At 28.9% G+C, this 144,179-nt stretch overlaps 3 protein-coding genes, 2 long non-coding RNA genes and 1 other non-coding gene across 9 annotated transcripts; 2 read left to right on the forward strand and 4 right to left on the reverse strand.

The window, feature by feature from the left end:
- Window positions 1-346: 346 nt before the first annotated feature.
- On the reverse strand, window positions 347-10,601 carry LOC107445480 (uncharacterized). Its single transcript, XR_015429207.1, has 3 exons — window positions 10,269-10,601; window positions 1,169-1,415; window positions 347-652 (listed from the first exon to the last, which is right to left on the reverse strand). It is a non-coding gene; the product is annotated as an uncharacterized LOC107445480 (long non-coding RNA).
- Window positions 10,602-12,222: 1,621 nt separating this feature from the next.
- LOC107445476 (uncharacterized) lies at window positions 12,223-29,166 on the reverse strand. Of its 2 annotated transcripts, none has more exons than XM_016059872.5 (8): window positions 28,960-29,166; window positions 22,668-22,760; window positions 22,422-22,475; window positions 21,685-21,731; window positions 17,622-17,667; window positions 17,396-17,448; window positions 15,588-15,686; window positions 12,223-13,831 (listed from the first exon to the last, which is right to left on the reverse strand). In XM_016059872.5, exons 1-8 carry the CDS (start codon window positions 28,969-28,971, stop codon window positions 13,714-13,716), a joined length of 522 nt encoding a protein of 173 aa, XP_015915358.1. In that variant the 5' UTR covers window positions 28,972-29,166; the 3' UTR covers window positions 12,223-13,713. The 2 variants fall into 2 exon arrangements, with proteins under 2 accessions (XP_015915358.1, XP_087007859.1); XM_087151733.1 differs by having other exon boundaries at window positions 22,668-22,763; window positions 28,960-29,092.
- An 8,795-nt stretch (window positions 29,167-37,961) lies between these two features.
- CCT2 (chaperonin containing TCP1 subunit 2) lies at window positions 37,962-67,153 on the reverse strand. Of its 2 annotated transcripts, none has more exons than XM_043055091.3 (10): window positions 67,087-67,153; window positions 64,390-64,524; window positions 64,080-64,197; window positions 56,319-56,508; window positions 54,284-54,486; window positions 51,791-51,975; window positions 49,951-50,098; window positions 46,276-46,628; window positions 39,344-39,443; window positions 37,962-38,300 (listed from the first exon to the last, which is right to left on the reverse strand). In XM_043055091.3, exons 1-10 carry the CDS (start codon window positions 67,087-67,089, stop codon window positions 38,128-38,130), a joined length of 1,608 nt encoding a protein of 535 aa, XP_042911025.1. In that variant the 5' UTR covers window positions 67,090-67,153; the 3' UTR covers window positions 37,962-38,127. The 2 variants fall into 2 exon arrangements, with proteins under 2 accessions (XP_042911025.1, XP_087007860.1); XM_087151734.1 differs by lacking the exon at window positions 67,087-67,153 and adding an exon at window positions 66,816-67,017.
- Window positions 62,745-62,816, reverse strand: LOC122272064 (small nucleolar RNA U54). Its single transcript, XR_006226769.1, has one exon. It is a non-coding gene; the product is annotated as a small nucleolar RNA U54 (small nucleolar RNA).
- A 122-nt stretch (window positions 67,154-67,275) lies between the features above and the next one.
- On the forward strand, window positions 67,276-70,963 carry LOC147804039 (uncharacterized). Its single transcript, XR_015429209.1, has 2 exons — window positions 67,276-67,372; window positions 68,202-70,963. It is a non-coding gene; the product is annotated as an uncharacterized LOC147804039 (long non-coding RNA).
- A 52,115-nt stretch (window positions 70,964-123,078) lies between these two features.
- LOC107449847 (uncharacterized) lies at window positions 123,079-135,299 on the forward strand. 2 transcript variants are annotated; one of them, XM_016065508.3, is made up of 4 exons: window positions 123,079-123,423; window positions 128,099-128,203; window positions 131,344-131,431; window positions 132,421-135,299. In XM_016065508.3, the coding sequence occupies exons 1-4, from the start codon at window positions 123,370-123,372 to the stop codon at window positions 133,095-133,097; spliced, it is 924 nt and encodes a 307-aa protein (XP_015920994.1). In that variant the 5' UTR covers window positions 123,079-123,369; the 3' UTR covers window positions 133,098-135,299. The 2 variants fall into 2 exon arrangements, with proteins under 2 accessions (XP_015920994.1, XP_015920995.1); XM_016065509.4 differs by lacking the exon at window positions 123,079-123,423 and adding an exon at window positions 124,421-124,535.
- The last annotated feature ends 8,880 nt before the right edge of the window (window positions 135,300-144,179 follow it).

Consider the following 144,179-nt stretch of genomic DNA (forward strand, 5'->3'; position numbering starts at 1 on the left):
AATACTCAGTGATCCAAAATCTCCTTTATTTATAATTTTTAGGTAAAATATCGCTTTTAAATTAAAAAGTTTTGGAGGAAGAATAACTAAATTTCTTTTTAAAATTTAATGAAATATATCTAAAAAATTGTCTAATTATAAGTCTTTACTTAAAGAAAGTATATTTTAATGTTAATATAAGGTAGTCTGTACCATTAATAAATACAAAAACTAACGCATCTTTCTAAAAAAAATAGCGGTTACTGGCTCCCATAATATATTATTATAATAAGGTATTAGCCAAGAGCATTAAGAATGTACTAGAGTATTATAAACTTGCTAAGAATTACAGGCACAAACACAGCAGTTTTTTTATAAAAATCAAACAGTTTATTACATAGATCAGTTTTGCCCTTTGAAGTTTAGTACAGAAGTAAAGAATGACCTGCCAGATCACCAGATCTCTCTCCCATCGAGTATGTCTGGGATATGATAGGAAGGCGATTGCATCTGGTATGGAATGTTGATGACCTTGTTCGACAATTGGATCGAATTTGGCAAGAAATACAGCAAGAGACTATCCGGGAGCTTTATCGGTCCATGCCACGCCGTGTGGCAGCTTGTATCCAGGCTAGAGGCGGGTCAACACCTTATTAAACTTGTTACTGTAACTCTGCAATAAATGATTCAATTGTTCTGAAATTTTAATCATTTACTATTCTGTACATTGACTTCCTATCCACCAATTTTCGTTTCAATCGAACAACTCCCTCGTTGATTTTTTTGTTATAGAGTGTAATATACATATAAATTATGCAGGATATTTTTTTTTGTTCAGCAAAATACCTAGCACAATAAATCTGCCATAGAAACAATTTAAAGTAAGCGATTAAATAATTAAAATATTAAAATATTGCTCAACGTCCACTAAATTTCAACCCGTTAATTAAAAGATTTGAAATTACATTGCTTGTGGTTTAAGACAGTTAATTAATGTTAAAAATTTGAAATCAAGAAAAAATTACTATTACACAATATGGAACAATCTAACAGCACGCAGCAAGGCGGGTTCCCATGGAGGCTTGTGTTCATTTTGTGTCAAATAGCCATTGACAATATTTACTACCAACAAAGAATTTTACAGAAAAAAAATACAACTTATAACTATTATTAATAAAAAGATACTTACCAATTAATTGATTTTAAATAATTTCTATGACACCATACAGTAAATCCCCATTTATCTGTCTCCTAAATAACAATAAAAAATATTACTTAATACTTCTAACGCAACCTAAAGAATAATACTATGTATTATTAAAGTTCATTTAATATTTATAATTATTTAAAATTATGAAGACCTATAGACACTTATTACATTATATCTATCGTCCCTCCCCAGCTCGAGATCTAAAAGAAACATAAATGATGTGTAGCTGTAAAAAAAAAAAAAAAAAATCACGTGAATAAAAGGAATATAAAAATACTTTAAATCATTATGCAAATACATTAAAAATTTCTGCAGGTGAAAATAAAAAGAATTCTTTGAAAAAAATTATCAAAGAGCAGCGGTAGCCATAGCAACACATGCAATGACGACGCAAGTGCACTACTTACAATTACTCTTGAACACAGTTGAAAAGTGTGATGACGTCCAAATAAGATGCACACGGCATCAAACCCAAAACAACACCCATTTTGCTAATGGGTGATAATGTAGATTAAAAGCATTGGGGAGACTATTCTCACTAATTATAACTTTAGTATTCTTACAATAGGCTGCTGATAAATTTTTATCCTGCAAAAATTTTGGAGTTAAAAGCATCAATAATACTCTCATATAATCAAACCCTCACAAAAATCGATGAAGAGTTTACTAAAGTTTCAGTCATTCTTTCAGAAATGAATGGGTCTAAAAGCTTTATTTCATAATTAAACTAGCATTGATACATTACTTACCAATAAGAAGAACAACAACACTACAACTACTCCATTAACCTCTTTTATCTTTTGAATCAAAATTACTATTTTACATCCAGGGAAACCTATTTGTACCTGTACGTCGTGCCCCATTATGGTACATGGAGTCTCAAATACTTACATATGGAATCAATCATTTAAACCTTAATCTTGCAAAAAAAAAAAAAAAAAAAAAATCTGCTTACCTTCAGTCTTTTAATACAATTTTTTCGTCTTGCGAATTTTAAAACTTAAATCTTAAAATGCAGTAAAAATTACTCTGAATATATGTTACTATGTCTTAAAAAGTAGTTAAAATTCTAATAATTGTCTTGGTAAAATATTATATATACATATATTTCAGATTAATGTATTCAGCATATTGATATGTTGCAATCCTTAACTTCTGCCTTTCCTTCACCATGGACAATGTCTTAAAATATATTCAATACACACCAAAATATCAATAATAAAGAAAATTATTTTAAGGAAAGAAATTCTTTAAAAAAGTTATACTCATCAATATATGTTCTATGTATATATATGTCAGATTAATGTATTCAGGATATTTATATTTTGGAAAACTTACCTTTTGCCTTTCCTTCACCATAGACAGACAATGTCTTAAAATATATTCAGAACACACCAAAATATCAAAAAAAAAGAAAATTATTTTAAAGAAAGAAATTCTTTCAGAAAGTTATAATCATTAATAAATGTTCTATGTGTATATATGTCAGATTAATGTATTGAGCATATTTATATTTTGGAAAACTTACCTTTTGCCTTTTCTTCACAATGGACAATGTCTTAAAATGTATTCAATACACACCAAAATATCAATAAAAAAGAAAATTATTTTAAAGAAAGAAATTCTTTAAAAAAGTTATTATTATTAATAAATGTTCTATAGAAATATACTTCAGATTAATGTATTCAGCATATTTATATGTTGGAATCCTTACCTTCTGCCTTTCCTTCACCATGGACAATGTTTTAAAATATATTCAATACACACAAAAATATCACTAATAAGGAAAATTACTTTATATAAAGAAATTCTTTAAAAAAAGTTATACTAATTAATAAATGTTCAATGTAGATATATTTCAGATTTATGTATTCAGTATATCTATAAGTTGGAATAATTACCTTTTGCCTTTCCTTCTCCAAGGATAATGTCTTAAAATGTATTCAATACACACCAAAATATCAATAAAAAAGAAAATGATTTTACAGAAAGAAATTCTTTAAAAAAGTTATACTCATTAATAAATGTTCTATGTATATATATGTCAGATTAATGTATTCAGCATATTTATATATTGGAAAACTTACCTTCTGCCCTTCCTTAACCATGGACAATGTCTTAAAATATATTCAATACACACCAAAATATCAATAAAAAAGAAAATTATTTTAAGGAAAGAAATTCTTTAAACAAGTTATACTCATTAATTATTGCTCTATAGAAATATACTTCAGATAAATGTATTCAGCATATTTATATGTTGGAATATTTACCTTCTGCTCTTCCTTCACCATGGACAATGTCTTAATTATTCAATACACACCAAAATATCAATAAAAAAGAAAATTATTTTATAGAAAGAAATTCTTTAAAAAAGTTATAATTATTAATAAATGTTCTATAGAAATATACTTCAGATTAATGCATTCAGCATATTTATATGTTGGAATAATTACCTTCTGCCTTTCCTACACCATGGACAATGTCTTAAAATATATTCAGTACAAACCAAAGTATCAATAAAAAAGAAAGTGACTTTAAAGAAAGAAATGCTTTAAAAAAGTTTTACTCATTAATAAATGTTCTATGTATATATATTTCAGATTAATGCATTCAGTATATTTATATGTAGGAATCCTCACCTTCTGCCCTTCCTTCACCATGAACAATGTCTTAAAATGTATTCAATATGCACCAAAATATCAATAAAAAAGAAAATGATTTTACAGAAAGAAATTCTTTAAAAAAGTTATAGTCATTAATAAATGTTCTATGTATATATATGTCAGATTAATGCATTCAGTATATTTATAAATTGGAATAATTACCTTCTGCCTTTCCTTCACCATGGACAATGTCTTAAAATATATTCAATACACACCAAAATATCACTAATAAGGAAAATTACTTTATATAAAGAAATTCTTTAAAAAAGTTATACTAATTAATAAATGTTCAATGTAGATATATTTCAGATTTATGCATTCAGTATATCTATAAATTGGAATAATTACCTTTTTCCTTTCCTTCTCCAAGGATAATGTCTTAAAATGTATTCAATACACACCAAAATATCAATAAAAAAGAAAATGATTTTACAGAAAGAAATTCTTTAAAAAAGTTATACTCATTAATAAATGTTCTATGTATATATATGTCAGATTAATGTATTCAGCATATTTATATATTGGAAAACTTACCTGCTGCCCTTCCTTCACCATGGACAATGTCTTAAAATATATTCAGTACACACCAAAATATCAACAAAAAAGAAAATTATTTTAAGGAAAGAAATTTTTTAAACAAGTTATACTCATTAATTATTGCTCTATAGAAATATACTTCAGATTAATGTATTCAGCATATTTATATGTTGGAATATTTACCTTCTGCTTTTCCTTCACCATGGACAATGTCTTAATTATTCAATACACACCAAAATATCAGTAAAAAAGAAAATTATTTTATAGAAAGAAATTCTTTAAAAAAGTTATAATTATTAATAAATGTTCTATAGAAATATACTTCAGATTAATGTATTCAGCATATTTATATGTTGGAATAATTACCTTCTGCCTTTCCTACACCATGAACAATGTCTTAAAATGTATTCAATACGCACCAAAATATCAATAAAAAAGAAAGTGATTTTAAAGAAAGAAATTCTTTAAAAAAGTTTTACTCATTAATAAATGTTCTATGTATATATATTTCTGATTAATGCATTCAGTATATTTATATGTAGGAATCCTCACCTTCTGCCTTTCCTTCACCATGAACAATGTCTTAAAATGTATTCAATACGCACCAAAATATCAATAAAAAAAAGAAAATGATTTTACAGAAAGAAATTCTTTAAAAAAGTTATACTCATTAATAAATGTTGTATGTATATATTGAAGTCAATCGCATAAAATTATATTCATACAAGAAAGCAACATATAATTATCCACTTTCTCGATAAAGTTGTATTTTATTTTACTCTAAAAAAATGACATGCGGGAATGACAAATGTAAAAATTTTTATCGTGTTTGATTCATTCAAATTTATTCCACAGCAAAGCTTCTTTAAGTTGAAGATGGAAACATACTGCAATTTTGTTCTATGATGCCAGTTGTTAACTTCTGAAGTTTTTATTAAAATATTTTTATTCTAAGAAGATTGCAGGTGATAAGAACATTGTTGTGAGGGAACACTGGGGACAAAGTTTAAAATAGTGCTGTGTTAATATTTTTATCAGAAATTAAATTTAAAATTGATTTTCTGAATTCTATATTTCAGTATTCTGAAATAAAAAACACGAATTTGTAAAAAAAAAAAAAAAATTATTTCAGAAACAACTTTTTTCTTTTTTTAAATCAGCAATGGGGACAAGTGAGGGAATGACATATTGGTATATTTTAATTACCTAAAATAAATAAAAATTGATGATTTTATTCTTTTGTTAGCTTGCATTCTGAAGGACACTTTCCCTGAATTTTTTTTTTCCGTAAGCTGTAAAACAAACATAAAATATACTGGGGACATGAAAATGACTGTCTTTGTGAGAATGACTCATATATATATATATTTTTTTTTTCGGTGGAAATGTGTTATTCACCGAATTTATGACTTTATTGTATTTAGCAAGGTCTGAATACCAATGTAATTTTAGAAACAGATAGGCTTGATTAACTTTTACTAGTATAAAGTTAGAGGTGTTCATTTCCTTCGATTGGACTAAAAGCCTCGGGTACTTTAAATGATAAACTTTCATTTTTTAACACGCTTTAAACTTTCTTTTATCTATATGTCATAAAATGTTATGATAGGTAAACGAAAATATCAACTCAAATAGAGCTTTTTCTACCATTTACTACGTCTTGAGATTTTATAAATTTAAAATCACTCTTTTAATTAATAAATACCAATAATATTTTCAAATATTTGGAAATACGTTCTAATACCATTCATAAAAGTGAATTTACTTATCCTAATTTTTGCATTTGACTTGAAAATATCAATTCAAATCCATACATTATTGAGCTTCATGTTTTGAGAAAAAAATTTTTGTTTTGTGAATATTTAAAATTAAATCCACTTTACAACAAAAATTAAATTTTCAAACTTTTAAAAAAATTTTTTTTAGCCCTTATATGTCATTTATAGAAATAAATTTACTTTAAAATGTCTCAGTTATGTGCATACATATTATTTGAATGCAAAAAATCTGCTTTATATAAATAATTGGATTTCAATAATTTAGTAGGCAAATTTATAATATTTGCCCTAGTAAAATATTTTTCAGTGTATTTATTAATTGAAGTCATACTGACACTTTTTGTTTAAATTACACATCAAAATATTAATAAAAATGAGAAGTATTCAGTTATTTGTTCACATAATATTTTAGTGCAAAAAATCTGCTTAGCTCTAACCTTTTTTTTTTGGTCTTGTGAATCTTAAATCCTCTTTATAGTAATAATTAAATTTAAAAAAAAATTCTTTATCAGCCCTTTTATGTCATTCACAGAAAGAAAATTTGAATCTCTATAGTTACAACACTAAAATTGTCCAACTTCCTAAAATAATAATTTTCAATCAGTCTCTGTGTCATTTGTGCACATTCATGAGACAATTAAGTCTTTTAACTAAAATAATAAACATTTCTTTGACTTGAAGCTGCATGTCTTGAGAACATTTACAATTAGAATCTGTAAATATCAAGTAGTAGGAAAATATTTCATCTTCCAATTTAATTTTATTCATGCTTACTAAATTATTCATTGTAGTTGAAACAGAAAAATCTACTTACCTTTAATTTTTCTTTTAGCATTTTTGTCTTAAAAATATTAATAAATAAGAACCTTATGTCTTGGTATAATTTCATGTATGTCTAAATATGATTTGATTCAGAGAATATATTTACTACAGCTTCTTTTCCTACCATTTATTATGTGTTGAGAATATTTAAAAATTAAATTTACCGTATTTAGTCTATTAATTTTCAATCACATTATGTCTATACGCTATTCAAAAAATGAATTAACTGATTCTAGTTTATGAACATATTAAAATATTTATTGTAGTTATATTTTGAAATTTTACTTACACTTTACTTTCTAGAATGTTTAAAATGCACACCAAAGTATCAATAAAAAAGAATAGTATTAAACAAATAAATAAAATATGTCTCAAAATAATTTCAGTTATAAGCATACATACTGACTTTTTTGCCAAGGGAATTTTCTTAAGAAAATTTGCAATTAAAATTAATTTACAGTTTACTAGTGATAACACTTTTTAAGGATTTAAATAAATAATTTTCAATCACATTAAGTCTTAACATGCTACTCATAAAAATGAATTTATGATTCTAGTTTTTGAACTATGACTTAAGACATTTAAAACCACTCATAATAAAGATGTTTTAAATTTATTATTTCATACTAATAAAAACTTCTTAATGAGTCTCTATAATCCTATTAGTAGGAAGGAATAAACTTACATTAGTCAAAAGCAGAAAAATCTAGTCACCTTTTAATCTTGTTTTCAGCATTGTTATGTCTTAAAATGTTTATATAAAGTTTTAATGTCTCCAAAATACTAATAAAAAAGAACTTAATGTTTCAGTATAATTTATGTCTAAATTTGATTTTATTCAGAAAGTATATTTGCTACAGCTTTTTTTTCTACCATTTATTTAGTGTTTAGAAAGTTTAAAATTTAAATTTTTTACATACTAATGATAAAACTTCTCATAACAAAGATTAAATTTACTATATCATATCAATAAAAACTTCAACTTTTTAAATATAATAATTTTTAATCAGTCTCTATAATCCTATTAGTTCCTGTTTATAGAAATGAATGTACTTACATAAGTCAAAAGCAGAAAATCTAGTCTCCTTTTCATCTTGTTTTTAGCATTTTTATGTCTTAAAATGTTTATATTAAGTTTTAATGTCTCCAAAATACTAATAAAAAAAGAACCTTATGTTTCAGTATAATTTAATTTATGTCTAAATATGATTTAATTCAGAAAGTATATTTGCTACAGCTTTTTTTCTACCATTTATTTAGTGTTGAGAAAGTTTAAAATTTAAATTTTTTGCATATTAATGATAAAACTTCTCACAGATATTGTAAATTTACTATATCATATGAATAAAAACTTCCAACTTTTTAAATATAATAATTTTTAATCAGTCTCTATAATCCTATAAGTTCCTGTTTATGGAAATAAATGTACTTACGTTAGTTAAAAGCAAACATCTTCCTTGGCTTGGAACATGATATCTTGAAAACATTTAGTTACAGTCCACACATAATAATGTAGTTAAAAATCTTTTATTTGTCCCAATATAATATACACATTTATATACAATTCTTCATAATAATAAATAATATAATGTCTTTCATAAAAATAAATATTATTTTGTCTTTAAATAATTTATAAACTGAAATTTACTTAGAGAAAATGCACAAAATTTAGTGTTAAGTTTTCAACACTTACTAGGCCTTTCAGAAATTTTATTTACAAGATATCATGCTTATAAAATAGTCAAAATTCTTTAAAAAAAATTGTTTTCAATCAGGCCCTACATTTTTCTGAAACTTATTTCAATAAAAACAAAAATTCTATTTAGGCTAGTTTTTTACATGTTTTGTTAATTTAAAATTCATTCCATATTATTTAAAGACAAAATTCTTCCTCTATAGAAAAGAAAACATATTTTATTCACTTATGAAGCTATAAGTAAGAATTTTACTGTAGTTTAAAGCAGTCTACATAATATACTCCATGAGACTTAAAATAGTAAAAGTTTAAAACAAAATAAATTTACTCATTGAAGTTAAATACTAATTTGTATTTTCTTGAGAATGTATTTAAAATTATAATAATACTGAAACATTATAAGTTTATAAGCCTATATAATGATATTTTTAGCCCTGTAAATGTAAGCTAAAGTCAAAATTTAATCTTAATAGGTCAAGACTTTCTCCAGCATATTAATAAATTTCTAATTAATACATCCTTTAATAATATTTTATTGCCGGCTAAATCCTACTGAAAAATATAAATTCTTTAAATTTATGGAACAGCTGAATATCTATTTAGCTTTGGGTTAGCCTTCTTTGAAAATTTATCATTAGAGTTAGTTGATAATGCTTTTTATAATAATTAAATAACTTAGTAATAATTAATAGAAGAAGCAGAAAATTTACTTAGCCTTAAGCTTAGCATTTTCATTCAATGTCAATATGAACTTTAATTATGTTATAATTAAAATATTTACATACACTGTTAAGAATTTTCACAGTTTTAAAATACTAATAAAACAGTGAATATTCTTAAAATCTTTTTTTCTGATATCATCATACTTTTTCTATTCTACAAGCAAAATTTACTTAGCTTGAGCAAGAACTTTTTTAATACCATGACTTGAGAATGCTCTAAAACAGGGGTAGGCAACGCGGCGCCCGCGGGCGCCCCCAATCGATTTTTAATGCACCCTCGCTTAACTAATGTAAATGTATGATAGCCAGAGCGATTTACTTAACTCTTGTCAAACGGCGATATACAGCAAGTAGTCAGTTGAGTTTAGGATTGTGCATGATTATCTGTAAAATATGCGCCCTTAAGGACAAACAGGTTGCCGACCCCTGCTCTAAAATAAATTAAAATTCACTCTTAGTAGAGGTAACTATTTTTGAAAATTTTGTCTGCATTAAATTAATAAATTTGAATTCAGTTACTTTAAACAAACGGAAAAAACTTAGTTTTAGCCATTTTATATTATTTGTTGAATTTATTACTTAGAATTAAGAAGGTAGATCTTAGCTTTGGCTTAATTTTTGTTCACATCTACGACGAAACGAATGAGTATAACTGGAAAAAAATTTTTCTACAATTTAACACAAAATCAATTAGGATAAAATGTTCATTAAATGCAGACTTAATTAAAAAATTGATCTAACCTAGTTATATAATAAGTACGCGCCATAATTTAAACAATGGGGTACAAATAAGAACAAGCCATAAAAAAAATGCGCTTCCAAGATTGAATAAATGTCTAATATTTCTTATCAACTTACCTTTTACTTTAGCAAATAAAGGCCTCTTACTTTAGAATTTAGGTACTAATACCTACCTCAAAAAAGGACGCGTATGCATATAACATTCCTCACTTACCATAACCATCAGAACTTTTTCTTTGTAAAACTTACTTGCAAAGTTAGAATTTTTCTCATCAGTTAAGGGTACTACTTGCAATTTTTAGAATAAATTACAGCGAGATCTTAAATATCGAACGCTTAGCATTCTTCTTAACGTTACGGAATATCGCATTATAGGGAACAATTTTACCAAGCACCAACATGACGATAAGTATTTCATCTACGGGGTTCTCAATAAGAAGGGGAGATTGAAACGGCTACTGATTGGTTGACGGTGATATCATAGTAAATCGTAAATATCCTGTTTGCCGTTTCTGTGTTTTGTTGTGTTCCTTTTCTTTAGTTTCGTTATGATTTGACATATTTATGTACATTTAAAAATTTCCAAAAATAAATAAATAAATAAAAAAAAAAGAGTTTAAAATACTACTTAATATTTTAGCTTAGATTGTTGAATATAAATTATTATTTTACGGTAAATTTAAATAGATATTACCTTCAAGCATCAAACAAATAATATATTTCTTCAATATGATTTTTTTGCAATATTTTCAAACTATTACTTAAATTACTGAATGTTAATTAATTTCATTTATCCTTACATATTAATTAATTTTATATATATATTATTATTGCCCCTAAAATTTACCATTAATCAACAATACTCACAATTGCCTTCCTTGTTAAAATATTTGTTACTTTACTATGTAATATAGAAGGTATTATTTACTCAGAATCAAATCATAAAAAAGGAATGACTTATCTGATGAGTAATTTAATCAGCATTTTATCGTATAACAATAGTATATTTAAATTATTTTATGGTGAATTTAATTACAATTTATTTTCAAGAATCAAACAAACAATACATTTTTTCGAATCGGATTTTCTACTATATTATCAAACTATTACTGATAGAATTAATTATTTTAATAGAATTAATTATTTTCTTAAATTGATAGAATTAATTATTTTCTTGCATATGAATTCATTTTATTGAATTTATTCTTCCAAGTAAAATTTATTCTTTAATGTACGATTTAGCATTACCTTCATTGATAAGATATTTTTTTATTAGCATGGTATTACCAACTCAGAATAAAATCATAGTGAAGACAAATCAAATCAGAGTTCGCTACTATTTAGCATTTTTCCATTCAGACTTATTGTTTTTAAATTAAATTTTGTTCTTAATTTTTGTTTAATTCTATTTTTATACTTTGATAGGATGCTCAGAATCAAGTCATAGTGAAGACAAATCAAATCAGAGTTCGCTACTATTTAGCATTTTTCCATTCAGACTTATTGTTTTTAAATTAAATTTTGTTCTTAATTTTTGTTTAATTCTATTTTTATACTTTGATAGGATGCTCAGAATCAAGTCATAATGAAAAAAGTGGTTTATCTGCTTTGTAGCTTTTTGAATTAGTTATTTGAACAGAAGCTATGTTGTGTTTGTGCTCAAAAGAAAGAAAAATTGTATATGTCTGTCAATCGGTCTAAAAAACATTTTTTCATTTATTGTCAAAATTGAATTGCATGCTGTTGTAATTACGATGAGGTATGTGTTGCACTTATGAAAAGATATTGGAGTAAATCCAAAGGTGTTTAAATTAATTTTTTTTTATATATAGTGTTTTAAAAACTAAATTTTGAAGGTTTCTTGAATTTTTATCACCATAGTAAAAATATTTAAATCCGTTACCAATTTTTTTTTTCATCCTTACATAATTTCATGAAAAAAACTATTTTTAATTTTTGTTTACAGATTAACTTCACGGTGATTGAACTGCAAGGTATAAAAATATTTAAAAATGTTTTTCTAAATTATGAAAACTTGAGAAAACTGTTTAAGGGGTAAGGAAAAACAGTATTCTTAATAGGAATATAATTGACTTTATTATTATTTCAAAAATATTACACATACTTTTCATAACTGCCACTTGCAAATCCATTCAATTAAAATAAATAAATAAATAAAGCAGAAACCCTTAAAGTATATATTGTTAAAGCTAACTTTTACTTCCTTATCATTTTATAAGAAACTAGGTGGCCAAAATTTACTCCTTTTACATCCTTTATTTTAATGCTACCTATTAACGTTTGTCTCCTAAATGTTTCTAATTTTGAATGTATCTTAGAAAATAACTATTGGCAACGAAATACGTCTTGTAAATTAAAAGCCAACTTAGAAGACAAATACTGAAACAAACTCATGTTTGGTAGCAACTTTTGCGAAACTAATCGGCATCTCCGTTACAAAAAATAGAAAATCGTAATTCCATTCTTTGTCTGTATATTCCCAATTTTATTTTTTTCAACGGCAGCTTAACACTTAAACTCAAATCAAGTACAGAGGATAGTTTTTATTAGCAGTGCAGCTTTATGATTATTTAAATTGTTTCATTATTGTTTAAAAAATGTCTGCTGTAGTTTAAAGCGGAAAAATAGTTGAACAGTTAGGGTGAATAGTTTTTCACATTATTCTCAATAATATATTCTGTACTGATTTTGTAATCAAAAACTTTTTTTTAAAAGTGATTCAATTGAATCATGATTGCCAGGTCTATTAAAGTGCTAATTAGAAACTTTTTTTCCTCCCATTTATTGCTGAAGCATGGTTTTTACCATTTGTCTTCCTTGAAGATGGCCTTGATTTGTCTTCCTAAAAACCAAACATTCAATTCGTTTTTGAACACTTACTCTCTCAACTTTAGTTTCGAAAACAAACATCCTCCATTATTTTTGGTTTGCAAATCTGATATGTATAGTAAAAACAATCCAAAGCAATTTTCTATATTTATCTCTATATAAGTCAGTTCAGTCATAAAATTTCCGACTTCTGTTATAATAAAGAATGTATGGCCATTATTTAAACTAAAAAGATAAACGAAAGAAAATTCGTACCTAATGACTTTCAAACAAATCGGAACAATTGTTTTTGCTGTATGCTTTAGAAAACCACAACCACACCAACGTCTCAGATGTCCAACTCTTTACATTAATCAAAGAATGTACAAAAGCTAACAGTACTGTAAGAACTAAAAGATCTTATGCTTCTCATCTTTTTAAGTAGACCAAATGACAGGCAAAATAAATGAATTAATATTAAAAACAATAAATTAAATATTTGTATAATCTTATAGATTTTACCCTGTACATATTCCTCTATAAGTATATATTTTGTGTACTACATAATACATTCTTCTCTTAAAATATATAATACTAGAATATAGAAAATCGCTTCCATTTCTGAGAAGTTCATCAAATAAATTTAAGAAATAAGTAGTAAAAGTAGTAGCAAAATTTAAAAGTAAGAAAAAAACATTTTTAGATTAAAATAAACTAAAATAAAAAATTAATTTTATTTGCCAACATCTTCAGCTTTTATGTTGATATTGGTTAAGTTTATAGAAACATTTTCTTGAGCTGTTCTGTAACTGCTTGCGGAATTCTCCCTTTTAATTCCAATAGGTGTTAACCTAAATAATAAAAAAACATACGAATAATATAAATTTGATTTTAAAAACATCTGTACAGTGTGTAAAAAAAATAAGCAGACCACCTTGAATAACTTTTGTCAAAAGAACGAATCTTCAAGTTCTTCGACGACTCAATCTTAATAGTTCGAAGGGGTTACCTTAAGTATGCTAGTTAATTAGTGCAGATTAATGTAGATTAATTTAAATGTAGATTAACTTAAAAACACGATTTTTTTAAAAAAATCGACTGAATATTCAAACTATTTTGCTCAAATTTTGTATTTTGCTATGTAAAATTAAATTTTTTGAAATGATGTAAAAAATTTTATACCCTATAATTCAAAATTTCTCGACTATTATTAAATAAAATAATAAGTTTTTACTAAAAATTATTTTTTGCAAAGAATTATCTTCGCATAAAAAAATTTCATAATTATGTACGAAAATTTTTCCTTTCGCTTAAAAAGTTCTCGAAATGTGGCGAAATAAGCTAAAAATAAAATTAACATTAAAGAACCCGTACTTCGGACCACTCTCTAGGTCTGAAAATAACCACTCTAAACCTGAAACCAACCAATTGAAGTCATCAATTTTTTTTTTTTTTTACTCAAGTATGTTTAGCTAAATTCAGTATGTGTTTAACTAAATTTTAGTCACATATTTATGTTATTTTAATTGCAAATTAACAAGTTAACCCACTGAACTGAAATTAGTGTCTATCGTCATAAAATGGTTAGAAGTTTCATTTTAAAAATTAAAAAAATACCTCGCAGGTTCCTTATTGGGTTCATAAATTTCGCCGAAAATTTACTATCTGATAATACATTTGAACTTTATTTTGATTGATACAGGTAGTCTTATCAAGTGTGTTTACTTTATTGATCGATTTTTTCTGTGCAAAACGAGGCAGGGAATTTTTTTTTATTACATATTTAATTTAATCTACATTTATTTTTTCTTTAACTATACGCTTTTCGAAAATGGAATTGAGGAATGGAAAAATTGGAAATGTTGAACATCAAAAGTTTCTGCATTAACTTCTAGATTTAATGAGTAAGTTAAGTTGATACCATGTTCACACACTTAATCTATTAATGATAATAATTCAGTTGTGCAAAGGCATTTAGTTATCTAAATATGTTATCTCACGCACTTTTAATTAATTTTAGCAATCAAGCAATCAAAGTTTGTGTATGCATTTATTTATATAATAAGTTCAAGCACTTTTCATTGTGTTTATTGATAGGAGAAAAAATTATTTGAAATCAATAGATAGATATTTGTATTAAACTTATATCATTTTAATGTAGTAAATAATTGATGTAGTAAAATACGTTTTAGATAGGAGGAATGCAATCACATATTAAAATGCAATCTTGATGATTAGAAGATCTAACCTTATATTTGCTAATTCGTGAAAACGTTATTTTAAGTTACAAAACACAAACGTTTAAGCCGCTTAATGTCGGGTGTTTCACCAAACCTAGAAATATTTAAGCAAAACTAAAAGCTTTTGCACGCAACTGTAAAACTAGTTTATCTAAAGATCATATCATATTCATCATCATAGGAGAAATTTCTATGTGGTTATAAAAGTTTTTTAGAGTGCTAATTTTTTTCCCTTTTGATTGAAAGAATTATGTGAATAATGGCAACTTTTTATGCGCTCATAATGCGTTAATACAAAACACAGTTATAGTCTAAAATACCAAATTTGTATTTAAAAAATTCAAACTTATGATAGAATTAAACTTACGATTGGTTCAATCCATTTCGGTAAAACTCCAACATGAGGTTTCTCAGGTGGGGATCTTCTCCATTATCTCGAATCATTTCGGGAAAATTTCTATTCTTTCTATAAAAAGTTTATAATATCACATATACAAATCAAAACATAATTGTACATTGTACTACAACTTCTCAATCAGGTACATTAAGTATAATTTTGAGTTTAGAGGTTTTTAATCTGCTTTTTTTTTCACTCGTCATTTTATGATATTTAAATAGCTCGAATTTAACATGCATCAAGTTAAATTGCTCAAAGATGCAGGTTTCGAATTCCTTGACCAAGTATCTAGTGGTACTAAACATAAAGTTAGGGAAATTTTTCCTACTCTTGATTTAGTTATCCACTGAAAGTAAAATATTATCTTTAAAACACAAATTTGTGCTTTATTTATGCAGAAAAAAAATATTATGCGTGTTTTACAAACCATAACAATTTTGCAATAAAAGTTTTCATTTTGAAAGTTTTCCTTTTTTTTTTATAATATAAAAAATTCCAGTTGTATATTCCAATAGCTATTTCTTAAAAAAAAAATATATATATAATTTCTTCATAATGTATAAAACAAGACCAAGCGTTTGTGTTCGTTCATCTAGGGGAGAGTGGGGTCAATTGTAACATTTTTTGCTTAACTATTTTTAACTAACAAAAAATCCAATATATTATTAGTATTAATTGACAGACGAGTAAAGTAGACTATCCTCTACTAGAAAAAAAAATAAGTACCTTATTTTAAATGTTATTATATTAGTTACTAACAATTTTTGACAGTCGTGCACTTGTTACAATTGTCCCCACTTACGGGGTCAATTGTAACAGTTCATAAATTCAACTAAAACATAGTTAATTATACATATTATCATAGTTGTGATATATTTTTTTATTGATCAAAATAATAGTGATATTTTAGAAGTAAAAATAATAATGAGCAGAGACCTAAAAGGTTATTATGCTGTGAAAGGTGGCAAATAAAATAATGCACATGCAACATGATATAGGAAACTATTGGTGGTTCTTAAAGAGTTAAGTAATGGTTTGTAAACATAAGATTATTTATTTTCAGCTGTTATAATCGTCCCCAATACGCCATTTCAACTTCATTAGTTAAAAACAATGCTAGTTAATTAACAAAACTATTTTTTATTGAAATGTTAATTAAGGTGTCCACTTACATATTCGGTTAATAATTTTTATTTGTTTAAACAAAATTACTTTGTTACAATATAATATTCTAATACCAAAAAAAGTACTTACGTAGCGTGAAAATATCTTTTGTGATGTAACTCTTTCAAAAGTACATAAAAATGGTTGCCAACAGGGGTATGCATGTAGATTTATTAAATATATCTTGTGTGCCACCTAGGAACCAAATCTAGAACCCGAAACTCGAAATTTTTGCTCTGTTACAATCATGCCCTGTTACAATTGACCCCACTCTTCCCTTCTCATTCTCAAAATTGTGAACTGATTGTACATTCTCCAATATTATAATTATTGAAGTAGGATGTGTAAACTAAAGATCATGACACTGAAAATTGAAATGATTTGAAAACGATAATTTAAAAATATTCAATAATGATAGTTGAATTGATTTCGATAATGACGATATTGTAGAAACATTACTTTTTAATATAATAGTATTATAACGTAGAGAAGAAATTATGATTTTAGGTACACAGGACATTAAATAAAAATAATGGTTTGAGATTAGAAAAATATTTTACTATATGCTTCAATCAGTGATAAGGTTTAAAGAAACAGAAGAAATCATATCAAACCTAAGCACACTGACGTATAAATCATCTAATAAGATTTGAACTCCCAGCACTTTCTGAAAATCATAAAAAATTGAATAAATAAGTGAATAAATAACAACGAGTATTTAACTTACATTCCTAAATTAGACTGTTTTTTTTTTGTTGAGCGAAATGCATGCAAAATTAAAAAAAAAAATTCAAAATGTTTTAAAAATTAAAAAATATAAAACAATTTAAGGTTACGTACTTCTATTATATCGTCAGTTTCTTCAACTCGAATTTGGTATACCCGTCTAAAAAAGACATTAATCATAATCAATATTAAGGACAATTAACATCAATAAATTTCAATGTAAAATAAGAATATTTTAATTAAGAAGTAATATAGAATGTTATATAGTTGAGAAATATTAACGTATTAAATTTCGATTTTTTAAAAACAGAAGAAAAAATAGGGGGGAGGGGAATGAGACAAAACAATAGTTTTACTTTGACGGCTGACCAAAGATTTTTGATAAGAAAAAAATAACTATTTTCCAATTTATTGGAGAAGTTAAATCACTTGCCAAACCTCTTGATTGCTTCTCGTTCATCATTATTTTTCTCCCTTCAAAGTTGCTATTTTCCACAAAAACTAAGAACATAAATGTTTTTAAAAAATATGTAAGTATAGTAATTTTATATTAGAGCATTTTGTTAATATGTTAATGGGGACGAAATAAATGATAGCCTAGCTTTAAAACATAATCAGTTGAACTTTTAAAAAAAATTCACTTAAAGTAAACAGATGGTATGATTCAACAAGAGATAAATGAGAAGCAATTTTACTTGTTAACAAGACTCGCACTATTTTAACAGTTCATCTGCGAGCTTTTTATTTTAGGCAAAGCTAAAAATGCGTGTTTTAAAAATGGACACAGTTTACAACTTGTATTTAAAAAAAATGGACATGGCTAAAAATGCGTATTCAAGAAAATGGACACAGTTCAAAATGCGTAGTTAAGAAAATGGGCATAGTTCAAAAGGCAACTTTTCGCTTCATTTACATGTATTCAGATTTCAAAAATATTGATTGGTATTTAAAAACTTAAGTTTTTACAAGTATCACGTATATTTACAACCACTTTTATAAAATTATAAATGCCCATTTATTGAGAATTCTTTTGAAAAAAGACCAAATTAAAAAATATATATCGTGTCCATTATCCTAAATATGCTTTTTCGATATATTTAATAAAAAAACGTAGCAAGATCTGTTGGCATCACCTGATGCGGAGTTTAAATATGACCCCTTTGTCCATGAAAATTTATAGGAAGCAATTTTTTTTCTCAATTAGGTTTCTAATAAAGTTAAAAGTTTTAATTTTTTTCTAAACAATTTTGTATGAATAACAAAAAAGGCAATCTATTTTATTAATTATCCAGTATAATGTACAGAGCATTCGCTTTTCACTGTAATGCCTAGGTACGAATCCCAGCTGTGGCTGATTTATACGAATTCTGCTTCCGACTTGCATCGACCACGGTGCTGACGTAAAAAAAAAAAAAAAAAACATTCTTAGTGGTAGACGGATCATGGGTTTGAATCTTCTTGTTATCGGACTATCGGTGGTGGTTATCGTGGTTTTTCCGCCATGTAACGCAAATGCGGGTTTAATCAAAAAGTCCTCAGCGAAGGCTTGTTTGTCCCAATGTTTGATCCAGGAGTTCTCTTGTCTTCTGGGTTGGGTTTAAAATTACAAGGCTATGGAGTTGAGCTTTGATATTCGTAAACTCAGAATTGGGTCGTCAGTTATAAAACAGATGTTTACGGTATAAATAAGCAATACTGTTTTCGATAAATAGATAACTTAGTGTATAAAATATGTAAAATAACATAATTTAATGAAAACTGAATAAAAATATTAAAACCGTGATAAAATTAAAATGATAAGAATAAAATTATCCATATTATAAGTCAGAAGTTTATGACATAGAAATTACGCGTTTCAATATTGCGAGTCTCTTAATCAGTATAATAAAACTTTAAAATATTTTTATTGTGCTGATGAACGTCCTTCCAGCATCTTGTGTGTTAAATTCTGAATTCAAAATGATAAAGACGTAGCCGAAATTGATTGATTGAATACAAAAGCAAACTAAATAAAATCAAATGCTAAGAAAATCAAAAATTAAACATTTATAATGAAAGAATAATATTAGAATGAAAAAAATAATTTTTTTGAACGGAATATGCCAAACAAAGAAAAGTATTATGCAAAATTTTAAAACAAAATAGTACTCAGAAAAAATTATGAAATAAATTATTATGAAAAATTTTGAATTAATTGCGAGGATCCTCCCAAAAGTTATGTAACAGGTCAACAACACTGTTACAATTGTATATTCTTAAATGTTTGCAGTAAATTGAACTGAAAATGTTAAAATGGAAACAAATGAAATGTCTGAAATAAAAACACACTACACTATTATAAAGAACTCAGAAAACCATTATTTTCTAGCTATTCAGCATAAAGTAAGATTGACTAAACGGTTTCTGCTCTCTTATACAACATTCGATTTGATGGTTGAAGTTCATATGAATTATTTCATGTTTTTACTAATAATAATTGCAAATTAAATGCAACAAAACATAAAGAAATTTGCCACTTTCTCAAATTTAGTACCGGGGAATAAATAATTAGATTTAATTTAGCCTAAATAAAAACTTGGTGTAATTAAAGTGATAAGTTCAAGCGATCTGCAGCAAAACATTTTTGTCACCCTTTCACCTTTGGGCACGCCACCGATCACAATTGTTATTGCACTATGAATTGTTATTACACAAATGTTACACACTATGAAGCATATGTAACAATTTAATTAAAATTCACAAAAAAAAACAAAATAATAAACAATTATTAATACAAAAATTAGCAATTAATGCTAAAAAACAATTAATAACCATAAAAAGCAAGCTAACAATAAATAACTAGCAAAAAAATCAACAGTCCTGGTTAAACTAATATCTTACAACCTATAAGTTATTTGTCATTTAATCTGCAATAACAGAAGTCCCACTGATCCTACTTTAAGTTGAATTACGCGTATAACTGAGACATTGCAAAATGTGTTTTCTTTTCAATGTAAATAAAGAGTTTTGAGTTGATAGTATTTAGTATTATTATTTTCCCAATAATCATGAAGTCAAAATTATTTGACGGCACGTCTGTGATTTCATTAAACATTTTTTTAGAAAAAATGTCACGTTGGTGTATAAAGGTTCGCCACCCCTATCCTACGCCACTGTCGATTATCTGCTGACGTATGAATACAATGTTGAGATTTTGATCCATATGCATAGTTTTGGAGTAATTATATAGTATGTTTTGGCAGTTTTATTTTATTTAATTATTTATTTATTTGATGTAAAGGAGAAACGATCAGCAATATCTCTCTACTTTCATTTAAAAAAAAATTATTTTGACTATTGAAATCAGGAAACTCGTCGTTGATATTTATGTAAACTAATATTGAGAGATCTTTAAATATCCACTAATGACCCTTCGTTTGATGTAATTTTTTTCTCTCGTTTGAGAAGAAGCAAATTTTTTGAAGATGCGGAAAGACAGGAAAAAAAGTTGTTTAAAATATTTAAAATATAGCATAAGAACGTGAAAAGTAAGTAGGAAGCGAATTCCCTAGTATATAAAAGAAAAGAAATAAGCCATAAAAAATTTTTTATTCCATAGCAAGAAACTCATATCGTATCACTTTTTAACCTGTACTTAATTAGTAAAATAAAAAATATTTTTTTTCAAAATTGCTTTATTTGGCTGATTTCCATATATTTTACTGATAAAAACTCAGGATTTAGGAATTTTTCGTAAACAGGTTTTCGTGAGTTTTTTCCACTTACACCTATTAAGTGCAATTCTCTTTCAAAGTCTCTTTCTTTACAAAGTCAATTATTAATTTTCATTCCCTTTTTTTAATTGGGAGGAGATGATCCTCTACTGCATGTTATTTATTTTTTTCTTTTGTCATTGTATCTAAGTAACCAAGCCATTTAATATAAAAGATTTTGATTATTTTGGTTTGTTATTATCATTACATTTTTTTCAGACTTCGGTATTGTATCGAAAAATCATTAAATTAAATGGGTCAAAAAAAATCTTTCAAACATTTTTTTTTCTTCAAACATTAGTTGTAGGTTTTTTTTCAATTTTTTTAAGTTTCCCTCCTTCATTATCATATGCAACAGAAAGTTTTTAGTGCAACATTTACCATTTTAATAAATATTAGTTAACGCAAACTAATTTCTTACTTACGATTTTATGGAATCCTTCCTATTTCTCTTCTTAATTTGCTTGTTGACCTACAAGAAAGTAAGCTGGTATTTACAACGCAATTTATGTAAATAAATAAGATAATGACAAGTTATAAGTTATAAACAAGTGATAATGTCAAGAGTTGGAAATGAAATAAAAAAACTTGGACATTATGCAATCTAGATATGCGATACATTAATAATATTACAATGCATTGATAATTGTTATGATAAATGAAGATTATGGGGGGAAAATGGTTTATATTCATAAGAACTGATTCTGAGAAAAAAAGAATTTCGCCCTTTGACAGATGCCCTTTTTCAACAGAACTTCTCACCTTCATTGTATTAACAACTCTTGGGTAGAACAAATTTTCTGTGTTATTGATTTGTCAAAACTTAGTAATTCCTCAAAATGCAACAAATGACGATCAAATTGTCATTTTTGTGAAAAATGGAATCACATTAAGAATATGAATTCATTTTCTTACTTATAATATATTATTATTATTTAAAACTTTTATTTCCTTATTAATCACGAACAGGGGAATTTTTTTCTCATTATCTGAAGAATAACTTAGATGAGGTGGGGGGGGGGCAACATATGTGATCGTAATTTTGTTTGTGACTACAAAGCATGTGCTAAGATAACTTAGCTTATTATTTTCCAAAAATAAGCATTTGCAACTGGTTTGAGGAAGAGGACAGTCAAATATATTAATAAAAAAATGGTCTTACTTTTGTTTTTCTGTAGACTCGGCGTCGTTTATTCTTTGCTTCACTTTTTTGTTCCTATAAAAGAGCCGATAATAATAGTTTATAAGCTTCATATAACGACTATTAAATTTCAAATTAAACTATATTAACGGCTTAGAAAGAAGGCAATTTTTATCATAATTAAACAAGATTATTTTATAAAAAAAATAAATTCAAACATGTAGTAGAACTTATAAGAAGGATAAAAAAAAATAAAAAAAAGCTTACTGTGAAATTTGAAGCAAATGCGTATTTCAAATAATTCTGGAACTTCTTATTACTCTCCAGTTCTTTTATTCTTGGAGACCTCCTCAAGACATTCTGCTAAAAAAAATTTTTTTTTTAATAAAAATTTTGAACTTTGTTCAAAGTACCTTGAACTGTGGATAAAAAAATTACGGTACTTTTCAGTTAGCCACGAAGGAAGTCGTCAAATGATTCAGACCTGAGCCAAAATAATAATAGTTATAATAAAAAATCCCACTTTAATTTACTGTATATTTATATTGTTGAATGCTTTCGGTTTAGATTGACAGTCACTTTGTTTTGTTGATTGACTTGAAAAAAATAGTTGGAGGCGTTTTCACGTGGCTAATTGTAAAGTATGAAAATTACATTGTGATAATGTTATTTATTAAATTTTTATACCGACAAATAAGCAAATCCTATTTAAAAATATGTCAATAAGAATGAGTAAGTGGCGATTTTGTAGGGATAATTTTTTCTTGCTCAATGGCGTTTTTAAGGCATTAAAAAAGGGCGTTTTCCTTTGATATATAAATAAATGTTATTTAATTAATAATTATGGTTAAGATCTCTGAATCTAACTGCATCATCTCATTTAGATCAAATATGCTTACTATTATTTTGAGATAAATAGTTTTAAGATACACTTGAAAAAAATCTATGCACTTACGCTTTTCGCGAGTTTTTAACGGAATGCTTTTGTTCGTTTTCCCAAATTTCTTCTTAATTAAATAAAACTACAGCAAGTAGCTTATTTAATTGAGTCCTAAAGATTCCATGTATTTAAGATTTTATTACAAAATATTTCTTAATGATAATTATTTGAATTGTGGTAGAAAAAATTATTCCGAAGCTAAATATTTTAGAAGAATATGGAAATTCCAACACTTGAGTTGCAAGAACAATTCCATTAAAATGTTATGAAGAAGCAGGAAAATTTTTTTCAAGTATAAATTTATAGGTAAATTTTGTTAAGTAAAAAAAAAATTGGTTTCAATGAGAGTCGGATAAAATTTGGATATTCTCGCACAACTTGTTCGTCCGTAGCTTTGATACAGAAAAATCAAGAGCAGAAGTAGGTCAGTACAAATATTTAAACCCAATTTTACAGTTTTCATTGATGCATAATTTTTTTAACATACTTCTAAAATTGATAAAACGATTTATTCAATTTGCTGCACCTATTTTACCGTTTGAAAATGCTTTTTATCAAAAAGTGATTTTCGTGTAATGAATAATATAAAAAATATATATATATATATATCCATAGCAAAGAAAAGGATGTAAATTTCTTTTCACTTGCTTAATAAATGTAAAATAAATTCAACAAAATGTTGATTGTTTGTTTATGGTACTAACACTAGTATGTTAAATTGTCCGTGTAAATTGTTTCAACAAAAATTTCTTTTACTGTTAAAATAACGAACAACATCCCAATAAAAACACCATTAAGCACAATTATAACCTCATAAAAAACTATTTGCCGAAAATAACTAGTGTTACACTTTAATTTATCTTATTTAGTATAATAAATAATCTAAATTTAAGATATATTAATATTTTGTAAATTATAATTAAATTATTTTATTCTGGAACCTTATTTTGAAACTTGTTCCTTGATTTCTGATTGGTCATACATACATCTGCTCGTGATCATGACCTTAGACAAAGTACAGCCGATTCTGACTCCATTAACTATATTCCATTTAACTCTACCTTTATCAATCCTATCCGCGTATTCATTCATAAAGAAGGATTTTGTTTTTCAGATTCAAAGTTCCTAAATTGAAGAATTATTCCAAGTTTCAAGTGTACCAATCTGTTTAAGAGAGGTAATGCTTAAAAATATTTCTCTCTCCTGGTCTTCTTATTTCCTGTTATTTTTTTATTTTTTATGCAACTAGAATATCAAAACAGAATTTCTTTATTATTAAAATAATGCTAGAAAGTATATAAAATACGATCTTTTTAACTTTATCCAGTTCTTAATAATAGTAAAACTTCAAAGGATTTTCCAATAATTAAACTAAAAAGGATTTTCAAATGTAAAAATATGAACGAAATAATTAATTTAGAATGAATGTCTAACTAACGAAGAATTCGTTTACTGAAAAATGTATTAATAGCGGTAACTCAATAAATTTTCAATGAAAACTAAGAAAATCTAACAATAATTTGTATTCACCTCAACTTCTATTGTTTCTCAGTTGTATTACCACCGATTTTCAAATATTTTTCTTAGTATGTTCGATTTGAAGTGCTATTTCGTTTTTATAAGTTGTATAAACATGTATATATGGTTGGAAGTATACAAATTGTGCTAATTACATTTTAAAATAAATTTTCATTAATAGTTATACTATTATTTGAGGCTTGATTTGGTTTTTTGAGACAATATTCTGAAATAAATGTATATACATATATAAATCCAATTTTAATTCAGAATTGGTTTGCCACTGGATTTCGATTTTCTTATCAAAAAACATATTTCTTCCAGCAAGATAGTAAAAGACATTTTGAAAAAAACCTAAAGAAATTTAAAAAGAATGAAGTTTGAAGATTATACAATTGGTTTTTTAGAATTTTAAAACATGACAAATTTTTTATTGAGTGCAATAAAATACATGAATTCGTTTTAAGTCTTAATATAACATTTCAAAGCTAGTTTTGCTTCAGAAAATTTTCTTGTTATAATTTATTTTAAACTTTTTTAAAAAACTTACTAGTCCTGAAACGTAAACTTTGTTTAGATATTTTATTCGTCTTCTGTCCTGAATCTAGTAATTTTCTATTTTGCTTAGCACTATTGTAAAGATTCGTTAGAAAAGGATGCGTTGTTTACTTAAAGATAACACTAGTATACTTTGGTACTTAATTTCGTAAATAGCAATTAATATTGAAAAATTAATATATTGTTTAATATTTTAGATTTTCAATGGAATTCTCTAATTAATAAGATAGCTACTGAAGATGGTAAAATCCGATCATTTGATTCAAAGTAGTTATGGCCAATTCATTTTTTCATTTGCAGACTAGTACTTGATATAGCCCAAAAGATATATCTTTTTAGTATCTGTACCAGTGGATTGTTTAATTTATTTCGCAGGCGAGGAATGCATATCTGCATCTTTCGATTTTCCTCTGCAATTTTCTTTATTAACACCGAATGCATTAAAAAGCATTTCGTGGGTTCGAGTTTATCACATTATGTAATGTTTTTATTCTACATTATTAATTTTACTAATTCATATATTAATTTTTTCAAAATAGTAGGAGAAAGTAATATTTTTATTTATTTATTTTGCTAGATACTGGCAATGAATTTCACCATTAGAATAGATTAAGAAAAATGTTAAAGGTGGGAGTGCTTAGCAATGGCCCTTAACTTAACGAAACATCAGTGTAGGGAATACCGAGGAAGTGTCTAATCCTTAAAATTTTAATAATGTGAGAATTTTGGATTGATAAAAATTGATCTGATGGTATATTAAATTCCGTAGATACCAGTTGATGTTTGACAAAAACAGTAAAATAAAATATTTAAAATAGAAATCAAACAAAACATTTCCTTTTCAATCTCAAATTATTATTTTGTACGTTTTATGAAAGAACGAAAAAAAGACAGAAAACCTTTGAAATATATACTTTAATTAGAGAATTATTGCAATTCTCACAGAATTCAACAGAAACTAAGATCTGATCATTATCGAAAATATCACAAGACAAATTTTGTGTGAACTGAAAAAAATCATAAGAAATCTTTGTTCAAACTTAATTCACCTTAAAGATATTCAAAATGTCTGAGTGTAAAAATTCTTAATATATTCTTAAAAATCTTAAGATGTTTTAAGGTAACATTAGTTCAGGAAACTTTCTTAAGACAAACTTAATTCATCCTAAAGGTATTCAAAATGTCTCCAAAAATTCTTAAGATATTTTGGAGATAGAGTTAAATCTTAAGAAATTCTTCAAACTTTTGAAGAATTTCTTAAGAAAAGGATATTTTTAGTGGGGTGAAATGCTAATAGTTGAAAAAAATTTCTAATATCCTCAGCTGCTTTTTTCCACCTTCACATTTCTCCTTTGAAAACCCGAGTGTTAACATTATGGAATTGTCTTTTCCCTTAATGTTCGTGTAATCATAAGATTTAAAAGAGTAATATTTTTTTTAAACATTTACAAGCACTCAATCAGCTTGCGTTTCTTCTTCTGATAAAGATGTAAAAAAAAGAAATTAATACTTGTGAAAAATTAATATTTGGGAAAAGAACTTTTCATAATATATTTTACAAATTAAAATATTCATATATTTGATAGACATAATCATATTTTAATAATAATTTCTTTCGTTTTATGCGTTTTTGCTTAAAATGCAAGTGAGAACAATAATAAACTATTAAAAAAAAAAATAAAAAGAGAGAGAGAAAAAATATATTATACTTGGCTTAGATGTGAATAAACCCGCAGTTCAGGCTTTATTCGTGAATTTTTCACTTGTTAGAACATATTTATAAACAATGAAATGATTTTTAAGAATAATGATTTTAAACTCTATTAGCTTCCCATAATTAACAAAAATATGCACATAAGATGAAGAAAATTAGTGCAATCGAATGTATTTTATTATATTGCAATGATCGATTTAAATTCAGAAAGAAAAAAAAAATCAATTTTGTGTTTCGGGAGATCTTTTCGTTTGCTACAGGATTGAAAGTAGTCTAAATTGTTTTTAACCATTAATAATAATTAAATGGTGGCAATGTTCTTTTAAGTTTTTCTCAGTGGCTCATACTTAATTTTGACAGCCATTTTATAATTAATTATAGCATGTAACTTAAATGCAAGCCCGAAATTAGCTAATGAAGATAAATTAAACACACAACATCCCATTTCTATAATACCAACATCTATTTTCTATAATATCAAATATTCAATTATAACAAAAACCTCATTCCTTTAAATAAACAATTATCACTAAATGATAATTGCAGGCCTTGTAGTAGGCTAGAAAAAAAATTAAGAGAAAAAAAAAATTAGGACATTTTTTGGAACAACAGTATTTGGGTACCAGACGATACAGCTTATAAATAAGGCAAAGAATAAACTGAAAAAAGTATAATTTGTTCAAATTAAGTATAATAAAGGCAAATTTCAATGTAAAAGGTGTATAAAATAAACTATATTTAATTTCAGAATTACTTGTTTAGAAAATAACAGTTTTCCGCATAATTCAATTAATAGAGCACGGAATAATTCCTAATAATTGAGGTCAATTATTAGGAATAATTCCTAATAATTGAGGTCAATTATTACGAATCAATTATTGATAAAATTGAATCAATTATCAATTATTGATTAAAAAAATTTATAATACTATTGGATTAAAAAAAACATATTAATTAGTTAATTTTCTTTCATAGCAATATTTAATTAAAATTTGTTATAGAGTTCTCGATATTCTTAATAAATAATTTCATAATAGGGTTTAAATAATTTCGGAATAAAAACAGAGAATATACCGCTTTACATTTTTGCACAAATTAAAGTAATTTAATTGATAATCCCTCAATTCAGTGTTTAAAAATTCTATTATAAGATAGTTGCATTTTGTTGACTAGAATCCTTTTTAAAATCAGGTAAAGTAGATAAATTAATCATTGCAAAACTACATAACTTTAACCTGCATTTTCTTACAATAATAAATGTAAGCGTATGACACCTGAATTCATCACCACCATAAAAATTTTATAATGTAAAAATTGTTAATTGAGCTTTTCGTAAAATGACTGAATTCCCAAAAAGTTTGAAACAATGAATATTGCGGGTACGGATATATGCAATAACAATGTCTATGATTAGTGGAGGAACTCTAAATTTGAACTATCAAATTTTGCGACTTTTACTAGCATTATTAAGTAAAATATATTGAATTGAAAATGCAAATCTTTCGATTCTCAAAATCGATTATTTTAAAATCCACATTTGTATCGTAGAAAATTGAATGTTCTAAACACACGATAGCTAAAAATGAGGTCATGTCTATAAGATGAAATTTATTTCATCTGGAAAATCAGTACAATCACGAACGGTCAAATCTTTTTTGATTCAAATGTTTAAGCATTAGGAACAACAAAATAGTTACAACTAGAACATGCGATAGAACAAAAATAGAAGGAGCTAAATTAAGTTGATTTCGTAAGATCAAATTTCCCTAACTATAAGATCATATTTTCAAAAATACAATGAATTTATTTATTACACATACATAACTTACCACATTCTCCATTCTAAACTACTTATTATGAGAAGTGCACGAAGATAACGTTTAGGCGGCAAAATGATAATTTTTATTAAATTCTACGAACAACAGTTGCCAATAAATGATCTTAATTCACATATTTCAATAATATTAGCTTTTACTTTCTAAAAAATATAAAAATATTATAAATGCAAACGATAATAAGTAAATGCAAGCGATAATAAATTGCAACATGAAAATGAATCTGCTGCACGGACGGGACGTACGATATTAGTGGCCCTCTAATGATTAAATGTATTTTTAATTCGACACACTCAAAGGACGGCCGGTGGTTTTATGTTTATGTCATGATCTTATGTCCCTGCTTTTAATCCTAGCTATGATATCACGTTTACAAAGGTTCCCAACGTGGTTTCTATCCCCACTAGGTTCTAGTGGGACATTAGGATTGTCTAGAACAGAGGTGGGGAGCCTATTTACAGTTATAAAGATGGTCGAGGTTCAGGGCCGGATTTAAGCTTGGTGGGGCCCTAAGCTACTGAAAATGATGGGGCCCTTATAAGTTCAATTCCATTTCCATACACCTAAAGTAAACTGTCATTATTTTTTATTGTTAAGCATTAATATTATATTTTTAAAAAATTTGATAATATTACTTTATTGTTAAATATATTGATTGTGATGAGACTATAATGTAGAACCTTTCTTTTATTGCACATATTTTTTGAACGAGGGAAAAAAATTACGAAAGAAACACATTTTAAGCACAGAGTAAAAATTTGGCGTGCTGGAAGGGCCACTATATATTTAACAGAGTTTTTTTTTTTTTTAAATTAATTTTGAATATATATTTTATTTGCAATTTTTAATGATTTTTGCGAATTTTTTTCTCAATAGTTTTTCTTTACGTCGCATTTCGCTTTTCTGCTCAAAATCTATAAGACTTAGAAACATGAAATTTTGAATGTGTGTAGAAAATATGCAAAGAGTTAGAAAGAATAGAAGAAAGTACAATATGATTATTAGTTTTGTTTTTTTATAACCGCCGTTGAACAACCGACTCAATTTTGAGTCTGCGGCTACCAATGTTTAACTCCGTAGCCTTGTAATTTTGAACCCAATCCAGAAGACAAGGGAACTGCTGGATCAATACCTAGAGGTATTTATTTGTTATGAAAACTTGGAGGACTTTGTGATCCCTTCAGATTTAACATGCCCCAGTCACCATTTTATACAAGGGTATTCTACTGCCGGCTGGATTCAAAGTCCCATTCTCACGAACACGAGTCCAACGCCCTATCAACCAGGCTATCCCGGCCAAATTTATTAGTTTATTTTATAGCAGTCATAGCACAGCCGACCCAATTTCGAGTTTACGACTACTCGTATTCAACTCCGTAGCCTTGTCATTTTGAACCCAATCCAGCAGTCCCTACACTCTGGAACAGTTGAGGGCCGTTATATTTATACTGTTTGTAAAAATAAAAAGAACATTTCGTAAGCTGATATTACTTAATTGATATCTTCTTCTTCATTATTTTTGTTTTCTTTTTAATTGTTTTAAGTACATTTGTTAAATTTTAGTACAAGATTAAAAATTGTCATTATTTATGTAAATTTTCGGCTTATATTTTTAAGGATTTATTAAAGGGTCTATTAAATATCAGAGAGAATAAAATGTGATACGGGTTTGAAGTATCAGCTCTGCTCTTGATGATGTATATAGTGGCTAGGATGTGAATGAGCAACAGTCCCGGGCATCCAGCCAAAACGAGCATTCAACATATCAATGGAACACACTAGAGCTTTATATCAATTAGTTTTAGATAATTACAATTGTAGAATACTTATTTTATTATAGAATGAAATGTTTTAAAAGACAAATATCTGTTAATGTTTAACATTTTATCAACGAAAAAACAGAACCAATATTGAAATCTAACTGATTTATTACTTTTAATTACTGATAAATTTTGTGACAGAAAAAAAATTTAAAGCCTGATAGATTTCAGAATTTTAGAAACACCTTCTAGGAGTCTTACTATTCAATCAAATAGGTTTCGATGTCTTTCATCCCGCCTGTATCATTAGTGATTCAACATATTTCAATATCAATTTTGTTTCGTTCTTACTTAATATTAATTTGCTTGCGACAGTTAATTTGTGTACCTCTTTTACTACATTTTTCGAGGAGTTGAAAAATATAATATTGATGATTTTAACTGAAATGAAATTTGCTTTTTTTGTATACCTCTTTCTTTTATTACGTCATCATCACACCCACACGCAACCGTCTGCTCTAAATAATGCTATATGAAATGAGATAGCAAAACAGGCGTGTGTAGTTAGTTAAATTCATATTCAAAAGTATTAGTTAATTGTTTTTTGAATAGACAATTTCAGTCATTTTTTAGATATTTTAAAGTGCTATTTAAAACTGCTGCATATCACATGAAAGCATTAAATATATTATTTGTACAATTTTAACGAAAAATAAAAGGGAATTCTGATCCTTAGAAACAGATATTAAATAGTCTGATGATCGAATGAAGGGGCAAAAAAAAACTTTTTTACCTTTTAAATTAAGAAATTGTTTATTTATAAATAATTTATTAATACTCAAATTGCTTGAAAGATATTTTCCCAACAAAGTTCTTTGTTTTATTCAGTCATTTATTTATATTTATTATGTCCGACAATGTAGAAAAAAAAAATGCGTTTTTGGATTCTGAGGACCCCAGCTCTGAATAAAACTTTAAAAAAAAAAGAGGGAAAAAAGTAGGATCTGGGGGCCCTTGTCATCTCGGGGCCCCAAGCTACAGCTTATACGTAAATCCGGCCTTGTCGAGGTTGCATAAGTTGATTCACCTATAAGTGCGACTTTTGTGAAATTATTTTATTTCTGGATAGCTTTATCACTTTATTGCATTATATAGAAATAATGCAAAAAAATATTAAGTCATTTATTAAGATAAAAAAATAACAATTTAAAATATTTTTGTATTCACTTAAGGTTAACGACTTATTATAATATTAATTAATATACTTTTAATTAATAATTACCTATATTTGAATATTGCTTCAAATAAAAATTATAAAGTCGAAATATTTTTGTATAAATACTTCTTTTCCACATTCAACTTCCAAATTGAAATATTTATGTTCTTGGTGGGTCAAATAGTGTTTATTTGCTTTCACCTTTTTCAAAGTAATAAAAACTGCATTGCACGATAAACAAACCATTTTATCTTTCACTGAAGTAAAGAAATAAACCAGCTCCTACTCAACAAAATTTTTTTTAAAACTTTTAATTTTAATTTGATATGATAGCGTAAAAATGAGTATCAAATAGTGTCTTGAAGAAAGCATAATTTTCCTAATTAGTAATATATCAGAAAAAGTAAAACGATTACTAGACAGGGTGCGTAGCGTTTGTAAAAAGTACTTAAAGGTGCTTTTTGGGGAATTTCATTTTTAAAAGCTTTTAAAGGTGCTTTTTTAAGCTGGCGTTTTTAAAAAGTGCTTTTTTTCACGAATAATTTTTTTTCCTTCAATGATATCAGGCGGATCCCCTGCATTTCACGAAAAAATGGGGTGTTTGCTACGTAATCATTCACGCGGACTTCATGTCGTACACACGTTATGACTTGCGCATGCGCGCACACTCGAAACTGAAACCCGAGTGCTCCAATTCGGATAGTCAGATCCTTATTAAATGTTTTTCTTTTTAATTTTATTCTTGTTTATTTTATTTTACTTTTAACACTTTTTTGATGTAGGGGGTAAGGGTACTTTTGTTCAGAGTCAAGTTGAATTCACTCGGTGATGTGGGAAAGTACTGATTGTTTCGATTTATGTCCGTTTCTTTTTGGGTTTTTTTTAAGGCTAAAACTGTTCATAAAAAGTTTTTGTTTTTCAATAATATCATTGATTCGATATAAATTTTTTGAGTGCTTGAAAATTTTTGTAAAGTGCTTGAAAAGTTTTTAAAAAGTGCTTATTTTTGATTCAAAGATTTGGCTACGCACCCTGCTAGATTTTCATAATGTCTGAATGAAACGAGACTGTTACAAGCACCCATAGTTAACTACAAATTACCAGGATTCAAATCATCAGGACACCAAATCAAACAGGGTTAGTGTATTGCAAATAGGGGTGAGCCATCGTCAAAAACTAGAACGCAACAGATGAATTTCTATTGTTGGACATGGACAAACTGAAGAATGGTATTAATTTCTAATTATGAAAGATTGCTAGAACTGCAACATTTTAATCGTATAATGCTCGATGGATGGCAGCACGCTATTTAATTTTATAAATTTTCATAATCAAATATTAGTACAACAACAATATAATTAAATATTAATAAAGCACAAGAAATTCACGGTGGTCGCATGTGGCCTGAATTCCACAGTTTCCCCATAACACAAGAAAGCTTAATTTTTTACAAATTATTATTGTCTGATAAAGCGTTTGAGACAAGCACTGTATAAAAAGATTATTTTTAAATGCCTTTTAACCGCTTCATAACTGAAGTTTAAAGGAATACAGCAAAAAAAATATTTTGCAGTTCCAAATTTCTAATTTATTGCCATAATAAGATTTAAAAAAAAAAAAAATGAATTAACCTCAGGTTTTAACAAAGTAAAATGATATAATAATTAAAAAGATTAAATTGCATCTAAAGTAGGAACAAATATGCATAATGTTATATTATGGTCTTAAATACAATGACGAATAGATTTAATAATTATTTTAAAAAAAAATCAATTTTAAAAATTACGAAGTTTTTTTTTAATTAAGATTATTGAAAAGAATCTATCATTAACTATAAAAAAAATTAATTCTTGGGGGTAAAATTTCAAAATTATGGAAAAAAAACAACCAAAAAGTTATTAAATATATGTATGTACCATAGTACAAAACAATTTATTAAAATGCACATAAAAATATTACCAAATAGTTATAAAATTGAACACTCAATATTATAAGCTTTCACTTTACTACGCAGTCATAAATATCACAATACGTACCAAGGTACACACATGTGGACTTGCATGCTCTTGACAGTAATATTTTTAAATATTAAGTAAATACAAATTTAAGAGCTTCATACAGATCACAGAACTAATAAGATAAAAGAAAAATATTTTCAGAATAACTAAACTATATAGTATTCGAAATTAGTTACATTTTTCGAGCACGGTGATTTAGCGTTTTTGTTTCGGAAATTCTGTTTATGTGGAACATGTAAGTTTTTCTGCTCAAATAACTTACATATTTTGCATCCCTAGAAAGCTTAAATATCCACAAATGTTTCATTGAAGGTAAAATTATAAATTTTCTTATAGAGTGTTTTTAGAAGCTAAAAAGGGAAACTAGGGAAGTGTGACTCGCCAATTTTAAAATAAACTAGTGGGATGTATGCCTTATGAGAAATAATTTTAAGGGGCAACATTCGTTTCGGCCCATAGAAGGTCCTGTGAGAGATAAAAAATAATTCAATATATAGAAAAATCGATATTTTATTACTTCAATGCAGACTATTAGTTATTGTAATTGTCTCATACTCCAGATAATTTGTAATTAATTGGTTAATTAATTAATTTTCTAATTAATAAATCAATTAGCAAATTAATTAATTAATTATTAATTAATTGATTGATTTGCAATTACATGCTCCAATTAATTTGGAAAATTTTTGAAAAAAAAAGTAAAAAAATTTGATGTCAATTTTTTTTTTTTTTAAATTAACCTAACAGGTTTTTCTGAAAAACTACAGATATATAAATTTTTCAAAATCAATTTTGAGAATAACTATGCATTATATGGTACGTGAAAGTAAGTACCACAAAATTAATTGGAGTATGAGATAATTACAATAACTAACAGTTGCATTGAAGTAATAAAATACCGATTTTTCTATATATTGAATTATTTTTTATCTCTCACAGGACCTTCTATGGGCCGAAACGAATGTTGCCCCCTAAAATTATTCCTCATAAGGCATACATCCCACTAGTTTATTTTAAAATTGGCGAGTCACACTTCCCTAGTTTCCCTTGTAAGAAGTGAAGGTCCACATATGTAAACCGAGGTAATGAAGAGGTTAAGAGAAAAAAAGAAATTATGATCAATTAAAAGTTATCTCCTTGTTTTATCAACGTTAGTTTTCAGTGCATTTCGCTGAAAACTTTTTTATAGCTATGCCATTCTGATCAAATTTATTAATAAGCAAAAAATGTCCAGAATTGAATAATTATCAACGTACATCGATAAGCGTTTACATGGTTGCGTAGTTTCAATAGACGCAGTATATCTACGCTGTTGTCATCGGATCATCCTCAGGGATGTTTCCCAGATCGGCGTCAATAGCCTATTGTGAAGCTCTGGGGCAACATAATAAAGTACTACTATTACTACTTGACATCAAATCAAGTACGAGCATAAAAACTGAATAAGAATATCTTGAGAGATAAATATACTTTTCTGCAACAGTGAATAAATAATCTTTATTTGAAAAAAAAAATTAAAAATATTTGCTAAAAAAGCACCTAAAGTTGCAATAGCTTTAGTCAATAACAAGTTCGAATTTCAGAAGAAAAAAAAAGTCGCGTTAAGATCATTAAAAAGGACGCTAAATTCCAACGCATTTCGGCGGGCAGATCAATCCGCATAGTATTCTTTACAATTGATAATTCGTTAACTATTAATTGAATTTAAATTCTTATTTAATTCCATTTTACTCTGTTTATTTTTTGACACTCTTTCGTAATTTCGAGTTTCCAATTCTTACAGTTTCTGCGGGGAAAAAACACTTATAACTTTAATAAATTTTGAAACTAATTGGTGGCCCTTTCAACACGTAGCACGTCGAATTTCTAATTTATAGTTCATTCCTTAGGCTTTCACGATATATTTTTCTACCAGTTTAAAAGTTAATAACTCTCGTACAAATTATATCGAATGTTATTTTTTTTAATCCTATCTTATAAAATTATTGAAAAAAAATTCTGAAACATGCCTTTGCACAGAATTTCTAGAAAGTCAAGAAATGAGCTATCTCATCTCCTTACAACTTTTACAAACATCGAAAGACAAAAACTTAATGCTCGAAACAGAAAGCAAATGACGTATTACTCAAATTAGCTATTTTAGCATAAATTAAGGTTAGCTATTTTAGCACTCTTAAAAAGAGAAACTTGTATATGCTTTGCTGAAAGTAGTTAATCACATATTCCAAAATATTAGAGGTTTTGAAAATGGACAAATTATAAACATAATTACAATCGAAATGCAAAATCACTGATCTAGAAGAATAAATTTTTAGGGCTATGAACTTGGTGAAATAAGGGAGAAAAAATACTTATAGTTTGTCTAAAGTAAGAACTCCCCCAGCCATTCGTCTGGACCCGTGGCGGTGACTATAGCAACGAGATATAACTATTTAAAGTCGGGATGTGGGGTCACTGTTAAGGACAAGTTTTGGCTCAAGAAAGGTAATCTTTTTCTCAGGTCTACTGTGTAAGGAAAGCAGCCCTCCCTGAAATGCGCTATTCTTGTTTCCATAGCAGCAGACGGTCTTAAGACTTTGTAAGATTGAACTAATATTCAAGATAGGCTTGTAATTGGTAAAGTTAGCTCAGGATAGCGTATACATTTTCGTAACCATATCATGTGGGTCTTTCTGTTACATACCATCATAGCCAAAATTTTATAAAAATCTGTAAACTAGACAGCCATTGTAATAACTATCTCTTCGTTAAAATACAGTACAATAAGTTTCTAAGTGCTTGAAAACAAGAAAGAACATAAAAAACTTTTAATTAGCTTATTATTTTTTATAAAATTTTAGAATGAAAATTGTTAAAATGTATAATTACAAAATAAATCCAGAAAAAAATAATCTATTAGTGCTCCAAAATTTATCTTTAAATTTTAAAGTAAAGTTCAGAGTTTTTTTTAGTCAGAACCTATTTCTAACTCAAGTCACAATATAAGGAAAATAATAAAATACATTTAAAAATGCATTCTTTATTCCTTTTTATTTTTTACATTTAAGTGAAAACCTTTAATGAAAGGGAAAAGGAAAGATATGTCAGTATTAAAAACATTTCTGTCAAAAAAAAAATAAATACTAAATAATAATTAGCACTATTAAATATTCTCAAATAATAGGTCTTATATTTGTTAAAAAATCAATTTGGCAGGGTATTAATAAATATTAACTTTAATTTATGAAACAAATTAACCAATCATTAAAAAAAAAAAATTCGTTCTATATATGACACAATGTCTAGAAGGAAAATAAGATAATGCTATATCAGTTATATTTTAAACCCTATAATATTCAGCATTGATCCCTTTCTTTCAAAGTACAAAGTAAGCCCACTAAAATATCTTAATTTTAGTGTTATTTCTAACCACGGCTATGATCATTAAATAATTATTAGCATCTAATAGGACTACATAACCTTTTTTGGAAAAGGTTCAGGAAAATTTGAGTTTCAGGGATTTAATTGAATTTAGTTTGTACGTCATATATTAAATTATTTAATGTAATAAAAACACTAATTAGTTTTAAAATTAGAAGACAAAGCAGATGTAAAATATTTCTGAATCTAAATTTGGGCCTATGCACACTTCGTTTTCAATAATAAAACATAATTAGAACAGTTTTTCAACTTTCTTGATGTAAATCTATAACTACTTACATCTTTAAATCAACCGCAAATCTACAGTAAGAAGAAATTTGTTGCAAGAAAATTGAAATGTTAAGAGATATTTATCTTTTGACATCTCTAATTAGTACCTCTATATTTTAGAATTTCTCAGTTATTATTTTGACATATTTTTTTAAAGTTTATAGAAATTAGTTTGAAAGAAAAAAAAAACTCTTTGTGCTAATTATGTTATTTCCAAATGATTTTTTATTGACAGGTAGTTAGATGATATTTAAGAAGTGCGGATTAGATAATAATGTCTGTAAATTTACACATAAAAAAAGGACACATTAATCTGATAGAAAGTAATTTTATTTGTGGAGAGTAATGTTAATCATACAGAGTGATGGTAGTACAAGCAGATGGCAACAAATGATAAATATAGCAAAATTTATTAATAACCCAATATAAAAAGAAAAGTTCCTGGTTAATTTGTCATTTAAACAAGCTCTTATTCATTTTAGCAGTGCCTATCATCTGGAGCACGTCTTCTAGGGGCAGACTTAATAATGCCATCCACTCTCAAGATCATTTCAGCAGCTTCTGTTGCTCCACTAAGGACTTGACATTTCACTTTATAGGGTTCAATTATACCTAATTTAAACATATCATCAATCTTTCCTTCTTGCATATCTAGAGAGGAAAAAAAGGGGATTTAAAATTAAATTGCCTACAGCTCTAAATAAAATAAAATTGAGACACTCAAAATAGAAGAGACAGATCACAACCAACCTAAATCTTTAAGATAATATTGTATATTCTTTTGTATATTCTACATGCTAAAGTATTAAATGAATTCAGATAATACTGACAAAATTAGGTGATGTGCAGCCAGCACAGTTTAAGATATTGATGAGTTTGCACACTAGGTATACTCAGAATAGCAGCTTTATTTTTCATTCTTAAAACTACAGTATACAATCAAATTTTTGGCCAAAATATATTTAACGCACATATTTTCTAAAGATCAAGAAAACATCAAGAAAAATTCAGCAAGAATCCATCTTTAGGAGCATGTTCTAGGAAAAAAAATGACTAACTTAAAGGTATATATATATTTTTACATACAGTACACAACCCGTTATCCGGAAATCAGAAAACCGGAAAACCAAAAAACCGGAACGAAATTCGCTAAATTTTCCCGCAATTTAAAAAAAATTATTTTTTTTTCCCTCACAAGATGTTAGGGTTTTTCTTTCTTTTTTGAAAGGTGTTTACCTTACCATCATTTTGGAAATAATCATTAGTGTATTAATTCATCGTTTTTTCTTCTTTCTAAGATTATTTCCCAAAAATTTTTTTTTACTTGGGTTTAAAAATAAATAAACGGTTTTTTGTAGCGATTCAGAAAACCGGGAAAATCAGTTATCCGGAATAGCGATGGTCCCGATCGTTCCGGATAATCGGTTCCCTACTGTAATAGAAAGTAATTTTACAAAATTTTAAATACATTCTAAATATTTTTTAAGTTAATTAGTTTTTAGTAGGCAAATAAAAATGGTATGACTGATTTATTTTCAAAGTAAATTTTAATTTCAACAATATATATACATAAAATCAAAGACAGAGCTGAAAAATTAAAAGACTAAAAATATAAAATAATGTAATTAAACAGAATTCATTAAAAAAAAGTTATAAAATCAGAAGTAACATTTATACAAGAATAGCAAACTTACTTAGACCATAAGTAGTTTTTCCTTCTGATTGGGCAGAACGCAGTTCAGAAACAAGCTGAGCACTATCGTAACCTCCATTGTCAGCCAAAATTATTGGAATCTGTTTTTTGACAAAGGTAAAGAAAGATAATTGCTCAATTTGAAATACATTATAAGAAAATCAAAGTTAATAACCATACAATGAACAATTTTTGTAAAAGTGAATAAACATAGTGTCAGTCCGTAACCTTTTACAAAAGAAATAACGCAAAATTCTACAAAAAAACTAATTCACCATTTTATTATTCTTTTTTCATCCATTGTCCAAAAAACCAAAACAAAAAAAAATGATCATATCTATAATATCAAGCTTTTAGCTCGCAACATCAGAAAATGCGTGTTATTACATCACGTGACCCTGACACCTTCCCCCCAGAGTCATATTAGATCCAAAGATCGAATATGGCAAATAATTTAAGGGTCACACTTTACACATAAACAAACTATGTTTCACATTCACCCAAATATTCACTGAATCTTAGGTTTAACTTAACACTAGGTATTTACTTTAATCACCTAATAATAATAATAGGAAAAAATGTTCAGAGTCTTATTTTAGTTTATATTTACAGTCTGGACAATGCATCTGCATTACTAAGTTTCGATCCTTTGATGTGACTTGCCTCAATATCATGGCGTTGAATGGCTAACGCCCATCTCTGCAACCTCGGGCTTTGGGGTGTCGCACTCGTCAGAAATACTAGGGGATTATGATCAGTTAATAAAATAATCTTAGCACCACAGAGTAAGGTTTCAAATCTCTGCAAAGCCCAAATAATAGCATAAGCTTCCCTTTCAATTGTAGACCATTTCCTTCTTCATCTAACTGACCTAAACAACATCCGACCGCGTTTTGAGATGCATCCGTATGCAAGTAGTATGGTTTCTCTATGTCTGGGACTTGTAACTCTGCGATCTTACATAGCGACGTCTTCAATTCCTTGAATGCCTTCTCAGCTTCTTCGCTCCAAGGAATCTCATTAGGAACTTTCTTTTTAGTAAGCTCTGTTAGTGGAAGAGCAATCTTTGCGAAGTTTGGAATATACTGCCTGTAAAAGTTGCATAATCCCAAAGCACTTCTCAGTTGTTTTTTGGTTTTGGGTGCCTCTAATTTCTGTATTACTCTTATTCGTTCTTTGTCAGGAGCATGTTTACCTGAACCAATAATATGTCCTAAGTATTTAACCTTTTGTCTAGCAAATTCGCACTTTCTCAAGTTCACGGAGAAATTAAAATATTCCAATCTCTTAAAAACTTCTTCAAGATGAATCAAATGTTCCTCCCACGTATCAGAAAATACTGCTAAATCATCGATATAAGCACAAGTGAAATCAGACATGGACTGAACCACTTTAGACATAGCTCTTTGGTAGGTTGCAGCAGCATTTCTTAATCCAAAGGGTAATACATTCCATTGGTACTGGCCTCGGTGAGTTCGGAATGCTGTGAGGTGTTTGCTGCCGTTCTCCATCGGTATAGCCCAATATCCCTTCAACATATCTAGCACAGTAATGAATTTCTTCTTTCCTACTATATCCTCCTCAGCTTTCAGCTTTATCGCATGTTTCCCAACTTTAGCTATCCTTATCTTCCCCGAAAACAACGTTTTGCGTCTATGTAAAAGATCTTTCAATTGATTTTGTTGCATTTTGGGTAAGTAATCCAAATTTAATCCTTTCAATGCTTCATAGCTTTCCACATCTGTAGGAAGAGTTGGTGTTTCGTATATTTCACCAAATTCATCATCAATATCATAGACAACTCCAACTGTTTGAATTCTCGCTTTGTATTCTCTCATTTTGTTAACATGCAATAATCTTAAATTTCCTTCAGGCATTTGCAAATAATACGAATTCGGTTTCACTCTTCTAATTACCTTTACTGGACCTATCCATCTGGCATATAATGAATTGGATGAATCATGCATTAGCACAAGTACTTGATCTCCTGGCGCAAATTCCCGGTATTTTTTCCTTCTATTGTAATATTTGGCATAATTACTTTGTTGCACATCACTTGTTAACCTTGCCTTTTCGGTTGCTATTTCTAATTTTCCTTTTAACTCTTTTAAATATTCCTCCGCTGATCCTTTCATATTCAAAGGTAAAAACATATCTCCGGCCCAAATTGACTTCAATATAGATAACGGGCCTTTCGGTTCTCTCCCGTACATTAGCAGAAAAGGTGGTACTCCTGTAGTTGCATTTGGAACTTCTCGATAAGCCCATAGTACAAATGGTATATGTCGATGCCAATTTCTTCCTACTTCTCTAATAATGTGATGTAGCATATTTTTGAAAGTTTGGTTCCATCTTTCAATCAATCCGTTCCCTTCCGGATGGTATGGCGTTGAAAATCGCGGACAAGCTCCTAAAACCTTCAAAAACTCTTGCGTTAAACTTGCCGTAAAATTTGTCGCATTATCCACCACGATTACTTCTGGAATTCCTGTCCTACAGAATATTTCGAGCAGTGCTTCACATGTATTCCTTGCCGTTAACGATTTGAGCGGGACTGCTTCAGGCCATCTTGAATGTTGGTCCATCAAACAAAGGATATATTTATGTCCTTGTGCTGATACTGGATCTAGAGGACCAATTAGATCTACGTTCACCACTTGGAATGGAAGTTCAGGACGTGACACAGGTGTTATCGGAATTTTGTCTACTGAACGAACAACTCTTCTACCTTGGCACCCATGACATGAGCTACAATAAGCTTTAATTTCCTTGACCATCCCTGGCCAATAAAAGGAAAATTTAATTCTTTGAATTGTTTTACGAGCTCCTAGATGTGCTCCGAATACTGACTCGTGGGCAATTTCTAGTATTTTACCTTTCCTAATTTCGGGAATTACTAATTGTTGTATTCTATTCCCGTCCAACAGCTTTTCATGGCATAGTATATTATTTTGTATCACATACCCTCCTTTATTTTGCTTCCCCAATTTCCATGCTTCTTGGAGAGTATCGCAACTTTGTTGTTGTATCTTGAATCGTTCGGTTTCATTTCCATTCTTTTTATCACCGCATTCACCTACTGTTGGCTCCTGCTGCTCTTCTCCGTCACTTGCACTCATATATAACTGCTCCTTTCGGGAATCTGATCTTAGCTTCATAGCAGCAGTAAAACTGGGATTGTATACTCTTTTTTGTTCTAATAATGCCTCATAAGTTTCAGCATCCAACAAAATGTCAGCATTTAACCCATTGACGGCTGCTATCATCGTTTTAATTATAGGCGTAATATATCCTTCCGTTACCAAAGCGATTTCCACTTCTTTTAATTCAGCTTTTAGACTTTCGCCAAACGCAGGTTGTAGTATTATATGTCCTTTGTAATCCACTTCCTTACCCACTATATCGTTTTTAAATACACTTATTTGTGCACCAGAATCTACTACAGCTTCGTATTCATTTCCATTATATGAAATTCTAACTTTCTTAAGGGCAGCTATTTTTGGTTGAACGCCTTTACATTTTTTGTTTCCTATCATGACTTCACCGTTAAATCTTGCAGTGACTACTTTGCTTTCGATATTTCCATTTCTGAGTACCTTAACTTCGGATACTTGCCCTTCCGATACTTGAACCTCGGCCACTTTGCCTTCAATGTTTCTTCTCCTCTCTTTATTATCTCGACAAAATCGTGCCAAGTGTCCTACTCGTCCACAATTAAAACATGTGACTGGATTTTGGGAAGAACTCCGCTTATCAATTCTGCCATGGTTGTTATGCTCATGTTTATATCCTTCACCAAATGTATGATATCTTCTACTAACCATGTTTGGTTTTTCCCGGTATAAGTTCCTATATGGTTGAGAAGCAATGAATTTAGTAGTTTGGTTATATTTCCTTGCATTCTCGTACTCATCTAACTTCTCAGCAAGTGTGTCAACTGAGCAAATTCTACTCCACTCATCAATAAAATGATTTTGTATGTCTCCAGGTACTCGTTCTTTTATCTGTTCGACAATGACAAGTTGTTTCAGGCTGTCGAAATCATTAATTTTTAGTCCCGAAACCCATTCGTTAAAATAGTTCGCCAATTCAAATCCAAAATCTCGCCAAGTGCTCTCAGCCGCTTTACAATGTCTCTTAAACTTTATTTTAAATGCTTCTGGGCTCAATTTAAACCTTTTCAATAACATGCATTTTACATGTTTATAATCATTTGCTTTTTCTTCAGGCTCCCTTGCAATTAAATTCGCCATTTCTAGAGGCAATAATCCAACAAGATGCGTTACCCAATCTTCTTCTTTTATATGGACTCTTCGTGCTTGTCTTTCAAACAATATTAGATAAAAACTTATATCACCTTCTTTTGGATCAAAAGTACGCATTAATTTTTGCAATCCACCAGATACATGTTCTCTTGTTTCTTCATTTCGAGAGCTGCTCGTCTCTCCTATAGTACCAGTATGTACCAATGAAGCTTCTATCTTCAACCTCTCCAATTCATATTCCTTTTCTTGCCGCTTTAATTCATCTTCCCTTTCCTGTTCTCGCCGCTTTAATTCACCTTCCCTTTCCTGTTCTCGCCTCTTTAATTCATCTTCCCTTTCCTGTTCTCGCCGCTTTAATTCGTCTTCCCTTTCCTGTTGCTTAATTTCATATTCTTGTCGCCTAATTTCATCTTCTTTTTGTTGGCGCTTTATTTCTTCTCTTCCACTAACTATTCTTTTTAATAATTCCTTCACAAACTCCTCTTCGTACTCCGTACTTGCCAATATAATCTTCTTTAATTCGGTAACTCTCATGTCTTCCGTTGCCGTTTCTCCTAACTCTTCCGCCAAACACTTCAAATCTACTTTTAAAGCTCTTCCTAAAAATGCCATTTTTCACCTACTACTTTCTAAACTGCACCTTCTTACAAAAAAAAATGCCACTTCCTAAACCAATTTCAAGACAATCTAAATAACTCACTATCTTCCATCAAACAACTTGAAATTCATAGAACAAACAACTACCAATCTTTTATTTCGAAATCCATTGGGATCTTCCCGCACATTTGTCAGTCGTAACCTTTTACAAAAGAAATAACGCAAAATTCTACAAAAAAACTAATTCACCATTTTATTATTCTTTTTTCATCCATTGTCCAAAAAACCAAAACAAAAAAAAATGATCATATCTATAATATCAAGCTTTTAGCTCGCAACATCAGAAAATGCGTGTTATTACATCACGTGACCCTGACACATAGCAAAGTTAAAAAAAATAACATTATCTACTTTTTATAATTAGAATTATTGATAGTAATTAAAAATTAATATTATATTCATTTATATTATTAAACCATATTACCTGCTACATATATAAGATAATAAATATATGTATACATCGCAATTTATTAAATGTAGGTAATTTTAATTTAAGAAAACTTCCCTTTGAAAAACTTAGTTCAATCTTTACGAATCAGGGGAAAAAAATTTTGGGGGAATGTTTTTATACAACAGGTCTCAAAGCTAAATATCAAAGACATGGTCTTGCAATGTCAAAAACAACTTAATTATGTATTTCAGATTTCAAATTTTTCACCTTTAAATATGTGTGTATGACTTTTAAAAGATAAAATTCAATAATTCATTCACAACTTGACATATTTCGTTTGAATTTTGTATGACTTCCAAATCAAAATAATTTTACTGTAATTAAAAAAATACAGTTTGCTTCAAAAGAGGTATAGCAAAATACACAAAAGGTAAAATTAACATTAAGGGATTAAGGGGTCTAAACTTTCTGCTGCCTTTCAGACCAATTGGAATAATATTTATTCTCATATTGTGAGAGCTAGAAATCTGAATAAGTCGAAAAAAGGTATGTTTATTCATAAAAAGTACATTTTTATGTTTTATTTTGTAATTTAAAATCACCTGTCCTAATTATTGTTTTGGGTTGGGCTCCCAAACCATAAAAATTAGGTTTTGTACTTGAAAATTCAGTAATAGGATCAAAAATAATTATGGGTGTTTATTTTTTTGGCTTACTTTATAAAATTATTCGAACTAGCAAACACCAAAAATTTTAAAGAACATGTCTACTGTTAGTTTGGTTGGTATAAAAACTACAAATTTTTCTTTTGTAAGTTTTGTTTTATTTGTGCTTTTGTTAATAGTTCATACATATGCACAACTCCATTTTTGAGTTGCTGTTTTAAAAACATATTGTGCAAAAATTGGTATCGTGAAATGATGTTTTTAATGTTCTGAATTTGGAAGATTTGTTTAACTAGTTTACAATTTTTTTTTTAAAGAGTTGTAAAGAGTCCATTTTTAGAAATTGGATTTTTCCAAAAAATGCTAAAAAAAATCTAATCATATTTCAGGTTGCAGGGGTCTTTTTAACTTAAAAACGGACCCTTCACAAAATAATTTATCGTTTAATCGGACCCTTCACAAATTTGTTTTTCTTAATTATTGTTTTGTTATTCAAATAAACCTTTCCTAGGAAGGGGGGGGGGAAGAGAGACAAAAGTAAACAATCAAAGTTTTGTCTTCCGCAGATGCTTCTTCCTTTATTCCTCCGAAATGAATATTCTGTGCTGAGCAGTATAGGCTAAAATACCAAATATTTGCATGTTGCATCTCTAATTTAGTAGCAGCAATTGCTGTTTTTTTTTGTTGATAATTTAATTTTTTTAATTATAATTTTACAGTGTTGAGCAGAATCTTGTATGTCTTAACAATTTAAAAACTGGTTGAAAGAATGTGATTTAACGTTTATTTTATATTCACAAATTATGAGTAATTTTTGCACAATTTTACAAAAACGGGCCTTTCACAAAATGTCTGGATAGACTTTTGAGTTCAACGCCACAAGCTTAATATTGGTGCTAAAGCTCTTAACCAAATAAGAAAAAAAATATTTACACTATTAAAAGAAGTGTAATACCTGTAATAGAGCCCTAGCATAGGCCTCCATAGCTAAGGATTCTTTTCCAGGAGTTTGAGCAGCTAAAGCATTTACATGCCTGGCCATAATCATTTCAGTGCAGCCACCTCCAAGTACAATTAATCTTTCACTGATTGTAGTGACTAACACACAAAGGACATCATGCAGAGCCCGCTCTGCTTCATTTAAAATTTGTTCTGTGGCTCCTCTTAGAACAATAGTGCAAGATTCACTCACAGGAAGTCCAGAAAATTTAAGTACATGGTCTTCTCCAAGCATTATTTCTTCGATTTTACCACAAGTTCCAAGCTTGACAGTTTCACATCTTTCAATATCAGACACAATTTCACTACCTTTATTAAAGAGTTTTTTATTATTATTATGTTTTTAGTAAATTAATGCAGCAAGCTTTTTACTAATTTTCAAACATAAGAAATGTTTGATATAATTTAAAAAGATGACACTGATGCATAAATTATTTAGATATGTTTTAATTCTGAATAGGAAAAATTAAAAAATCAGAACAGAAAAGTAACATACATACACCAAGCTATATAACAATATTTTGCAGTTCCAATAAATCCGTATTGGATTTAATTTGAGGTCAGAAAAACTACATTATTTGTGAAGTTTGCTACTGTTACTTTTTTTAAAATGTTGTGACTACTACTTTGGAATTGAAGCACTACTTAAAGGAGACGAACTTACGTTAAACGTAAGGGAATAATTGAGAAATACTTATTAGTGTTTACATGATCCAACATGTTTTTCGAACATTTTTTTTTTCCTTTCGGAATTTATTTATTTAACCTTCAACTTTTTTTGCCTTTCTCTACATTAAGGAATAAAAAATTATGAATTATTTGAAATTTTTTAATTGTTTAATGCTTTTATATTTTCTTTGAGAAATTAAGTACATCAAAAACAGTCCTTTCCTTTTGAAATAACATCTATGTTTCATTTGTGTACATTCACATTGCATGTGAAAGGGTTACCTAAGTGATATTTTATTCATGATTCTAAATGAATAATTCCTGTTGATGCTCAGCTGCAGTCACATGACCAATTTCATTGCATCCATTGACAAATCCATGAAGATTTGAACCGATCAAATTAGAAAAATTAGTTATGTTAGAGCCGTAATTCTTTTCTAAACTAACACAGGGTTGCCACTCAAATCAGGAAAAAAAATTTCATGTGTTTCCCCTGTTCATATTATACACAATATATTAAGAGGAAACAACAATTATTGTGCTCTTGTGTGAGCTATATTAGGATAACTATATTTATTAGTTTCAATTGCTGGAAAAACAGCTGAACATATTTAAATAATGCTATAGTAAATGAAATAGTTTAGTTTAGCTGAAATATCACGGTTAAATATTCCATAGATTACGCTTTGAGTGGTCACCATTTTTTTAAAAGACAAAAAATAAGAAACAAAATTCCCTGTTTGTAAAGAAAAAAAATCAAAATTCCCTGTTATTTCAGGTGATTTTTAAATTCCCTGTATTTTCCAGGTTTTCCCTGTGGAGTGGTAACCCTGTAACAGCAAAAGTAATTGCTAGGAATCGCTACAGACTGTTTTTAGCATTGCACTACCTACTACATTACTTTAAAAAAAAAGTAGCAGACTACACTATATAAAAGTAGGGACTACAGTAGTTTCATTACTTGTAGTATGCTACTTCTGACCACTGGATTTAATGATAGTTTTATCTCAACATAATAAAATTCTGTGAAGCAATTAACTTGCATAAAACATAACCTTAATACCATTTCTTCCTTAATGTTCCTTTTTCTATATATCAGAGAGCTTAGAAATCCCACAACTTTTAGTTTTATGTGAAGGTCATAAATGTTACACCCCAGTAATTGCAACTCTCAATACCAAACAAAAATCTAAAAATATTTGTAAAAAAATTTCTAGCTAAACTATTTTGTATTATTGTTCTTTAGAATAATTTATTTCTTATTATTCTTCATATAATTGGTTGAATTAACCCTTAGGTTAAATATAATATTTAACAAACCTTATTTTATGTAGAAGCACCTGCCTAAAAATTATGCCTAATAGTTATGAAAACCTATATGCGTTAAGTATTATGCTATAATCCCTTTACTACAGTTTGCATAAAATTGTTATAAAATATTCCTTATAATAATTAAAGGTTAGATATTACTGACAAAGCTATCTTGATAAATGTATTAAAATCTGGATAATTTTATACAGTTAAAGAGTTCCATTTATAATTTAATTGGAAGTACAATAATACACATATTAACACAATTTAAAATTGGCACATTTTCAGAGTTTTTACTATTTAATTCTATATCTAATACAGTGGAATCCTGATTCACATTTTCTATCAAACAAATGTAATAAAAGTGTGAAGAAACTGTAATATCAGGTTCAATAAAAGTATATTAATAAATAAATAAAACTATATTTTTGAAAATTGACACTTACAAAATGGAAAAACTATTGGAAAAAATTTCTAATCCTTCCTATTTTTAGATACCATTTTAAAATATCCTGCTACCTCAAAACAAATATTTACTTTTATTTTTCATTCCGAAAATATTGTTTTATAGTTTTCATGATATGAAACACATGATCAATGATCAGATCAAGATCTTCTGGAATAGTTTCAAACAGTTAGAAACAAGAATTTTTTTTCATCGGAAAGAAAGAAAAAAAAAAAAAAAGGTAAGGAAAAAATTTGTGTGAGCTTTGCAGAGAACAGAAAAAAGGATTTTGATCTGTTAGAAAAATATATAAAGTGGAATTTTTTCTTAAAAAGGGTAGATCAAAATGTGGGATATTATATAATTTTCGGTATTGTCAATTTTTGTAAGCTAATATTGCAAAAATGACGTAAGAAGTTATAAACATATGAAACGGACAATGAAAACTGGAGTTCATTGTAATAATATGCCTGAATTTCCCGTAAAATAAAACAAAATAAATAAAATATGAATGTTATTTTTTCGAATATTTGTAGCTAACAAAACTTCATAACAACAAATTCTTAGAAAAAAAAAACTTTTTTACTGCTCTACCATAAGAAAGTAATTTTGCGAAAAGACCGTAATATTAATATGAAAAAAATCTTAATAGTCGGCATCTTTGCATTTATCAAGAATACAACATATAAGTTTAATGATAATATGTTAAAAAAATTCATAGAATTTTACCATTATACTCTTGCAAGCTAAATTTAGTTTATTACAAAAATCCAGAATAAAAACTGATATTACAACTGATATTGATTAATTCCATTATAGTTTGATAAAATAACTATATTTAAAAGTTTACCTAGCATTGAACATTACTGTTTCATAAAAACTTGTTGGGGCACAAAAAATTACTGAATTAAGTGTTAAATAGAAATTGGAGTTCATAAATTAAGTAGAATAGATAATTGTTCCAAATCGGTAAAAGGAAAGAAAAATATACAGAATAAATTATATAAAAGAAAATTTATTTACAAGTAAATTTATTTAAAATTGAACTTAATCAAAAGAATACATTAAAAATAACAATGTTACTGATACTTTCTAACTGGTTTAAACTATAAAACATTAAAATTACATTCTATAATTTACTCGTATAATAAAGCAAAGCACATTTAAAACCTAGTTCGGTTGCAAACAAAAATGTAAAACAGGTACCTGTAACAAGAGCTAATCTTTCAACACCATCAAAATCAGCATGCTCAATTGCCATTACACCAGCATCAGCAAACAGTTGTTCAGGATAATTATAAATCAACTGCCTATTTATAAATACATTTATGTTATGTTTCAAAAAGGCATCAACCTGAAAAGTAGAAAAAATTATTAAATTATAAATGCATTAATTTATTTGCCACAAACAAATACTAAATAACATAAATCATTATGATAAATAATAGCTATATTTTAGAATACCAACAACATATCTTTATAAAAAGAGCAAGTATTTTTTTTAACCATAAGTAACCTCCTAGATACCAACTATACATTTGTTAGCCTTTCAGCCACTGACAGGTGGTCACTAAGTCATAAATGATAACAGCAATGTAAAGTAAAATATTATAATTTTTAATTTTATTTGGAAAATCAAATTTCATATTCAAAATATATTAAAGTGGCAACTAACCAGACAAAGTTGCAGAAATTTTTAGTAGAATTCAAATTTTTATTGTCATGAATTTATTGTAATTTAATAATTTATATACATATTAAGAATAAATAACACAGAAAATAGTCATTTGAAGAAAAATTATAATTTTTTTTTTTGATATTGTTACTATATAAGAGTTGATTGACACTAAATAAATAAATCGAAATTTCTATTAAAGAAATTTAATTAAAACAAAATTAAATAAAATTATTCATTACGATAAGACTGTTGGCAAGAAAAAGATATGATAATGCTTATGAGTTTTTCTAACATCAGCTAGATAACAGTTTTAACGCATAATAGATTGAAACAAATTGGGTATGAATAAAAAGCTAACACTCCAGAAATTAAAATTTTTAGCATGAAATGTGAATTTTCTAATGAATTTTAGGTTTTCTGTACTTAGAGGGTTACTCTGGTATCTTGTTTCACTAAATAAAATAAAGAAATTAAAAGGCAAGAACACAATAATACTGTACTTCTTTTTTATTTTTAATATGACGCTTAGATTAATGGCTCATCTAAGAAAGTTCACCTCACTTTGAAATATTAAATGATTACTTTAAATTATTCAAATTAATTATATATTAATTTTCAAGAAAAAACTACACCATTGGATTTTTATCAGATTAGTTAGATAATATAAAAATGCTCAAAAAACTAAGAATAATAATAAGTAAAATACAACAGAAATAGGAAGTGAAAAAAAAAAAAAAAAACAATTGCAAAAAAAAAAAATCTGGAGGTACAAAATAATGTTTCAAAATAAGCTGATAAATATTTGGATTAATTTTGAACAAATATTACTTTTTCACTTTAACAGGATGTCAAAAATTAAAACTGTGACGACAATCACTAAGAAAAAAAATTCCCTGACATTTCCAGACTAATTTCATCAAATTTTCCTGATTTTTGTAATTGATGAAAGAAACTTTATTTTCAATTATGCCTTGTTCTTAAATATAAAACATATTACAAAATTCATACTTGCTATCAGAACTGTATTAATTTTAAAAAGTTCTTTCAAAACCAATTTTGTAGTAAAATCTTGTCTTAAAATCGAAGTTAAATCCTTTTCCCTAACTTTTTGGCCATTTTAATTCCTTTAATTTTTTTTCAGATTGATGAAATTCTCAAACTTTTCCATATTTTCTGTTTTGTGACTGTCCCAAATTCAATTTGTTTTCACAAATTTTTTTGTGAGATATTAACAAGCCACCTTCAAATTTTAAATAAAATTTTACAATAATTTTATTTACAATAAAACAAGAATGTCTCACATTAAAACAAATTTTAAAAAAATTATGTAAGTCTGTGATTTGCTCTTTCAGCAAATGTAAATCTTACCTTTGCCTTCATTTTTTCATTTTCTATTAATTCCATTTCTCCTAACTTAGCCACTGAGTCCAAAGTGATTCGTGAACCAAAAACTTTAACTTTATCAGCATCCATAGGTGTATTAGCTATGAGGATTCTTGCATTTTCTACAACTTTAGGTTGACCAACACCAGGTTTTTTATCCAAAAGAAAGCCTATGAAAAGTATACATAAGATTTACTTAAAAAAATAAATAAATAAAATATAATTTTTATTGAAAATAGATTTCAAAACAATGTTAACTATTTTTCATATTTCATAATAGCATCATACACACTCACAAACATAATTTATTATTTTGTTATTCCTACAGCTATTGATGTTGACAAGAAATTTTTTAAAGAGCTTCCTCTTACTAAAATAAACAGAAGTATGAAGGTTTCATAGAAATAAACCTATTTTAGTGATATGTATGTAGTGAAACCTCTGCGTTGCGACCTCCGTTATTTTATGACCACTTTAGGGAGGCATAGAGTTTTCCCCATAGATTTAGTGTTGAAGAAAACATTTAACCCTTTGTAATTCAAACTCTGATTTAAGAAATATTTACCCGGATGTTAGAATACATCATATTAAGAGTGTAAAAAATAATGAAAAAATTAAGACCTTAAAATTAAAAATTTATTGATAAAAAGCATTTGTTGAACATCTCCAATATCGTGAAAAATAGCACTAAAATTCCAATATAATTCAAACTTCATGTGAAAAATTTTGAAATTGTTGTTTTTATGGTAACAAAGTCTCACACCACATCTTTCAATCCCTCCTTAGCCAAATATACAATCAAGGGGATTGTTGTAAAAAAATTGTATATCCTGCAATTATGTCGTGGAACAATTCTTGCTTAACGCATTATAATATTGGTAGCTGCACCAAGACTTGGTTCACCCGAGTTTGCAATATTTTCTTTACCTGAACTTGGTTTGATTTTACAGGTAAATCCAGCTCATTATAGGATTGAATTTTCAGATATGTAACGCGGCATGTTGCAGATATGTAACGAGGTGATACAAAGGGTTAAGAGAGACCATCACAAACCTTTATTCTGCACCAAATGTGAAAAAAAGTTCAAATAAGGAAACATGAAAAAATATCAAGACAAAAAATATTAAAAAAACAAATTAGATTTAAATGTATTCAAAATATTTATGAGTGGATCTTATATAGACAGCTCTTTTTGACAATCGAAAATCTCATGTTCCAGACAGAGTGTACTAAAGACGATATCAATGATTTATTCTTAGAGCTGAAAGTTAAATTAAAAAAAGAAGTTATTTTTAGAAAAAACTAAGCATTTAAAACAAACAAAAAACATAATTGCTTACTTATTTAAAATAGTTCTATCATTCATAAGCAAATTTACTTTTACACATAATTATATCAGTAAAGGTAATTTTTATTGAGGCTAAATTTTATTCCTCAATCCGGTTTTCACGATGCCAGCCAACACAAGTGGAATTTCCGCATCAAAAAAATGACGCTGAAATAAAAGTTATTATCGCTTTTACTGTGGAACAGAGAGTGGTCGCTCCTGAGAGGTTTCACTGTGTGTGCATACCTATATATACACACAGAATTTAACACTTTAATTTCAAACAATTCTCAAAATTTGCATTATACTCGATTAAGTTAGTTTTTAACATCTTAACGCGGTATAGCCATTTCTGGCTCTTGCGCCAAAAACACTAAATAACTAACTAAATTTAACATCTTAACAACCTTTTTCACAAAAATTTACTGTTATTTTTTCAATGGCATTATCACGATATGCTGCCCAGCAGTTTCAATTTCAAAATATCTTATAAGCCATTCCACTGTTGTGATACATTCAAATTAGTAATATTGCAGTAAAAAAAAAAAACTTTGTAATAAAGTATACTAGTCAAAAATACCTTTGCGAAGTAAGTACATAAAGTTTTATTCATATTCACATATAAAAAAAAATCTGAATAGAAAATTACCATTTCTGATGCGTAACTACTCAATAGTAAAATTTACAATTACAGCTAATTGGAAAAATTTGAACTAGTTAAAAGGAATAAATCTATAATGTTCACCTAACCTTACAAATTATTCTAAATTAATTTTCATAGCATGTACTAAATAATAAAATAAGTCATTTTGAGGGAGAAATCAAAAATGAAATCATTGGAAGAAAATGTGTTGTATTTCACTACCTTTCAAATTGAATATAAACTTATGTTATCATGAGATAGTAAGGGTCTCTCAATTAAACTTCTCATAACTTTAATAGTTTGAACTTGTGATTAGTATGAAATGAAAATACATTTCCTGATACTTAAGCTTTAATCTCTATAGCATAATAATCAAAATTTAAGGAATAAAAATAAAAATTACGCTTTTAAGACTACAATTGAAAGTTTAATTCTTCACACATAATTTGTTAACTAAAACCATAGTTACAATATGCAGAAATATGACAAAAAGAAAAACCAAAATTACCATCATCCAAAAATGAATCTGTCAAAGTTCCACCAAGTTTTTTAATGAACTGAATAGCTTTCAAATCAGTAGATTTATTTAATCGTTTGACAGCAGCAATTGCAATCTTAGCAAAGAAATCTTTGTGTTTATTTAGAATCTTTGAGCTCAAAGTCGTACGAGCAATGTTCATTAGATCTTGATCAAATTGTTCAGCATCAGCACTATAAAGACAAAGAAAATGGGGAATCTGTTAATTAAATTGATATAACCAAAAAACCTACAAATGAAAAACTTTGCAGAAGAGTGGGTTAAGAAATAATGAATCTTTTTTTTATGATATTGTTCTTAAAATTAATTTCTTTTTAATTAAAAAATGCAGTTTTAGTTTGAGAAACACAACTGATCATTCGTTTCAAAATGCCAATTATTCTTTAAAGTTTCCCCCAAGAAATATATAACTTAAACAAATAAATAAATTTTCACAGAAACTTTTTAACTCGGACAAAGAAAAACATTGAAGGAGATAATTAAGATAGCCACAAGCACTCATGAAAAAGTTTCTGATTTTTCCAGACAATTTTGACCGATTTTTGTACCCAGTGATAAAAATTTTATCATTTAACATTTAGCTATGCCTCATATTTACACATAAAATGTATTACAATAAACTAATAATCTTATTAAAGTTGAAAATAAATTTATATATATATATATATATATATATATATATATATATATATATATATATATATATATATATATATATATATATATATATATATATATATGACTATTTTCTTTAGAAAAACATTGGACTTTCTGGTACCCCAAACTTACAATTTATTTTTCCTAACTACTCAATCAATTAAATTTAACTCCCAGACATTTTCAAATTGATAAATCTCCCTGATTTAACCTTGTTGTAAATTTATCATGCACAAAGGAATTTTGTCTTAAACCTGACTTTTATCAAAGTCATTCAACCCTTTTTACAAGTTATTACTCCAGTCATTTCATTAGGTTAAGTAGTTCAAAATTCCATTAACCATGTTATTCCAATTACATTAAACCACTGTCCATGTGCGATTTCAATTAATAATATTTTTTATTTCAGATGGAATTGCTTAATTGATTCAAAAGTATCGCATAAACAAGATGCAGCTACAAAAATTAAGCCCTAAAAGTTACATTTTAGAACTATGAGCTAAAACATATATTTTTTTATGATCACTATAATAATATAAGAAAGCAATTTTTTTGAAAAAAGGGAAGAATGTTACAATAAACATAAGTAAAGGAATGTTACAATGAACATATTTTCCTGTTAAGAAAAACAAAGTACTGAATTTAGAGTGGTAATGTGCTTTAAGCATCTTTTTTTTTTTAAAAAACTAACTAAAATGTTACTTTTGTTAATGTTGCACTTCAGTCATTTTTCAAGAAACAATTATTACAAGGTTAAGAAAAGACTTTGGCAGTATAGGATTCAAGTAACCATTCGCGACTGCATTATAAAACATAGGTTATAATTTCATAGTCTTAGAGGAATCCAAGACTTGGTGACATATTTCAATAAATATGGAAAATATTCTTGAAAGAAAGAGGAAAAAAAAAAAAATGCTAAACGACATTGCAAGAGTATTTAATTTGACCATTAAAAATAGCACGTCTTATGATGATATGCTCTTGACAAATCAAATTTGAGATAAAGAATTTTTACCCTTGTTTTGACTGTAGAATAAAAATTGACAGCAAATAACTATATTTATTATTCTTTCACCTCATTTTTCAAATGGAAATAGATTTATATTTGTTCTGATTTTCATACATTTTTATTAATTTTCATCGCCTGTTAATTAGAAAACAAGTAAAAAGGAAGTTGTGCAACGTCATTTCAAGTATTGGCAATGTTGATATACGTTTGTGCAAGGAGCTTGACATCCAATTGGCGTGTAACTAGACGCAAACACGCTTTGTCCTTAGATATAATGCTTTTCTTTCTTTCTTTTTTTTAAACTTGCAACAAAGTATAGATACATTTGTTTATGCTTACCTTCTATCATATGTAAAATTAGTCATAGCAGATTTTGCTTCTTTAGCTGCTTTTCTCCATCCAGATATTATAGTTTGTGGATGAAGTCTTACGGTTATCAATTTATCCGCTTCTTTTAGAAGTTCCGAAGCAAGAACAGTAACTGTTGTTGTACCATCCCCCACCTCGTTATCTTGAACCTTTGACATTTCTAGAAAAAAAAAATTATTCTATTACTTAGCTTCAGAGGTTATTTTTTGAATTTCATTACAAGAATAAAAGATTATGCATATAATGGACACACACACACATATATATAAATACATGCATACACAAAAGGATAAAAATAGCAAAATTATAATAAAAAATGCTGTCTCATCAACAGTACATACCTCTGAACTAAACAAGTATAGGGTTTTGTTATAACAATGTGGCAAACAGCATAAGCAGTAAGCCACGTTGCTATCATGAGACCCTATACTTGTTTAGTTCAGAGGTAAGCATTATTGTTGTTGGCTGCTGATGAATTACAAATTATTATAATTTCGCTATTTACATCCTTTTACATATATATCTGCTCTAATTTATGTCGGCAGCTTTTGCGTGTGTATTTTGGAGTATAATAGCTTCTTAAAATATTTCTTAATACTTTGCAAACTTTACTTCACTATATATATATTCAAAATTTTCCTGAATACTACTCAGACGAGGTAAAAAGGAATTAAGAAATAAAACACATGATTATCTGCAACATATTGATTAAAAATCAGATTTCTTAGTTATTAGATGACAAAACTAGAATAGAATATTTAATTTTTATTTCTAGGTATAAATCTGCAATCAGTAATAAACATAAAATAAATTTTAAAAACTGATTCTAAATATAATTGAAATATTTGAGAAAAAAATTGTGTCTAAAACCTGAATAATAATTCTATTAAATATGCATTTAATAAAATAATTGAAAATTATCTAAATATTAAAATGAACTAGCTGGTAAAATGAATTTTTCTTCAATTTTAGGAAAAACATACACATTTATTGGTATACAATTTATCATAAGCTTTCATATATAATCAGGGACGGTCCATGCCGATTTTCAAGTGTAAGAAAAATTTTTTTATTACCCCCCATACATTAAGGATAATAAATATGTACAGAGTATAAATAATTTTATTTTATAAAAATGCGGTACAAACTATTTAAATAACGTACTTTTATTTAAATTCGATAGAGCAAAAAAAAAATATCCTACCCTAAGCAATTTCAGAAGACCAATCAAAATATTAGATACCTATATCATATTTACATTTTTATCTACTTATCATTTATAACTGGTATTCTCAAATGAAAAGCAAGTATTGTTTGTATACAATTATAAACCTTACCTTTTTATATTTTGAGATTATTTTATTTGATAATGATAAAAAAATTAGATAATAAGGTATTGTTTCCCTATATATTTCAACATAGCAAAATACGAAATATGAAATATTGTAAAAAAATTCAAAATTGCTCAAATGTTGGATTATTCAGGTGTATACAAGCGTTTCATTTAAAAGTTTCTTGCTTGTTTACGTAAATTCATTGCTAAATATTTATTACATACATTAGTACATTTCTTCATTTCATACATCCACCCCTAGAGATAATTTTTTACATGGATTGTCTTGATAATATAGCATGTCTTGAATAATTGTGTGACAGTTGATGAATAAATGTAGGACTATCACCCATCATAATTGACTGACCTTACACAGTCTGATTTCCATACATTCTGAGCATTATAACATTTCAAAAATGCCTGTTCTTGAAATTTTGCTCCAAAATACAGATAATTTTTATCAATCCGACATTTAAATTTTGCAGGCTAGATAGCAAAAGATTTTTTAAAATATTAGACTAGATATTTCTTTAGATATTAGAGCAGTCTTAAAAGCAGCTTCCTGACTTGTGGTCAACCAAGAGCTATGAACATGGGTGCAAGTTGGAAAAAATGCCAAGACTGAAAATTTTTTGACTGAAATACCTAACATAAACAATACCCCCTCGACATATGCAAACTATCAAAGAAAGCTTTATCATAATACATCAAATTTAAATACTGTACAAAAAATATTTATTCATCTGTCTTTTGATAAAATAACAACAGGACATAAAAAAGTAGACCAATAACGTAGACCTAAAAAATATTTTTAAGGACAGAAAAAAAATATTTCCAATTTCCGTCTTCGAGTCAGTCTTGTTTCCGTCTTACTTCTGTCCGCGGACATTTTCGAAAGACGGAAATCCGTCCTGGGGACGGAAGACTTGCACCCATGGCTATGAAGAATAGGTTGTTCACTCAACAAGACACAACCACAAAAATGGATAAATGATTAAAATAGTTCAAACAGAATGTGGGCAAAAATTCACATATAGTATAAAATCAGGTAAATGAACTTATATGGCAAACTTAATTAAAAAGAAATATATTAATGCAAGTACAGTTAGCTCAGGATAGCGTATACATTTTCGTAACCATATAATATGGGTCTTTCTGTTACATATCATCACAGCTGAAATTTTAAAAAAATCCGTAAACTAGACAGAATACAATCAAAATTTAATCAATTAGTATATTCAACAAATCTTCAGAATAGGCTCCTAACTGATCAAGTGCTACTGTTCACTCATCAAAAGACAGCCACAAAAAGTATGATGGTTACCATTTCAAAAATTTATGTACATATGTTATGTACAATCAAATGAATAAGCACAAACCTAATGCGCGAAGAGTATCGTAGTATTGCAACATAAAGAGTATCATATTGTTGCTTGACAGCCTGTAGTTAGCTCAGGATAGCGTATACATTTCCATAACCATATAATAAGAGTCTTTCTGCTACATATCATCATAGCCAAAATTTTATTTTATAAAAATCTGTAAACTAGACAGAATACAATCAAAATTGAATCAATTAGTATATTATTCAACTAATTTTCAATATAGACTTTTAATTGATCAAGTGCTACTGTTCACTCATCAGGAGACAGCCACAAAAAATATGATGTTTCCCAGTACAAAAATTTATAACAAATGTTATGTACAATGAAATGAATAAGTACAAACGTAACATGAAAAGCATTGTATTATTGCAACGTAAAGAGTATTGTATTGTTGTTTGAGAGACTGTACAGTTAACTCAGGATAGCGTATACATTTTCGTAACCATATCATGTGGGTCTTTCTGTTACATATCATCAAAGCTGAAATTTTATAAAAATCTGTAAACTAGACAGAATACAATCAAAACTTAGTTAATTAGAGTAAGATTGGACTAATATTCAAGATAGGCTTGTAATTGGTAAAGTTAGCTCAGGATAGCGTATACATTTTCGTAACCATATCATGTGGGTCTTTCTGTTACATATCATCATAGCTGAAATTTTATAAAAATCTGTAAACTAGACAGAATACAATCAAAACTGAATCATTTAGTATATTATTCAAGATAGGCTTGTAATTGGTAAAGTTATCTCAGGATAGCGTATACATTTTCGTAACCATATCATGTGGGTCTTTCTGTTACATATCATAGCTGAAATTTTATAAAAATCTGTAAACTAGACAGAATACAATCAAATCTTAGTTAATTAGAGTAAGATTGGACTAATATTCAAGATAGGCTTGTAATTGGTAAAGTTAGCTCAGGATAGCGTATACATTTTCGTAACCATATCATGTGGGTCTTTCTGTTACATATCATCATAGCCAAAATTTTATAAAAATCTGTAAACTAGACAGAATACAATCAAAACTGAATCATTTAGTATATTATTCAACTAATATTCAAGATAGGCTTGTAATTGGTAAAGTTATCTCAGGATAGCGTATACATTTTCGTAACCATATCATGTGGGTCTTTCTGTTACATATCATCATAGCTGAAATTTTATAAAAATCTGTAAACTAGACAGAATACAATCAAAACTGAATCATTTAGTATATTATTCAAGATAGGCTTGTAATTGGTAAAGTTATCTCAGGATAGCGTATACATTTTCGTAACCATATCATGTGGGTCTTTCTGTTACATATCATCATAGCTGAAATTTTATAAAAATCTGTAAACTAGACAGAATACAATCAAAACTTAGTTAATTAGAGTAAGATTGGACTAATATTCAAGATAGGCTTGTAATTGGTAAAGTTAGCTCAGGATAGCGTATACATTTTCGTAACCATATCATGTGGGTCTTTCTGTTACATATCATCATAGCCAAAATTTTATAAAAATCTGTAAACTAGACAGAATACAATCAAAACTGAATCATTTAGTATATTATTCAACTAATATTCAAGATAGGCTTGTAATTGGTAAAGTTATCTCAGGATAGCGTATACATTTTCGTAACCATATCATGTGGGTCTTTCTGTTACATATCATCATAGCTGAAATTTTATAAAAATCTGTAAACTAGACAGAATACAATCAAAACTTAGTTAATTAGAGTATGATTGGACTAATATTCAAGATAGGCTCGTAATTGGCAAAGTTAGCTCAGGATAGCGTATACATATTCGTAACCATTTCACATGGGTCTTTCTGTTTCAGATCATCATAGCCAAAACGAAAGACGAAAATCAATCCGAAAATTAGAACGTAACAAAAATAAACAGCAATCCAAGATTGCAGTCATTACTTATGTCTGTAACACAGCGTATATTGACAGGTGAAGCATCATGCCAGACAAAGAATACCCGAAGATTACCACAAAAATTAAATAAACAATTTATACTATAAATATAGCTCTTCAAATAAAGTTTGAAGTGGACAAAAGAAAAAGCAACTGCAATTAATCAAACAAATAGCAATTGTATATTAAAGCCAGAATACATTTCAATATTAATAGTAAAAATATACTGATCTTTAAAGCGTATTTACTATTTAGTTCAGACAACTGGATTTATAGAAAAAGTGCCTAACGAGAATATCACTAATGATATTACTAGTAAAAGCTAATTAGTTGAAAATATCACAGAAAGAATAAAAAGTTGCATTAAACTTCTTTTTCAAAATTAAACATATGTAGAAATGACACTATGTCATTCAACAACAGCAGAAATAAACAAATAAATAAAATAAAATTATTGTTTAAGGTATACTTAGTTTTTATCAGAAAAATTTGTTAACAAGATATTAATATTAATGCATTTATTAAATAGAGATATGATGGGGATCCCACAAATAATTTTCAAAATTCTGTTCAAAACTTTACTGTCATTTCAAACAGATAATTGTTATGATTGTTTTAGCAAGGAATTTGTTATATGCTTCACTTTGTATGTTACAGGAAACAGGTGGATACTTTTTGGTTGGTGGACTTACTAGTGAATAGGATAAAGAAAGTAACTTTATAATGAAACCCTTAGTGCAAGCTCAAGATAGCAAAAATATATTTGTAAAACCATACTACTTTGTTCTTTATATTTTAGTCAAAGGAGAAAAATAACTAATTATTGAAATGGAAATTTTCAACTTTCAAAGTATATATAAAATACATATAGTGTAGACACCACAAACAATAAACTGAATTCAAAAGAAGAATTTAAACATAAAAAAAATCTATGAAAATATGATGCAACAAATATATCAATGCTCAGGATAGCGTATATATCTTGTTAACCATATCATATTGATCTTTCAGTTTTCTATCATCATAGCAGATATTCTAGAAAATTATCAAATAAAGCTAAAATTTATTTAAGACACATTCTGCTCTACCTAAACCCTATTAGTGAGTAGTGTCGTTAGGTTTAGAATTATATATATTATTTCAATGGAAAATAGTTATTTCTTTTTAAAAAAAAATTCTTTAAACTAGATTTTAAAGAACATAGCCTTACAAAACTACTTAAGTCAAAATAAAATTTCTAACATACTTGCACTGATATTATTAATTAATCTTAAATTACCAGAATAGCATTAAAAAAGTCTTTATGAGCAAGTGAACTGCACAAAGACATAACTACGTAATTAAAACCAAAGTATCAGCTTAGGATACTATATTATATTTCAACAATTTAAAATGGTCTCGTGTTTCCTACCTACCTCATCTTAAAGAGAGAAAAAAGTAAATAAATAAATAACAGTCCAACTGTAGAAACAATATATTTTTTAAAAAAAATATACAAAAATAAACAAGACTCAGTACAAACGCCATTAACCATATAATATAGGTCTTTGTTTTCTATCGTCACAGTAGTAATTAAAAAAACATATATATCAAAAATTAATTCATAAGACAACATTCTATAATATCTAAAAATAAATAGCAGACTTAAGTTCAAAAATCAATCAATCAAAAAAAATTTATTCACTTCCATTTTTTAGTACTTAATTCAAAATAACATTGCCAAAATAAGTTATTTGTATTGCATTATTTCCCATGCATGAAAAATTAATAAGGCTCAGGATAGCGTATACATTGATAACCATATTTAGTTGGTCTTTTTTTATTTTGTCATCATAGCCAAAATAAATACATAAAAAACAAAGGAATAATATTAATAAAGCAAAGAAATAAAGTAGGCAAGGTTGATAACAAAATCATTACTTCACAATATCCATGTTGAGGTTTTTTAAACTTTAGAATAAGGCTCAAATTTAGCAAAAGTGCAGATTTGTATTGCTGGGGAAAAAAAAAAAAAAAAAAAAAAAAAAAAAAAAAAAAACAGAATCATAACTAGTACGAACATTAGCAAAATGCTTCAAACTGCTAGCAATAATGAGGAACTTACTGTCTTTATTAAAAATTTACACAAAATGACAGCAATCCAATTGCTTCAAATCCAGAATTTCTAAGTATTTTTGCATTAATCTTGAACACTAAGGGTGCACAACCTTTTCAATAACCTTCAACCTCTTGGCCATGGAATAAAAGTGTAAAAAAATAAATATTTTCATTAAAGAATATTTAAAAAGGTTTAAACAAAACCATTGTAGTAAATTTTTTTTTCTGGCATTAGACTTCAGACATTATTTCTATTTCTTGAATTATTAGAGGTTTTATAAATTTAAATAGGAAACTTTTTTTTTGTTTTTACCTAAAAAATAAAAAGAAATCATGTGGCTGGCAGAAAGTAGGTTGTGCACCCCTATTTAAGACCATAATGTATTTTTACTTGTCATACATTTTCAATTCATTATTTTAGATTAACCCCCCGCTTTGTCGCTTCAATGTTAAGTGTCCCACATTTGTCATATCTATCACTCCCAACAGCAGGAACTCAAACTGCATGGAAAAATTACTTGCAAATAATAGACCCGTAAGAAGTATGGTTTCACTGTAGCATGTATATACATGTTTTCAGTTGATTATCACCTTTTTTAAAACACTTTGTAAAACTCTAAATCCTCAAAATTCTGATTAATTAAAAAAGAAAGTTAGGAAAATTTACATTACATAAAATTGACAAGAAAAACCGAGTCTGGATAAAATATGTTTCTCTTTTCTTTTTTTAAACTTTAATACGCATTTTAGATTTTTCCATTTAAATCATCTCCAACCAAATCTAAAAACATTGTAACTTTTTTAATGTTACAAATATAATTCATAAGTTTAGTACAACATCAATAAAGCAAAACAATGATAATTTGAAAAATCAAATAAGACAAGTGTAATGAAAGCAAATATTGTCATTGCTATCTACAACAAATACATATAAAACCAATAAGTACAATCAAAATAAATTTAAATAGCTTTTATAGCATGTCAAGTAACAAACTCAATGCTTACCAACTAAGATTTTTGCAGCTGGGTTATCAACACCAATTGATCTAAGAATTGTAGCACCATCATTGGTTAGTTCAATAGTACTTCCCATTCTTTTTGAATCCGAAACAAGAATTTTATCCTACAAGGATGATAAAAGTTGAATAAAAATATGCTTTAAATATCTTTTAACATTGAGAATTATAAATGTTATATGTATGTTATTGAATATAAATGACAAAAAAAGCTATAAAAACTTAAAAATTTCCTAATTTTAATTTTACATCTCGGAACAAGGCTTAATCTTTAAAGAATTGATGTAAGGTAGATTTACCATTCCTTTGGGACCTAAAGTTGTTTTTAGAAGATCACCAATTGCAATTGATCCAAAGATGCATGATAATCTGGCATCTTCTCTTTTTTCTTCTTCTGTGTCTCCTTTCAAAACACGTACTGGGTTTAATGATGTCTGAAATTCAAATATACAGATTTAGAAAATTGTTTTATACATCACATATTAACTGATTCAGGAATTTTTGTCAATATACAAGTTTACTACAACACTGTTTTCTCGAATCTTACCAACTATTATATACCAATAAAAATTTAAAAGCATTTTTCAGCAAGTCTAATATGACTGTTTACACCCCTTTCAAAAAAGTAAGATCACAATACAAAATGCTGAACATTAGAACCATACTGTATTCAGTGTTCTCCCTAAGTGTTTTCGGAAGCGTGGCCGATCTCGCTTGCAGTAAGATTGTTATAAAAGTGCCCTCCTTGAATTCATTGTAAAAATAAGCCATCATCTCTAAAGAACACTGCTTTTTGATTTTTTCATGAAAAGGTTTTTTTAACTACCTGTTTTAATAAAAGTCTATTTCAGATTTATTTATTGAAAATTATTTAGCTTCAACTTCTAATTTTATTCCTTCATTTTAGTAAGATTTTTATGTTGTCCAGTAATATAGTTAAAATTGGCATGATATTCGGCTCCAAATAGGGAACCGATTATTCGGAACCATCGCTACAAAAAACCGTTTTTTAATTGTTAAACCAAACTAAAAAAATATATATATTTGGAAATAATCTTAAAAAGAAAAAACGATGACGTAATACAATAAATGATTATTTCCAAAATGATGGTAAGGTAAACATCTTTCAAAAAAGAAAGAAAAATCCTAAAATCTTATGAGGAAAAAAAGAATAGTGGGAAAATTTATCGAATTTCGTTCCGGTTTTCTGATATCCGGATAGCGGGTTCTGTACTGTATCTATTGGGGAATTAATATAATACATAAGATATTTATAGGGGAGGACAGGCACAAAATAGTATAGAGGGTAATTAAAAATTCTAGAAAAATTCAATTACATAATATTACATATTATAAATTTTCACAGTGGTCAGTCAGTCAGTGCCCTTTCAAAACCCAAAGCGTCCACATTACAGTGAGGAAAAACCCATTTTTTACTCCTGAGGATAACTCTGCTGTATTAGCAGCTTGTGTTTAAAGGGAATCTTCCCGTATTAGTAAACACTTGCACTTTTCCTTAACTATTCTCCGCTTTTTAGAATAAAAATTTCCTGACAATTCTAGGTTTTCCATGGCCCGTGGGAACCCAGTAACAGCATTGCAGAATATCTAGTGCTAAAGTTATTTCTAAACATGAGGATACAATTATCTTAAATAAGAATATAACCACAAATTTAAATCTTGCAGCGTCTATTCTTCCTTAAGGATATTTTTTTGTAAGTTATCAGAACACATCACTTGTATAACAAAGCTTTTTGTATTATTAACTTCATCAAATAAGACACTTAACTGAAAGTTTTATTTAATTGGGATGCAGAAACACTATTATAGCATTTCTCAATAGTCATACAGATACTTTATCATTGTAATATAAGAATATGAATTATAATACTACTTATTCCACAAGTTGCATAATTTTTTCAGTAATAAAACAAGCTTCAATACATATTCTAATTTTATTAAATGAACACTCAATATTTAAAAGATCACTTCATATTTATGTAAAAAGTAAATTATTCTCATGCAAAAAATAAAACAAAAGCAATTATGAGCAGAACGGGAAGATTTGGCAACTTCGGGACAGCCACCCACGAGAGACTAATAAAAGACATCACAGAAAGGGACCAATTTGAAGGGTATAACTTGCAGCCACCCCTAAGCAAACATCTACATGATTTGATTTCATCAAAAAAAAAAAATTAACAGTTTAAAATCAATTTAATATCATGGCAATTGTAGTTGGCGTAACAGATCACAATATAAAACATCCCCACAGATAGAATGTATGAATTATTAATTACTTTTGTGTATGAAATATTAAACTAGAAGTTCAAATTTAAAGTCACATTTAGGGTTTTCGATTTGTTATTAATGATGCTGTGTAACAAAGAACCTATAGGTTAAAATAAACAGCCTCAAACTATATTTACAATCACAATATTGATTAGAAACGATAAAAAAATATGTCTTAGCAGTTTAAGAAATCAATTAGCAGTTTAAGAAATCAAACATAAAAAAAAAACGCAAAAAAAAAAAATTCTCAGGTGTGGCTCAATTTTTTTTTTTTTTTAACCACACTATACCTTACATACTGTAAGCTTTATAACTACTATATTCACCCTAATAGACACAAAAATTTCGCATCTATGATTTTCAAGAGCCCATTTATATGCAAAATTAGTTGAGTTAATAATTAACAGGAAAAAAGCTTTTATTAAATTAGAACCTTAACTATATAGTATGTTAGTCATTATTATAAGGTCAATATCATGTAAAAATTTTAAGCAATTTTTAAAACACATAAAATAGCATTAATTTAAATGGGTGTGATTTTGTATTAGAAATTTCTTCTGTCATGTCAATGGAGCCGGCACACGTGCAAATAAAAATAAAAAACTTGACTGTTTCTGGTCAAGAAAAATTTCTGCAAAGCTAAAGCACGGTATTGAACAGAAAGAATAATACTTTTATGAGATATTGTAAGACAATTCACGTACCATTTTTATTTTAAGCTGTTTTCACAAATGAGTAACAATTTTCAATAAAAGTAAACACATGAAAGAATTCTGAGTTTCATAGATATAAGGAACCCGTAAGAGGAAGTGAAGGTCCCATCTTCCCGGTGGCAACGAAAAATGGGTTACTTTTTTCAATCATCGTGGCGACTTTTTCTATCTGTTAAATCGCCACATCGCCAGTGTTCGTGTGCATATTTGTTGTGATGGCTTGCTAATTTCACGTGTAGAAATTTTGCTGCATGGGATAGATAACTAATCTGTTGTGGTAAATAAAAATTATTAATATATTAATTTTATGTAATCATTTTATTTATTATTAGCTAATTAAATGTGAAAACATTGCATAAATGTTTATATATTACGTTCTATAATGCGTGAACATCATTCTCGTGTTATTTTTCAATGAGAATGAATTTTATAATGCATTTATAACTCTACTCTACTAGAAAATTATTTTTATATGCTTAGCATTAATTGATTGAGTGGTTATTGTTTAAAATATTCGTTAAATAGTTTTTGCTGAGGAAAATTTCTGATAACCTAAATATGTTTTCATATTGGAATATTTATTCTAACGAATGTTTTGATCATTAAAAATGTTTTAGTAAAATCAGCGTTAATATAGCGAATAATAATTTTAAGAAATTATATAGTTTGTTATTTATGTATAATAATAAATGAACTTATATGGAGATAAATGCTTGTGTTTTGTGCTGTTTGTCATTAGAATACAAACAGCACATACTAAATTTTATTATACGATACTAAATTTTATATTATGAATAGTTTATAATAAGGAATATTAAAATATGAAGGTTGTATTTAGCTATATTAAGAAAAGGTGGTGATTAAAGTAACGAGTATTTTAGATCTACAATTCATCTTTATATATTTCTAAATTTCCTAGCAACTATCATAGGAATTGTATGCCTTGCATTCAGAATTGATAGATGAGATTAATGTATTTAAAATAAATTAGTTAACTCTAAAAAAGAGTAACAACATATTGAGATTTTTTGTCACTGTGACAAATTTATCTCTTTTGACGTAATTTTTTAATACAAGTATTGTTAATGTTACTTTTTTTTCTCTAGTGGTTCATGATTTGATTCATATATAGGAATGACTGGAAGCACGTCTGTGTACCACATACAGTTGGCTGATCGTGGAGAAGATAAACTTGGTGAAACAATAGCTAGAGAACTGCCTATTTGGATAGTTTATTAAACTTTCTATATAGATATTTTTAAAATGGTTTTCTTTTTATTGTTTTTTCCAAGTTCAGCATGACAACTAAAGCTCACTTGCAAACTTAACTAGATGTTAATTACTTTCTAGGGTATGTCATTTATTAACATTTTCAAGTACTTAAAAGTTTAAGAATGCTGACATTACTATATTATGTACCTCTTACTGCAATTAATATTGCATTGATGACATCAATAAAAGTTAAATGACACTGACATTTTTGTAGACTCCCGAAACTGGTAAGTTCCCATTTTTGGGTTAAACATTGCAGTTTTATCAAAATATTTTTAGTTTAATTTTGATCTTTAAAGATATTAAAGTTTTCCGTTATGCATATATGATCAACTTAACTTCTAGAAATTTTATAATATTTATATTGCCAATTATTTATAATTTGCCCTTTATATGGATATGTTTATAAACATTTGGAGTTTTCCTTATTCTCCCTTTGTTAGTTGTGTGCATATAATCATATGAAATGTAATTCGAAGTTCTGATTTTCGCAATTATTAAAAATTTAATTTGCAGTTTGAGAGTAATGTTATGGTTATTGTTTCTAATAAAAATTTAAGTATTGTTTTTAAAATTGTGCATGATTAAATGATCAAGTTATTGATGATAATTTAAGTTCTTTAACTCTTGTAATGCACATTCATGCATTGTTTCTCTGGTTCATTTTAAATTAAAGCTGGAAATACAATTCTGTTAAAATTGGTTAAATAGTAAATTACAATTCTATTATAAATTATAGTAAAATGTAGTTCATTATTCAAATAAAGTTATTGTGGAGTAAAAGTACAGTTTGTTAAAAGTGAGATTAATTTTGTGTATGAAATGAAAAAAGCACATATAATGTATCAAACAAATGCATGATCTTATTTCACAGCGTACATGTAAACTCCTCTCATCTAGCATTTTTATATGGTATCATTTTTGTGTAATGAGCCTTAGTAATGGGATAAAAGTTATATATATTGTATTTTATGAATGTTTTTAATTGTGTAAAAGCTAGTTATTGGGACATCCAGGGGCATAACTTTTTTTCTTCTAAAATGTTCAGAATTTTCTTTTTAAATAAATTAATAAAATCTTTTAAATATCTTTGATTGATTAAATGCCTATTAATATTGAAAATTATGAGTAAACATAACACATAATATTTCGAGTATGTTGTCAATTTTAACTGGAGAATATTGCAATTTTTCTATTTTGATAACTAGAAAAATCTCTAAAATTCCCTTTGTGTGAAATATTTAGTACATTCTGCTACAATTATCATAAAATTTATATTATTTCATAAAATCTACTGGATTTTTTCATATCTATGTTGTCAGCTATGATTTCGCAATTTTTCAGAGGAGAGTTTCGTCAATTTGAAATATAGTTATTAAGGTTTATACTTATGTGTATGAAACATTTTTTTTCTTCGTATGCTGGAAATTTATTTAAAGAGGAAAATCTATGCAATGAAATTCTATAAACCACATTAACTGTTACAGGTGTAAGCAATAAATATTTCAGTTAAAATTTCTGCAATAAAGCAAGAATAATGAGCATTTTTCATAATTTGTCTAATTATTTAGGCAATTTAGTTCAGAACTATATTTAGGTAAATGTATTTCCTTAAATATCTTTCTATTTTTAAGTCTACTCTACTTGGTTAAGCAAACTGAAGTTGATAAATTTATTGTGTTATGTTAGTTGTAATGTTCTCGAAAGTTTTAAAAAAAAAATTCTGTTAATGCTTAAGCACATATTTATGTGTCTAAATATTTGAATCTTAAAATTATATTAAGCATTTTATATCTTGTCTTTCTCAGACTAATATTACTGTCATGCTTAGTAGGTAAGTTTAAAGATAAGTCCAATGTTCTGTATGACACAAAATTCTATAAAATGCAAAGACACATGTTTTAAGTTTTTTTTTTTTTTAAGATATTGTTTTAATAAACTTTGAAAAAGTTACTATTAATCCTATAAGTAATATTTTAGAGTGTTGAACGCCTAATTAAAATTATTCATAGGCTTTAAATGAATGGCAAATATTATTCTGAATTTTTGTTTTATTTTCAATTGCACATTATTTGTGAAAAAAAATTCTTTTTTTTTTTCTTTTGAAAACCCAGACAAAATTTAATAATTTTCTCTTCTAAACTAGTTTCTTTAAGCACGTAAAATATAACGTTAAAAATTAATAAAATAGATTTTCATATAGAATTATTGGGTGAATTATGTTAAACTTCCATTTTTAAATTAGATGTTTATTGTAAATGGCAGTTTCTTGGATTGGGTAGATTTACATAATAAGTTTTTTCTAGCCTGACAAGAGCTTACTGGTACTATTTGAATGTAATGTTTGAAGAAGCTACCACTAATTAATAATTTTTAAAGCCGTCCTATCAAGGAAAGAATCCTTATGTGCAAAATTCTTATTTATATTTGTTATTTGTATCTAAAACTATTTTTTGTATGCTTATTAATACATTTATTTGAGATTATGCATTTAGGTGAAGTGTATTTAAGTTGTGATGTCTGTCTGCTGAAATTTCAGAAAAATGAAAAACTGTGCAACTATTTTATTAAATAAAGTTTTAAATTGTTCATATAACCAGTAGTAATTTTGACTTCTTTCATTTATTATAGCTTCGTACTTAAAAAAAATTTATTGAAGTAAAAATTCATACCCAATGCAGCTACGAGAAGTTGATTACAGTATCTTTGTACAATAAATAAATAAAATTAGTAAAGATATTTTATATATATATATATATATTTTGTAAATAATGCTTAAAATATTTAATTCAAAAAATCTGCTGAGATATGTTTTGAGTTATCACTTTTGAAATATGAAAACAGTGTGTAAATGTCAATTTGCGATATCTACCAACTTAAAATTCTACACTTTTAAATTTTATTAATTTTTATTGCAATTTTTCAGATAAATTTTCTATCCTATTTCCTTTATCAATATTAGTGCATTTAAGCGTTTGATCTTCAGGTAATGAAGTAATTTGGGAAATTCTATACAAAATGCAATCAGATCCATTAAAATGGAACAATTGCTCAGTAATAACTCTACTTGGGACAATTTCTCTGCTTCTGAGCAAAAATTTAACACCTAGAACACTTTTCAGAAGAATACAAAATACTTATAAAAAAAAAAAAGCATAATACACTCTGAAAATAAAGGTTTTACTTTTTTCTTATGGCACATTTCAATAAAATTATTTTTTCTCTTGTGAAATAATGGATGTGGAATTTTTTAAAATAGCCTTGAAATATTTGAAGTATTTTGTATGCAATTTTTCTTTAATTTATTAAAAGTAATTAATTATGATGTTCTAAAATAAATTCAGGAAACATTTACAAGTTCAGACCATATATATATATACAGCTGATTTTTATAACCATTTTGAGTGTAAAAGGGGTTCTCTAAATCTTGTTTTTAATTTATAATTTTAGAATTGTTTTCAAAAATAAAGCCAGAATTAACATTAGCGGTCGCAGATTACTTTTCAAACAAGGAAGAAAATAAGCTTTTTGAAATCTGGTGAATCATCATTGAGGAAAGCAGGATTAAATTTAAACGTGATATTCAAACATTTGCCTTTCACATCCTCCCGGTTTTCTTAAGCAAGTTACCAGATTTTATTGTTTTAAAATTTCGTATTAATGATTTTTCAGATTTTCATAACGTTTCTGCGTTAGTTTTGTTGAACTTTATTCATGAGTTTTCATTTAATTTTGCGCATCCTAAAAAAGAATATTAAAAACTGTGGTATCGGAGCTTCTTATATATGAGCTTATCAAAATATATGATAGCATATATATAAAAACTTTAGCTCAAATAATTAAGTAAGATTACAAAGAGTTTTAAAATTTCGTTAAATATTCTTCCCCAAACCATTGAAACAAATAAATTTTCTAAAAATGTTACTATTCCGTTCTCACCTTTTACCTGATGCGTGTAGAAGATTCGCATCATAATATATATTTGTAATTATTAGATTTAAGATATCAATAAAAACTAAGAAAATACTTAATTATGGATCGCATTTTTCTATTATCCTTTGTATTTTGAAGCATTTTGCAATCTGATCCTTTCTACATACGCTGCTGCTCCAAATTATTTGACGGTCTAATAAAGTATTTTAGAATACATTCGATGCAAATGTGTCAAAAAATTTCACGCGACGTATAAAATTAACCAGTAAATAAATATAAAAAAGATATTTTGTTTCATATTAACTTTATTTCAACAATGGTTAAAAAATATAATAAACGCAGCGGGAACAATTTTTTAAAGAGGCATTTTTTTTTTTTTAGAAACTAGTTAATTTTAGATAAATAATCTCTTTGTCGAGAACAATCAAAATGTAAAAAAGCTAAATACAGTTTTTTTTTCATTCATAACTTATTTCCAAACAGTTTTGAGAAAAATAAAGACGTTTCATCTCATACATTTATTATTTAACCGTGTAATTTTTAGATATGGAATGTCCTTAAAAGCTAAAAGAGTAAAATTGCATAATCTGCCACTTAATATTGTTATGCATTTGACGCAATCCGGTCTTATAAAGTCGAAACGAAATTTTTTTAAAGTTATTTGATAATGAAATAAAATAGTTTTCAACACCAGCCTTTGCTGAAATTTTAAAAAAAAATCATACGCCATATTTCACACTAATTAGTAGTAAAAGAAGGATACATCGTGTGAAATGGAAATTATTAGTTAAAAATTCTAAGAACATTTATCATAGGCTATCAAGAAATTAATCCTTGAAACAAATCAGAATGTAAATTTTGAATTCGATGATGCTGTAAGTAATTTAAAATTATAAAAGAAAAAAAATCAATATTGAACTTTTGATTTCAACAAAGGTGTCTTTAAAAATTATTTCTCTGTATTAATGGAAAATAAAGGTAATTAAAAGAAAATTTATCTTTCGTAAATAGCAACTAACTCCAATTATAAACTAAATAAATGCAACATTTAAATACAACAATTAACAATGATGCATAAATTTTGTAGCATTATTAAATTTAAACTTTTATTTTGCTAAATTACATATGAATTATATAATTTTTAATTCATAAAAATATTATTTTATGGATTTAAAGAAATCAAAAGTTTTGAAAAATTTTGGGATTATGGCGCGTGTTTCCTTAGGTCCCTTCCCTAGGAATTAATGATCCTAACAAATCAGAAAATAAATTTCGAATTCCAAATCATCCTGCCAGTTTCGTAGATAATTTGAATACTATGAGACAAAATTTGTTTATATTACCGTGAATTAAAGAAATTGGTGGTTGTTAACTTCCAACGGTGAATGTTGACAATAACATAATCGCTTTGGTGAATGTCCGAATTATATACTTGCTCTGGTTAAGTGCAACTACCCGACATACATTTGACCGGTATGCCCTATATCAATGTATTTTAAAGGTTCGGTGCCACTGCCCGGTATGTCCTACATCAGGGGTCGCCAAACTTTTTTGATCATCGACCCCTATAGAATTTTTCGAAATCTCCATCGACCCCCACAAAAGTAATTTTCTGTTAATTAAAATAAAACTCTATTAGATATTGTGTTTGTACATTTATTTTATGATTTTAAACATTTATTAAAGTAATAGTACATTGTGTAACAATAGTTTTATGAAAAATATATTAACATTGAAATTTAAATGCCTTATTATTAAATAATAAGTAATTATGCATAAGAAGATATACTAAGTAAAGTAACTAAAGATTTACTGCTTCTTGATCAATGAGATGGGTGTGCCTGGTGCTTTTTTGCAAGGTTCGCTATATTGGATTCAAAATTGGTCAATTTTAATTTTCGTCAAAATTGGTCAATTTTGTAATTTTTGTAAAAAAATACAAAGTGTGCTATAGTTTTGTCGCGGGCTGTACTAATCCATATTATTAATGCTTACCTTCTTTTTTGTGCTTTGATAATTAAAATTGATATCTAAACTAAACGAATGGTTTTATCGAAACAATAACTAATTATCCAAAACTATAAAAGTTTTAATAATGACACTACAAATATTCAACACAGTTTGCAAAGATAGCTGAAACTGCGTATGATATTTGCATTTGTAACGTTAATGCTCGTCACACGTGACATTTGGACAAGCGCACATATGCATATTACTTATAAACTGAGCTGAGTTCGTGCCACTGCTCGGTGGTACGTAAATACTTGTTTCACCTGAATAAATATACGTTTATTAATTTATGTTTTATAAAGAAACTGATATTGAGTCAATTATAAAAAAAATTCACAAATTTTACATACAAATTTTACATTAGGTACGTGTGATTTGCGTATTGAGAACTGTTTTTTTTCCGACCCTTCCGATTCGGATCGACCCCCATTCGCCCCCCTGTCTCAGATCGACCCCCGCTTTTGTTAAATAGACCCCTGGGGGTCTATATAGACCACTTTGGCGACCTCTGTCCTACATCGATGTTTTTTTAAGGTCAAGTGCCACTGCCCAATATGCATTAAATCGGTTCTCCGAACACTGTTGTTTCACCCAATCTATCCCAAGATATTAAAATAGCGAATAAATTAAATAATATCAACGAATAAAGTAATATCAAATCGGATATAACAAATATTTCGGACATTCACCAAAGCCACTATGTGATTGTTGGCATTCACCGGTGAAAATCGACATTCTCTTGATTTCAGTCATTTACGGTAACAATTATGCTGTAAAATATTTGTCAGAAAAAAAACGTAGTTATGAAAAGTATATATATATATATTAAGTATATAAGTTAAGAATTACCAATAATACTTAGATTTTGTTTTGTTTCGCTAAAAAATTGTATTTGAATTAGTATGCATTTTTTAAAAAAAATCTTTAAATGATACTTTCACGAATTGATAACACTTACATGAATGTGATAATCGTTAAATTAAAAACCATCTAAACTTTTTAAATTGTTAATAAAAAATTATCTTTTAGGGTGAAAGAAATTACTTTGAAAAATTACATGCTTACTACGCCTATGATTAAACGAAAATGAAGAAGAAAGAAAAAGAAAACAAAAAAAAAAAAAACAAGATCATTATTAAACTCTGATAATTTAATTTCTGTCACGTATAGCATGTATGTAATCAAAATCATAAAAGACCAGTTAGTATGCCATAGACTAAATGGGGAACTAAGGATATTATTTGGATTACTAGATTTATTAGTTTGACTAATTGAATTATTACTATTTTTCTAATTAATTATGAATCCATTTATGCTGTGATTATCCTCAACAGTGACTCCTAAGATTTTGATAAAATTCTGACTGAGACATTTATTGACATTTATAGACATTTGCGACACCAAAACATGAAGTTTTTAATCAAATTGCGACTTCATGTGCCACAAGCATTTTTAAAATATGTGAACAGAGTGTTCCGTTTCCTCGTTCTTAATATAAATTGTTTAAATATTTATTAAGAATTTAATCTAAATAGTACGCAATTAATTACGTACTATTTAGATTAAATTCTTAATAAAATAACCTATAATTATAGGTTATTTTATTAAGAATAATTATAGGTTAACCTATAATTATAGGCGACCGATAATTATAGCAAAGAATATAGAGGAGTTCTATAATATTCTTTGATTATAGGTCGCAGGCTAATATGCGAGGAAGTAACAAAATGATAGTTGGAAACTATCGAGTCCCTAAAGAAGAAAATATGAAAAAATGGCAAAACCAATTTGATTGCCTAATGATTCTTAGATATAGTTCTAACGATCTCCTTTCAATTTTTTTCTGTTTCACATGAAAATCAAATATGTGTCGTTATTTACCCCAACTGGGATTCGCTGGTTTTCGCAGATAATGTTTTGTTCTCGCTTAAATTTTAATATGCATGAAATTTATTTGCATCCTCTGTCCATAGTTTCTTTTAAGTATAATTTTGACTATAATTCATTTTCCTTCTTCAGAAGAAGTTAAAAAGCTGAAGCGTCAAAACAACGAATTTTCGAAGGACCATTCTTTTTCAGAAAAGGCTAACATTACACACAAGATAATTTTTAAAGCTATAGATTAAGAATTAGAAAAATGTTTTTCCCTCCCCCATTTGTTTAAATTTAAATATCTAAATCCAAAAACCAACTCATCATGTATATGTGACCAATATGTTTCGTTATTTTCACAGAATTGTAAATGCATGTGAATAATGCTTCTTCGAAGAATGTTTAGGGCATTTTCAGCGTGGGCGGAAAAGAAAATCTTGGATGTCAAGCTTTGTGCTCTCGAAATGGTGTTCAAGCACAGTAAAAACAACATAAACTACAATTCAATTCGTAATCAGTCCCGCAGTGGACTGATCGTTAAGACACGGTTCCCAGCAGATCACCGAAGTCAAGCATCACCAGCTACGGTCAGTGTGCGGGTGGGTGACCACTTGGATCAGTCTGCGTAGGGACTGAGGGTGTGCGGTATTGGTCCTCGTTACGCTGTGCTACCGTAAAGTGCTCGACTTCGCGCGCAGGTCGTCGGGCTACCGAAGCGGGGGTGCCATCCCCTCTGCAGAGGATCAAAATTGTGATGGCATGTCTTCGGATCATCCTCCGGGATGCTTCCCAGACCGTCGCCAATAGCCCATTGTGCAGCTCTAGTGCAACGTAAATTAACAACAACAACAACAATTCGGAATCAAATACTTTTAAAGGTAAGTGTAAAGCGAAATGTCAACATAACATCAAAGAATTTTTTCATACAAATTAAACTATTTTACAAAAATTATATTTGTTTTAAGTTTTATGAAAGAAAGAAAAAACATTATTTAAATTATAAAAGTTTCATTTTCTTCAATAGTCTTTTCTATTTCGGAAAGATTTGCTGGTCCGAATATATTAGCAATTGTTTCCACAGTTTATGACATAGTCAGTAAATTCTTCTTTTAAAATGTAAAAAATTTTTAAACGACTTATTTTTCAAGGGAAAAAAAAATATTCATCCCTCCCAAAATTAAATTTTCTTTTTTGTACACTCCTTTCTATTTTCATTTCATTGCTATAGAGATTTACTAATTCCATCACTAGATGGCGGCTCTGCATTTAGAATTGTAAAATTAAATTATCAAATTAATTATTAATAAGCAATTAACTAAGTTAATACATATTTCTAAATCGAGTTAAAAGCTTTATTAACTTTGAAAGTAAAAATACGATTTATTTTCTATTTTCTGTATTTTATTATATTGTTATATTCTAAATCAGAACTAGTACAACTAAACACTCAACAAAAAAAAAATGGTAGTAAATTTTTTTTAAGCGCCAATAATAAGATAAACCACAAAAATAAGGTAACCCTAAAAACTGGTTTTTCGTTGCCATCGGAAAGATAGGACCTTCACTTCCTCTTACGGGTTCCTTATATCTACGGCACTAAAGAATTCTTTGCTAGTGTTGCCAAAGAAAGAAATTAAAATTATGTGATGGGTCATTTACACATGAAAAATAAAATCGCAAATGCGAATTCAGAGATGAGAGAGATCTTAATTGGCCCGGTTTTTCCCCATTTAAAACGTTTAATAACTGATCATTGACATCTCTGAATTAATATGTTATGGGAGGGGCTAATTGGTTTAGTACAAGCCAGTATACGCGTAACTATTCATTTTCATTAATGCACAAATTTCTATCTACAAATGTGTTATTGAGCGTTCCCACTGCCTGTAGCTTTTTAAGCAGAAGAAAATGCTTTAGTGAGAATAACGCTTTTGACTTATTTGTGTCACCATCTAGCGACTGTTAAGTAAACCTTTTCCATTCAAATTTGTATTGTAAAGTATTAATAATGTTTTCATAATTTAAAATTTAATAATAACACGACTTTTTAAATTTTATGAGGAGCTTTTACATTTTATGGAAGAAATCTTACAGAAATAATTATATCATAATTTAAAATATGATTCTTTTACAACTTTAAGAACTTAAAATAATGAATATTCATGATGAATATTACTGTGATTTGCCTGACCAAGTTTTTTATATCTATTATTACGTAAATCTTTTTTTCCTCACTATTATTGGGTAAGCTTTAGAAGAAAAAAAAAAAAGACTTTTAAGCTCTTAAAGAGCGTTTTTCCTCCCCCAACTTATTTATGACATATTTTTCATTTAAAAGAAGAGTAGTAAGGGAAAATAAAGGAACTCACACATTACACAATACTCACCATATCTGGTTAGATAGCCCAGGGTGGGCCAGTGCCTTCCTTTGAATTCGAATCCACTTCTCTCTACTTTTGACACTTGTTCGCCAGTTTTTCTCCTTTAGAGTAAGGAAATCAGTCTCAACTAAATTCAGCCATCTCAGCCTGGGTCTATGAGTACACAATACTCATAAGATACTTAAAATGTGATCTGAAGAAAAGTGTCAGAAATTTTTAACTGATTATTATAATTATTATTTTTACTTCAATATTAAATTACCTAATATACAGCTAGAGCTGATTTCAGCATCAAATCTTTTTCTTCCTCTAAATTTAAACAACAAATCACATACTCTCACTGATGGGATCATTTACGCCAAATTAAGCGTAAGGTACTATATAATAAAAGCTCAGGATTTGTAAAACATTAAAAATTATAAAGTTTGTAGAAAATTTTCGAAAACAAATCAACTTTAGTACAATTATGCAGTTATGTAACTAGATTAAATTCAATTATAAAATTTTACAAATAAATGAAAATGTAAAATGCTGGGTGACCAAAATTAAACTTCCCACTTTCAATATGTCGATAACCAAAACTAATGTTATGTTTTATTTTATACCCGTCACTGAACAGACAATCCAATTTTCAGTTTACGATGACTGTCTATCAATGTTCAACTCCGTAGCCCTGTAATTTTGAACCCAATCTAGAAGACAAGGAAACTCTTGGATCAAGTATTAGAAGAAACTTGCATTCATGGAAGACTTTTTGTTGGAACAAACCCGCTTTTGAATTTAATGGAAAGGAAAACCACGAAAATTTCCCACAGTTAGCCTGATGGAAAAGGGACTCTAACCCATATTCCGTCAGCTAGTGAGAATATTTTACATTGCACTATGGTCGGTGCGAACCGGGTGCAAAATTCATATCTACCAGCTATCGCTGGGATTCGAACCACGGCTAATCTCATTGGGAAGCAAGCCACCTTATTAGGAAAGTTATACATTTAATTTTACTTTCATATCTAGTGATTCTGAAGATTTCCATTTCGTTTTTCTCCTGACCCTAGTCTACAAACTATTTTTTTACTTCATTTACAACAAGGTTTCTAAAAATACATTTTAAGGTTGGTGATTAAGGAGCATGCTGTAATATTTACATTATGTTTATACAAAATACGAATATAAAAGGCTGTAATGTTGTCAATTTCAACGTCTGTATTTTGATTATTTAAAAAAAAAAATAGAAAATTCTTATTGAAAAAGTAAATCAAAATTTTTTTTTTTTAATATTTCATTATTGTTATAAACGATTATGCAAAGTTAAATTAATAGCTGGATATTATTTTTTTAATTGTATGTCGCACTGATTCATTGCTCTCATACTTGAATAGCACTTTTTCCGATAGAAATTATCTTTTTATTATTTAAGACGAATTTAATTTTTATTTTTACAAATTGCACTTTGCAAATTAATAATAAATATCAGCTAAGATGCAATAGTAGCATTTCGAAACACCCATTTATAAATACGATGAAAGAAATAAAATTTCACAGCTAATTATTATTTTGAATTATTATTATTAAAATATGATAAAACATTAGTTTTTTATAAAGTTTCCATTGCACAAGCATTAATTTAAATTATTCGCAAGTAAGTTTTGAGAAAAATTGCAAAGAAATTCCTTACTTAAACAAAATCAATCTAATTTAGCAATGATAATCCCTAAAAAAATAATTGTCTGGCGTTTTTTTTAATTTTTTTTATTTATTATTTTATATATATATATATATATATATATATATATATATATATATATATATATATATATATATATATATATATATATATATATATATATATATATATATATATATATATATATATATATATTTATTAATTATTATTATTATTTTTTGAGGAATTTCTTTTTTTTGATACTTTTTCCAACTTCTCTTTTTTCTGGTGTATTCTGTTTCTATGTGGTTTTTTTCCGGTGCTCTTCTCCAATGTTCTTTTTTTTTCCAGGTCCATATTTACCTAGTTTTTTCTCCTGTGTTCTTTTTTCTTCCAACCGATAAAAACTGGATATGAGGTCAGATGTATTTGTATTGCACATAACTGGAGAGAAAAGCTTATATAAATCAGCTCATCTACTATTATTTACAGAGTAGATGGAAACTGCAAATAAAAGTTTTTTAGTATCAGAATAGTATTTATTAATCTACGTTTCAAAAAAGATGATATCGTAACAATCGGTACTTTCCTGGAATAAGGAAAAACTTTTAATTGTTGTTGAATTTAGTAGGAATCGGAATCAAGCTCTCGAGTCCGGGATCGGACTTGGATTCGAACATTTCAACTACAGCTCTAAATCATCACTACAAAATCGTGAACAAAAGAGTGAAAGACATATGCTGACACACTTAAAAAGTTAAAATGTTCCGTTTACTGTCCTTACCTATGACTTAATGTTATTAAAATAAGCATTATCACTTTCTCAGAAATTCATGTCATAAAAATAAAGATTAACTCTAATCACAATCATTTAGCACTATGCTGTTGGTTGAAATCATCTTATGATAGTCTAAATTAACCACAATCAATCCATTTTCTTCGGTACCTATCTCCCGTGAAAAACCTAAAATCTCAGTAGAGTTGCGCCTGTATTAATACATTTGGTACTATTTAAAAACCTAATCTACTACCATAATACCAGTAGCGATAACTGTCAAAATTAATTTAGCATTATTGGCGTTAATTATATACGGCGATATGTTTACGGTTTCTCAAAATGAATCAACATATTTTCTCAAATGCTTTACCCTTTTAGAATAAAATTTATTTTTCTTTATTTCAATAACCGTCGATTTTAAGTTATTTCGCTTTATAGAAACATGTTTTAAAAGAACATTTATTAGCATTGTAAACATGTGGTTTCAAATAACTTAAGGAATACTAATTCAGTGACATAGCACAGATCCATATGCCATTCGAGTTGATCATTAAATTTGTAAAAAATAATGAAATATTAAGGAAAATGCGAAAATCTTAGTCTTCTGTTTCATTTGTAACAATACCTAATGCAAAACTAATGCGAAAAAAAATTTTTTTTTGGGACGCTTCTGCTGAACAGAATTATTAAAATTTTTAAATGAATTTTAGGAACGGGGACTTCAATTACAGCTTGTAGTCGATGTCCAAACTTCAAGACCCTCATACAAATGTTCTGGAGTTTTAAGAGATTCGATATAACGTTCAGCGACAAGGGCAAACAAAAATACTGAGTAAATATAAAAGGAAAGTTGAAAAAGAAACACGAAAGATAGAACGAAAGTAAAAGAAAGCTTTCGAAGTCATAAGCAGATTTTAAACGACAATTTCTAGAAAGGAAAAAAAAATTGTACATTAGATGAGTGCAAAACGTTGTTATGTAAAGAAAAAAAAAATGCTCGCTTCCTTTGTTCTAAGGGGGAAATTTGATAGTATCCATTTCGGTTGTGTTCGCTCTGTAACGTTAGTTGAAAAAGGATTGTGGGTACAATAGGATCCCGATTAGGCAGCTATTGACTGACTATCCAGCTTTGTCACTATTTGGTTGTGAAATATCAGAAATATAGGAAAATACTGTGTTTTGTATAGTTCGCCATAGTAGCGGAGATGGAAAAAATGAGGAACTCGAAAATGGTCACCTGTACATCTTAACTCTTCTTAGTCAGTAATTTTCACATTTGCGTGGTTTATAAATAAATTTTGAGTATTTTTGCTTTAATTAATTATCTTTAGAGGAGTAATATGTAGTTTTCATTCTAAGGAAAAGTCGGTATGAAACTTCGTTTTGTCCAGTTATTTTGTTGTCTGGCTTAAGTTTCCGCCACATTATACCAGATAGCTGGAAGCTTACTATATTTGTGCCATTTTTAAATATTTTTATTAAAATATGCATACAATTAGATTTGTTATAAATTATCATTGGTTGATGTTTGTACGTTTCTTAAATTGACGTCTTTGAGTGGTTTGGCGAGCGTTAGTTGCAACATATTATAAATGAGCTGCAGTTGTTATTTAAAATTCTACGGATGGCGATGGTAGCCAGAAAAAATAACTTGAAATTCGACACTTCGTTTCGGCTGGATAAGAAGAATAATTTGGTCAACTTAATGGAAAAATAACATTCTGGCTAGGAAGGAAAAAAATCCAATTCATCCATTAAGTAAAACGGGAGTTTCAACTTTCACTTAGCAATTTTCCATTTCTGTGTGCTTCTCCCCCTCATTTTACATTACAGCCTAAGAAAAGGAAGAAAAAAAAATTGCTTATCAGACCTCGAGATCTCCTCCAGAGCTGCCTGTCACACACGCCCATTATTGGAATGGTCCAAATTCAGATGAATTGAAGTATAAGATGCTAGTTTTGATGTTTATCAGAAAATTAGACGTCCTTTTAGAGCAAATGACGTGCACATTTTTACATGGGAGTACACAAAAAAAGAAGAATGAAATAAATAGATAAATGAATGATAGAAATTATGGAAACGAATAGAAAAGAAGACAATTTTTCTATAGAAATCTTCTTGTACGTTATAATTCGTGCACGCCGATTCTGATTCTTTTTTTTTTATTAGTATGGCGAAACAATCGTTGGAAGGAATGCATTTTTTTTTTTTATATTCTCGAAACAGAAGAAATTATTGTATGCCAAGAAAGTAATTATTAATCTTTAATAAGTGACGAAGTTGAATTATGATTAGGTTTATTCTCCCAAAATTTTTTATTTCACGATTAAAAACTGAATATTAACGTAGTGATAATGACAATAATAATAATTATCATCATAATAATGATGATAATAATAATAACTATCACAATGATAATGATGGTAATAATAATGATTATCATCATAATAATGATGATAATAATAATAACTATCACAATAATAATGATGGTAATAATAATGATTATCATCATAATAATTATGATAATAATAATTATAATCATAATAATAATGCTGATAATAATAATAATTATAATCATAATAATAATGCTGATAATAATAATATTTATGATAATAATAATGATGATAATAATAGTAATTATCAGAATAATAATGATGATAATAATAATATTAATAACAGCATCAATGTGGTATTAATCCTAGCACGCGATTTTAAAATATAGCAGATAACTTAAAATTTTTCCTATTTATTCTTTACCGCTTTAATAAGTTTCATCTTCAATTAAAAATCTAAGCTATAAGTACAAAAAAAATGATAAGTTCTTCTAGATTTTGTTACAGCCAGTCAAATATTCAATACATGTACATTATTTTAAAATTGAAAAAACTCAAAAATTTATTAATAGCTTTAAAGCAAGTTATGGAAAAAAACGAGTTAGTTCTTACATCTGTGTCATAAACTGAGAAAATACTTTAAAAATAAAAATCCCGGTTTTTAATGGTAAAAATTCTTTTTTATTGTTGAATATTCTTCTGAAACTGATTGATTTACACTGGTTATCATAAATTAAGGAAAATTCACAAAAATCGCGATAACTCAAGAAATTACACATGGAATTTTATGAAACTTACCCACAATATACAACACATAGTAAGGTATTAAACAACATAAAAAGAAATTATCAGACATTAATAGTAGTATAGAAATTAGCACATGTATAAAATAAACAAATTGGAAGTATCGGTTTGCAATAGAAAAAGTACCTTTAATATGGAATATGATTGCCTCTAGAAGCAATACAGCACAAACAGCGATGTGTGATGCTTTCAATTATGCGGTCTATCAGTTCAATAGGAAGTGAGAGCCATTGCTCTTGTAAAGCAGTTGCAAGCGTGGCAAGGGTCTGAGGGGGCGGATTGATGGCAGATACACGCCTCCCTAGAGCATCCCAAACGTGCTCGATAGGATTCAAGTCCGGGGATCGAGCTGGCCACTCCATGCGAGTAATTGTTTCCTGTTGAAGATAATCATCAACAATGCGAGCTCTGTGTGGTCTTGCATTATCGTCCTGTAACAGGAAGCAATCACCAATTGCCCCGGCATATGGGCGCACATAAGCATCAAGGATGTTGTCTCGATAAACCTGAGCATTCACGGTTCCCCTTGGAAAGACATGGAGGTATGTGCGCCCTCCTAAGGATATGCCTCCCCAAACACAGACACTGCCTCTTCCGTATGCATCTCTTTCACGGATGTTTGATGGATGATAACGGGTCCCAGGTTCTCTCCATATCAAATAACGTCTACTGTCACTTTCTAGACTAAACCTGGACTCATCCGTAAAGAGAACAGGCCTCCATTGATCTGACGTCCAGTGGACATGTTGTCGGGCCCACTGCAAACGGTCTCTCCTATGGCGTGATGTGAGCGGCACGCAAATGGCTGGTCGTCTCGCATACAGACCACCTTCGTGGAGCCTTCTGCGCACAGTTGACGTTGACACCAACCTTCCGGTGGCTGCAGCAAGAGAGGATCTAAGATGTGTCGGAGTAGCGGTTCTATTCCTGCGTGCACTTAATGTCAAATATCGGTCATCGGCACTGGTCGTAACAGTTGGCCGTCCTTGACTGAACCTCCTAGATGCCGAATCTGTGGTTTGAAATTGCCTCCAAAGTCTATGAACCACAGATGGACTCACATTTAGCCATCTGGCCACTTCTGATTGACTCTGCCCTGCCTCTAGTCTCCCGATGGCTCTCCATCGTAGTTCTTCAGGCAAATGATGCCTAGAGGTCATTATTACGAATTGGCTATCTCAGATTTTCAATGTCGCAATCACAGTAAAATTTGTGTGCTTTCTCTCAAACTTGGACTTTTATGCTCCAGGCAGATGACGTAAGCCGAGTGCAGCGCCACTAATTTGCATATTGCAATTTTACTCAGCTACTCTTAGTGGACAACATATGCAAATTTTGCACGGTTTGGCTTACTTTTGAAAGAGTTATCGCTATTTTTGTGATTTTTCCTTAATTTATGATAACCAGTGTACATTCATATGCTGAGACAAAATAATGATTTTTTTTAGTATCATAATAACGGTAACGGACAGCTTTTTTAAAAAATTAACACATAACTTGAAAGGAATTACAGAGCAACTTTATAAGAATAGTTTTCATTTAAATATTAAATAGAAACAAAAAGTTTAATAAGAGAAAAAAGTATAATTATTTTAATTAACTCTTACCAATCCAGTATAAATATGATAAACACCTCTAAATAAAATTGAAGGCTAAATTAGTCTTTAAATTTTTTAATTAATTGAATTTTGCATTTGCTCGTAATAGTTATTTAGTAACCAGCATAGTTATTCATATATCTTTAAATTTCCGAGTAGAAAATATTTTGGTTAGAGAGTTCATGTTTCATTCCCTGATTGCAGAATTGAAAATCTGACTTTATTTTTAAAAAAAAGGTAAATTTGAGAAAAAGATAATTACAGCATTAATTTTCCATGTGACTTAATGCCCATGTGTCTTAATGTTGTGAAAAATATCGTAAATTATTTTAAGGTATAGAGACTAGGTAATAAAATACCAGTTCTAGAAATTATATAGAATTATAATAATCAGTTGGCATTGTCTTATCAACTAAATTCTTATAATTCGAAAAAATTACTTTATTAAACACCAGTTAGCTTCGCTAGCTTTAGATGATAAATATATCATAAAATCTTTTTTCTTAATCTTTGAAAACAGAAAAGAAATTAAAAATAGTAATGACCAATATGACCAAGAAGAAACAGTATTTTCCGACCAAAATTTGATGAGAATAATTTTTTCTTTTTGATCGAAGAAAAAGCATTGCAAGCACGATGTGCAAAAATATTGAAGAAGAGATTAATAGAATCTCAAACTAATTGACACAGATTCGCCAGAGAACACAGCAAAATTTTTTTAAAATTTAAAAAAGATTAGAATTTTACGAAACTTTCCTTGTTTTTGACAAAACCGTTTCCTGGTATATGCTGGAGCAAACATTTCGTCAAAATGCTGAAATAACTATCGTTTTTTCCCTGAAGATACGAATTTCGTCAAAAGTAAAGAAATATTTCGTCATTCTAATTTTGATAGTCTAGTCTTCATTCTAGTTTCCTCATTATAATTAAAAAATTTCCAGGGGTTCCGAGATGAGGAAGCATACTCGTCATACATTTTAGAATTCGCGTTTCGTCACAAATCACATGATTTCGTGACGAAATGATTCTCCAACTTAACAGAATACAGTTCAAGGATTGCTGTATCGGCAAGTATTAGCTAGGTAATGTAAACATCAATGACTTTAGCTGTAACATGTTTATCTTCTAAAGTATATTCATAAATGCCGCATACATTTATGTTACATATCAAAACATCAAATGAAATGTAGTCTTTTCGCAATTGTACAATGTATATCACGGTTGATAAGCGCACCACGCAACGCGAAAACATGCAGCTTATCAGCATACCAAGATCTCAAAATTTGGTAAGACATGCCGCATTAAATCAGTTTTAGTGAAAACATTTCACCTGGTTGAACGTGCGACATATCATACCCGCTGAGCCAAACAGCTTGAATATCTTGGGAGGCCCAAGCTATCTACTTTACGAATCAGACGGATTCATTTTGATGCAAAAGAAAAATGTTACGCGTTGATAAGCCTGTGAGAAGTCTGGCTCTGGTAAAAGCAGGACATCATTCTTCTACGACTCATCAGGATGGTATCGAGCACATCGTTAATAAGCTATCCTGTCCACTTAATTCTTGTCAAAAGAGGATCTCTTTTCGAATCTTGACATCCATTTGAGATCCGCGGGACATCTCATAATGAAGAGTTTAGGGATAATTTCGGGTGACCTTTGAGATGTGGAAACGACGATTCGGGAAATTTATTTGTTCGGAAGATTTGTCTTTGGTCTTTTTTTTAATATTGCGACATAACATATTTTAGAATGGGGATAAAATGCCATCCTATCGTGTTATGTTAGGATGTTTCATGAATTTCATCAAATTTATGATAACGATAAGATTACTGTATCGTAGTCTTGCGACATGACCTCGCGAATTTATTGTGCATTGCATTTAAGTTGAAAGTGACACGTACTAAGTAACAGATATTATTATATATTCAATCCTGGATGTTAAAAATAAAATATTTAAATGTATCACCCCTTGTTAAAAATTAAATATTTAAATGTATACATTGGTTGCATTTAAAATATGCTTTTGAATAATTTTAATTTTTTGAATTGAGCCTATAGTGTCATACGTTAATTTCCGCAAGTCCAATTTGAGAAAAAGAGATGTGAATAACAGAATTTAATAGTATTTTTACCTATATATTCAATTTATGCCCTAATTCTCCATATAATGTGCAATATTTGATTTTGAATATTCAAAAATTTATGATTAGAAGAGATTGATAACTACTGCACTGAGGATCAAATTTTGTATTGTATTTACATGAATACTGGATCTTAATTCGGGATCTTAATTCTTGATCCTAATTCGGGAAGGCTGATTTCAAATCTGAAATTAGTTTCATTCCTAAAGGTACAGATTTTTTTTTAAAAAAATGGTATTTTAGTCTATATTTTGCAAAATGTACAAGTTCATAACAGGGGGTCGCTTAAATGCTGTGAAAATGTTTTAGGAGAGTTAGAGCTCATCAAAAGAATTAAAATTGCTTAGGTACTGCTCGAAAATGTCGCCGTACACGGGGCACTTCCCTGTGATGACCTGTTCAGAAGTACACGAATAAATAGTTCACAATATGGAAGCTCCCCTAGTGACGTATGTCGACGTTTTCAGGCCTTTTTGAGACGTCGATTCATCATAAAGAGTAATTTTTACACATAAAAAAAAAAAATATTACTAAGAGTGATTTTAAGAAAAACAGATCAGCCATTTTTTATTATTGTTATTAATTTTTAATAAATATTATATGACAAAAAAAATAATAAGTACGTAGTTAAACCAACTCTGAATGATAGGGTTAGGATCATTCATAAAATAAACGCAAAAAAAATAAATATGTATTTTTGAACTTTAAATCGTTGTTTACAATACGTCATCCAAATTCAACAGGTAACATCCCCATATAATCTTTTCTTTATTAGTCTAAAAAGGGGATAACAGCAGCCTTCACAATTCATGCTTAACTACCACTTTTAAACCTGTAAAAGACATTTATTTTGCCCACACACAAAAAATAAGCAGACTCCTTCAACCTGCCTAATGCCATTTTTTTTTGTTCGTTTGAGGAGGTAAAAAAACGTTAAGACCACCGTTAAGTCTTCAATCAAAACAGCTGGCCTATTTTGTCACAACAGTCATCTTATTTATTTGTTTACATCTGAAATGGACAAGGAAGACGATTCGCAACATTCAGCTTATCCATTCTGACATCTGCCCGGGCTTGTGAGTAAATACTTTGTGAAAGGGTTGTTCCTCTGGTGACAAGATAACAAATAAATCTTAACTCGAAAATCCATAAGCTTTTGCAAAGAATTTAGAGAAGAAAAAAAAAGGGATTTGCTGGGATTTATAAGCATGGGAGGCTTATTTTTATTGTTGTTTTGACCATTTGCAGCCATACTTCAGCAGCTTAAACAAGCATTTTCAGATGTGTACATATTTTTCTATAAAATCAGAAAACTGCACAATTATTAAGCAACGTGTTTATATAAATTAACTTTTCAATTGAATGGGTTATAATAATAAGGCACATTTTCAAATTTCTCAGGAGGGCGAATTGGGAATATTGCTTTTCCCCTGTATAAAATATACGTATAGGTATTGTGGTGTTCTACAAAGGGATTTTTGGAAGCCTGTGGAGTATCTGTTTGGGAACAATACTAGGGAACAGTTTGATGTAGAACCAACATGTTTTGAAAGGCTCTAATTCTGCAAAAGCTATTATTTCTTTACTTTTACCCTAACCGAAGTAGTACTATTTACCAATTAATTTTGTTTATCAGTACATAACAGAACATAATTGTAAAAAAAAATAAACACTTGTTTTCAGATTACGAAAGGAATACTAATTTGGTTACGTAGTCCGCCTGTGCTACCACGCTCAGTTTCACCTTTGATTTCATCTGACATAACAAATCAAAAATAATTAAACATTAAAAACGCGCAATAAATTACCTTGATTGATTAGTACAATTACAGCAAGCAAAGATCACTGATGCTATCTTTGAAATCGTATGTAATTTCATTTATATCAATAGCATTAGCTTTAAACCAATGAGAAAATTCAGTTTTTCAAACGACTGTCCTGAACGATATAACACAACTTTTGAATAATTTTGAGTATTGAGGGCTAAAATTACCCCTTTCACTCACTCTCCAAATTTCCGGTTGATAGCACAAACGATTCTGGAAGAGTACAAACGATTCTAACGATCGTTGTTAGCACAAACGATTTTGCACGTAGACAGAAAAACTCTTCATTTTATTATGATAACAGGTGAAATTTTAATACGTACCGAATATGTTAATCCAGGTATAATTAGTATATTTTGTACCAATTAAAACTGCATAAATACAGTGCAATTTCAATATATTTATTGTGAAAAGAGGCTATTTTCGAGCCTCCGAAAGAGATTAGAACCGGATAAAATTGCTTGATTGCGGTAAATTTTGACTATCATGAGTTGGCAACAGCATCATACTAAATGATACTGAATACAGTCAATCTTTATTTTGATGGGTTGAACTACCGTAGACGTGTTTCGCTTCATCTATTAATGCAAAAAGCAAATAATAATATAAATAAAAAATTTGAATTATGTTAGCTTCATTAATTATATTGATACATGTCTTTGAGTTTTGTAAATTATTTCGTTGTGTTTTTCACTTTTGATTAATTGATTTTTAAATTTTTTTTTTTTACCTATACTGAGGACGGGTATTCAGCTAGTATAACAACATAAGACCAACTTAAGAACTTTTAACTGTAAGTAAAGAAATATTAAATAGTAAGTAAGTGGAAAAATAGTAGTGAGATAAGGTTTTTGCTCTCGTTAAAAACGTCAAGAAAATTATTTTTACGTATTCATAGCATTAAACTTAGGTTTGGGGTCTTTTTGCCAAAGCCTACATTGCGTCAAGTAGTAATAAGAAGGACTTGTAAAGTATCTAAAAATGATACTAAGTAAGAGTTAAATGATGTAAAAATGCAAACTTTTGAAAAAATAATCACTATTTTTGACGTAACGATCTGACAAGACATTCCTTGATTCTCTGTTGGAGACAACGAAGATGCAAGATCATCTTTCAATACAAAAGAAAAGGAAGATTTCTCCCTCCATCTTCAGAACCTTGAAAAATTACACTTTAGAAAGTTGTATGAGAAATCCCCCTCTCACTATTATACCAGAATAGACCCCCACCCCCTCATGGGACCGCCCCACCTCCTTCGGCGGCTTCTTTCTTTTAGAACAGTAGAAAAGCCTTTGCCTAGTAAAAGAAAGAAAAAAAAAATCTTTCAAAAAACGTGAATGAAAGCAGGGGACAAGGGAGGGTTTAGCACGTATTTGTTACTTGGGGTGGTTACAGGGGGTCGCTTCTGTTCTGCTTTCGCTACCTGTCGGGTCACGAGCCAGGCTTCCGCACGTGCAAGTGCTCACTGAAATGGTGGGTGGGGCTGAGGGGCGTAAGTGCCCTCAGATGAGTGGCGTATAAACTTGAAATTCAAGTTGGAATGAGGATAGTTTTTGAAATTATAGTTGGCATTGAAAAAAAGACTTTGAGTCTGAGAATGGTTATTGAGAATAATATTCATTCGCATGATTTTATTTGACTGAAGATTTAGCCACCGTATACTATTTTATAGCATACGGTGCGATGCATGCTTATGTATTGAAATTCAAATTAAGAGAAAAATTGTTTTTTATATCATGGTTTGCATGAAAAAACCTGATTGTGAGAGAATATTCATTCTGATTAAGGTTTTGTGTGACTGAAGATGTAAACAGAATAAATTAATTAAGCGCAGGTGCAATATAAATCTATGAATTGAAATTTAAATTAAGATAAAAATGGTTTTATAAATCATTGTTTGCATAAAAAAATAAAGAAAAATCTAAGTCTAAGAATATAGCTGTCGAGAAAATATTGATTCTGAATCAAAGTTTGTGTGACTGAAGTTTGAAACGGGATAAATTAATTAAGAGCAGGTACAATAATATAAATTTATGCATTGAAATTTAAATTAGGATAAAAATGGTTTTATATATCACTGCTAGCATAATAAAAATTACATATAAAATTTTTTAAAAAAAGACGTTAAGGTAAAAGCTATAGTCAAGTCTTTTAGAGTTATTTCCCTCATTATTTATTAATATGTCTTCTACAGAAGCGAATAAATATAAAATAGTAGCGAAAAAAACAACAGTAAAATAACAGTAGACGAAAAAAGAGCACCGGAAAAAAAGCAGCAGAAAAAAACCCCAAAAACAATGAAAACAAAAGCATTAATATGAATTAACTCATAGCCTTCAGGCCGTTAAGCCTGAATTAATTGAATGAAATTAATATTCATTCGACAGTAGTTCGATATATTTTTTTTAAAAAAAATTAGTTTATATACAAGGATAAATTTAGAAATTGTGGTAACGATTTTTTTCTTTTTATATTTAAACTTTTTTTTAACTGTAATGTACATCTTCTAAAAATTTTAACAAAAATGAGAAAATTTTTCATTTTAAGGCATTAAAAAAATTACTAGTTGTAAAAGTAATACTTGTAGTGCATGATTATTATGAAAAAGAAAAAAATTATGCAACTATAGGATTTTTAGAAAATTTTTAGAACTTTTAAAGACTCGTTATCATTTTATTAATAAAAGAATGGAGAAAAAATTCTTTTCCTTAATGATATACCCTCGAGAATGATGTATGATAGATCTTTCTCTTTTTGATACATCCAGAAAATTTCCTTCTAGGATATATCAAATGTAAAGGAGTAGTAAAAAGTCCCTATTATTAAAAAGGAAAAGTTACTTTCCTTTTGATATATCCATAAAAATTCCTTTCCGGGGTTATATTAAATGGAAAGGAACTTTTCATTCTAAAGAAAGGAATAGTAAAAGTTTCCTATTCCTTAAAAGGAAAAGTTTCTTTACTTTGGATAAATCCCAGAAAAATCCTTTCCAGTAAATATAAAATTGATCCTGGTATATTATTTAGATTTTAAAATAATATTTACTTCCTATGAATCGCCAATGACATGATCTTAAAAATATTTCTTTTTCATAGTATTTTTTTTTACAAACTCATCTTTTTTTCAATGCTTTTTCTCTAATCACCTTCTTTGAATCAGAAAGATAAATTATAGTTTAGTGGAAATTAATTATTTCGACAATTTTCACTCATTTTTAACTATGTACCATTCTTTTGCAGATCAGTTTCCATTCTTTAAACCAGATGAAGCAATTTAACTAGGGTTTGAAAGAATGCTTTGTTCTAGTGATTCACTTTAGGTCACGTGCCAGGAAAGCCTCCTTCCGATTCGATAACAAACTATTTTTCAGCATCCCATGATCCTATCACCAAAAAGCGTGCTTTCTTTTCAGAGACGCAGAAAGATTTCTCGACTTCCAGCAGGATGTTTTATAAGGCATGAAAGGGGCACATCCTAGACGGAAGTGGGGGTGGGAAAATAGGGGTGGATGGAAGGACTTTTTGTCGTTAATGAAGAGACACAGGATGTGGTCACTGGATACTTGACCGTTTGGCGCCAGAAGAAAGATATTAAGTTCGCGATACGAGTATTGTACGCTCTCTTTTCGGTTTCTGCAAAGGAAAGAGGGGAACTTGAAAGATAAGCAAGTCGTCAGTATTCTTGGAACTTCGTTGTCGGAAATGTTCTGCGTTTGGGAGTTCATTGCATTAAAACTCTTCCCACTGAAACGACATAATTCCAGCATCTCGAACTAATCACTATGCAGTTTGATATCCAGGAATTTTTTAAAATTTATTATAGAATTTAGCGCTGAAACAATTTTTCGTGTTATATAATGGCATTAAAATTTTTTGAATATTATTATAAACCAAATTAATTTATTGTACATATGGGGGTGGTTTAAAATTACGTCAACATATTTTTGACAAAAACATATTTTGGACTCTCCCTTCCTCCTTGTCAGCAAAAATAAGCAAATTACAACTCCCTCCCAAATTTAAGAAGAAAAGTTACACTCTCCGTAGGTTTCTGCTTTGACTTTTACTGTAGTAATTTAATTTTAAGATTAAATTCAAATAAACGATTAACTTAGGAAACACAACATTGATTTTTAAATTGATATTATAGAATTTTGTGTAAAACATTCTTCTGGAATAGCCTAAGTCCAAACTAACACCCGCTTTGGACACACCGTAGAAAAAGGTGCAACACCCGCTTTGATTTGTGCTTTAAATTTGAGTTTTTTTGTTTAGTAATTCTAGGATTAAAATCAAATAAAAGAAGTAACTTTGCATGAAACAAAACTTACGTTTCAATTCATTTTATTTAATTTCATAATATTTAATTTCATAATTCTTCATGGAAATTTTTTTTAATTCACTAAATTCGACTCGTATTTCAAATTTGAAAGTGTTACGATTGTAATTTTTGTTAAAAATATTTTTGCTTTTTAAAAAAAATTCAAAAATAAGGGGATTTTAGATTCTTCCGTTAGCGTTAATAATACCCCCTTCCGGTTGTCAGTAGTAAAAAAAAAAAAAAAAAAAAATATGAACTCCACCTTTAGATACTTTCGTAATATTCGAATGAACTGCAATATAATATAATATAATATAATATAATATAATATAATATAATATAATATAATATAATATAATATAATATAATATAATATAATATAATATAATATAATATAATATAATATAATATAATATAATATAATATAATATAATATAATTATGTATTTACTTTATTCGTTAGAATATTTCGATACATATAAAATACAAAGCTGTCACAAAATCAGAATTTGCGATATAATGGGTGCGGTATTTAAGATTATCTTCAAATGTTTTCTAACAAAATTATGTCAATGCAATTTTGGAATCCGTAGTTTTCAAAAGGTAGTTAAATAGTATACAGTTGTTTGTTTTTGAATTTTTAATGAAGATTTTTGCTTTTGAGCAATTAACGCTAAAAGAATTTTTTTTTTATCATCATTCAAATCCGCTTTTATCCGCTTAACTGAACTGAAGTCAAATTTTAGAAACTCAAGAAACTGACAATTGTGTAATTTTAAATTACTATCTCAAAACTAAAAAAAATCGTTTAACTTCATTGATTTAAGGTTTAAAGGAAAAATCTATATAAGTTCTAACAATTATCAAATGCTCTATCTCCTTATCTAACAAAATGCCTCTTTATTTACTTATTTATTTATTTTTTTACCTTTTTCGAAAAAGTATTGTGCTGTCTTATAATATTATATCATCAATAGTTTGCCAAGTATCAAAAAAGAAAGGAAAAAAAATCAAGAAAACGCAGTTTAAAGATTTAACATAAAATTCAAGATGGCGAGCTTTTAAAGTCTTGAAATATTTTTTACAGATTTATATTATGTAGAGAAATGAGAAATATCTTTTACATATCATTTCCTACATCATGGGTTGCGTCGTTGTGAAGTAAAGCGTGATTTACAGTATTCGAAGAAATAACTATTACATTTACAATGTAGAAAGAAGCACGATTTGCAATTTTGTGCTCTGCAACGATATAGCCTTTATAAGTACTTTTCTGCATTATATGTTACTCCGCGGAAAAGCATGTCTTACAGATCTGAACTATGTAGAGAAATATCTTTTAAATATTCTAGAAGCGTGTATATTGCCGTATTAATTATTATTTAAGCAAATATTCATTACTTATCTAACAATCATAATTTGATTAAGAGCCAAATTTGATGAATGATTTGTTGTTCGTCGTTGAAATAGGTATGTAATAAATCTCCGTGAACTGTATTAAGAGATTTTAGCATGCATAATAATGTCAAGGTCTGCCGTTCTGTTAAGCCTTGCTCGGGTTCGTCTTAATGTTATCTCTGCTCTGTGCCACTCGTATGTTTGATTTATAAACTAGTTTTATTTTGAAAATTAGTGAATTCTAAATTAATGATTCTTACTCTTGTAAAATATTTGCCACTATTTTTGTTGTTGAGATACATGGACATTTTTTTTCGAGTACTATTCAAACGCAGACCACAGGGACTAGTGTAAAAAAAAACTTTTTTAAAAATTAATTTTGCTCATATTTCACATTTTTGTCTATATTTTTCAGTTCAAAGAAATTTCAAAAATATGTCGTGTAGAAAATGTAAAAATATATCTAAAACAAAAACAGATCAAATTTAAATAGAAATATAAAAATATATTTTTTAATTAGTTCAGCGTAAAATATAATAACTATCAGAATCTAAAAATCAGAAAATCATTTAAAGGTAGACTTGATATACAATGTAATTAAAAACAAGAAAATAATTTAAAAACAGGGAAAGTAAAATATGGTCCTTTTCAAAATAACAAAGTGTAAATAAAATTTTTTGTTTACGTTTATTGTATGCGTTTTGCAAAATGGCTATATTTTTAAATGTGTAAAAATTATGCAACTGAAATTTATGACTTGTTCAAATATTGCTGTTTTTTTTTTTTTTAATTCTTTTTTTAGCACTCAATTTGATTTTATTCCTTTTTTAGCGTTTAACATGCCTGCTTTCATTGTTTCTAGAGAATTATTTTTACAGAGGTAAGCTTTAAATAAAAAAAACACAAACAAAAGTTTGTTTATTATAGTTTCAATTAGTACTGTCACGGTTTCCAAGAAATTAATGTTGTTTTTAAAGTTCCCAAGAAACGGTTACTTCGAAATTGTTTTCCTTTAACAGTCAAGTGTTTTAAATGGGTAACGTGACGGCTCGAACTGTCCAGTGTAAACATATTACCCATCTAACCATCTGCCTAGAGTAATTATGTTAATTTGAAAAATATATACGTGTAATGCTCGTAAACATGTTTACCCTTCGGTCGAAACACCGCTAAAAAAACCGTAAAGGTAAGATTGCCTAAGTAGAGTAAAATGGAAACCTTATATTTTGATGTAAGGAGTTACAGTGTTGCGAAACACATCTGCTTCTAATGTTTTTTGTTATATTTGAGGGGAAAAAAAAGAGTAATTTTTTATTTATTTATTATTTTTTTTTTGTGATGCTCTCAAAAAAAATTCCTGTTTCTACTTAATGTTGTTTTGTAAATTATAAGCAATAGTAAAAAAAAAAATTTTTTTTTTGTTCAGTTGTATTTTCAGTTTTTTCACGTATTAACTTCATATTTTTATTTTTATTTTTATCTACTACTAATATTGGAGAATTAACTTTCTTTTTATTTTTCCTTTACAACGCAAACTTTTTCTAAAAATAAATGGATGAAATAAAAAAGAAATAAATTATAAAAATAAATAAAAATAAATTAATAAAAAATAAGTAAAAATAAATTAATAAAAAAAAAATTAATAAGAAAATAAGTAAAAAATAATGTTTTTGCATTTATTTATAGATTTATAAAAACATACGCACACACACACAGAAATACATGACCATTCATACGTTTTGGTTTAATCGGTTACATAGTTCTTGAGAAATGAAAATTTAAGAATACGATTCTTTTCTTAAGTTAATTAATTCGAAACTATTTTGTCGTTTTTGCTGAAATTACTTTAAACTTTACATTTTAATATTGTGTAAAAATTTTCAAATGTTAAATATTAAAATAAACTTTAAAAAATAATTAATAATTTTCAAAATTACGTTTGACGTGAAATTATCTTTGGATAAAGGAGTTTTTTAATTGTGTGCAAAAAGTTTTTCCCCCTCACAAATAGCCTCAAAAGTATGGGAGAATACTCAAAAATAAAAATTATTCGTAAAAAATGATGACATGCTTTGATATTTTTTTCAGAGAAAGCGCATTTTGGTATCGGATTCCGTAATTTAAAATATTTAACAGTATCCCAATATCCTTTTGAGTCATTATGAATACACGTTGGAAGTTTTATAATTCAATCATTAAATAAAAAGTCATCAAGGCATTTCTTTTCTTTTTTTTTTTTAATATTCTATTTTGTATGCTTTATGTATTTATGGACTAAAACCACATGATTAAATTTAATATTGCTACATGACGTCCAGATTTTTAGTTGTCAACAGCATGAAATTAATAAAATTTATAAAGTTATAGTAAACAGACGTCGATTCGCTTACTTGTCTACTGTATATCCATCAATGATTAATCAGTTACAGATGTAACCAATAGGAATACATTTTTATTGGGATGGAATACGACTCATTGAATAGGAATAGTGCAAATGAAAATTGATTGAAAACACTGATCCAGTTCAGCCACTGGAACACTGATGTAATTCAGCTTCTGAAACACTGATCTAGTTAAGCCTCTCCCTTGGATATCTGGTTTGCTTACCTGTAAAATATTTCTTTATCCCAATATGTAAAATATTTCTTTATATAAAGGTATTTAATTGCAATATTCAATTATAGTTTGTAGGTATGCTCTGCTACTAAAACGCATTTGATTTTGATTATTATTCCAAATTAAAGGTTTTAAATTAAAAGCGATATTTTTAATTTATTTATTATTATAAAATAATTCTACAATTCTAATGCAAGATTTTATGAAATACAAATTTAAATTAGAATTAAAAATTATTAACTGTTTTACTATTATTAAATAGTAGATGAGTTTTATTTTTCTTATTACAAACTTCCTAAAAATCTGTGCTCATTTAATAAAAGAATGAATACAGGATCTTAAAATATTATTAGGAATTAACTTTTCGCATTATTGCGAATTAATCTCATTGACAAAAAAACATTTAACGATTTCTTTAAGTAACCTAAAACTAAATAGAAATTTAAAAATAGAAAAAGTATAGATGCTGTAATGGAGAAAATTAGTTACGACAGTGAATCTTTAATTTTAAATGTTTTTTAAATGAAGAGATCACTAATCAAAGTGATTTATGTTCACAAAGAGATCTTAATAGAATCATAAAATGTATGTTTGGACGTGAGAAGCTGGGAAAGCGAACGCAAGCAAACAGAATTATTTTGGAAACATACATTTTAAGTAACTAATTTACAATTTTAAAGGAAAAAAAGTGTGCAAAATTTCTTTAAAACAATCATAGAGGCTGGTGAACGGCAGCGAACAACAAAAGTTTATAAATAAATTTCTTATAATTGATCTGTAATTGTAGAAACATGCAAATTTTTGACAGAAAAAGAACTTATGCAGCACCCTTCAGTATATGCAATATTTATTTATGTGTTTAGAAGGAACGTTTTTTCAAGGTGAAGGGGCATGATGCAGAAAGGCTGGCCACCTGCCTTCTTCTAGCTTTAGCAAGGCATCATCTGTAGCCAGTTATCCTAAAGTCAAAGGTCAAGGCAAGAGCCTACCCCTTGCCTGAAAATTAGAGGGGATATATTTCTGATGGCACCCTTCTGGACTACTGACACAGATTTTGTATTTAAAAAAAAAAAAAAATGGTGTGGGCAGTGACAAATGCGTGCAGCAGCCTACCTCATTATTTATCGTTTGCAACCCCTTCAAGTCTCAGTAGGTTCCTCCTCAGAAATGAGCTAGTGTGAATACATAGTTCATGATAAATGTTTAAAAAAATCTTTTTTTTCCCACTTAACTTATAAGAAAAAACTTAAAATAAGGTGTCTTTTTTGTTATTTTGAAGATAAGTTATAAATTACAGTCTCTCTCTTTTTTTGTTGACATTCTTAAGGGATGTTTCTTATAACATATTTTGAATATCAATCCTTCTGATCTTGGAAGAAAGTTGGGACGCAAATTCGAAATGACTAGAATTTAAGAGCCATTATTCTGTAAGGGTAAAGAGGGAAAGGGATAAATCAGGCAAGGTAGGCTACTAGGTTTGTTGAAATTTTCAGGATATCTTCTTCATATAAAACTATTCGTCAAGCTTCTTTCTTTAGTTTCTTTTTTCTTTTGCAAGAAAAAAAATTTCTTTTTATCAGGGTTAATGGAATTTAAATTAAAACATAAGATTCTCTGGAATTGTGAGAAAAACAGATCTATTTACATACCTTTTATAAAATGAGTGAACCACGTCGCGGACCATTATTTCGTGATTTACTACTTCCACACAAACTATCAAGACGTAAATACTTTCATTGGACCTTTGCATGGAGGGTCAAAGATCATTCAAAAATCTTCGAAATAAGGCTATTTTTAGTCTTTGACAGTCAAAATCTACTTGTGACATCAGTAAACCACAGAGATATTAGTACTAATGTACATTCCATACGTAAAAAAATCAACATGTATGTGGCGTACAATGGGCGTGACCTATAACTGGAAAGAAACCGAAACTTTGCACAACTTTCAAGTTCATTAACTGTCTTCACCAAAACTAGACAAGTATGAAATTTGCTGGAAAAGAACAGTGTAACAGAAACAAATTCAATACACAGATCTATGATTACTGACTGATTCAAGTTTTATAAAACATGACACTATACTTTGAGGCCTGTGTCTGAGTATTTGAATAAAGAAATAGTTTTAAAAAAATGCTGTAATTGCTTTTTTTTAAATTGTGATTTAGGCATATAATAATGATCTAAAGTTAACATCCTAGGCGAGTTTCAGTCTCTATCTAGAATATATAGAGTATATTTTGAGTCATATTTATGCGTCTGACATTGCTATCGAGGTAAGTTAAGTATCGATTAAAAAAAAATTTTTAAGCAATCGATACGAACACTTCAAGTTCACTAACACTTAAAAAGTTATCTAAATTTGAATAGGTAACGTTAGTAAAAATTAAACCTAAAGTTTGTGTTAAATACTTATATTACTTTAAATAGAATTTCACACAATAACATTTTAAAGAAGAAAAGAAAGGAGAAATCCCGATCATCCAGAATTTTCAACATTTATGTAAATTCTTCTGTTGTGATCTTTTTTGAAAATGAATTGCATTTAGCTAAATACCTGTAGACTGCCTTTTTTTTAAGCTTCAAATTAATATTTTTTTTAGATAATCCAGAAAATCCTTCCAAATGCAAAATGAATAATACCAATTATTCTCTTTGCTCTTAATCTTTTTTTCTTCATAAAAATTGTCACTTATCATTCGTCAAAGTGGATGAACTTTTATCCCTTTTGCTCTGATAAAAAAGTTATCTGTAGCACTGTTTTTGCTACTAGGTTATTAGTACACAAACCATTGTCTAGTAAATAAGTTACTGTGACACACTTTGTACAAGAAGAAGTAAAAACTTTGCAGTTACAGTGCATTGATAGCACTATTTTGTTACATGAAATACACAAATTAGCAAGGTGTTCCCTAATTACTCCTGTAATAGACAATTTTAAAATCTAAGTGAAAAATGAACTAAAAATTATATATCCATTAGGTACCACAAATTAATATTTAAGCAAGGCAGGGACGAAAACTCTATCGAAATCTAACAAATCCTATTGAGGAAGACAAAATGTAACACACCAAAACATGTTTGATAGCCTCATGAAAGTTGGAGCTGCATCTAATAATTGCTTTTCAACTCCTTTCCGATTTCCCCGGCAATCGATCAGGTTTTGATGTTTTCAGTCCCACCTTCCTTGATAGTGGTTCGTTTACTTTTCTTCGCTTAAATAATGAATTTCAATCCCTAGGATGTATATTTTTTACTTCATTTTTGACAAGGGTTCTAAAAATATATATTAGGATATATTATGGAGTACTCTGCATATTACCAATAAAAGAATATAAATTTATTTAATGAATATCAAAGTATTATATATCAATCTTTAAAATCTTTCAGAGTCTTTTTTGACTTTCTTTAGAACATTTTAAATTTTATAAATAATAAATATTACTAAGACTTTTTAATGTAGTTTTTTCATAAGTAGATTTTCCTCATCTTGCATGAAACAACAATTACGATAACGTTTGAAGAGAATTAAAAAAAAAAAGGGGGGACCATCAAAACTGCCAAAAAAATTCCTCTCCAAATATCTAGACGCTTTCAAATCCTTGCTCTTTCTTAAGACCTACTTTTGAACAATGCATCGAACATTTTTTTACAATGTATTAAAAGGGGCCCCACTTAAAATATTTAATGCAAAACTAATATTAAAGAATTAACGTCAACGCAATTAATTTTTACCTAAGATTAGCTGTCAGGAGATCACCATTTGGGGGATAGGGTCTAAGAAAGGGTCTTTACTTCAGCAGCTGGAGGGTTTAAAGAAAGAGGGAGCGGTGCAGGCTGACCACCCAGCCAGATTGATATGCACGAGGTGGGGCGACCATGGGGTGCAGGTGTTAAGAAAATACGGACAGACAGCGCTAGGGTAATTACAGCATTTCGCTGCCGAAAGTCTTTCTACCCAGATGACCAAGTAGAATAAGAACAAAACAAAGAACGAAAAAAAAAAAGAGAGAGAGAGATTAGCACACAAAGGCCCCTCTCTGAAACTGAAAGTGGAAGATATAAAAAAATTCTAAGCGAATTAGAGCCGCGTACTTTCTCTTTATTTAGATTTGGCTTCTGGTACTAGGTTAGTACTTTTCTTTTTCTTTTTTTTGAATAAGATTACTCACCGTTATTATTAATATTTTTTTTCTCTTTTTTATTAAGTCGGGATAGCAGTGAAAGGAAATTTTGTTACAGTTGTTAGATGATAGAAAAATTAGTATTCTTAAGTTGTCGTAGCTGAAAAGAACAATTAGCACGTTTTTGAAGGATTCAAAAGATTTGAAAAAAAGGTTTCATTGTATTGTTATAAGCATACAGGAAAATAATTAAAGACGTCTTTTAGCTGTGTTCGCTTTCGATTTTTCTTCTTTTAAAAAAAAGAATCGAAATATTTTTTTTTTCATGCTTCACTTTCATTGAAGGAAAATGTTAAATGCATTAATAATTTAATCGTGACGTTAAAATAATCAGAAAAAAGAATATTTTTTCCTTCTATTTCAGTTTTTGATTTTTTTTCCAACTCATTTTGTTTTATCATTTTTAATCATAAAATAACCAAATTTTTGTTATAGCTGATAATATGCATTTAGTGGATTTGGGACAATAAACGTTACCGTAAAACGAGCAATTCTTTTCTTTTTTAATATTCTTTTTTAATTGCGTAGTCCTTAATAATATAATCCTTAATAATATACAAAATATACATGCACAATTCGTTCGAGTCATTTCAATCTAAATGCTACATACTTTTTTTATTTATTTCCTTTGCCCACCACCTAATTTGTAACATTAAAATTGACTGAAACGCTATTCTAGCACAAAATAAGACTTCTAGTTATCGATATTCGTAAAAATTTTGTAGGTCGGGATAGCCTGGTTGATTGGGCTTTGGGTTCATGTTCAAGAAGTCCTACGCTCGATCCCCACCGACCAAAGACTCCCCTGTATTAAATGATAGTTGGTACACGTTAAATTTGCTGGGTCACAAAGTCCTATATGTTTCCATAACCTCTAAGGATACTGAATTGAAGATTGATCGTTCTCTGGTTCAGGTTAAAATTGCGATCTGTGAATGAATGAATGGATGTATCCGCTCTACAAATGGACTGTGACGTGCGTGTGACTGAAGGTGTATTCTTGTTCATAGATGGCGCCACTGAAAAACTACAAACGCACCCTCAGCATTAAATTCGCTTGGTTTCTCCAAGCAGACTTGCTGGCATTGGCAAGCGGCATCAGAAACACCAAACAACAACGAATTTGTAATAAATATTGTAACAACCATCTTGAAAATTAATATTTTTAAAACATTATTTAAGAAAACTTTAGAGAAAGAACGAAAGAGAAGAATAAAATTTAATATTATAATTATGAACGATCCTATTATCATTAATAATACGATTAATATTAATTCGATTATTGTATTAGTTCTAAAATTGTTTATGATTCATTAACTCTATTATTATCAATTACATTGTTATTGTTTATAGTCAAACATTAAAATCGCATGGAATGAGTTATTGCGCATTTTGTTCGGAAATGAGATATTTTGTATTTGATTTTTCTTCTATCAGTCAACGTTAGATGGTCCAACCTTGCTCAATATAGGTTTTCCTTGGCCTTGGCAGGAGCTGGAGCTTTTGTATTTTTATCGATATCTGCAAGCATCCTCCTAAGATACAGTTTGCTTCAGTACTGAACAACAATCCAAAGCGCATTAATAACTTCCGGTATTTCATCAAAGGTACAATTAATTTTTCATTTACTTCTTTCAATAATTCATTTACCTCTTCCAATAATTTCCTTACTTCATTACTTCCAATAATTTCATTACTTCCAATAATTTCATTACTTCTTCCAATAATTGTTACAAAAAACGTTACCTACAAGGCTGTTTTTCGAAGACTTCGTCGTCACATGAAATGATGCTTTTTTCCGAAGAATGTGCTATTTTCATAAATGCTGTAAGTTTGCTACAGCTACTAATGACTGTTTGGTCAAGTATAGCATCTCTATGTTTAGTTTGCTCTATGCTTGCTTTGCACTCTCTATGCTTACTCTAAAAGTGCGACAAAATGTCAATGTGAAAAAAAAAAACCCACAGTTTCTTAAAAACGAAGAGCGTTTGTGGTCTAAATTTTTAATATTTAAAAACCTACTCCAATATCGCTTTATCTGATCTCATTTTCCTACTTGAAAATTTTTATCTACGTGGGAGGGATGTAGCCAAATTGGCAATTTTCGGAAAAGTTTAATCGCTTTTAAAATATTTAAGTTAATTGTTTGTTCTAAAAATCAGATGATTCTTCACTCCAAAATATAGTTAAAAATTATAGCTTTGCTTCAAGTGTATAAGGCATTAAACTGTAGCTTTTTTTAATTTTCCTTGGAAAAAAGCTTCGAAAACCTATATCAATCCCTATTCATCTATCGAGGCACAAACATAAATTGGCACGAAATCATTCATTAACCAATGTGCAATATTCATGGTTAGATTTTCCTTTCCATGTAATGCAAAGGCGCGTTAGTTCCATCAAAAAGTCCTGGATGAAGGTAAATTTCTCTCAATACTCGATACAGAACTTTCTTTGTCTTCAGAATCGGGTTCAAAATTACAAGGCTACGGAGTTGAATACTAGTAGTCGTTAACTCAAAATTGGGTCAGATCAGCGACGGTCATAATATAAAATAAAATATTCATGGCTACAATAGAAGATAAAATAAACAAAAAGTTTAAAAAATTTCTAATCGTAAATATGATTTGTTGTACTCATTATACCAGGAGCCGGAATGTCAGTCCATTATCAAAAAATATTGACGTAATTATGTACCTCGTATGAGATTTGACAAAGTTCAGAGTGCAAACAGTAAAAGATACATAATTAAATTACAACATTTATAGATCAACACGGATCAGGAAACCCATAAATGACATCCAGTTTCACAATATAATACTGTTCCGGAGACTGGAAAAAAAAATTGCTGAAAAACACTATTGAAAAAAAAGAGTGTTAGAAGTTATTTCCTTTTTTGAGCCACAACTTGTAAGCCAGCCACCACTTGTCAATAATCACAACTTATAAACGAGATTGAGAAGCTGGAATAAATGCGGAGTAAGCCGTGGGGTACAACTTTAAGTGAAACAAACGGCCTTACATGGAATAGAAAACCTCCCACGGTTAGCCTAAAAATGAAGGCTGTATTATAAGAGCCATTCGGTTCCCAAATATTTAAATTATTGAAAATTTAATATTGACTAATTAAATGAAATTAATTCATTTGTTTTCTGCAGCATTTATATCCTTATATTAAAAAGCTCTTGTTTATTATAGCTATAATTTATTTTGCATTTTCCGTTTAATTGCATTTCATTTTCAAAATATGACGTTTCAAATTATTTATTACTTCTTAGGAATTAAAGAATGGAAATTCTTTATGTTATTTATATTCGTTGAACGTTGGAATACTGTAGTATTATTTGCAGTCCCCAACGAGAAGAATACAAAGTGTTGTGTCAAAAGAGTTGATGTTCCATCATTAAAAAGTAGAACAATAATAAAGAAAATAATAATATAGAATTGGCTTGATATTTTAATATTTATATCCTCAAATGGCTTTAAAAACTTACGTCAAAATGTACTGTGGTTAAATTGACCCCTCTTTTTTTAAATTATAGACTGTGACTGCCTTATTTCTTCTGCCTGAATTTCTTATTTTGTAGAGAGTGTTTCTTTAGTAAATAAATAAATTTCGAAACTTGAAATGATTTTTTTCTAAAAAATTTTTATTGATGGATGATTCTTCTCTATTTTTTTAAATATTTAATAATAAAAATTCCTAGTTCATTTTTAATTAATAGCTGCTTTAGGTATAACCGTTTGAAATACTCTACTTTGCACTTAGTTTGTTTTGTAAATATAGAAACATTTTTTTCTTCAAAATAATTTTTAAACATCACTACGAAATTAAAAACGCAGGAATCAATTGTTTAAATTTAAATTGCGGTTCAAAGTAGAAGAATATTGTGTGATTAGTTATCTATCAAACATATTCGAAAAGCGTTTTCAATTTATTTATAGTGCACGGCAGTTTTCTAAAACTTCGTTCACTACAGAATTTTATACGTGCTACAGGGAAAATACTACACACACTTTAAATTATTGAAGTATAGTGAAGCGTAATAATAAAAAAATATGATACCTATCAAATAATTAAGTTTAACCATACATTACCAGCAAATTAACCGTTATTAAATATGATAACACAGCTCATATTAAATCGAATCAACGTTCAAATAACAATGGAGTAGTATAATGATCAGCCACATTTCCGAATCATTCAAGCGAGTGTTTTGTAACAGCTCCATACACCACAATTTCTAAATAGGCAATGATTTTTTTTTATGAGTATTGTGTTGTTCTCTCCTTGAATATCCTAAAGCCCGTAAAGTACTAATCTGGAAACAATACTAAGAAAGAATTTGACGTAAAAATGTAAAAACGTTAGGTTTGGAAAATTTGTGGTATATTTCTCTAAAGAAATTATCAGAAACGATCTCATTTCGTTTGGATATTCAAGGGGCATGACTTTAAGCATGGCTGACACCAAATACAATGAAAGACGAAAAAGAATAAGCTTATTTAATCCATGCTCGCATCGAGTCACATATTGATATATCTTTATATTTTAGCCCATACTTCTTAATATGCATAAAGTGCAAAAAGTAAATTTTTTTTTGATTTATACCCATTTGACATCCCTATCTAGACAAGTAAGGTATTGTTTCTTAATTTTCCTGTTTTCCACTCACATTGAATCGAATGAGAATAAGGCCCAAGTTGGCTGACTGTAATTTAGGATTCATTAGTTTTTCGGTATTTGTATTTTTAATATTATTTTATAAAAGTCGTCGAACAGCAGACCCAATTTTGGGTTTACGGCTACTAATGTTTAACTCCGTAGCCTTGTAATTTTGAACCCAATTCAGAAGACAAGGAATCTCCGGGATCAGTTCCCCCAGAGATATGATTTGTCATAGGAACATGGAGGACTTTGTGACCAGACAGATTCAACATGCACCAGTCACCATTTACTACACGGGGAGTTTTCGATTCCTCGATCGAACCCACGACCTCTTGGACGTGGGCCCAGTGCCCTACCAACCAGGCTATCCCGGCTCTACGGTTTTGGTATGTATAGAACACGTAAAATATGTAATATGCAATGTGTAAAATATGAGCCATGATGACTCAGGGGATAGAGCGTTCGCCTTCCAATGAGGTGAGCCTGGTTCAAATCCCAGCGATGACTGGTTGATGCAAACTCTGCATCCGACTTTCACCGACCACAGTGCTGGCATGAAATATCGGCAGTGGTAGATGGATCATAGGTTAGAGTCCCCTCTCCGTCAGGTTAACCTTGGTTTCCTCTCCATGTAACACAGATGCGGATTTGTTCCATCAAAAAGTCCTCCACGAAGACAAATTTCTCCCAATACCAATCCAGGAGTTCCCTAGTCTTCTGAATTGAATTCAAAATTACAAGGCTACTGCGTAGCATTAGTAGTCGATAGGCATCAGTAGTAAACCCAAAATTGGATCAGCTGTTCAAAAACGGTTATAAAATAAATAAATAAAATGTATAAAATATGTAGAGGTATTGTTAGGCGTCTGATGTTCCTATCCTAGACAAGTGATGCATCGTTTCATATATCTTTTCAGCGATGGATTGTATATGATATGTGTTCAGTGGTGCATGTGTTCAGTGATGAGGTAAACTAAATAAATTTTTAAGTACAGAAATATATTAAATTGCAAAAAAATATATTAAATTGACAAAATAACAATTGTTTGAAAGAATCAGTGCGATTATATAATTAAAAATGCACTTGTTTTGTAAATGAAATGTTTTTGCAATAAAGCGATAAATTGATTTTAATGCGCATGAAAATATGTGCTGTCAGGGAGTAAATAAACAAAAATTGAATAAATAAATAAATAAGAATATAACAGTGAAAAAGAAATTAAAAATATGTCTACATGCATTGTTAAAGAATTTAGCTGACCTTAGCAATAAAAATGGTGGCAAATTTTGCAGTATATTTTTTACAGAGTATGTAATAGAAAAAACGAAGAATTTTTGAGGGAAACGTTTTTACATGTGTACTATTGCTATCTAAACAAATGAGGTGCTGTTTCCCACTTTTTTTCTTCTTCACAGAATTGAATAAATCAAAAACAATTGATAAAACCTTTGTTCGCAAAGGATAAAACTAATAATTTATAAATTATAAGGTTTTTATCTATAACAGTTATTATTATTATTATTATTTCAATTTAACAAGTCTTATCAAAATTTTTAAAGCGATCCCCAGCATTCCGTATTAAGTTCTTTTATTAAAACCTGAAGTGCTCGAACCGTTAAAAATATTCCGTAAGATTCTTTATATTTTTCTGTTGATAAAACTGTGATATTTCTATCCCTGGAGGTGACAAACGAACAGGTGTCACATAATAGCTTACTCGTGTAATACCACTAATATCAAAGCAAGTACCAAAAACGGAAATAACCAATTACCAAAAGCACAATATTGTATTAATTACCAGGCGTGACCTTACAGGAATTCCTAGAAATAACCCTGTAATAGTATGAGTCATTAATAAATATTTTGATTTGAAAAAGTTAAAAATTCAATGACCTCTTACGTAGTAGTTCATAAAAAAACATTAACTATTCATATATTCGAATTCAAATGTATTGAAAATAGCATCTAATGCTGTATTCACTATTCACTCATGGAGGAATGCCATAAAAAAGTTCATTATTTATAAAACCATAAAATATGGTTAGTTTAATTCACAATGACCGATTATGCGCGAAGCAGAAACATATTATTAATTAATGCTGCAGTCAAGTGTGTCATTAAAATCCTCATAGTGAGTTTACTATTTCGCGAATAAGCCGTGGACCATAAAAATTGCATATATACATTATTAATACCTACCAAACAGTCAATTCATTCAGAATGTATACATTGAACAAGCCTGATCATGCATAAAATTCATCCAGACCAAGTTAAATATTGAAATCCCCATCGTTTGATCCTAAAATTAACGACATTGTCGAAGCACGGTGACATTTTTTAATATTAAATAGACACCGAATTCCGCTATCCGAACAGAAGTTCCCTTACCCCCCCCCCCCAAAGCAGGTGTCGGTATTAATGTATAACTTATTAACTACTTTTCGAGGGAAAATTTCAAGCACCTTCGTTACATTTCTTTAATGCTTTTTATAAGCCCATCTATTTAGGGGCCATAGTCCCTTCTGTATAATTTTCTCTTTCCTTTTCTAATCATATTGGCATTCTTTCTGCTTCGAACACTTGCTCTTTCCCCTCCGTTATGTTCGCGTGCAGACTGTTCCCTCGTAGGGAGCCCCATACCATCCAAGCACCTGTCCCCCTGCTGGCCCTAACATTGTCAGAAACTAAATTCCACATCATATGCCCCTTTTGTGATTTTTAGTCCTTTTTTTTATCTGTGGATTGGCTTCAAGGTCGGTTCATCGTCCTCTTGATAATCTTGTCACCCGAAAAGTGGTGGTTATGATTCATTTTTGGCAATATATTTTAAAATTTGCGGTTGCGGTGCAAAATTTTTTTAACAGCTGTCACCAATGTGGGATTCAATAATTATATAGATCTGTAGAGCCGAAAATCTATTTTAATATCATTAGAATTAGTTTTTGTGCTTCTGGTGCTGTAATGAGTAACGTTTAATGTTAGTTTCCTTCCGTAGGATTATTGCCAATAAAACAATCTGCAGAAGTTATTGTTCAAATGACTGCTTTTAGTTCGTTGTAATGAAAATAAAAACAACCTAAAAACATGAATCCTTTCCACAAATCTTTTGGATAATATTTTTTTTTTTTTTTATCTTTTGCCAATCTTTAAAGAAAATTTGTATTTATTTATTGCTTCAGAAAATATGAGTTTTCATACAAAAATTATATGAGATTATGATGAGATGCAAATAAAAGAATTTCGCATGTTTCATGAGAATATGCAATTTTTAAAAATTATTTAGATTACATACTTTTTCTACACTGTTCTAAAAACAGACAATGTATACATTGTATTGTGATACAGTTAAACCTACATACCCCTTTAGCCCTTTACAACAGAAAATTATCTTCCAAGATTGAAAGCTTCATTTTGATAGTCTACAATGGTTGGAATGCAGAAGGAGTTTATGAATTGATAACTTCTGAAGTTCTATAATTGGGGAATGGGTAGCTGCAACTTATGGTTAATAATTAGTGATTACAGTGCTTGGAATCTTAAATCTTGGAATAAAATTCTTAACAGAAAAACAAACGAAACTGAAGTTTCTGAACCAGTAGAACTTTCGAATGAAAATGATGAAATTGTTGCTCAAATTTTGAATGAAAATCGGAACTCTACAGACGAAGTAAAAGAAGTAGGTGATCAAGTTCAAGATAGTGAACCTTCTCATATAGAAGCATGCAATCCATTAGATTTCACAATGAATTGGCTAGAACGTCAAAATGATGTTGATCGTGTTCAGTTGATTTATTTAAAAAGAATAAGGGATAAATGGCTGCTAAAAAAAGCGCGTCTTCTTTGAAACGAGATCTTTGCTGGATTTCTTTTGCAATGGAAAATAATGAAAAATGTTTTAAAATCAGTAATTGACAAAAAATTATAAAAAACTGAAATATGATAAAAAAAATTCAAAATGAAAAAAAAAGTTTAAAAAAATTTAATTAAAAATATTTAAAAATTGAAAAAGGAAAAAAAATTTAAACACGCCAGAGCTATTTTAGATAGTACTGCCAGTCCTAAGTCTACAAAAGGTGCGAAGGGAAGTTAATGCATAAATAATAATCATTTACACTAGATTTTAAACAACTTTCCAATTATCCGAATTTTTCATTATCCGAACCATGTTCGGTCCCGAGCAGTTCGGACAATCGGCGCTCTACTGTATTTAAATTAAAGCATTAAAGTATTTAAACTAGCTTTTCAAAAATATTATTTTTTCCTAAAAAAATTTACAACTTTATACATTTTTTTGTATTTTAAATCTTTACTAGTGCTTATTTTATAAAAGATCACGTAAAGTCTTTGACACTTACAAGAAAGAATATTTTTCTAGCGAACATTAAATGGCATTCAATTATGAAAACGATCTCAAAATAATTTTTTTTACTTTTAAAAGTTCTTTTTACTTGCTTTTATTGTCTAAATGTAACACTTTTTATAATATTATTTTTTTCTTGTGTTATCTATTTCCGGTTAAGTACTTTGTCATTGTTTTGCAATGTTTAGAAAATCCTTTTTTTAGGATAAAACTCAAGTAACGAAACTACTTCTGATTTCTGCATTTCAATACGAAAATATGATATCATATTTTATTGAGTTCCGTCGATAAGATTTATCGTCTGCAATATTTCACCTTTTCTTCATATTAACAATTCTGTTTTCCCTCTGCACAAATTACAAGACATTCCAAATTGCACGCTCTTGTAAGCAGCAAACTACAGCCGGCTTAACCCTTTCCACCCTTTTCATGGAGGATTTATTTCCTTTTCATTTCTGTTTTTCATATCCACCTATTCAATAATACAGAGACCCATGGAGGTTTAGTATTTCACGAGTTTTGGACTTCCATAAAATATGGTAGCTTATGACTTACAATGGAAAGTTTTTAAAAACGAGAGAAAGTGACAAGCTGCGTTTTTCAAACCACTCGGCGTGAAAAATCATTTGAGCATTAAATACACATTTTGTATGAAGCATTTTTCAATGGCCAAGGTGGGTATAGTAAATGCAAGGAAATATTGGGAAAAAAGAGTTTTTTCGCTTTTCCCTTTTTGTGGGATGGAAAGGTTATTTCAAGCGAAAAGATAATAAACCGAGATTACCTACATATTTACCACGTTTATTAAAAGGAAGAAAAGAAACTTGACAAGCGAGAGAGATATTAATGGTAAATTAATGACTATATTTTGACACATTTCCATTTATTTTCTCATTTAGGCACATTTTAAATTGCAGGTAATCACTGTTTTTTTTAATGGGTGGTAAAAATAACTGAAAATGATTGGTCAGATTTAATAAAATCATTTTTTACTATTTTATGAATTTATCAGTTCCCCTACACGGAGCTTTTGGAATCAGCTCCAAATTGTTCTGTCGGTGTTTTTTGTTATAAATAAACGATTTTATGTCGAATTCAAATGTTTTGAAAACAAACTTTCCATTTTTATACAAAATATTTCCCAACGCTGCACCTACAATATTTGTTTTTTTTATCACTTTTTTATCGAAATAAAAGTTAATATATATATATATATATATTTAGAAATTGAGAATTTGATTGATGCATTTAAAGCAGAATGACCAAACCACATATAGTAAGAATGTTCCCTAAGTTTATAGAAATCGTGAAATGTATTTTATTGTTCTTTAAGATTTTAACTTTTTTTCTTGTAGTTAAATGTTCTGAAAGAAATATTCAAAATAATAATAATAATAATAATTCGCGTGAAAAGTATAAATTGAATCAATCGAAAAATCAACCGTTAAACGATTAACTTCTCGAAAGTTGAAGAAATTTGGAGCGGGATTCAAAAATTTGTTTTGCGCAACAGACTCAATAATAAGACTGATATAATCTAATTTCGTTAGACTTTAGTTAGATATCAGGAACTCTAACATAAACAAGGAATCGATCGTATCAGCTAATGTTAATAACGATGCTTAAACTAAGATTGAATCGTAGCAGCTCTCACTAATAATGGCTCATAAACTAAAGTTGAATGGTAAATGCTAAATAAGCAAGTACATATCAGGAATTTGAATGGATAGTTATGTTTAATGATAATAATGCTGTTTAAATTGTTTAAGTTAGATTTTAAGATAAACATTTTAAATTACCACCAGTTACAAGTTTTATTTATAGGCAGTAAAAATAGCGAAATGTAATTAATCGGAATCCTTTTCAAGTATTTTATCAGAACTTAAAGATAATGAAGCTTTTGAATCCAAGTCAAAATTCCTGATGCTCCCATCAAAATATTTTGATGGTTTATGTTGGTTTCAGTGTCATGATGGTCCAACATCCTTTGATGGCCACCATCATCCAATATTTTCCATTACGTGTTCATGGTTTTTGATATGCCAACAAACTTCCATCATTCCATGAAGGAAAATGCTACTTTAATACTATGATGGTTAACCACCAAGAGAAGTTTGACTCTCATGGATCAATAATCCATGATGGTTAATGATGGTTCCAACTATACATTTCCCTGCTGGTTTAATGAGAATTCTTGATGGTTTAACAAGAGCAAACCGTTATTTTCTTTTGAAATTTAAAAATTCAATGAGAAACACTGATGAAATAATTTGTAAATGCATATCGTTTACCAATTTATTGCATTTCCTATTTGCATTAGATCATAATATCCCAATCGAACAATTTAGAAAGTTAGAATTTAGAAAATTTTAAGAGTTCCTTTCAAGTTCTAATCATTGAGTCAAGATTTATGCATTGAAAAGTTCTTTCAGTAAACTTCCAATTATCATTGTGATTTGAATAATTTTTACAATAAAAAGTTTCAAAAATTAAGTTTTCAGAAAGGAACTTTTAACATTTTATAAATAGATTTTTTTTTTTTTTCAATTGCGTATCTTCTATAGCAGCCTTATCACAAGCAACGTATCAAGTGTCTCTCAAGGGGTAAATTTTGTAATAAGTTGGAAATGAAATATATAAATTGTTTAATTTTAATACATTAAAAAAAACTAATTGAATATTTGTTTTTATTTTTAAATTCAATAATTAAATCCTAATAAGATAAAAGTAATTATCGGAATTTAAAATTTTTATAAAACTTCTTTACAGTTCTAATCATAACGTTAAAAATCACGAAGAGTGAAAAGTTTTTTCCGTAAACTTCTTATAATCGTTGCGAATTGATTATTTTTTAAAATAAAATGGAATGTTTTAAATAAAAATTTTAATAATTTAAGTTTTTTTTTTCATCATAATTTTTTTTCCTAGTGCATATCTCTGATAGTATTATCCTTATATATTGTATTTTTAAAAAAAAAAAAACCTAGTTAAAGAAGTTTTTTTTATATATATTATCTTTTTATTGCAATATTTAGAATGTAATATTTAGAATTAAAATTTCTATAGCTTAATCCGAGTTCTAAGCACTTAATTTAAAAAAAATTATGGTGCAATAAAAGTTCTTGCAGCAAATTTTAAACTAAACGTAGATTGTTTATTGAAATTTAAAATAATACCTGCGTAAGTTTACCACTTGAAGGGCAACTAAATGACTGTCCACTTCGACAAATGATCAAGTTATAAAGGGGTAATTTAATTTAATTATTTTGTCCAGTTTGGTACATAATCATTAAGATCAACTTAGACAGGTGCTCACCTTGCAGGGGTGTTTTCACTGTGTGCCATTGCTTTCGAATTTCAATTACTTTAAATTCGAGCTTAGTTTTGCCCTGTCATCTTAAAAGGACGCCATATACACCGAAGAAAATTTTCGTAGCAAATTCTCTTTCTCCCTCATTACCATATTGTATTGTAAAATTACCATATTACCATAATAAAATTACCATATTGTATTATAATACTTGTGGTAAAAAACAAACAAACATAATTCTGGTTTATAAAACTTAAATATACGGTATTTAATATCGTTCATATGGTAACGGTTTACTGGAAATTCTGGTTTTCAAAATTATAGTTCTTATTATTCTCACATTTAGTAACAAAATACAAAACTGAAAAGTAAATTTAACCGAATAAATAGCATTTATGACATTCTTGAAGGTATCATGATTGAATTAACAAATGTTGCCACATTCATTCGTTTTTAACACGTATGCTAAAACCATACATTATTGTTAATTTTACCAAGATCATTACCGAAGATCTTCCGTAAGAATTACCGAGCTTTCTGATGTTTCCATGAAACCAGAAACACGGCAAATTTTACCATAATCCGGTAGCTTTAGTCATACTTTTTCTCAGAGTAGCAAATTTTCGGTTAACGCAACATCATTTTTTTAAATTGTCTTGTTTGAAAATATTCACTGCTTTTCCAGAAGAGGCGATAAATTTTTTAAAGACCAATACGCATTTGCATTTTAAAATTGGGTGAAGCATTTTAAAGCTACCATATCTTCAGACCATGCAAGATAAAAAAAAAATACATTATTTATTTTTTGTACCATAAAGGGGGAATGGAGAAACACCTCATTTACATGAATGTATTGTACAATTTCCACAAAATGCAACAAATTCTTGTTTATAACAGGATTTCGTGTAGTTTGCATTAGTTTGCACGCTTTTCTTTTAGAATATTTCCAAAGAGATTATCTTTCCTCAAAATAGAAAAAAAGATTGCTAGGTGAAAAGGTGTTGAGCTTCTGTTGTAAATCTTCAATAACTCTCTACTCAAAGCAAGGAGATTTGTTTGCATTGAAAGCATACTACCTTTAGTTGTGCAAACTTTACGGTTCAAAGACGGCGGTTTTTGGTCTGCTTAGAATACACCAAGGACACATTTGTCCATCTTAGGGGGAGGAGGACCGAAGAGCCCCTCTTGGACTTCCGGGAGGCGAAAAATGCCGACGTCCCGCCTCTAAAGAAAGGCCGAAAAGTAAAAGGAAGATATAGGGGGATCCACTTTCCCCGAAGAAAAGGGAAGTTTGGGGCTTAGGTCAGTTTTGGAATATTTTATTTTATTCTGAGCTTTTTTTGTGTGTGCAAAGAAAAGCGGTGACCCAGAAACTGAAGTCGACTTTTTCGGAAAATTGAATATGCATGCGTTCCGCAGGTTGGTTAAGGAACGGCGCAAGAGTCCCTTTACAAGGATTCGGTCTAATGAAAATTGCTCTACGTGGGAGTAATTTTTCTAGAAATAAATATGGGTGCTATTGTCAATTAAAGTCAAACAAAGCAGATTTCTTTTCATTAAATATTGTAAAAATTTATATATTTTTCTCTTTTGCAATTTTTATGATATAAACCGGGTCTACTATGAGTCTTGTCTAGACACTCATGTCTAAAAATTTAGAAATAAACATATTTTCGCACAGAACTCAAGAAATCGCGAACCAAATCGTGTGAAATTTTGTATGAAAATACATCACAATATGTCATTGAATGGAATTCTGAAGAAGGCCAAGGCCAACCGGGACTGTCGTGCCTGTGAAGAAGATCAAAAAGAGTTATGTAGGAATTAATTTCCACCATAGCAAGATAATCCTAGGCTCAGGGGATAGAGCATTCGCTTTCCAATGAGGTGAACCAGGTTCGAATCCAAGCGATGGCTGATCGATACGAATCCGCATGCATCGACCACAGTGCTGACGTGAACTATCGTTAGTGGTAAACGGATCATGAGTTAGAGTCCCTTTGAACTCAAGCTAACCGTGGGAGGTTTTCGTGCTCTTCCTCTCCATGTAACGCAAATGCAGGTTAGTTCCATGAAAAAGTCCTCCACGAAAGGAAATTTCTTCCAGCACTCGATCCAGGAGTTCCCTCGTCTTCTGGATTGGGTTCAAAATTACAAGGCTACGGAGTTGACCATTAGTAGTCGTACACCCAAAAATTGGGTCGGCTGTTCAACGACGGTTATGAAATATAAAATAAAATAACAAGATGGAAAACCTTAACCAAGAACAGGAGACAACAGAATGGGATTTTGAAGAAAGTCAGGGCCCACCTGGGGCTGTCATACCAGTGAAAAAGAGATAAACCAAAATACGATGTAACGAAATGACACTTGTGTTTCTGGAAAGTTTATAAATGGGATATGACCCTCTGTAACGGTAATGCATTACTTGCTATCTATCTCATGTATCGCTATCTTCAAGCAAATTCTCACGCTGTCTACAATGTCGACAAATGTTTAAATTACTCGCGAATTTTGGTAACACATTGGAGGAGCGAACGAGAACTAAGAGAACTCCCATTCGTTTGCATGTAAGTATGTTCAAGCCATTTCAATACATACTAATGAAAACTTTGAACTCACTGCATGGATCGCATGCAGTGAAAATACTTTATTATGGTAGTTCGCCTCCCATTGCTTCTTAATTGCTTCCTCAGTGTGTGGCATGTCTATGATCTTGGAAAAGTAAATTCTACTTCTGCACTGAAGCAATTCTTAGCTTTGAAAGGCTGCTAGAAAATGGTGGTGAAATACAATTGTTCTGCCCAGATCATCAAAGTTATGTTCAATTGGATTTAGGTCTAGAGATTTGCTTGTCCTCTGAAAATCTTTGTCCTCAATCCTCCTAGCTAGGTCTGTATGCTTGAAGTTATCCATAAAAATTTACCGAGAAGTGATTGTAATATTCAATAATCTTACCCCAGATGCAGCTTTTAGAATAAAGAACAAATTAAGAATTGATTAATTTTGCAATTCGATTGAAATTGTTGATAAGATTTAAATGAAAATAATAATAAACCTGGTAGTTATAGAAAATTAGTATTTACTAATTTTGTTGATCTTGATTTGCTTAGTTAAAGTACATGTTCGAATCGGGTTCTTAATTTTGTGATATTTTAGCATGCCTTTTTACTTATTTGAAAACCCGATGTGCATAGTTAACAAATTTTTTTGTCAGATATTTTTTCTTCAATACCAACTCTTTTTTAAAATCATAACTACTATATCATAAAAACTAATTTTACGCCCCGCTCCCCTGTCAAAAATTGCTAAACATAATTAACACACCACCTCTATCTTTATTTTATTTTATTACTTTTCTTGGAATCTGCAATAAAAGTTTAAATTCGATTTACATTAGACATTAATATAAAAATACTTGCGTAATAAAAAGCATGCTAGTTATATCAAATCGCTTTTAAATTTGTTTCCTTTAAATTTCATTTTGCGTTGTTGTAAAGTTAATGGCTAAGTTGCGTTCTTTATCAGCTGATCTTTAAGCAATGCCCAATAATTTTATAAATACTAGATAAACATGATTAACACATTTTCCTATCAGAAGATTTTCGTCTTCTGCACCTGTTATTTTTATCGTAATTAGAAATCAGCAATAACCAAGTTTACACTCATAAAAAATCACTTAACATAATTGACATATTTCTTGTAAAAATTTTGATTTTGGCATCAGTCGTCGAAGTTTCAAATCGATTAAAATGAAAGCCATTAACGCAAAAAAAAAAAAACACGACAACGCCTGCTAGTTATATAAGTTCTTATTTACTAATTCTGTCGATTTTGTTTTGCTAAAAGTAAATGTCTAAGCAGAGTTCTTTATCATGTGATCTTTTAGCATCGTCTATTACTTCTATAAAAACTCGATAAACATAATTAACACATTTTCCTATAAGAAAGTTTTCTTCTTTTACACCTGCCGAGAAAGTTTATCCCCCGTTTCCTAAGAGGGGGAAGACCCCTCTAAAGAAAGCTCCTTTCTTTGCAGGCGCTTCATTAACTTCAATAATTACCACAAGCTGGAGCTTTTTTTCTTGCGATTCGAGCTGATTCTTTAGCTTCAAGGTCGAAGAAAGAGAACACCGGTTCTTTTTTTTATGTTGGGGGGAGGGCTGAAAGTAAGGTGGGTACATAAAATTGGATTGCTAGGAATAATGTTATTTTTAGTGTTTTTTTGTAGAGTAGTTGATGGCCGTTAGATTGATTTCATTTGTATACGATTATCGATTTTTATTTCACCTGCTTCAGGCGTTTAAGGCTCTGTTGTTTATATTGAGTTTTATGAACCTGTAGCAAAACATTCAGTTTATTGTACCTGTTACTATTGTTGAAGTTAACATTACACGCGACCTTGCATGCCTTCCTATTTCTTTTAATATGTTTATTTTAATTATTGTTATTTATTCAGGATTATTGTATAATAATTTGAAAAATATGCTGTTAGCGTTGTTAAAATTATTGTTAATAATTTGAGCAATAGAATCAAATGATTTTTTAACAAATTTTATTTCATGTTGATTTTTGAAGGAGGGAAAAATGTAATGACTATGGTTAATAAGGTGCTAGATTACTTAATGAAAAAAAAAAAAAAACTTCATTCGGCTCCAAAATATGCAAATTGGAAATAATAGTCGATATGTTTCAATCGCTCAAAAATAGGCGCTGGTTTTCAAGACTTGCCAGGCGTGAATGAGAAGAAACAAGAGTGATTTGAAATATAAAACGTAAAGTTGCCAACGAAAAATGGAAAATATAAATATGAGAAACAAAACTAAAAAAAAAAACCACAGTAGCAAAGAGAGAAAAAACCATTAAAAAAAAATGCAGAATAAGAAAAATTACAGTAGCCGAGAGGAGCAAATCTAGGCTAAATGCATTTTCGTCTGCTATGGAGTGGTTGTAAGATATTATTTAAATAATAGATCGAATGAAGAACAAAGTAATCTTTTATCACTTCAGTTTCTTGGGATTATTTATTTAATAAGTTCTTATACTGATTGTCTAAAAAATGTATCTATATGTTCAAATCAAAGTTATGAAATTCAGAATTCTATGCCTAATCATTGTATAGAATGCCTAAAATCGATTAGTTCAGTTTGAAATGATTAAACATTCCATACAAGGCTCAAATATTCTACAGAATAACTAATGACAAAATATGAAAAAACTTAATTACCTAGGTATCCCTGAATGAATAATTTAAAACTAAAAGCTTTCAAGTGGTAGCGAAATATGTAATAATTCTCATATTTAATACTTTGCTCAACGGGCACCAGGTTTTCTATACAATGACTAGGTATTCCATAGAAAATTAGTATTACATAATTTGAAGGTAACGCATGCAAGCACGAGCATTTACTCTTTAAACTTTCATCAATTTGTTGTTGTTGTTATCGGTTTACGTCACCCTAGATTTGCACAATGGGCTATTAGCGACGGTCTGGGAAACATCCCTAAAGATAATTGGAAGATGTGACATCACAATTTCGATCCTCTGCAGAGGAGATGGCTCCCTTGCTTCAATAGCCCGGCTACCTGCGCACGAAGTCGAGCACTTTACGACAGTACAGTTTAGCAAGAAACGATACAGCACACTCTCGGTCTCTTTGCAGGCATAATCAAAGTGATCACCCACCTGCACGCTGATTATAGCCGGTGGTGCTTGACTTCTGTGTTCTACTGGGAACCGTTTAGCCAATTGTGCGCATTCAACTGCTTAGAAACGATTTTTTATTTTAAATAACTGACACAATTGACATATAATATTTAATACTTAAAATGTATGAAAAATTTACACAAAATTGGAAAAGTTGATGACATTAGTAGTAATCAAAATGTACATATACATAACATTGGCAACGATAAATTAAAGAGAGAGGTAATGTGAAAATGGAAGGCATTTAAAATCAGATAAGCCATCTGGGACTGTTATCATTTCAAATAACTGATAATAAGTGATAAGAGCAAATAAAATAAAATAAAATAAAATGATGACATTTTCACATCTTATCAACTGTTTCTTAGCATTTTTTCCGATGCCTTCCCAAACCTTTCGAATTTTTACTTGATAACACCACAATACACATAAATTTCTCATTAACTACACAATTCTTAAAAAAAAAAAAAAAATTATTAACAATTCGAAAATGTAAGGTATCATTATACTACAGCAAAATCTTCAGGTATAAAAAAGCTATTTTTTAATTTATTACTGCGCTGTTTTCTGCATTTTAAAAATTTTTTTAAAAATTAATATTAAAATATTTAACTAATATTAAAATATTTTAATTAATATTATATTATACTAAAATTAATTTTCTAAAAAAGTTTTTATTAATAATAAAAGAAATATATTGTTCCATTTAAATGCATCGGTGCTCTATAGTTCTTTAACCCCTCGATCGGTTAATTTTCAAGAAAACGGTCATAAAAGTGCCTATTTTTTTGGCTTTTGTATTTGTATTACGTATTTGATCAGTGCTGCAACCAGTTTAAAATAAACTAACTATCTACTATTACCTTAAAAATATCCTGGTACTGCCAGCGGGTGTGTAAAATGAGAAATAAAATGTTCTCCGGGCAAATGAAATGAATTAGTTTTATTCTTATTGGCGCGTTAGTACTGAACATTCCAGCCCGTCAATATCACGGGAGCGAGAAATAGCGGGCGAAATCTCACCCCGTCATTTTCACGGGAGCGAGAAAGAAGGGGTTAATATTTTACAAGCTTTAGGAATTTTAACTGGATAACAGATAAATACGCAGAAACATCATACTGACTGTAATTTTGGCGCCTAGAGCTGTGGTGGCTCAGGGGACACAGCACTCGCCTCCTAATCAGATGACTCGGGTTTGAATCCCAGCGATGGCCAGTCGATAACCGAACTCCGGTTATCGACTTCCGGATAATCCGGTTTCCGATAATTCCGGATAATCCGGTTTCGCAACCGGATCACACCGACCGCAGTGCTGACGTGAAATATCCTCAGTGGTAGACGGATCATGAGTTAGAATTCCCTTTCCGTCAGGCTAACCATGGGAGGTTTCAGTGGTTTTCCTCGCCATGTAACGCAAATGTGGGTTAGTTCCATTCAAAAAGTCTTCCACGAAGGCAAATTTTCTTCTCATACTTGTTTTCTGGATTGTGTTCAAAATTACAAGGCTACGAAGTTGAACATTGGTAGACAAAAATCCAAAATTGTGCCGGATTGTGTTCAACTAGGTTATAAAATATAAAATAAAATTGTTGCGTATTTCACTAAGAATAAATTCTTGAATAATTAAGAAATGCGAAATGTGAGAAGAAATGAAAAATTAGGAGATTCCAGAATAATAAGTGACTTAACCCTTCAAGTATAAAAATTTTTTTAGTGTAGTTTAACGTAGTAAAAAAAGTTATTTTCTTTAAAATATATTAGAAAATTTAATCGAGTGAAGTAAATTTTCTATGAGTGATAAAAAAACAAACTAGTTTTATTGCTCTACTTAATTAAAATATGCATCTTCGGTCAAGACAGATGTGAGTAAACATTTTTTAAAGCAAATCAACAAAAGAAGGTCAAAATCAACGAAAAGTGAACATTATCCAACCTAATATTCTTTTAATAATGAATCAAAAATTTCTTTTATGCTTTTATCAGAGTGAAAAAAGCAGTTTACTTTTCTTAAATACAAAATAATTTTATTTCATCATGTACTCAAAAATTTTAAAACTACAGCAAAGATTATGTAATGAATCAAAATTTATGTAATTATCATAGTACAGAACTTAACTAGCATTTTTTTTTTTTTTTTTTTTTTTTTTTTTAAATCAACAGGTCACAGGTCAAAATCAATAAAAACGGATTAACAACCTAAAATTCTTTTCACTATGAATGAAACAGAAAATTTCTTTCATGTTTTTGTCAGTGTGAAAAAACTACTAATATTTTGTACCAATGTTATTACTCTTTTTTAATAATATTAGTACAAAATAATTTCATTTTATAGTGTGAATAGAAAATTCTCACACTACAACAAAAATTATGTTATAAATCAGACTGATCATAAAACCGAAGTCAACTAACATGTTTTTTTTTTCCTTAAATCGGCATGTCGCAGGTCAAAATCAACAAAAACAGAAAAACAACCTAATATTCTTTTCACTATAAATCGAAAAAAAAAAAAATTCTTGTCATTTTTTAAAAGAAAAATATTTATTTATTTTTCAAAACATGTCAGTAAAATTAATAAAAAAATATCGCGTTCAAAAAAATTGTGCCAGGCTAACCACAAAACAGAAGTCAGTTAACACTTATTTTCAAACCAAAAGGTTGTAGATCAAAGGCAACAAAAACAGAATATCATTTCATTTTAAATTCTTTTTATGAAACTACCCTTTCAGTTTAACGCTTAGAGGGCGTGGTTTTAAAAAACTTCCCCCTTTCTCATCCCCCACGGCACGTGCTGAAGAACAGGAACCAATACACGCGAACAACCTGTATCACGTGCTGCCAGTCCATTGGGCCTTTTACCACGGAGCTACCGTTTTCATTTCATTCCGTTCTGCTTTGGTGGGAAGTTGTCTTTTTTTCCCAGTCGTCCTTCCTCACTACCTGTTGCTTTCTCCTTTTCGAATGTTTTTATTCGTTGCTGTGAATAGTCTTTTCAGCACTACTCCCCATCATTCTGAATAGCAGAAGCGGGTGATTCAAATTGGTTGTTTAGAATAAAGAACATTTTGTTGAACTCTTTTTTTTGGAGTAGAATTGAAATTATGACCATGCCGTCGGCTAAACCGACACCTATGGGATTAAATGAAAATAGAAAGGTATGTTTAACATTAATTGGTAGTTAGTTAAGTAATTATTTCTGATTAATTAATTATTTTTGTTTCAAATCAAATTAGATTGGTGAATGCGTTTATTAGTGAAAATTTATTGAAAAGTCCATAATACATAGAATAAAAAATTTAAAATTATATCTTGAATGTAAGGAAAGCGTTTCACTTTAAAAAATAGTAATGTTTGGTTTTGCACGGTTGAATTTATTTGGTTAAAAACCTCCACTCGAGAGCCTACTTTGTTCCAACTATTTCTAATAAATAAACCTATTAAAAAATTTTATATTTCTGGTTAAACATATTTAACATTAATTTTAATTATGTTTTGAATTAGGCAAAACTATGATAAACTTCTAAGCCATTTTCTGCTAATCGGGTCTGTATAGTTAAGAAAAAACCCACTAAAAGATTACTAGAAAAATTTTGCAATTTAATATCAACTTTTTGTTTATATAAGTATTATATGATGTTTTTTATAAATAATAATGGAATGCTGATTACAATTTTTAAAAATAAATTTAATTTTAGAATTCAGTTACTATTATTTAATCTTTATTTCGTCTGAGAATTGAATTGTTATTACGGTATTAATTTCAGTAGCCAAGTTCTTTCGCAGATGGATTTAGCAGTTTCATTATATTTTTTATTGCTTTTACGTTTAAGTTGTCTAAGACAATAAAAACTTTTTATATCATTTTTATGAAATACATTAAATTCTACTGCCGAATTTTGAAATGCCTTAAATCTTGCTTTAACAATTTATTCTGCAAAGAGTTTCTAAACGCTGTTCAAAAAATTCAAGTACACAGTGAAGTTGAAGTACATGTTTTGGAAAACAGATTATAAATGGGTTTTTTAGAATAATTTTTAAATTTAAACTTTTGAAGTAAGGGATAGTGGCATAGTAGGACAATATTCGGACAAATAGATTGTAAATTGGCAACGTTTGAATGTTCACTAAACATATTTTTTCAAAACACATGAGTGCAAGAGTTAGCCAGTTTTCAATATTTGGATACAGCAGTTAGTTATTAGGAGTGTATTAATTCTGACGTTGTTTCGCATTTTTGAAAGATAATCAGAAACTATGTTTAATTGAAGTACATAATTTATCTATTTTGTTTCAATTGTTGTGCATTTATTAAATTACTTGTGTATTTTCAAACGTTGCTCAATTTTTTATATAATATAGTTATATTTTTATGTGGTCTTAGCATTAAATTCAGTTTTCGAAATTAAATTTAATTGTTTAGATTGTAATGCTTAGAAATCACTTTATTTGTACCTAAAAACACTTTTGAAATGCTAACAGAAGGCTATTTGTGTAGACCTAATGATTCGCTTACTTATAAAATTTTATTCTTAATAGAATTTAGCCCTTCATTTGTGTCAAAATTTTAAATTTTCGTTTTTTCTTTTCTTTTAATTTACAAGTCTTAACTGTCAAACCATATTTATTTAATTCCTACTTGTGATTCATTCGCAAAATGATTTGAGGTTCAATCACGTGACTATCCTTCTAGGTAGACTATCTTTCAACTATCAGCTATCTTTATTTTACTATCTTGCAAATGAAAAGAAAAATATTCCTATGCATTTTGCAATTCAAAGGATCATTTTTTTCTCTGCTGCGTTGATTTACCAAAATGCACTTATTTTTTTGTGTTACTGTACATGTTTTAACACGTTTTTCCCCTCGCTTTATTTTACTAACTCATTTATTTATTCATTAATTTTCAATAAATAATTTTTTTATTCACGTTTAAAGTTATTCACGTTATTTTAAAAAAAAGGGGGGATTTAGGATATAAAGGGTTTTAAATTACAAATTTTAATTCTGAAATTAAAAAATTTCCAAATTTTAAAAAGTCTTTCTCTTATGAGGTTATAGGGTTGACTCAAAGAAAAGGTTTGAAAATGAATCCTTTAGTTTTTCTTAAAAGTATCCTTAAAACTGGCTATTTTACATGTGTTAGGTAGAAGTCGATTTTCCTTAAATGAAGTTGCATTTAAATAAAATCGACCTGCTGTTTAGTGTTAAATTTTACTCCTATTTGTTGTTTTTCATATCGAAAATTTTATTTTGTATTTATAAAAGTGTTTTTATTTATGACCTATTTTTTTAAAAATTTCGAACTTGTTTTTACTTCAAATTTTAAAAAAAAGTTATTGAAAGAACGTAATTAAATTAAAAGTGATTTTTATGGCATCTTTTTAACTATTAAAGAGTCTGAGCTGCACTGCGACCAGAGCTCTGCAGTAGGCACTTGAAGTATTCGACATCAGACTTTTGGTCAAAGCTACTATGAATATTGAAAAATTTACTGTGTTTTTGCATCTATGGGAACACCAAAAACTTGGTAATTTTTTCTAAAACGTTTGGTAATGATTTTGGTGAAATTAACTATAAAATATGGTTTTATGATTTGTGATAAAGCTTTTTTAATTTGGTAAAATTTGTTAATTTTACCCTAATATTTGTTTGAGAGCATGGCACAAACCCCATTTACTAGGTTAAATTTACTTTTCAACTTTGTATTTTTTACTAAATGTGTGGTAATAAGAAATATATTTTTGAAAACCAGAATTTCCGGTAAACCGTTACCATTTAAGAGGAAAAAGTGCCAAATGACTGATTTATATTCCGAGTATTATGGTTTTTATTACCAGACTTATTTATTTTTTTAACAGAAATGTCATTAACATAGAGTAATGGAAATTTTAAGAGAATTTTTTTTCTTTGTGTAAGAAACTGTTACAAATATATGATATAAATTTGCTCACCTATTTATTTATATTTCCAACCCAGCTAAACAAAGTTTGTGGGTTGTAATTTAAACAATACAAAGAAATATAAAATTATTCCTAAGCTAGTTCATGCTCTTCTCTCGTAAAAAAAAATCACAATGAAAAATTTCTTCCATTCATATACATTTGTCATTATGTCAATTTGAGGTCGTCTCTCACTTTTCTTTTTTCCATCATATTTCTATGTCATGGCAGATCTAGTCACACCATACCTCACCATTGATTAAATATTTTTCGAGTTCTGCTATTTAAATGATTTTTTAAGCATTAAGCTAAATTAGGCATTTAAAGAACTTAAAGCTGCTTTAAATTTGTGAGTTCAATATTATTTTTAAAAAATTTATACGCTAAAGATTTAAACCTAGTTTCTATAAAATTTTTATTTTATAAATTATTTTAAAAATTGGATGCGTCGCACATAAAAAAGACAATTTGCATAAGAAAGCGTATGTTAAAGAACAGTTAACGTGTTTAATTAAAAGAAAAAAAAAATTATGTAATTTTAGTAAGTGGTCTAAGTTTAATAGGTTCTGCATCTTTTATTAACTGAAACTTATTTTTCAATTACTTTATGAACTTATTTACTTTATGAACTTTTAAGATTTCAAGGTATAGTATTTTGGAAATTTACTACTATAGGATATTCATCTTAGTGGTATGCAGCCCAGAGAAAAAAAAAATCGAATACATGAATACATAACATAATATTATAGAGAGAATACATTATATCAAGTTAAATTGTTCTTATAAATTTAGTAAACGGTCGAAAATAAATTCCAATTAAACCTTTAATGTTATAATTTCAATCACTTCATTTGAGCTAAACTAAAAATTTCAAAATGAATAGAAAAAGTGCGTTGTAATTTTTTTTTTTTTTTTATGCTAAACGAATTACTTATGCTTAGTATTTTATAGCTTCAGAATGATATTCTATTGCATGCTTCTATTTGCTTTGTTTTCTAATATTAATAAAATCCTTTTAAAATTATACGCAGCTAAAAAAGTTTTAAAACGATGATAGTTTTACCGGTGACGAACTGTCAATTCATATAACTCCTGCTTCAATTATCTAAATTTAGAGTAAACCTTAGAAAATTAGGCAACTTTTGAGAAAAGTATTAGTACCGTAGGTGTGTGTATCTGCTGTACAAGAAAAGAGGAAAATGGAAAAACCTTCATGGTTACCCTTGAAAGGAATAGAAAAACTCATCCTTATCTGTCAAAGTTAAGATTTTATTTTATAATTTTACAACCGTCGGTGAACAGCCGACCCAATTTTATGGGTTTACGACTACTAATGTTCAATTCCGAAGCCTTGTAATTTTGAACCCAATCCAGAAGACGAGGGAACTCCTGGATCAAGTATTGGGAGAAATGTGCCTTCGTGGAGGACTTTTTGATGGAGCTAACCCACATTTGCGTTACATGGAGAGGAAGACCACGAGGACCTCCTACGGTTAGCCTGTCGGTGAAGGGACTCTAACCCATGATCCGTCTACCACAGAGGATATTTCACGTTAGCATTGTGGTCGGTGCAAGCCGGATGGGGTAGAGATTCGAACCCGGTTCGCCTCATTGGAATGCGAATGCTCTATCCCCTGAGCAATCGCGGCTTAAGATTTATATAAAGGTTATGATGATTCTTGTTTTTATTCCATTTTATTGTAATTTTTTGCTATTTTCTACCGGTAATTAAAACTAATAGTAGCTTAAACATAGTGGTTTAAAATAAGTTATAGTAGCAAATAAAATTGCACTACTAGTAAAATGGTAACTTTTCTGTTTAATATAAAAGTTTCTATATTTATTTTATTCGTCTTAGATATCGACTTATTTTTCTTTTTACTTTGTGTAGGCCTCCAAGCCTTTGATTGAGAAAAGACGAAGAGCAAGAATCAACAATAGCTTGGCTCAACTGAAATCAATGGTTGTGGAATCTGCGACAAATAACCAACCACCGGTAAGTTACGTTTTTTTTTTTAGAGTTAAATTGTTCTATTAACAAACATTTTGTTTCGCTAAAGTCTTCTTCTAAGAATTATTTGATTTTATTAAAGAAAATATCTTAATAACTGCTTTTGTAGATTATAGCAAAAGATAACTAACTTTAAAAGGAAATATAATATAAAGTTTTGCACATATTTGAAAGCCTTATATGTTTGGGGAGCTTAAATATAAATTCAGAAATGATACCTAGTCCTGAAAACTTTCAATGAAAAGCATTTATAAATAAAAAATACGTTTTCCTTTAAATTCTTTTCCTTTAAATTTTGTGGTAACACAAAATAAGTAATTTGTTTTCAAAACGTAAAAAAGTAATACAGTAATACAAAAGTCATACCTCAGTAATACAAAAGTAATACAGATTTACATCTTGGACTTTTAAATTTAGTAATCAGTTGATTAAAACATGAAATTTAATATTATCAAATATTGTATGATTAAAAAGTTTTCATATACGTTGAGGAGTTGCCAGAAAAAGAAATGAGCTTACCTACTTACTATTGTAGCGTTCATAAATTACTCCTCCCCCCCCCAAAAAAAAACTCTCCTGTGACAGCCATAAATTACGCCTTACTGGATTGTCGGGTAAAGTTCTTAGGAAAAAGCCAAACAAATATAAATAAACATTCGATTAATCGGAGTAAAAAAAGGTATATAGTGATGGTGACTATGATTACGAGGTTTAACTACATCAGTTATGGTCAATATTTTAGACAGGTTTGGGCTCTGGTCGACGAGAGCAAGGTAATGAAGAAATATAGAAGTTCTCCTCTTTGAAATGCACTATTTCTGGTTTCCGTTGCAGAAAGTGATCTCATTCTTTGTGGCGTGGGGAGTTTTTTCTACAGACAAACTATATAGTGAAGAGGAACACGCTCCCACAATTTCTAATTGACATATGGGTGAAAACATCGCGATGAAAAACGGGAAGCACCAAATCACTCCAGGTAAAGCAAAAGTCGAAAAAAAAGCAACCTCCATTCATTTCGTGAAAACTTGATGACATTTAATATGGAGTAGTATATAGAACAGTGCGATTCACCGTTCAAAGTGTCAGATGTAAGTCAAAATTGTTTGAAGATTGCTACGTAGGACGCAATATATTCGAAACCACCGTTTTGGGATGACTATAAGCTAGAACAAGTTACGTTTCTGCTTAAATTATAACACTGTTAGGTTTAAGCTTTGCATTAATGACCATAAAGCTTGAAGAATTGGAGGAATGTCAAATATATTTAGCCGTAAAAGCATTTGAACCGCACGGAAAAATTTCTAAGAACAGCAAAGCCTTTGTCGATCTCTAAATGCAAATGTAATAAAGTATGTCGGCCTTTCTTTGTAGATCTTCGCGGTTACTTTACAAAGCTTGTTCTCACGTATATTTAAAGTTTAATTCATCTAAGCTTTTCCTTTATTGAAACGGATTAAGCCTAGTTTTTTATTTGTTGAACTTTGTTCATCCAATTAGGATGGAGACATTCTTTTTCATATTTTTGAAGCTCCTAGCGTTTACTTATAGGAGCAAAAAGTAGTTGCATATGTGTTTAATTATTGTGATTTATTTTGTACACTGTAAAACGTTTTGGTGTATAGTTGCTGCAATTTTTGATGTTGAGGTAAACCAGGGGTCTGTCTAGACATTTTGTGAAAGGTCTTGTTTTTGTAAAATTGGGAAAGAACTATTAGTAATTTGTGAATATAAAATAAGCGTTAAATCACATTCCTTCAACCATTGTACTGCTTTTGTGAATTTGTGCAAATAGGGTCCTGTTATTGCAAAAATTGCTAAAAATCTTTTCAAGTTTTTAAATTGTAAATAAATACAAGATTCTGTTCAACAATTGCTGCTGCTAAATTAGAGATGCAACATACAAATATTTGGTATTTAGCCTATACTGCTCAACACTGAATATTCATTTCGGACGAATAATGGAAACAAAATCACTCACATTTTAATTAATTTTAATTGACATATTTTGGGTAACATAACTTAGTAATGTATCACTTTTAATGTGTTGCGCATTAAGTAAACTTGAACAATTCTTAAATTTATAATATTTTATTTAAGAAATTACCAGAAATTAATTTTTATTTACATAATATTCTATTAATTAAATTTTTTTGAAAAAATATAAATTGATTAATTATTTATTCACAAAAAAATATGATGTAATATTAATAAGATTGCGAACGCGATCTTTGTAAATGTAGAAATATTTTCTCAGAATACTACATTTGGAATTTAAACTTAGGGAAACTTAGTTTGTCTCGAACCGTATTTCCTTCCCTCCCCCCGGAAGGGTTTATTCGATTAACAAAACAATAAAAAAGATAAACAAATCTGTGAAGGGTCCGATTAAAAGATAAATTATTTTGTGAAGGGTCCGTTTTCGTAAAAAGATACTTTGTAAAGGGTCCGTTAACGGACTCAAATTTCTTCTAAACAGATCCCTGGGTAAACTAAATACATTTTTGAGTAAAGATATGTAGTTATCGTGCAAAAAATTACGTAACATTGAGAAAATAACAGTTGCTTGAAAAAATTAGGCCAAATATATTACTAAAAATTTACTTGTTTTTTTAAACGAAATGTTTTTGCTCGGAAATACGCATGAAAATATGTGTTGTTAGAGAGCAATTAAACAAAAATTAATTAAATAAATAAGAATATAACAGTGAAAAATTAAATAAAAAATAGGACTATATAAACTGTAAAGAATTTAGCTGACCTTAACAATAAAAATGATGGCAACTAAGCGCCAAATTTTTTTACAGAGTATGTAACAGAAAAAGATATGAACATATGTATTGTCAGCAAGCAACTAAACAAAAAAGGAACAAAATAAATAAGTGAAACTATAACTATGGAAGAAAGAAATGTGACTACACTGTAAACATTTTAGTTTACCTGAACATCAAAAATGTTGGCAACTATACAAAAAAACTTACAATTTAGAAATAAGATAGTTATTTAACCATCAAGTATTAATAATATAATATTGGGATATAAATTCTAAGCGACGTCATTTTTAAAGCTATGGAATGTTGAATAGGATTATTGAACAAAAATTAACTTTTTATTATTTCGTTTTTCAGAATGGAAAACCACCAAAATTGGAAAAAGCTGATATCTTAGAAATGACTGTTACTCATTTAAAGAAAATCCATCACGGTCTAATGAAAGGTAATTATTGAAGGCCATTAAATTCAATTTTACGACTCTCTTTCATTTCATATTTTATATTTTTATGCTTTTAAACTCATTATACATCATAAAAGCTGGCTTAAGAAACTGAAAATCAATAAAGATGCTTTCACACTCTCAGAAATTAAAATCACACTTTTGAAGATTCAGCAATTCTTGAGCTGTATTTCGCTAATTTTGAAAATTATTTTGTCTCGAAAGCACGTGATTTGTAACGCGTCTCGAACTCTCAAATATGTGACGAAAACGTTTCTTTAACTCGGAAACTCTCTCACCAACTTAAATCTACTAAAGTAATTCTTAATTTGACGAAACTAGAATGACGAAATATGAAATATTTTATTAATTTTAGCGAAATTCTTTTCCTCGAAGAAGATGCAATTGTTATTGCGTCACTTTGATGAAATGTTTGCTCGGAGCATATACTAGGAAACTGTTTCGTCAAAAAATGAAGAAAGCTTCGTGAATATTGAGCATCCATTTTTAATGTGCACTTTGCAATTTCTTTGTTTTCCTTGGAGCGAACATTTTGTCAAAGTGGCGAAATAACTATCGTCTTCTCTTCGAAGAAACCAACTTCGTAAAAAATAAAGAAACAAAGTGGCATTCTATAAAAGTGCTAAAATGCTTCTATATAAACTTTGGGATTAATATGTTACGGTCAGCTTTGTGCATAATTTTTTTCCTGTCACGCTATTAATTAAGACTGGATTAATGAGAAAATGTGCTTTTAAATAACGATAGTTGCTATAATTTTTAGGCTGGATTTTCAAAATTCACTTTATTTTGTCTCGTTAAAATTATTAATTTAAAAAGAGTTGGTTCTCTTTATAATATTGGTTCTGAGACTTTAAAGTTACGAAACAATTTGCAACGAAGCATAAGAGAAACCACTTGTTTCCAAACTTTAAATACAAGTTTGTTTTGAAGTTTGTATTCATAATTATATTTCTTTATTCTTCTTGTAGTGCCAGACGATGAAAAATATATGGCTGGATTCTCTTACTGCATGAAGGAAGTACGCCATTTCATAGAAAGCAACATCGACGATGATTCCAAAAGTCGTGTTCTCCATTATTTAAATTGTTTCGCCAACAAAATTCTGCTTTCTGGAGCCAACCATATTTCCATGACAGATCTCGAAACAGGAATGGACGATTCTTCCTGCTCCAGCAACAGCAGAAGTGAAACACCATCATCAACTTTTAATGATTGTTCTCCCATGGATTACCATTCTTGCAGTCCTTGTCCAGAAACTCAGCCAGACTCTTCAACAGCCTTAACAAATCGGACTCACTCACCAGTGAGCCATTCGCAATATGAAAACTCTAAGTGGATATACGCCAGTCCAGACACCTCAGCCAATAGAACACATTCATCCAGAATTTGTGCCAACAACTTGCCGTCTAATTGCGAAAGAGAGGAATCATCTCATGGATATGGTCCTCTAAATCTGTCCTACCATAACTCAAAAAGCAATGTAGATCGTGGACAGCAAAACGATGTGAGAAACTCTTTGCAAATTAACTACTCAAATAAAAACGTAGATAATCAAGTTTATAATGATCATGCATTGAATAGACCAATCATAATGCCCAATGTATATCAGGAAAATGCATCTGAATCAGTCTGGAGACCATGGTAGCCATTTATATGTATATTTATCTAAGTTGTATATATAAGTCCGTTTTTTATTTTTTGAAACTTTTTTATTGTTATTTATTGTATTGCGAAGCAACTGTGACTTGTAAAATGTTGCGAAACATTTATATTGCACAAAACATTATATTTTTTATATTGTATTTTTATAGAAGCATTAAGTGCTTGTGTTTATATTTTTCGACGTTGGAAATTGCTTATCCGCAGTACAAACCGGTTTCTGATTTCTCTTTTTAATATGAAAGTGTTATGTAGCATTAAGCTATTCTTAAACGATGGCCTATTTTTTTCACATATCATTATACTTTTCTTTGACTTTTTACATTAAAAAAATCACTGTATGAATTGTCGGCATTCTATAGAAAGCCTAGTCAGTCTATGTAATGCCTAGTCATTCTATGAAATGCCGAGTCATTCCATAGAATGCTTAGTCATAATAAAGAAAGCCTAGGAATTGTATAGAATGCTCGGCCTATTTTTAAAAGAAAAGTATGAAATATAAAAATTGTTTATTACTTTGTCTAATCATTACATAAAATATCTAGACATTTTATTAAATGACAAATTTTCTTTAGGGACTGTTTAGACTTTTTCTAAATTTCCGGTAATTTTTTCATCTGTCTTTTTAAAGAATGCTTAGTAAGTTATTAATCAAGTCTTACTTTACCGAGCAATTAAAGAAATCCCCACAATACATTGACTAAAAAAGTCAGTGTATGAATGGCCGAAATTCTATACAATACCTAGTCATTGTATAGAATTCTAGTTATTTAGAATACACAACGTTTTTAGGTAAAGTTCGAAATATGACAATTATTATATTTTTAATATTACTTGTACCGTTCCTTTTTTTTCTTCTAATTTACAGTGTGCCATAAAACTAATGAAAAAATGTATATAATACACATTTTTTATAGTCATTTTGTAACTTATTTTACGTTCTTTAGAGCAAATTAAATAGATGTTTAATATTTATAATGCGCTCGAAAAATTTTATTTCGCAGACGAGATTAAAAAAACTAAATATGTGTTTAATTAGGATTCAGTTCGAACTATCAGTTATAGCGTGAGATTTAGATGTTGAAATACTTTAAGCTTAGAGAAGATGTTATATATTTTATTAGTATGTTTCAATTGTGTTTAAAAACGTGTATTAAACTTATCATAAAGCTTGCTCCTAACCTTCAAGCTGAAAATTATTTTGATTCATTGTAAACTCCAATTTAAGAAATAAACCAATATCAACGACAGCGTGACTATGTTAAGTTAAATATGATATACTGTCAAGTCAACCGATAAAAAGAAGATTCAAAGTCAAATCATGACATCTTCCATCAGTGGCTGGACAATATTTTTGTTAGAACATCACGTTTTAAACATTAAATCCTGATTAATTAAATAATTTTTCAGTAATACGATTCTGCATTATGAGCTTATAAGTACCCGGATCTAATATCCGATGTCAACAATTTTCAATAATGAAGAATCATAGCTGTTGAAAAATGAAAGGATATAGGTTCGGTGAAAATTAGAAAATGATAGCTTTTAGGAATGAATAGAGCACAAGGCTCTAAGAAATAGATTTTTAATAAAAAACAGCAAATATTTTATACAGCATTGTGATGTTTCAAATTTATTGAGACTGATATTAATTTCTTTAATTCTGTCTAAAATAAAAATAAAAAAACCTCTAAGTAGTGAGAATGGACTTCATGCCATTAAAAAAAATACGGGTTATAAAAAAAAAGAATGGATACTAAGATTTAAAGAAGTGTTATATGTCTAGTGATATTGTTGTTTCTTAATCAATAAATTTAAATTTAACTCACATGACGCCACTGACTCTTTTGTACGTTCAATTCTGACTCCTAGAATTTAAGGCTTAGTAACTTAGTGGAGCCAAGATATAATCAATGACGAATTTGTATAAATTCGTCATTGATTTGTGTCGTTAAGGTACAGCGTGGGAAATTTGAAATATCTTAGCTATTGAATTTTTTCTTCTGCAAATTCAGCTGTTGCATTTAGGATATATAAAAGCAATTGGGCTACCACAATTTTATTATTTTGAAACTCTTGCAATACATTTTTGCGCAATTGTTGATTGAGTTTTACGTTACGATCTGTCCATTGGAATCAAAACAATCCGAATTATATTTGTAGCATAATAAAAGACTGTTTTATAAAATCTTGTGTTTGTTCATTTGTTTTCTAATGATTTAAATTTTGCGAATTCACTTTTCTTAATTTACTGCATATGCCAAAATATGTCCATTTCTAAGCACTTAAATAAGATAATAATTGGGGAGGGGGAGTTGGAAGTAGTTTTAACAGTTTAGACAGTATCATTCTCATAGGCCTTGAAATATAGTTTTCGAGTCCTTGATGAAGATGAAGTAAAATAAATACGCACTTTAAGGGGCACACATTGATGTTCAAACGAGAACAAAGTAATAAGACTATAGAAATCTATCAAATCACTACTGAGGACGGAGGGGTGAAAACATCAGAAACATCGAAACTCAGAGTTCTAATAATCGTCATAATATTCAGAGGTGCTTCGAATAATCTTCTTTCAATTCCTCTTACACATTCTCCCAGCTATGTTAGAGGATTTCAGTCTCGCCTCACTCAGCAGTAATTCGTTAGATTTCGATAGCGTTTTAGTTTTTTCCTCGCTTAATCATTAATTTGTGCCCCCCTATTGCGTATAAGCGCTATTTCTTCTGTATTCAAGCTTGTAATTTTAAATAAGCTTTTAAAATTTAATACTCCTGAATAATTTGAACATAAAAACGTTTAGATGTGATGAATATTTTTTTATGCATAAAAAGAAAGGTATACTCAGTGACAATCGACGTTCCGCAAATAATGACAGAAGAGTTATAATCTTAGAAGGCACTGCATTTCCTCATTTGTATAAAATGTTAAGGGCTAAAGCACCCTCAGTCCCCCCCCCCTGGGTGTACTAATTTTTAAACAATAAAATGGAGTAACTTCGAAATAGCTTTCTAAATGTTAAATTTTCTATTCTTTTTTTTTCCAAGTACAATAAAGAGAATTTTTGAATATTTAATTATTTTATAGTATTAGCAAATGAATTTTATAAAATTAAAAAACTAATTTTAAAAGTAAGAAAAAAAATCCTGAAGCAACCTTTTGTCGTTGAGAGGAATCTGATTTCTGATCTAATCGGATTTTCACGTACTAGGATTGGAACTCAATGGTTAGAAATACTATTCTTATTAACAAGTTCTGAATGTATTTTAAGTTACGAAATCAGACACTGAAATGTACTTTCATTAAATAAACAAACCATTTATTCGTAATAAAAAGTGGTTTATTTAAAATTCGTTTTTTCAAGAATTATTCTACCGATTTTGTTCAAATATTGCATTTTGCCATTTGAAATGATTTAAAAATTTGTATGCTTTACAATTCAAAAAGTTTTCATCCATTATAATAATTGAAAATTTAAAAAATTATAAATTATTATTAAATATTGCTTGCGTGGAATTGGATAAACGAATTATGTAATTTTTCGATTCATTTTAAAAGTTCTTGATATATGGAGAAATATTTAAAACAGGGAACATGCATTAAAGAGTCTGAAGCCTTCAACCAAACTATCGGGGTCGGGAACATATTTCCGAGTTTGTGGTTATTCCGATATTTTGGAAATAAGAAATCATAATCCGCCGGAAAAAAATACATGTTTAATGCGTTTTAAGTGCGTTTTTGTATCTTATATTTCAACTTAAAACACCGTCTGCATTAATTATTAAGCTTATTTGAGGTCACTCCCCTCGAGCCATAAGATTGAGTCCTATTTCGTGAAAATCCGATCATTAGGTCAAAAGTTATTCAGGGTGCTTCATTTATTTTACATTTTTTACAAACTGTACACACGCATGTTAACGTATGCATAAGTTTTATGTATGTACGTACATAAATGCTCATGAATAGTGCGCAATAAAAATGTATGATTGCATGAATCATCATCAATGGCTCGACAGCCCAGGGTGGGCCTTGATCTTCTCACGAAGTTTTTTCCCGGCTATCATTTTATTTGCTCGTGTTTTCCAATTTGATTGCATGAATAATGCGCAAAATAAAAATGTAAACATCTAGAATTATTTTTGGTCATGGGATTTTTACGTACGAGGACTCAATCTTAATGATTTGAAATACTCACCTTAAATATGCCAATTAATTAGACCCGACGATATTTTAACTAACGAAATCAGACTCAAAGAACATAATATATAACTTTGAATAAACATACCTCTTTATCGAGTGATTTGGATTTTTAACCTTCAATATATAGCCGCAGTCTGAGAAATATGATACAAATTTCTGTATCATTTCAAACTATGTAATTATAAATGAATAGATTTGGTTTTATGGAGCTTGAAAAATGAAAATTTAATGTATGACCCATTAACCATTCAGCCAATTTTTTTTCAGATTTTGGAATTTTTCGTTACATTTATTACGTTACTATTAAAATTATTTTGTTTCTGAAATTATTCTCACATAAGCGAGTTTTATATTTTGTGCAAAAATATTTTTCTGAATGAAATGCTTCTAGAAATACAGGGGAATATGCTAATAAAATTGGAGAGTTTTTAAAAATGTTTGCAAAATCTCTAAGGTAACACTGAGTTCTTACAAGCGCTAACGATAACGCAAATCAATAACGCTACAAGCTCCATTAACGCTTTAGCAAGTCAAGAATTCAACTCAGTCGGAAGAAAAAAGAATTTTAATTCAAGAAATTTCGTTTTTGGTTTTACTTCTGCGATTTAATTAGCATATTTTAAGCTGGCCCCTGTCCCTTTTAGAGGACGCTATACCGTGGGAGACACTTCTCATAGCGAATCGTGTTTTTCTTCCATTGGTATTTTGAAGTTTAGAGATAAGCAAGTTTAGGTAACTTAGAGTAAATTCTGAATATTTTTTCCCTTCATAACATCAAGAGGCAAACAAATTACAGTCGAACTTCCATTTAATGAACTTCCATTTTGCGAATTTTTCTATTGTGCAATTTTTTTCGAGGAGCCAAGAACATTTTGGAAATTTCTTCGTAAAATAACTTCCAAATAGCGAAGTGAATTTTCCATTTAACGAACTTTTCTTTGAGATCTACTTCTCCTATTTCCCAAAATATTTCAGACCATTTCAAACTTGTTAACATATCTAATGGGGGATACGACCTCGAATTGATTTTTGAAGCCACTTTTAGAGAAAGCAGTAACATCCCATTCCCTTTTTGTTTGCATTGCCAACGAAAGACTCAGACAAAATTAACGGATCTTATCAGAAGCAATTAAACTTAAGAACTCATGTGCTAATGTATGTTTAAAATTACTTTTATAATAAACGTAGCTATAATTTTATACGTAAATTTAGCTTTTTTTAGTTGAAAATATATCTAGCAAGATAGTGTAACACTGAATAATGTTTTGCTCTATTCTTGTTTTTCATGCAGATTTCTCTCATGGTTAAGATTTATAGAGTAAATATTTTGTGTTAAACTTGGTTGGTTCTAATGCCACTTGCCACACGAGCAAGCCTGCTTGGTGAAACCGAGCAAATTTAAGGCAGAGTGTGCGATTCTTGTTTTTCAGTGGCGCCATCTATGGCCAAGAATTCGACTTCTGCCACATCATACGTCACACCTGTTTATGAGGCGGGCCCACTCATACATCCATTCATTCATCCACAGATCGTAATTTTGATCTGAATCAGAGAACGATAGATCTCCAATCCAGTACCCCCAGAGGGATTGATTTGTTACGGGAACATGGAAGACTTTGCGACTAAGGACAGAATTTTAACGTGCATCAGTCACCAACTACACGGGGAGTCTTCGGCCGGCGGGGTTCGAACCCACGAGCTTTCGTGTTAATCCTGTTTTGTGTTGTTTAAGTATTTCAAAAGATGATTTTCTGTTTAACGAATTTTCCATACAATGAACTTATTATCGGGATTTAGCAACTTCGTTAAGTAGAGGTCAGACTGTATAACAGGATTACGAAGTTATCCTTTTGATATTTTGAGAAAATTTATTCAATATTTAAGACTTCACGATTTACTTTAGGTTTTCCTGAATCCACTTTTTCCATATTTTAACTTTTAAATTACTTATGTCGGGGAAAAAGAGTTTGCCATGAATGGTTTCTCCAACGTTATAGCGCTCGCATGATAGCATATCAATACTAAGCAATAGATCAAATTTTTTTTCTTTTCGTAATGCTCTCAGAGACACAGTGTTGCCCTCGTATAATGAATTTCGAATCAAAATGGCGTGCAACCATTTTTATATTCATTTTATTTATTTGAGTCGATTGACTGTCATCATCTGTCACTTCTAAATCAAAGATCCTCACAGAAAAGCACACGCGACATTCCAATCACAATATTTAAAATCCCGAGACAGCCATTCTACTTTTCCTTTTGAATGTCCAACATGTCATTAAAATAATTTTATGCCGGATTAAGTACTGAATAAAAATCATTTGACGGCCACACACGATGTCTAAAAAAGTAAAAGGCGTGAAAAAAAATGATTAAATAGCATTTCACTAATAAAGAAAAACGCGCAAATGCTAGAGTAGCATACAGTTTACATTCACCTTAACGATATAATCATAGACCTATTAATCTTCAAAAACGTCTTGAAAAATTGCAAGTTAGCATTTTTTTAAAAATGAATTCGAACTTATTTTATTTCGATAACCCGCATATCTTATTATTTTTAACTTTATGAAATGCGTAATTATTATATTTGACATTTATGAACTCTTTGATTTTTTTTTTTTTTTACTGTTAAAATTAAAGATAAGAAAAACTTATTTGAGCTTAGGTTGTCGATGAAGGGTAGGAGAAGGGTTAGAACGTATAATGAATTCGAAGAGTTTATACTTATTTTTTTAGATATTATTTTAGATAAAGCTAGATATAATGGAATTTTTTTTTTTTTTGAACTAGGTACCAAATTCTGCAAGTAGTTAATAATACATGCATTATTAAATACACGTACGGTAAATAAATGTTGTACGAAATTCGGTTAATGTAATTTTTCTTCAGTTCATATTTCACCAGTGAATAGTTCACAAAATCGTTTTGATGAATATCCGAAATTCGGTCATTAACATCGTTAGGTCGATCTTGCATAGAGATAGATAAGGATGTTTAATTAAAAAATAAATTTTTTCAATACATCGACATTCAAAATCACGATCATGCTGAATGTCGACATTTATTTTTTTCGACTTTTCACATTAGCAGCTAGAAAAATTATCATACGTATTTACATGCGTATTGTATAAAAAATTTTTTAAAAAATTACTGAACTGAACAGTACTTATTTTGATAAAAATATTTTTCTATCAAGGAATTTTAATTAAGAGAACTTACGGGTCGATCATTAATATTTTTTGTTTTGTTAAAATTATTTATTATTACACTTTTTTGCTTTCTTAAATATTTCTGCTTTTTTATTTATTATTATAATTTTTATAATTATTTTTGTAATTTTTATTAATTAATCATTATAATAATTTCTAAAAATTATTTATAATTATAATTTTTATTAATTATTTAGCGTAATAATTTTTAGTAAGTATTTACTATTACAATTTTTAGCTTTGTTAAAATTATCTTAATTCTTCTTTTAAGTTTTTGTTCAATTTTATGAATTAAAGATTTATATACCTAATGAAAGTTAGAGAATATAGGTTTCTCTCCTAAGGGTAAGGAAAACTTAAAAATTTTATGACAAATTTGAAATAAAAATTTCCACACCAAATCTCCAAGCTTTTAATATTTCTTTATAAGTTACATACATACACTACGTTACAAAGATTTAACTCTTTGCATAATCCATGCGCCATTTGTGCTTGGCTAAAATTTTCATTGCAAAAACCATAAATATCGTATATATTATATCTCAATACAGAAACGGTCAAGAACTTTTTATTTCACTGCACAAGCTCTTGCGTCCTTATTCACCCTTTGCCAACCTTTTTCAAAGAATATTTTATGCATCACATTGGAACTTTTTTTCTCAATGGATTGGAACTAATATTACGCATTACTCCAATACAGATAAGTTACAACTGGTTGAATACAGCAGTAAAATTCAATCCAACAAAGTACAAGTGGTGGTTTATTCTTCCCTTTAAATTCACAGCTACTTTCCTCCAAATATTAACGTTCTTTTCTGTTTATTAGCAAATAAGTGCACCCGAAATCGCATTTCTTAAAAGTCGTTCAGGCCCATAACACCCGGAAACTCCGGTACTTAAGTTTGTTTGTTATATCGTAAAATTCTCCCCTTTTCCCTAAAGCCAAGGCAATAATTCGAAAGATTTGTGTCATAATATCTTCTTACGGGTCATTTCGGCGGTTCACACCGTTGCTTTCCGAGAATAATTGAAACTCCGTTTTGTTCGACTTAGGTATTTTGTTGGCAGAATTTAATATCGTCTGCTTTTAAGTATTTTGTTAGCAGATTTAATATCGTCTGCTTTTTTCCCCTTGACGATATTTTTTTCGGATTACGCGACGAAGGGGGAAAGAATACAGACGATTTATGATCCGAAACCGTAACTGTTTTTGTAGTTGACAGGGCGGTCAAGCATTTTTCACTTTTTATATCCTTGTAGCGAATCGTAAGATTCAAATGAAAGAGACTGGAATGCTTTGTGAATGAAGCTGGGAATGCTTCGTGTTAAAATGTAATAATACACATGTTCTTTTGTTGGAAGAAAGAGCCATATTTTTTTTATTGCTATAGTTGATTTGAAATTTGATTAGGCTACTTCATAAAAAATAATGAAGGTGGAAACAATATATTGAAGCTTTAATAAAGGTACGGATTATTTTGTAATGGCACTTATCACTTTTGCTTTTAATCCTATAGTCATAAAATAGTGCTAGATATCATTGAAGAGAAAGCTACCGAAATTAGCGGTCGTTATTTTTAAGCTTGTAGGTGTTAACGAAACGAAAGATAAAAAAAAAAAAAAAATATTTGTATGTATATTGCTTTGAGCATATTTGTTAATTATGTCAATAAAGTTATGAATTTAACATCTCGGAATGAGTAATCTGTTATTAAAAGAGCGTTCAGTTTTTTTTCTAGGATGTTTTGAATTTTTTTATTTGAAGTTTTTGTTTTCTGTTTTTATAGGAAAATTCTGCCTTCATAATTTCTACAATATTATGTGAATATATTTTAAATTTTGGAGATACTTATTATGTCTCCTTTTACTAGTATATTCGATTTAACTCTACGTGATTCTAATTCTAAAAATCTAAATCTACGTGCCCCATTAAAATTCTGAAAACTATTGTAATCGTGAATGGAGATTATTTAAAATCACGTTTAAAATTCTAAGTGGTAATTATGATTATTTTTTATCACAAATTCAAAAACTCAATCACTTATCCAACCCTAGTTTGTGTTAATGCTTCCTATAACATTAAAGTTTTTTTTCCCGTCGGCTATGGCGATAGAGCGTTTGCTTCCCAATGAGGTGAACCGGGTTCGAATCTCAGCGATGGCTTGAAGATACAAATTACGCATCCGGCTTGCACCGACCACAGTGCTGACGTGAAATATCCTCAGTGGTAGACGGGTCATGAGTTAGAGTCTCCTTGCCATCAGACTAAGAGTGGGAGGTTCTCATGGTTTTCCTCTCCATGTAACGTAAATGCGGGTTAGTTCCACCAAAACGTCCACCAGGAAGGCAAATTTCTTCCAATACTTGAGCCAGGAGTTCCTTTGTCTTCTGGATTGGGCTCAAAATTACAAGGCTACGAAGTTGAGCGGAAGTAGTCGTAAAAATTGGGTCGGTTGTTCAACGACAGTTATTAAAAAAATAAAAATAATGTTTTATTATTACTGGCTTTCTCATAGGTGGCCTCCTATGTATTTCATAAATAATCACAACACTTATAAGAAAAGTGATATAAATCAATAAGACATCCAATGATAGGAATTCCAAAAGTTCAATTCTATGATTTAGCGAATAGTTAATACATAAATTTTTATGCATAACATGAAGTTTAATATTCGAGTTATTGCCAAATTATGAAAATTGCAATAATAAAACTAACGAGAACATGAAAGCGGAGTGTTCTAATCTAGTCAGAAGTCATTGTCGTGCGATGCCTAAAAATTAGACAAAAATCACTGCTGATATTCCGGAAGATGCGTATTTACCGTAAACAAGGGAGCCACTGTGGCAAAAAAATATCAACCAGCCACTAATAACTAGGCGCAGTATAATTTTCCCATGTATTATTAATAGCTTTGACTGCAACCGTGTTCACGATGCTCATAAGAAATAGCAGTTATCTATTTATTGAACGGCTCATCAAAATTTCACACAGGTAAAAGATAATGGGAGTGAGGGGTGTTTACCCCCAGAAAGTAGTTTGCACCACAGACTTATATTTATCCGAACCTAAAATACTCGCTGTGTATGTTTATAGCAAATTATACTTAGGGTTTGAAGGTCATAGCTTCAATAAATTTTCCGGGTTAACTGTTGTTATTATGCCTAAAATGACTTCCGGTAATTTATCTGTAATGAATATTACTAAAAACGTAACGTAATTAGATTCATCTTAAAAGTCCAACCTTTATGTGTAATTTGTAAGAGTAGATCAAGTAATAATTATTTCTTGATAGGGTAATATTTTATCTATAGAAATTACGAAATCAATAGATTCGGTTATTTCGACGAATCTATTGCTATCATTTAATATACAGTAAAGTAGTGCTACATGAAACCACTTACAAAAACAATAGATTTAGCCACTTTATTGAATATATAGTATTGTATCAAACCAATTACAGAAGCAGTAGATGTGGTCACTTTGATGAATGTAACGCTTATATTTATGAATAACGTTGCATCAAACGAATTATGGAAACAATATAGTAAGTTACTTTATTGAATATAAATTTAATATTTGATGTATATCGTTGTATTAAAACAATCTCAGAAACTGTGGTGTAGTTTTGAGGGGAGAGTTTAGGGGACTACACCCC

The sequence above is a fragment of the Parasteatoda tepidariorum genome, chromosome 9 (assembly GCF_982258835.1).
Source record: "Parasteatoda tepidariorum strain Cologne lab strain chromosome 9, Ptep-v5.0, whole genome shotgun sequence".
NCBI lineage: Eukaryota > Metazoa > Arthropoda > Arachnida > Araneae > Theridiidae > Parasteatoda > Parasteatoda tepidariorum.

What these genes read in the sequence shown, in the direction of transcription:
- LOC107445476 (XM_087151733.1), bottom strand. An exon ending in AAACTGACGATATAATAGAA is followed by an intron (nt 17,449 to 17,621) that starts GTACGTAACCTT and finishes TATGATTTTCAG; the next exon opens with AAAGTGCTGGGAGTTCAAAT. An exon ending in CGAAATGGATTGAACCAATC is followed by an intron (nt 13,832 to 15,587) that starts GTAAGTTTAATT and finishes TTTATTATTTAG; the next exon opens with GTTAACACCTATTGGAATTA.
- CCT2 (XM_043055091.3), bottom strand. An exon ending in AGATTCATTTTTGGATGATG is followed by an intron (nt 51,976 to 54,283) that starts GTAATTTTGGTT and finishes TACTTTTCATAG; the next exon opens with GCTTTCTTTTGGATAAAAAA. An exon ending in ATGCTAGGGCTCTATTACAG is followed by an intron (nt 39,444 to 46,275) that starts GTATTACACTTC and finishes GTCAAAAAACAG; the next exon opens with ATTCCAATAATTTTGGCTGA.
- LOC107449847 (XM_016065508.3), top strand. Translation starts at nt 123,370, where the DNA reads ATGACCATGCCGTCGGCTAAACCGACACCTATGGGATTAAATGAAAAT. An exon ending in CGACAAATAACCAACCACCG is followed by an intron (nt 128,204 to 131,343) that starts GTAAGTTACGTT and finishes TTCGTTTTTCAG; the next exon opens with AATGGAAAACCACCAAAATT. An exon ending in CCATCACGGTCTAATGAAAG is followed by an intron (nt 131,432 to 132,420) that starts GTAATTATTGAA and finishes TTCTTCTTGTAG; the next exon opens with TGCCAGACGATGAAAAATAT.